This window comes from Bidens hawaiensis, unplaced genomic scaffold (genome assembly GCF_021521415.1).
Source record: "Bidens hawaiensis isolate Kalapana, Puna unplaced genomic scaffold, B.hawaiensis_p1.1 tig00011861_1, whole genome shotgun sequence".
Classification (NCBI taxonomy): domain Eukaryota; kingdom Viridiplantae; phylum Streptophyta; class Magnoliopsida; order Asterales; family Asteraceae; genus Bidens; species Bidens hawaiensis.
In genome coordinates this window covers 305,231-449,409 of record NW_027491946.1, presented here as the reverse complement: position 1 = coordinate 449,409, position 144,179 = coordinate 305,231, and the positions used below count along the sequence as shown (strand labels likewise).

Below are 144,179 nucleotides of genomic sequence, written 5' to 3'. Positions count from 1 at the left end.
GGGAATAATTATTGATCTGATTCTTTTTTAGGGTCATAAAATATTGTATGGTGATCACCAAGACCAAATTTCCGATTCAGTGGTTCGACCCATACTCAGTTTTTTCTCCGGTTCAGTTAACATACCCCTTTGGCAGTAGCGGCAAAATTTTGAACGGGCCGAGGGGTGGCGTCTGGGCATAATTATTGATCCGATTCTATCGTAGGGTCATAAAATATTGTATGGTGGTCACCAAGACCGTATTTCTAATCCGATTCAATGGTTCGACCCATACTTTAGTTTTTTCTCCGGTTCAGTGAACATACCCCTTTGGCAATATCGGCAAAATTTCGACCGTGGCGCGGGGTTGTGTCTGGGAATAATTATTGATCTGATTCTTTCTTAGGGTCATAAAATATTGTATGGTAATCACCAAGACCAAATTTCCGATTCAGTTGTTCGACCCATACTCAGTGTTTTCTCCGGTTCAGTTAACATACCCATTTGGCAATAGCGACAAAATTTCGAACGGGCCACGGGGTGGCGTCTGGGCATAATTGTTGATCTGATTATATCGTAGGGTCATAAAATATTGTATGGAGGTCACAAAGACCGAAATTCTGATCCGATTCAGTGGTTCAACCCATACTCAGTGTTTTCTCCGGCTTAGTGAACATACCCCTTTGGAAATAGCGGCAAAATTTCGAACGGGTCGGGGGGTGGCGTCTTGGCATAATTATTGATCCGATTATTTCGTAGGGTCATAAAATATTGTATTGAGGTCACAAAGACCAAAATTCTGATCCGATTCAGTGGTTCAACCCATACTAGTGTTTTCTCCGGCTTGGTGAACATACCCCTTTGGAAATAGCGGCAAAATTTCGAACGAGTCGGGGGGTGGCGTCTGGGCATAATTATTGATCCGATTCTTTCGTAGGGTCATAAAATATTGTATGGTGGTCACTAAGATTGAATCGGATCAATAAGCAGTTTAAGTGTGGGGATAAGGTTTTACTGTATAACTCACGATTGAGGTTATTCCCGGGAAAGTTGAAATCCCGATGGTCGTGACCGTTCACGGTCACTGAGGTTTTCCCGTATGGCACGATTGAGATACAAGATCGAAGCGGGAAGTTCAAGGTGAACGGCCATAGATTGAAGCATTACATAGGAGAGCCGATAACTGATCAGACAGTCGAGGTGTTCTACCTTGACTCATTCACCGAGGAATAGTCGTGATGGATGCATCACTCGGGAGACAACCCGAGTTGTAGAGTTTGTATTATGATTCCCTTTATTATCTGTTTTTATTTGTTTTATTTTTATTTATATTTATAAAAACATAAAAATACAAAAAAAAATAAATATTTAATAAAAATCATAAAAATTAAAAAATTCAAAAACACAAAAATATGTTTATTTCTTATGTTTCTGTTTTCTGTTTTGTACGCCGCTACATGCGAGCGAGTTTGAGTTGTTACAGGTATTATTATGCGCATGGTAGCTTTGATGGCGTTTTGGAACTGGTTCACCCGTGGTTGCGGCCGCGAATGAAATGCTATACGGTCTTTCGTTCGAGTCATACACGGCTGATGAAGAATCTGCATCTAAACCAGGGGAGTAACCCGTTCTCTATTTTAATTTCTGATTCTTTCAAGTTTTAATTTTATGCTTTACGTTTTATTTTTATTTTATTTCTTTTCCTTGTTCTCATCAAGGACGATTTCGTTCTAAGTGTGGGGATGGGAATTTATTTTACTTAGTTGTAGAAAAAAAATTAGAAAAAAAAATTTTAAAATAAAAAGTTTTCACTTGTTTTTCGTTTTCGTACGTTGTTTAAGTTAAAAAAAATAAATAATAATAATAATAATAATAATAATAATAATAAATGTCCCTTGTTTTTAGCTTCTGTTGCATTAAAGTGGGAGACATCATATTTATCGGAAATCGGTTTTTCAAACTACTAATAATATGAGATAAATAAAAGAAAACGCACTTAACTTGGGATGTGTCGGTAGGCTCAGCCTTGAAAATGAAAGGGCAAATTTGATAAAACGGTTAAACGGAAATCTTTTGTGGGTAAAGCGTTTTGTCCGTGGAAAATAAGCAATGAAAGGTCGGGCCATACTCAAGCCTCAAATTTTGGTATGACAAAGTGGTAGTATCATGAGTTTTAAAAATTTGAATCCGTTATCATATGATGCTTGGGTAGGTTTAACGTTAGAGTATGCCGTGTAGCCTGTGATATAAATCTTAAAATGCTAGTTTAGTGTTTTACACCTCATTGGTGTATGGTTTTATAACCTTAAATCCTGTATTGATGGGATGCTTCGGGTCCGGAGATCATGGGTATGTATGCAATCTATTTATCTGGGTATTCACAATTCCTAAGTGGGGTTGTGGATATTTAAAAATAAAGCCAAAGAGCAAACCCCTATAAGTCTATAAACATGATCACAAAAAAGTACAAAAATACAAATACACTACAGACTTGATCATCCACGCTGTTAGCCATGTGGGGTCCCCTTGCTCGCGTCTCATTACCATTAAGAAACGGACCACAAGGGACACGCTACATGTAAGCCCTACAGATGAAATTTTGCATACTCACCTATGGTGATGGATTTGGGGTATTGCTTGATAACGGGGGTATGTCATGTTGTGGGGAGCACTAGCCATAAATTAATTGAACCTTAATCATATCTAATGGCTGCTTGGTAGACTTTGATGCTTAAGCTTAGGTGGATAAACAATACCCTTGATCGTCTTAACTATTCATAAATATGGAGAAACAAAGTTTTAATTCTGCTAACTTTGAGGTTTAAGTCAAGTTGCGGTGGTCTGGTCCGGTAAAAGCAGAAAATAAGCGGGTCTTAATTGTGTAAACCACTAAGTAATATTATTGTCGGATCTTATTTGTCCCGGTAAAGATTAAGGCATGGGTTTAAGTGGACAACAATATCGATGATCGCGGTTTTTGTGTTTTTCTGAGCTTTAAAATATAACCTATATGTTTGATTTAACTTTGATTTTCCGATTCTGATCCAACTGCAGTCAAATCTTTTTCAGGGACGAAAAAGTCTTAAGTGTGGGGATGTTTGATGTGTAGTGAAACACACTTACTTTTCTTATGAATTTATCATGGTTTTTATGCTTATTTGTTTAATTTATGAAAGTATTGGGGGCTAAGTGTAATAATTTACAAAGTTTAAATGTTAATTATAGGTTTATGAAAGATTGTGAAAAAAGAGTCAATTTAGAAGATTCTAGAGTACTTGTTGGTCAAGTTTTGAAGATATAACTCAAGGCCCAACCCAAGCCCACAAGTTAGAAGCCTTTTATAATATTATATGAAGATAATTAATGGAGAATTCAGCCATTATCTAAGCCCTAATCCCGAAATTCAAAGAACCCTAACCTATTCCCAAGTTCCGATCGGAACAGCCAAAAGAAGAAAGAAAAAAAAAGAAAGAAAGGCGGCTGTTGGTGATTGTGGCGGCTGGAGAGGAAGAGGAACATCAAGGGGGATCTTGTGCAGCTTCTAGGAGTCTTATACATCATAAATCTCAGCCATAAACCCTAAGTAATCATCTTTAAACTTTGGTTATTGTTCAAGAACCCTAACTTTGTTGAATTAGTCTTTTGCTTTGGATTGTTTTGCAAGTGATTGATAGTTTGACTTGTGATTGATTGTGTTTGAATCTTGAATGAATTTGATTATGTTTATGATGATGTTTATGATGTTTTTCTTAAGTATACATGGCTGTCCAAAAGTTATGTTAAGCTAAACTTGCTTGTTCTACCTAGGATAGATGATTGTTGAGTAGTTTATACTTGTATAATGGATTGTTAATGTTCAAGACTTGAATTATTGATGTAAAGTTTAACTAAACCATAAATTAGATTGTGTGTGATGGCTGTGTTTTATGTGTTATTACTTATAATCCTCTTGCATTAGTTAATTGAATTAGTTTTGATTAATTGATTGCTTGTTACACTCTTGACTTGGTGTTTCGGGTTTATTTGCGGGGTGTACAACTGTAGGGATAAGTGGGTAATATAAATCATCTAAAATCAGTTAAAATACACCTTCTTTGAGACCGAGAGGTGATAAGAAGTAATATTGTCTCGTTGCTTTTACTTGTTAGAAATAAGACCGCGCGAGAGCGGATTTTTGTCTTGTCAAGTTTGAGTGTTTATTTGCAATTAGTTGGTTTAATTTGGGTTAAGTTAAATTGTTCCTCTATCCTTGGTGACATAGTATTTGTCTCCATTAGGATAGTGTGTCGATGAGACCGAGAGGAGAGTCGTCATTTGAACACGTTAATAATTGTTTTTCCGGTTTATTCTTTAAAATCAACTAAAATAAGTTAGAGTTTGTTAGAGAGACTGAGAGGTGATTTGACTTTCTTAAACAAGTTATAGTTGTGTCATCTTTTATAACCGGTGTCATGAATATTTTCAATCCGTTGTCTTGTTATTTCTGTCGACATGATTCATTCCTAGGTAGACGTCTTTATTCATTGAATTTAAACCAAAGTTTTCAAAGTTTTGTCAAAAGTTTTCATTTAGTTAAGTTAAGTAGTTAAAATAAATTCTAAAATAAATTAACTAAATATTTTGGTGAGTCTTGGTTAGAGTTTAGTAATTATAAACGTTTTCACGTGTTTTCGAGTTCGATATCCGGACTTTTTTCATCTGTGCTATACGCGATCGGTACACTTGCCGTTTGTGTGAACTATGATAGATTGTTTGGTTTTTAAAGCTTAGTTGCGACTTGTGTTTTATTTATATATATATTTTCGCACATCAGTCACCAAGATCGAATTTCTGATCCGATTCAGTGGTTAGACCCATACTCAGTTTTTTCTCCGGCTCAGTGAACATACCCACTTTTGGCAATAGTGTCAAAATTTCGAATGGGCCACGGGGTGGCGTCTGGGCATAATTATTGATCCTTTTCGTAGGGTCATAAAATATTGTATGGTGGTCACCAAGATCGAATTTCTGATCCGATTCAGTGGTTCAACCCATACTCAGTGTTTTTCTCCGGGTCTGTGAACATACCCATTTGGCAATAGCGGCAAAATTTCGATCGGGCAGCGGGGTGGCGTCTGGGCATAATTATTGATCCGATTCTTTCGTAGGGTCATAAAACATTGTATGGAGGTCACCAAGATCGAATTTCTGATCCGATTCAGTGGTTCAACCCATACTCAGTTTTTTCTCCGTCTCAGTTAACATACCCCTTAGGCAATAGCAGCAGAATTTCGAACTGGTCGGGGGTGGCGTCTTGGCATAATTATTGATCTGATTCTTTTATAGAGTCATAAAATATTGTATGGAGGTCACCGAGAACGAATTTTTTATCCGATTCAGTGGTTCGACCCATGCTCACTTTTTTCACCAGTTGAGTGAACATACCCCTTTGGCAATAGCGGCAAAAAATTTCGAACGGGCGGCGGGGTGGCGTCTGGGCATAATTATTGATCTGATTCTTTCGTAGGGTTATAAAATAGTGTATGGTGGTCACCAAGACCGTATTTCTGATCCGATTCAATGGTTCGACCCATACTCAGTGTTTTCTCCGGTTCAGTGAACATACCCCTTTGGCAATAGCGCCAAAATTTCGATCGTGGCTCGGGGTTGCGTCTGGGAATAATTATTGATCTGATTATTTCGTAGGGTCATAAAATATTGTATGGTGATCAACAAGACCAAATTTCCGATTCAGTGGTTCGACCCATACTAAGTTTTTTCTCCGGCTCATTTAACATACCCCTTTGACAATAGCGGCAAAATTTCGATCGGGCCGCGAGGTGGCGTCTGGGCATAATAATTGATCTGATTCTTTCGTAGGGTAATAAAATATTGTATGGAGGTCACAAAGACCAAATTTCTGATCTGATTCAGTGGTTCAACCCGTACTCAGTGTTTTCTCCGGCTTAGTGAACATACCCCTTTGGCAATAGCGGCAAAATTTCGAACGTGTCGGGGGGTGGCGTCTTGGCATAAATATTGATCTGATTCTTTCGTAGGGTTATAAAATATTGTATGGAGGTCACCAAGATCGACTTTCTTATCCGATTCACTGGTTTGACCCATACTCACTTTTTTATCCAGTTTAGTGAACATACCCCTTTGGCAATAGCGTCAAAATTTCGAACGAGCCGCGGGGTGGCATCTGGGCATAATTATTGATCCGATTTTTTCGTAGGGTCATAAAATATTGTATGGAGGTCACCAAGATCTACTTTCTTATCCGATTCACTGGTTCGACCCATACTCACTTTTTTATCCAGTTGAGTAAACATACCCCTTTGGCAATAGCGTCAAAATTTCGAACGAGCCGCGGGGTGGCATCTGGGCGTAATTATTGATCCGATTCTTTCATAGGGTCATAACATATTGTATGGAGGTCACCAAGATCGACTTTCTTATCCGATTCACTGGTTCGACCCATACTCACTTTTTTCTCCAGTTTAGTGAACATACCCCTTTGGCAATAGCGTCAAAATTTCGAACGAGCCGCAGGGTGGCATCTGGGCATAATTATTGATCTGATTCTTTCGTAGGGTCATAAAATATTGTATGGAGGTCACCAAGACCGAATTTCTGATCCGATTCAGTGGTTCAACCCATACTCAGTTTTTTCTCCGGTTCAGTTAACCTACCCCTTAGGCAATAGCGGCAAAATTTTGAACGGGTCGGGGGTGGCGTCTTGGCATAATTATAGGCCTGCCAACCTAGGACAGTTGTCATTCCTTCTAGAAAACCTATCCGATAATACATATTCAAATTACATATTCAAAAATAAACTAAGTGTAAAACAAGTCTTCCAGGTAGGCTTTTCATTAAACTTCAGTCTCCGAGTACGCAGTGTACTCGGCCTTCCTTCAGACTTGGTAAACATAGAAGTGTACTCGGGATCAGTTTCCGGGTAAACTTTACTTAAAGAATATTTTACCAAGTAAAATATTCACCGAGTAGACTTCAATCTTCTTGAATTTATCAGACTTTGCCCGACAACTCCTTACGAGCAACCCTGTTCTTCTATGATCCTGTTCGGCTCTTTGCTATAAAATAGCTTATTAGCAAAGTGTACTCGGGAGTACAGTTCCTTGCTCGAGCTGAACCTTGCCCGATGTTACTTAATTATATTTCATTAGATTATCAAGCATACTCGGACCATAATTATTAAAGAATACCTTGCCCGATCTTCCAATTTCTTGGTTTCTTGGACTTGGTTGACCAAACCTTACTTGGATGAGTAAAATACTTGGTCTTGAAGAACAAACCTGCTTGACAAAGTAAACCTTGCTCGGATATACCAAATCAGTGATCCTTACTCGGAAATGCATTGATTAGCATACCTTGCCCGGATATCCACTTAAGAAGACTATAATAAGTAAACCTTGCCCGTGAGGCAAGATCTCGTACTCGGCTAAGTAAAAGCTTGCTCGGAACCCAAGGTGTGCTCGGATTCAATATTTAGCAGTTTCTGAGGAGGTTGAGAAGATTCCAATCTTCCACATTCTTCGTTTAGGTCAAATCTCCTTATGTGGGTCAAACTCTTGACCCAACAATCTCCCCCTAGATTGGAACACCTCAGCTGACCCAAAACACTCTATGGTTACATACACTTAGCAAAATACACATCAAATTAAAAGTCAAATTTCATAATCAAATTGCATAAACAAAATTACATAATCAAAAGTGTCCGAAGACATTACAAAGAAAAGCCTAAGTTAAAAATTTTCAATTTAGCCAAAGATGCTTATTTAGGCATGGAAAGTCCAACATTTCTTGATCTCTCAAGAATCTTAGCAATTCTGATTGCTTGTCACTTGTAGGCCTTTGCCTTTCCTTACAATCAGAGAGATACAATGCCGCAATCACAGTTAATTGCCATAGATTGAATTTTCTGAAGTCATTTTTAGAGAAGATCTTCACAATCTCTCCATTTTCCATCATAACATTCAGATGTTCAGTCCTGGAATCATAGAATATTCAACTTGGCATAACATTGTGGTTGACTGAAGGGTTTTTGGATTTTACAGCAACATTGACAGTGGGTTTATCCATCTTCAAGTGCATCTGCTTTGGTTTTTCCTGAGTAGATACAGACATCTTCCTTTTCTTTGTATTGTTCTGTTTTGAAAGCGCGGATGTTGTCTGTTTGCAGAGTTCCTCTACTTTGAATTTCCCATTCATTGTCATCCTTGATAGATCAACCATCTTCTTGGATATTCCTTTGTCCTTACCGACCAGAGACTGAGCGGCCCCCTTTTTCAATTTCAATTGTTGTCCTTTCAATTTCTTGAAATTGCTCAGAATCTCTTTTCTTTTCATTACTTTTACATGATCAAAAGAAATTCCATTCTTAACCAGAAATCTTGGTTTACCACCATATCTGCTTAAGAATTTTTGAATTTCCATTTCTTGTTCCAAATCATCTTTCAATTTCAAACCTTTTAGTTTCTTGTCTTGAACAATCTTTTCTTCACTCAGTGTCATCTAAAAATTTTATCAATAACAGTATCTAGTTTCTCTTTCACTTCTGTCTCTAGTTCTTCTTGTTTAATCAACTTGAGTAGAGATACTAGTACACCATTTGGAATTTCTTTATCATTTAAGCAGTTGTCAATTACTTCTTGTGGGACTTCTCTCTGTTTATTCATCACTTCATCTCTTAGCCTTTTCTCATCTTCAAACATTTTCAACAAATTTTCTTGTTCTTCAAAGTCTTTGTCAGACAACATTTGACTCAGAAATTCTCTGTCATGAATTTCTGTCATTCTTTGCACATAGACTCTTTTGGCTTCTGATTCAGATTCATTCATTTCTGAGTCCATTGTATTCTCCTTCTGAGAGTTTAAAGTCTTAATTTCATCATCCTCTTGAGCAATTTCTTTCCCTTTCAATTTCTTTCTTTCCTCAAGATCCTTCTTTTCATCTTCTGGAACATTGTCAGCTTCATCATCTGAGCTGTTCTTTTCATAAATTGAGAGAAGCTTCAGCGAATTCTCCCCCTGATTCAGTACTTTCTCTCCCTGTTTTGGTGATTTCTCCCCCTGTTTTGGGGCAGATGAGATCTTCTCAACCTCAGAGATTAGGGTTTGAACTCGTTGCAATGCTTTCTTCAGTTCTTCAGAAAGATGATGTTTGTAGGAATTGTAATTACTTGGAGTTGGATCCATTGCTGATTATCTGTTATATCAATGAATGCACATTATCAGTTAGATCTAAAACAATAAAAATATTTAACAGAAAACAGAATATTTCAATTTAAACCGTTGTCTTGAATGAGTTACACTTGAAATGTGAAGTTTGAATTTTGAATAGCATATGCAGGTCTTCTTTTAATGAGAGTTAAGACAAATGTAAGGTACATATCTGTAGCTTCATCAGAAAAGAGTTATGAATAAAGGTCTGCATATTTTGCTTTTCTTCAGCATGTCAGATAAAGTGAGAGATTTTTAAAGTATTTTGTCTTTTATCTCATAAATTTCTTATCTATTTCAAGAATGGTTTGCTTTGTGATACCAGATTTGCAGTGGAAAGAGAGAGAGGGAAATAGTGTTTAAAAATTTGCCTTACTCCCTCTTTTATATCTTTTGAAAGTGGGTTTTAAATGTTTTTTTGTCCTCTTGTGAATTATTAACTGTCAACCAGTAACATTATCCACTTGATATATTAAAAACATTTAATTTCATTTAAGTCCATAATACCTTACTTGAAAGATTTATATATCCAAAGTTTACTTGGTATACTTCCACTTACAAACCTTACTCGGTCAAACTTTGCTCGGTTTAATTTTCATTTTGGAATATACAAAGTTTGCCCGAATACGCCATTTACAACCCTTGCTCGAATAAGTAAATTAATTTAAAGTTAAGACATAATGAAGAAAGCTTACCCGAAATACTTGATTTCTTGAGAAATTAATCACAAGGCATATAATCAAGTATAATCATCAAATAAACATCCTTTCTAAGAATCAATTAAGATCCCCATATAGATTTCTCAATTTCAAATTAAAACTTATCTAGCATAAACCCTAATAAGAATCATAATCAATTAACACATTCATTCAAGTATGCTTGAAAATATAGTGTGCTCGAGCAATCTTTCTGATGTAAAGTGTGCCCGAACAACAATCTTATGCAAAGTATACCCGAATAACCTTCATATAGTACAAAGTGTGCCTGGAAAGGAATTCTGGCAGACAGTGTACTCGGAAAGTTAAGTTTTGAAATTACCAAGTATATTGAAGGAACACAAGTGTACCCGAAATATAAAGTGTGCTCGGAAAACAAAGTTTACCCGAAAACACTAGTAATTTCAAAGAAATCATAAACACACATATCATAGAGCATGCTCGGAATGAAATTAAACACATAAACATTTAAGTATGCTATAGTCTAAAATTTCATAGAGCTTGCCTGAAAATCCTATGTTAGCACTAAGCTTGCTAGGATAAACACATTCAAACATCAGGTATTCCCTTGCTCGAGGGATCTCATCATATCAAATCATATCCGAAATATGACAAACTTAAACAGTAACATCTAGGCGTGCCCGGAAAGATTAACAAGCCTTTCCTAACACCATATTCACACAAAGCTTACTTGGTGTACTCACTTAAGTTCACAAAGTTTGCTTGGAAACACAATTAGCATAAAACATGCATAGCTTGCCCGAAACTAGCATATAACATGCATAGCTTGCCCGAAACTAGCATACAACATGCATAGCTTGCCCGAAACAAGAATTTCTTATTAAAAGACAGCTATAACAACACATAATCATCTTAAGACTTCAAGCTTGCTCGGGAAATGAGTACAACAGTGTACTCTACCCGGAAAGTGTAAACACTTCAAAGCATGCCCGAGAGTCATAAAGTTAGTCAAAAATGACTAAGCTTACTCGGAAAGGTTGAAAATCATCAAACCTTACCCGAAACAACATATTCACACATAAACAAGTCAAAAATGACTAAGCTTACTCGGAAAGGTTGAAAACTATCAAGCCTTACCCGAAACAACATATTCACACATACACAAGTCAAAAATGACTAAGCTTACTCGGAAAGGTTGAAAACCATCAATCCTTACCCGAAACAACATATTCACACATAAACAAGTCAAAAATGACTAAGCTTACTCGGAAAGGTTGAAAACTATCAAGCCTTACCCGAAACAACATATTCACACATACACAAGTCAAAAATGACTAAGCTTACTCGGAAAGGTTGAAAACTATCAAGCCTTACCCGAAACAACATATTCACACATAATCAACTGTTTTGTACTCGAAAAGGTTGTAAATCATTAAACCTTACCCGAAAATACATATTCAAACAGTTTGTGCCCGGGAAGGTTATAAAGCATCAAACCTTACCCGAACTTACATATTCAACCTGTTTTTGGCAAAATGCAACTATTTTTGACTTAAACCACTTGTCAAAGATATTTCTAAGTTATGTATCATTTCAGATCATAGTTTAAGAGCAAATGGTGCATTTAGAGATCAAATTTCAGTTATATTTCTTTTCAAAACATTTTCTTCCACTTTCTGAAAAGATCTCAAGTGTGGGATCATATTGACTAAGTAGCTATCTCAATACTTCACTCTCAGCATTATTATGACAACTTAGATAGGTTAACAGCAGGTATGAACTTAGCATGAATTTCATCTCTTTGGTGATATGATTTAGGTTCATTTAAAGCATAATTCATTAATGGTCAACACTGTGTAATGATGCCTCATATCTCTTCTCAAAGCTTATTTGGTTTTCCCCAGATCACCCCAAATTGACTCCAACCTCCTGTATTTGGTCAAAAATATTTTTGTATGACAGAACTTATTGTATTTTTGTATTTTTTACATTCAAACATATCTAGAGGTTGAACATTGGACTTACAGTTAGAAACATGCCTTTTATTCAAGATGAGACAGTTTTTTTGCCAACATCTTTGCAGTTCTAGTTGTAACCCTCTTGTTTGATAAAATATTTAAAACACTTATCAACTTTTTGGTTGATTTATTCATTCTTCCCCTTGTTTTTGATATTTTCTTAAATTTTCTTAAAGTATGTTCCTTGTCATATTTAAAGATGTTTCATTTTTGGTTGACCAAATAACAACAGGCTCGTGTATGACTGGGTAATCACTTTTCTGCCTATCATTTGGAGAGATTTATCTTGAGACATACAAAACAACTATGCATCTCCACATAAAGATTAGCATATTCATTATGTTTATATCACCTTAGATTTTACATCATCATGGGAAAGCAACCATACTTGTTAATGACTATACTAAGGTCTTTTTAGCCTATTAATTCCATATGATCAGCTAAGTAGTCAATGTACTATCATTTCCCATCAAAATTCAGTTAATTATTCAATCACCCCAATATTTCTTTATTGTCAGGTTAATGGCTATCCTGTTTGACCAGAAGTGGTTAATAGGACCAAACATACATATGAGTATATGTCCTTTCAAAGTCAGAGCTATTGACATAGTTTTAAGTGAAGGAATAAGAAACAAGTCATAATTGCCCCAAATGCATTCAGTTTTCAGGTCAATGGCCATCCTTTGAATCTATAGAGATTTAAGGACCAAACATACACAAGTGCATGTCCTTCCAACTGGGCAAATGACATAATTTTCAGCAAAAACAACTACTTGAGACTTTTCTTTAAAAATCCTTCTTTTAAGCTTCTTAAAAGCTTGAACTGAATAATCTTATCATATCTCAGCACCATTAATCAACTTGCTCATGGTTTGACCAAAATATAGTATTTATGCAAAATTCATTATAAAATTCATTGAATCACTTAATTTTGACATAAAACTCATTTTGACATAAACAGTTGCATCACATAATCAAATCTTAATCATTCTTAACATCATCAAGAAAAACAGACTGTTCTATCATTCAATGTCTATCCTATCTTAACAACATCAGAAGATCAGATTAAAGAACATATTCAAGTAACCATAAACATGTGATACTCATGACATCAGACAAGTATTTAATTTCACCCAAACAGATTAAACTACTTATCATAACATCAGATCAGTTAACATGATAGTCAAGAATTATCATCAATTTCAAACAAATTGCACAGATATTTACTTAAGCACCTACAGTTAACTTCAAAACAGTGAAATATTCAAAACATAATCAATCAACATTCAGTTGAAGCACATTCAATATGTGTAATCTCTAATAAAATAATCAGTTATCACAGAGAGACACACATAGAAACAGTTAAGTCACATAACATTTAACATACTCAGTAACATATTCAGCATGTGTGACTCCTCTACAATATTCAGTTAGCACATAGAGACACACAACAAAGCACACATCCTTAATCAGATTTCATCAGAGTTGATCATCCCCAGGGCTTTCAAAAGAAAGTTGAACCTGGTTCTATCAAGTGGTTTGGTGAATAGGTCAGCCAAATTATCACTTGTATCAACTCTTTGCATTTCAATCAAACATTTTTCACTGCAATCTCTGATGAAGTGATGTCTGATTTCAATGTGCTTAGTCTTAGAATGTTGCACAGGATTCTTAACAGTAAAATATGCAGCAGTATTCAGAATTGGGGTGTTTAGAAAAATCAAACCATAGTCCAGCATCTGATTTTGAATCCAGAGAACTTGTGCACAGCATGCAGATGCAGCAACATATTCAGCTTCTGCAGTGGAGATTGATACTGTGGTCTGTTTCTTGCATTGCCATGACACTAGCCTTTCACCCAAAAACTGGCATCCCCCTGATGTTGACTTTCTGCTCATGTTACACCCATCATAATCACTATCTGTATATGCAAGCATATCAAAGGCTTGATTCTTAGGATACCAAATTCCTAAGTCTGGTCTTCCCTTCAAATATCTGAATATTCTTTTAACAACATTCATGTGGGAGACTTTTGGATTTGACTGGAACCTTGCACATACACACACAGCAAACACGATATCTGGTCTTGTTGCAGTCAGATACATCAGAGATCCAATCTTGGCTCTGTATTCATGTTCATCTACTGACTCCCCCTTTTCATCAGTTATCATCTTTTCTTTGGTGTCCATTGGAGTTGAAGCAGTCTTGTAATCATGATAGTTGAACTTGTTCAAAATGTCCTGCACATATTTAGTTTGGTGAATGAAGATCCCTTCAGCCTTTTGTAGAACTTGCAGTCCCAGAAAGAAGTTCATTTCACCCATGGAACTCATGCTATACTTGAATTTCATCACCCCTTCAAACTCCAAACACATAACTTCATTTGTAGATCCAAAGATGATATCATCAACATAGACTTGTAAAAGTAACAAATCTGACCCCTTTCTTTTGTAGAAGAGTGTCTTGTCAACGGCTCCCCTTGTGAAACCATTTTCAAGTAGATGAGTTGATAGCTCATCATACCATGCTCTGGGAGCCTGATGCAGTCCATAAAGGGCTTTGTTTAACTTATACACCCTGTTTGGATACATGGGATCCTCAAAACCTGGTGGCTGAGCTACATACACCTCTTCATCAATCTTTCCATTTAAGAATGCAGATTTAACATCAAGCTGGAATACTCTAATATTCTTTGAGGCAGCATATGCAAGGAAAATTCTTATGGCTTCCAGTCTTGCAACTGGTGCAAATACTTCCTCAAAGTCTATCCCTTCTTCTTGAAGACATCCCAGTGCTACAAGTCTAGCTTTGTTCTTAATCACCAAACCCCTTTCATCCCTTTTGTTTCTGAAAACCCACTTGGTTCCAATTGCATATCTGTCATAAGGCTTGTCTACAAGATCCCAAACATGTAGATCTCTAAACTGTGCCAATTCCTCTTGCATTGCCTCTACCCAACTATTGTCTTTTAAAGCTTGAGCAATGTTCTTTGGTTCTATTTGAGATAGAAAGCAAGAGTACAGACAGATGTTTGCAATCTCAGAATGACTCCTTGTGACTCTTTCATGCAAGTCACCAATGATATTTTCAGCAGGATGATTCTTTTCAACAGTAGGAGTTTGTATTATCATATTTGTAGACAAATTTGTGTCAAGATTTGTTTCATTGAGTTAAGGTTCTTCAATGATCAAATCAGCTTCTGCATCATGAAACTCTGGTGCTTCATCATTGTTTTGTCCTGAAGTAGATGCACCATTGTTTCCCAGATTCAAGCTTTGAAATAAGTCTTGAAATCTTGCTGTGGAAGCATTCTCATCTTCATTTGATTGGTTGCTTGTGTCACTCCCATTCTGAACATGACCATTTTGTACATTTGTACTGTCCTGATTGTTCACCTCCTGATCTGGTTCAGTGGCATTGCTTGAGGAGCTCTTCACAAAAGTGTATTCCTTTTCTTTTCTAGCAACCTTTTTCCATAATTCTTCCAAGTCCAGTTCTTTCTTCTTATTCTCTTCAAGTACACTGGTCTTGTAGAATGAATCATCAAAGTCTTCAGAATAAATCTTGAATGACTTTATCAACTTCTCATGATCAAATAGCCATACTGCACCATTGACTGTATTGAATTGATTCTCATTAAAAATGATGTCAGATGACTCTATCACACTCATGTGATCTTTCACATATACTCTGTGTGCCTTTTAGTGAGTAGAATAACCAACAAAGAAACAATCTAGTGATTTAGTTTGAAACTTGTTCAAATAATCTCTAGTGTTCAAAAGAAAACATTTGCAACCAAAGGGCTTGAAAAACTTGATGTAAGGCTTTCTATTATTGAAAATTTCATATGGAGTCTTGTTATGCCTTTTGTTTACAAGCACCCTGTTCTGAACATAACAGGCTGTATTGATTGCTTCAGCCCAAAAAGTGACAGGCAAATTTGCATCAGCCAACATGGTTCTGGCAGCTTCTATCAAAGTTCTGTTTCTTCTTTCTGCCACTCCATTTTATTCAGGAGTTCTAGGAGCTGAAAATTGTTGAAATATTCCTTTCTGTGTGCAGAATTCTTCCATAACTCCATTCTTGAACTCTGTACCATTGTCACTTCTCATCATTTTGACTTTCTTATTCAGTTTGTTCTCAATCATGGTAACACAACCTTTAATCAACTCTGCATACTCATCCTTGGTACTTAGGAAATAAACCCAAGTATATCTTGAATAATCATCAATGATCACCAGACAGTATCTCTTCTTTCCAATACTTGGCACACTCACAGGACCAAAAAGATCCATGTGAAGTAACTCAAGTGGTTGATCAATTGAATTGATGAGCTTTGTCTTATGAGTGGACTTGTGTTGTTTTCCCTTTTGACATGAGTCACAATGATCATCCAACTTGAATTCTCTTGTAGGTAAACCTATCACATGCTCACCTTTGACCAGTCTGTTCATGTTCTTCAAGTTTACATGACACAGTTTCCTATACCACAATTTAGATTCATTTTCAGTGGCTTTGGAAACAAAACATGCACCACCTCTTGAAAAAGCTTCTTTCATATTCAACTCATACAAGTTGCCATTTCTTGGTGCCATCATCATAATCATCTCAGGTAGAATTACAAACTCAGGTTTTAAGATGAAACAATGAGAATCATCAAAGCTAACTTTGTAACCCTTATCACACATCTGTGATATGCTCAGCAGATTGTATTGAAGTCCCTCAACATGAAACACATTATCAAATGATACCTTTCCATTTGTCAAGATTCCTTTTCCCACAATCTTTCCACCATTTTCATCACTCCCAAAGGCAACAGGACCTTCATATTTCTCTTCATAATTCACAAGTGACCTCTTGTCACAAGTCATGTGCCTAGAACAACCACTATCCATATACCATATATCATTCAAAGGAGTGGCCTGTTCCTGCAAAAGAGAAATTTGATTAGTTAAGTGATGAAGTGCAAGCTTCATCAACTTGCAACTTATCAGTGTCATTTTCAGTGGTAGCTTGGGAAGTGAGTGTTGTAGGTTTAGGATCTGCATGAGTGATCTCCAGATTATCAGAATTGTCAGTTTCATATCCACATTCTCTTGCTGTTTTAACAGGTGAAACTGAACTTTGAGGCTCAACTGAGTCAGTGACATTCTCTTTTAAGACATAGTCCTTTGTTTCTGAGTAGTCTCTTACATCAGTCACATCTTCAATTTTAGTTTCTGCTTTAGGTTTCCAAGTGAAACCTTGTGGTTCATATCCATGTTTCATCAAGAACTTTTCATCACCAGTAAGTTCATTTGGTTTTATTCTCTGATAAATTTCTTTCCTTCTTGTCTTCTCACTGTTTGATGATTCTTAAGACTCATCAGACTTAACTGATTGAATGTCTTGATTAATCTTCAATGACTGACTTTTCTTCTTTGTCACCTTCTTGTGCTTCTGTGGTGACTTACTTCTTCTTGCGGACCCAGTCATTTGTTTCTTTCCTTTGATTTCAGCATTCTTTTTGTTACTTGTCTCCTTTCCACACACATTTCCTTTTCCCAAATACATATCATACTTCTGTTTGTACAAAACAAAGTCTTGACCATACATTGTTCCATTTGGGACATGAAATGGTTTGAGGTTGAATTTTTCATTACATGAATCTGTGTGGTGACCATATTCATCACACTTTTTGCACCAAACCTTGCCCTTGAAGGCTTCATGTTCTTTTGGTTTCTTGAATCTTTCACTTGGCTTAGGTGTATTGACTCCTAAAGTCTTATGATTCTTTAGACCATCAAAATCAATTGAAAAAGGAACAAATTCCTCAATCTTGATGTCTTGTCTTTCAACTTTGCTTTTGACAAAGACAATTTTCTTCATAATCATAGGTTCTTCATCACTGCTTTCTCTAACCCTTTACTGTCTTTTCTTATATTCTTCCATAGTTTCCAATTCTCCAACATCCAACACCTCATGACTAGAAAAGATTGGATAAACTGGGATAAAATTTCCTGTTTCAACTTTTTCAGTCACCATTTTCCTTTTGTTGTTCTGCTTTATTCTAGCCAATACAGCTTTTCTTGGTGGTCTGACAGCATTGTAGTTTATCTTCCTCCTTTCACAGATATCAAAAGAAACATGTTCTCTTTTCATTTTATCATTTTGCTTCTTTAATCTTGGTGGGACTGGTGGATACTTTGGAAGTTTATCAACAGATTCAGGTTTCTTGTATTTTCTTCCTCTTTCAGCAGCTTTGATTTTCTTTTCAGTAATTTGATCACTCAAATCATCTTGATCCAACTCATCTGAATCAAAGTCATCCTCAGAGACTTGAACTCCAATTGATTTTTTCTCTTTCACTTCTTTCTTAATCACAAACTCTCCATCTTCATTTACTTCTACCTTTTTGTACAAATCAACAAATTCTTCCCTGTCTTGAAAGATATCTTTGAATTGTTGTAAGTATGCATCTTTTTTCTCTTTGTCAACTTTAGGCATAAAATTGTTGTTGAATGGAGGTGGAACTGTTTTGTATTTGTCTTGTTCTTTCACTTGATTCAGTATTCCACATATGTTGCCAGTTGATACTAAATTCTTCAGAAATTCAGTTTCAACCTTTAGTCTTGTGTTTTGCACCTTTTCTTCAACTAACATCTTCTTCAATCCATCAATCTCAGTGATGTATCTGGTTTGAGTTCTGTAAATGATCATGCAATCATCTTCAAGGCTTTTAGTCTTTTCATCACTGATCATCTCACTTGCCTCATACTCATTTATGATACTTTGTTTTCTGAAACACTCACCTTCCAGCTTGCCCACTTTTGTTTTCAATTCACTGACAAGTTCATTTAAATCAACTGTAGGAGCAGAGTGTACCTGAGAAGATGATCCCTTTTCTTTCTCAATTATGGCCATGAATGCCACATTTGCTTTCCTGATATCATCTGCAATGTCCTCTTCATGACTGCTCCAATCAAAACTTCCTTCATGTTGTGTAGTCACTGCCACATTTCCTTGATTTCTGATCTGATTTTGATTTGCTGGAACAGTGTTGTTTGGAACATTTTGAACAGCTTGAAGGTTTTGATTGTTATTCATTTGAAAACCTTGATTCTGTTGCATACTTTGTTGTTGATTATTCATTTGAGGCTGAAAGTTATTGAAGTTTGGGTTGTAATTGTTGTTGTTGAAGTTGTTCATTTGATTGCTGTTGTTGTTGAATCTTGGTTGATTTTGTTGGTAATGCTGCTGACCTCTTGGTTGATTCTGTTGATATTGATGCTGACCTCCTGGTTGTTGATTCTGAAATTGATTTATCTGAAAATTTCTTGGTTGATTGCATTCTCTTGCAAAATGACCAGGTTGCTGACAGTTGTAGCATATTGCTTTCGACTTGTCAAACCCAATCCTGTCATTAGGACCAGAAACCAGAGATCTACCAGTTCTGTTATACAGCCTTCTACTTCTCAAACCCAACATGGCATCTTGCCACTTCAAATCCATGTCTTCCAAGTCATCTGCATCAATTTGTTCTAAATCATCTTGTACCACACTTGTGTGAATCATGTTCTTTGAAACAAATGCATTATATGACTCAGTAAACATAGAAAACAAGGCTTGTGTTTCATTGCTTTGACTATGTCCTGTTCCAGTATTAGGAACATTTCCACTAGACATAGAGGCAGAGTCAGAATCATCAATCAGTTGCACATTGAACCTCTGCTGATTTCCTTGAATGCTTGTGCTACCCCCAATGAAAAATTTTGGAGTGACAACATTTTGTTCAGCTGGTTCTTCTATGATGGGAATTTGCGGTTGATTCTTGGTGGACAGATTTCTCATGGGAGCAATCAATGCACTTGAAACATTGAAGCTTGGTCTATCTTTCTTAATCATCTCATTCTCAATCATTTCAAGTTCTAATAAATCCGAAATTTTACCTAACATATACATATGATCATGACCATGCAGTTTTGGCATATGATCTTTCAATTAATCTAAAGCTACCAAAGACCAAACGCATAGAAACACGTGCATGTACTGATGTACACAAGCATCAAAGGTACAACAAATATTCTTGACAGCAACGGTAGGTATAATATGATATGTATACAGAATTGGCCAAGCAAAAATATATTCCTTGATCATAGAAATTAAGAATATATATATACGACACTTCTTTTAAAACATTTAGAACATTTGGACACCTGTATTGAAGTTGCATGTGGCGTCGTGTCTATGTCTTCAATCCTACATTTTTTATCGTACAGTACGTAACTTTTTGTTCACAAGTCGGTAAATATAAGAGGACCAGAATTGACAAGCTCATTAGAGTTGGTTAATTTAAGTTAGATTACAACGTACAAGAAGCCTGGTTTAGTCTTGTCTTGGTAATTTAGTTACTTGACTCTCAAGTTAGGTGGTAGTTGAGTTAGATAACAAGTAACTAGGTTATAGATTTTGTTATTTATATATGTTACGAAAGAGTGAAATGTTAGACAAGAGAAACGAGAAACGTATATTGAGCTAACAGAATTGTGACATGAGACAATGAATGGTTACTTATTTATTACTAGTTTGAGGTCCGTGTACTATACGAGTAGTTCTTAAAAATACAATATTTAATAAATAACCAGTATATAAGAAATAATAAACCCGTTAAACACTATTAACACAATTGTTGTACAATTTAAAACAATTTTAAAGTAATAGATAATTATAAATATCAAATGCTTGAAAAATAAATATCAAATGCTTGAAAAAAATAGGAATTAAATATTAAATTAACAAATTTTGAAGCATAAATTCTAAGAATGGTAACTATTATTTTATTATTATAAATTTGTTAAAAAGGTGGGGTTTAATGTATGAGTGACAAGTGAAAAAACTTGTAGTCTTTTATTAAAGAGTATAGATTTATAAATTAACTTAAAGGATTTATAACCAAATTAATCAAATCAACTTCTCTATAATAATCTTAAATATATATAAACGAAACATTTCTAAATTTTCTCAAGTCACCAGATTGTTTTATTTGTAAATGAAGATTTCTTATGCATTTGACACGAATTCACGGGTATGAGTCTCACCAAACCCAGATAGCCGTTAAACGGATTATAACATCTCATTATATTAAAAATTAATCCCATTTTGATATGTAAATCATATAAAATAGGGATAATACTAAAAATTAATATCCAGATTTTTTAAGATAATATTTATAATTAAGAAACATTTTTATAGTAAAAAAAACAGGTCATGAGTCTCATCAAACTCATATAGCTTTTAAACCGGGTTATAATATCTCATTTATTTGTGAAACCTTTTCATCATCAAATCCTAAGTATATTATTAACTTCCTTACAATAAATAAAATTAAAATCTTAAAAAATATATAAATATTAAAAACGAATAATGTAAAACAACAGCGTAATACAGGAGATAAAAACTAGTAAAATAATATAAATACATAAATTAATAAACATCTTATAATAAAAAACCCGTTCATTTTAAATATCTAATTACCAAAACTTTTGTGTAGACACACAACTCAAATATTAGTATGCATGTTTCCCATCAGCGTATTTTTTTCTATTTTACGCGCTTGTAACTTTTCCTCGGCCAGAACCCACACTCAAACCTACTTTAACATGCCATGACCTTCTTGTGATATTAGATAATGACATTACATTATTCTTGGATTTATAGTATGAAAATAACTTTTAAGCCACAATCGCATTACGTGTTTACATGCTGAATCTTGCTTCTTGTTTTGGAAAAGAAATATAAAAAAAATATTTAATAAATATATTTTTATTAAAACAGTAAATATTCCGATTCTTAACGCGTTTTGACTTTCCCCCAAAACAAAAGTATCTTATTAAAACCGGGTTTAATCTTATTTGTTTGTAAAAAGTTCACATTGTTATATAGGTAAATATAAAATAAATTACTAGAGTTCTATATGTAGCTAAAGTTTATTCCATAGCTTTTTCCATTTGTGATATAATGTATTAATTAATTCATGATTTTTTGATATAAAAATGAATCGGATTCTTTGAGTTGATGTTTACTAATTTCAACAACCAATAAAGTTAACTTTTTAGTTTAAATTATAATACGTTTTTTTTATCTTTATTATTACTTGGTTATATGGATGTTAATGTATATAGTTTACTTATAAACAATAAATTTGCATAAAACACATAAAATTAATAAATTATGATGTAGATGAAGTTGAGTTATAAGATCACATATTATATTTAGGTATGAGACCGAAAAGTCGAAAAGTTGACAATTATTAAGCGTAATAGACGTGTATTCACTCATTGAAGATATGCATTTTTATATATTTTTTCTGGGAAAATGGTGATTACTATGATGTTGGACTATTGGTATATGGTTACACTAGAAGAATGTGAACGACGGCCGTCGTCGGTAGAAGTTTGTCACTAGAATTTGGTCGCAATAGCTACAAATGTCGTCGGTATAGTTCTTGTTGCTAAACCTTGGTCTATATAAACGACATCTGATCGATAAAAGGTTCGTTAAAATTTTATAATAAATTAAAAATGAATATTTGATTAAATTAAATACTTTAGCGATGACATGTTGTCGCTACAATTTTAGAAAAATAAAGATTTATTAAAATAATTTTTAGCTTTAACAACAACATGTCATTGCTAATACATATTTTTTTAATACTTAATTTCTTTAAGAAAAATAAGACTTGATGAGTGATGAAAGGAAGGGGGACATCATGGTTTGAGATTTGGTTGATTTGCATAACTATTTTTATTTGTTTATTTATTTTCGTATTCTGATTAGTTTTTTGCTAATCAGTTTTCGTTTTAATAATAATAATAATATAATAAATTGAAAATAAAAGGAAAAAAAAAACCTTTAAGTGATAGAATGTAAATGTTTTGATGGTTGGATTTCGATAAGCAAAGATGCCATAACTAAACTTATTTTTAAGTATAAAAAATTATTACTATAATGGTAGTTGACGAAGTTAGTGGCAACAGCATATGTTGTCTCTTGTTTAAAAAGAATTAACCTAACAAGGAACATTTAAAGTTTGTTATCTTTTTAATTAATTCTCTAAGTCCACCCTAAACCTAAATGAGCACCGTCAAATTTTATTTTATGAAACTTCGAATATAAATTAACAGCACAAAGTATTAAAATAAACAAATATAATAAGAAAACAAGAAAAGGCGAAAGGCGAAACTCGATGCTTTGATACCAACTAAAATTCTTCTCTTCATGCTCTTTACTTTAACCGTAGATAATGAATATGACGCTAGTCAATATGATTCTATCAATTTAATTAGTGATAATTATATTAAACAACGAAATAAAACAAAAAAAATATATATTTGAAAAAACTATGAGACTTGGAGATGGTGCTTGTGTAAATATGCAGTTTTGGCGTACTTCATATGAACTTTCGATCTAGGCGCTAAAAAAAGTCATGGTCAGCTATTCAGTACTATGTACCAAAGGGTCTTGACCAAATGCTACAAAGGTGTTGCATAAGGCTTTGCTTTTCTAAATGGCTAGGTTTCAAGTCGTGTAGTTGTCTAAAAAAATTGTAATTTAGTAACAAAGTTGAGAGTGTGTGAGTTACTATGATACAAATTATAAGCTTATACACTACTAAATGCACCCTTAATGGGAATGCTTTTAGTCATTTTAATGTTATGCCACTAATATGGAGGAGAGAGATAGAGTAAGGGAGGAGAGACATTTGTTCACACGAAGACCCTCCTACGGATTATGTGAGAGGAGATGAGAGAGAATGTGTGATTTGCCTTACGGCGGCAGGTGACACCCAATGTTGTTCTTGTCACCCTACTATCTCGCTCAATTTAGCCAATCCCTTGTACTAACTTAGAGGGTGGTGTACCCGCTTAAATTACATCTTGTGAACATCTTACACTCATGTAACTTATATATATATATATATATATATATGATGAATATCATTACATGAATCTGTGTGGTGACCATATTCATCACACTTTTTGCACCAAACCTTGCCCTTGAAGGCTTCATGTTCTTTTGGTTTCTTGAATCTTTCACTTGGCTTAGGTGTATTGACTCCTAAAGTCTTATGATTCTTTAGACCATCAAAATCAATTGAAAAAGGAACAAATTCCTCAATCTTGATGTCTTGTCTTTCAACTTTGCTTTTGACAAAGACAATTTTCTTCATAATCATAGGTTCTTCATCACTGCTTTCTCTAACCCTTTACTGTCTTTTCTTATATTCTTCCATAGTTTCCAATTCTCCAACATCCAACACCTCATGACTAGAAAAGATTGGATAAACTGGGATAAAATTTCCTGTTTCAACTTTTTCAGTCACCATTTTCCTTTTGTTGTTCTGCTTTATTCTAGCCAATACAGCTTTTCTTGGTGGTCTGACAGCATTGTAGTTTATCTTCCTCCTTTCACAGATATCAAAAGAAACATGTTCTCTTTTCATTTTATCATTTTGCTTCTTTAATCTTGGTGGGACTGGTGGATACTTTGGAAGTTTATCAACAGATTCAGGTTTCTTGTATTTTCTTCCTCTTTCAGCAGCTTTGATTTTCTTTTCAGTAATTTGATCACTCAAATCATCTTGATCCAACTCATCTGAATCAAAGTCATCCTCAGAGACTTGAACTCCAATTGATTTTTTCTCTTTCACTTCTTTCTTAATCACAAACTCTCCATCTTCATTTACTTCTACCTTTTTGTACAAATCAACAAATTCTTTCCTGTCTTGAAAGATATCTTTGAATTGTTGTAAGTATGCATCTTTTTTCTCTTTGTCAACTTTAGGAATAAAATTGTTGTTGAATGAAGGTGGAACTGTTTTGTATTTGTCTTGTTCTTTCACTTGATTCAGTATTCCACATATGTTGCCAGTTGATACTAAATTCTTCAGAAATTCAGTTTCAACCTTTAGTCTTGTGTTTTGCACCTTTTCTTCAACTAACATCTTCTTCAATCCATCAATCTCAGTGATGTATCTGGTTTGAGTTCTGTAAATGATCATGCAATCATCTTCAAGGCTTTTAGTCTTTTCATCACTGATCATCTCACTTGCCTCATACTCATTTATGATACTTTGTTTTCTGAAACACTCACCTTCCAGCTTGCCCACTTTTGTTTTCAATTCACTGACAAGTTCATTTAAATCAACTGTAGGAGCAGAGTGTACCTGAGAAGATGATCCCTTTTCTTTCTCAATTATGGCCATGAATGCCACATTTGCTTTCCTGATATCATCTGCAATGTCCTCTTCATGACTGCTCCAATCAAAACTTCCTTCATGTTGTGTAGTCACCGCCACATTTCCTTGATTTCTGATCTGATTTTGATTTGCTGGAACAGTGTTGTTTGGAACATTTTGAACAGCTTGAAGGTTTTGATTGTTATTCATTTGAAAACCTTGATTCTGTTGCATACTTTGTTGTTGATTATTCATTTGAGGCTGAAAGTTATTGAAGTTTGGGTTGTAATTGTTGTTGTTGAAGTTGTTCATTTGATTGCTGTTGTTGTTGAATCTTGGTTGATTTTGTTGGTAATGCTGCTGACCTCTTGGTTGATTCTGTTGATATTGATGCTGACCTCCTGGTTGTTGATTCTGAAATTGATTTATCTGAAAATTTCTTGGTTGATTGCATTCTCTTGCAAAATGACCAGGTTGCTGACAGTTGTAGCATATTGCTTTCGACTTGTCAAACCCAATCCTGTCATTAGGACCAGAAACCAGAGATCTACCAGTTCTGTTATACAGCCTTCTACTTCTCAAACCCAACATGGCATCTTGCCACTTCAAATCCATGTCTTCCAAGTCATCTGCATCAATTTGTTCTAAATCATCTTGTACCACACTTGTGTGAATCATGTTCTTTGAAACAAATGCATTATATGACTCAGTAAACATAGAAAACAAGGCTTGTGTTTCATTGCTTTGACTATGTCCTGTTCCAGTATTAGGAACATTTCCACTAGACATAGAGGCAGAGTCAGAATCATCAATCAGTTGCACATTGAACCTCTGCTGATTTCCTTGAATGCTTGTGCTACCCCCAATGAAAAATTTTGGAGTGACAACATTTTGTTCAGCTGGTTCTTCTATGATGGGAATTTGCGGTTGATTCTTGGTGGACAGATTTCTCATGGGAGCAATCAATGCACTTGAAACATTGAAGCTTGGTCTATCTTTCTTAATCATCTCATTCTCAATCATTTCAAGTTCTAATAAATCCGAAATTTTACCTAACATATACATATGATCATGACCATGCAGTTTTGGCATATGATCTTTCAATTAATCTAAAGCTACCAAAGACCAAACGCATAGAAACACGTGCATGTACTGATGTACACAAGCATCAAAGGTACAACAAATATTCTTGACAGCAACGGTAGGTATAATATGATATGTATACAGAATTGGCCAAGCAAAAATATATTCCTTGATCATAGAAATTAAGAATATATATATACGACACTTCTTTTAAAACATTTAGAACATTTGGACACCTGTATTGAAGTTGCATGTGGCGTCGTGTCTATGTCTTCAATCCTACATTTTTTATCGTACAGTACGTAACTTTTTGTTCACAAGTCGGTAAATATAAGAGGACCAGAATTGACAAGCTCATTAGAGTTGGTTAATTTAAGTTAGATTACAACGTACAAGAAGCCTGGTTTAGTCTTGTCTTGGTAATTTAGTTACTTGACTCTCAAGTTAGGTGGTAGTTGAGTTAGATAACAAGTAACTAGGTTATAGATTTTGTTATTTATATATGTTACGAAAGAGTGAAATGTTAGACAAGAGAAACGAGAAACGTATATTGAGCTAACAGAATTGTGACATGAGACAATGAATGGTTACTTATTTATTACTAGTTTGAGGTCCGTGTACTATACGGGTAGTTCTTAAAAATACAATATTTAATAAATAACCAGTATATAAGAAATAATAAACCCGTTAAACACTATTAACACAATTGTTGTACAATTTAAAACAATTTTAAAGTAATAGATAATTATAAATATCAAATGCTTGAAAAATAAATATCAAATGCTTGAAAAAAATAGGAATTAAATATTAAATTAACAAATTTTGAAGCATAAATTCTAAGAATGGTAACTATTATTTTATTATTATAAATTTGTTAAAAAGGTGGGGTTTAATGTATGAGTGACAAGTGAAAAAACTTGTAGTCTTTTATTAAAGAGTATAGATTTATAAATTAACTTAAAGGATTTATAACCAAATTAATCAAATCAACTTCTCTATAATAATCTTAAATATATATAAACGAAACATTTCTAAATTTTCTCAAGTCACCAGATTGTTTTATTTGTAAATGAAGATTTCTTATGCATTTGACACGAATTCACGGGTATGAGTCTCACCAAACCCAGATAGCCGTTAAACGGATTATAACATCTCATTATATTAAAAATTAATCCCATTTTGATATGTAAATCATATAAAATAGGGATAATACTAAAAATTAATATCCAGATTTTTTAAGATAATATTTATAATTAAGAAACATTTTTATAGTAAAAAAAACAGGTCATGAGTCTCATCAAACTCATATAGCTTTTAAACCGGGTTATAATATCTCATTTATTTGTGAAACCTTTTCATCATCAAATCCTAAGTATATTATTAACTTCCTTACAATAAATAAAATTAAAATCTTAAAAAATATATAAATATTAAAAACGAATAATGTAAAACAACAGCGTAATACAGGAGATAAAAACTAGTAAAATAATATAAATACATAAATTAATAAACATCTTATAATAAAAAACCCGTTCATTTTAAATATCTAATTACCAAAACTTTTGTGTAGACACACAACTCAAATATTAGTATGCATGTTTCCCATCAGCGTATTTTTTTCTATTTTACGCGCTTGTAACTTTTCCTCGGCCAGAACCCACACTCAAACCTACTTTAACATGCCATGACCTTCTTGTGATATTAGATAATGACATTACATTATTCTTGGATTTATAGTATGAAAATAACTTTTAAGCCACAATCGCATTACGTGTTTACATGCTGAATCTTGCTTCTTGTTTTGGAAAAGAAATATAAAAAAAATATTTAATAAATATATTTTTATTAAAACAGTAAATATTCCGATTCTTAACGCGTTTTGACTTTCCCCCAAAACAAAAGTATCTTATTAAAACCGGGTTTAATCTTATTTGTTTGTAAAAAGTTCACATTGTTATATAGGTAAATATAAAATAAATTACTAGAGTTCTATATGTAGCTAAAGTTTATTCCATAGCTTTTTCCATTTGTGATATAATGTATTAATTAATTCATGATTTTTTGATATAAAAATGAATCGGATTCTTTGAGTTGATGTTTACTAATTTCAACAACCAATAAAGTTAACTTTTTAGTTTAAATTATAATACGTTTTTTTTATCTTTATTATTACTTGGTTATATGGATGTTAATGTATATAGTTTACTTATAAACAATAAATTTGCATAAAACACATAAAATTAATAAATTATGATGTAGATGAAGTTGAGTTATAAGATCACATATTATATTTAGGTATGAGACCGAAAAGTCGAAAAGTTGACAATTATTAAGCGTAATAGACGTGTATTCACTCATTGAAGATATGCATTTTTATATATTTTTTCTGGGAAAATGGTGATTACTATGATGTTGGACTATTGGTATATGGTTACACTAGAAGAATGTGAACGACGGCCGTCGTCGGTAGAAGTTTGTCACTAGAATTTGGTCGCAATAGCTACAAATGTCGTCGGTATAGTTCTTGTTGCTAAACCTTGGTCTATATAAACGACATCTGATCGATAAAAGGTTCGTTAAAATTTTATAATAAATTAAAAATGAATATTTGATTAAATTAAATACTTTAGCGATGACATGTTGTCGCTACAATTTTAGAAAAATAAAGATTTATTAAAATAATTTTGTAGCTTTAACAACAACATGTCATTGCTAATACATATTTTTTTAATACTTAATTTCTTTAAGAAAAATAAGACTTGATGAGTGATGAAAGGAAGGGGGACATCATGGTTTGAGATTTGGTTGATTTGCATAACTATTTTTATTTGTTTATTTATTTTCGTATTCTGATTAGTTTTTCGCTAATCAGTTTTCGTTTTAATAATAATAATAATATAATAAATTGAAAATAAAAGGAAAAAAAAAACCTTTAAGTGATAGAATGTAAATGTTTTGATGGTTGGATTTCGATAAGCAAAGATGCCATAACTAAACTTATTTTTAAGTATAAAAAATTATTACTATAATGGTAGTTGACGAAGTTAGTGGCAACAGCATATGTTGTCTCTTGTTTAAAAAGAATTAACCTAACAAGGAACATTTAAAGTTTGTTATCTTTTTAATTAATTCTCTAAGTCCACCCTAAACCTAAATGAGCACCGTCAAATTTTATTTTATGAAACTTCGAATATAAATTAACAGCACAAAGTATTAAAATAAACAAATATAATAAGAAAACAAGAAAAGGCGAAAGGCGAAACTCGATGCTTTGATACCAACTAAAATTCTTCTCTTCATGCTCTTTACTTTAACCGTAGATAATGAATATGACGCTAGTCAATATGATTCTATCAATTTAATTAGTGATAATTATATTAAACAACGAAATAAAACAAAAAAATATATATTTGAAAAAACTATGAGACTTGGAGATGGTGCTTGTGTAAATATGCAGTTTTGGCGTACTTCATATGAACTTTCGATCTAGGCGCTAAAAAAAGTCATGGTCAGCTATTCAGTACTATGTACCAAAGGGTCTTGACCAAATGCTACAAAGGTGTTGCATAAGGCTTTGCTTTTCTAAATGGCTAGGTTTCAAGTCGTGTAGTTGTCTAAAAAAATTGTAATTTAGTAACAAAGTTGAGAGTGTGTGAGTTACTATGATACAAATTATAAGCTTATACACTACTAAATGCACCCTTAATGGGAATGCTTTTAGTCATTTTAATGTTATGCCACTAATATGGAGGAGAGAGATAGAGTAAGGGAGGAGAGACATTTGTTCACACGAAGACCCTCCTACGGATTATGTGAGAGGAGATGAGAGAGAATGTGTGATTTGCCTTACGGCGGCAGGTGACACCCAATGTTGTTCTTGTCACCCTACTATCTCGCTCAATTTAGCCAATCCCTTGTACTAACTTAGAGGGTGGTGTACCCGCTTAAATTACATCTTGTGAACATCTTACACTCATGTAACTTATATATATATATATATGATGAATATCATTACAGAACTGTTAAATAATTTAAGAACTAGAAGGAAACCATGAAAACTAATGTTTTTTTGTAAAAAAATTTGTATGTTAATGTTATTTAAGTGTAGCTTTATCATTTTTATATTTATATTTACAATTACAATTTTGAAAAATAGTTTTTATACATGTTTATGTTTTGTTTTACATTTATGTAAATTTGTTAGTACATAAATTTTACACATATGTAAACTTGTGATTAATATATGTAATCAAAATTTTTTATATAAATTATGATAAAACTACTCTTCAATAATGTTAATATATAAAAAAAATTAAAAAAATGTTTGATTGTTTAGAATTCCTAAAAGTTTTTAACTTTTCTAGAGTTCTTAAATGAAACCAATATATATATATATATATATATATATATATATCCCAAAAAAGGGTACTAGCGTTGCATGCAAGGCCGGTTATGAGGCAGGGCCGGATGGTCGACCAACACCTTGATAGGCCCAAATTTCTTTTTCTTTTTACATTATATATATTTGAAAAAAAATATATGTAATCTTCATGTTTAAACCTAATTACCCAACTACTTTAAGGCCCAAATATTTTCGATTTCGGCCCAAATTTTTTTCACGATTCTTAGGGATGGCCCATGTGGCTAAAATCGAACAAGCCGGGTGCCACCTAATATTCATCTTCGGTCTGCTTAATCAGCTGATGAACCTAGGGCACTTGCCACAAAAGCCGATTCTGAATACCCTCACAAGGTCTCACTCGGGTATTAGAAACCAAAATTAGAAACCAAATACACCACCAGATGAAACAAAACAACAGTGAATGGAATAGCTGAAGGAGGCGATAAAAGCCGAAAACACTACCCGGGCCGAGGATACCCCTAGTATCTAATACTAGTGCTAAAATATAAAAACCAATAAAAGTAATGAGTCACTTAGTAAAGTACAAAATAGAGTAGTTCCAAAAAAGGTGCACGAGGAATGAATGTACCGAGCAGTGAAATCAATGAGAATTTGAATTTTAAAAGGGTACAAGATGCCCATGAATTCTGTTCCTGTCTTGTAAACTAACAAAAACAAACAAAAATCCTAATCACTATTTTTTTTTAGATTTCATTCAACATAATTATTATGTCTTTGTTTTACTTGGTGTTCTTGAATCTTGATTATTGAAAGATTAATAATTGCTTGGGCGTGCGTGTGTGCTGTTTGGTTTTTTCAATTTGCCATTTGATTTTGAAAATTTTGAAAAAAAGAGTTGGCCCAAAATAATGATTTAGGCCTAAATAGTTTTGTTAACTAATAACTAGTTGATTATTATTATTATTATTATTATTATTATATTTACATATTTATTAAATTTGAATGAATTTGAATTTTAAAAGGGTACAAGATGCCCATGAATTCTGTTCCTGTCTTCTAGACTAACATAAACAAACAAAAATCCTAATCAACTATTTCTAGATTTCATTCAACATAATTATTATGTCTTTGTTTTACTTGTTATTCTTGAATCTTGATTATTGAAAGATTAATATATTTGTTCGGGCGTGCGTGTGCGCTGTTTGTTTTTTTTATTTGACATTTGAGTTTGAAAATTTGAAAAAAAATAATTGGCCCAAAATAATGATTTGGGCCTAAATAGTTTTGTTAACCAATAACTAGTTGATTATTATTACTATTATTATTATTATTGAATGCTAAAATATTTGACTTCCATATTTATTAAATTCTCATAAATTACTAAAAATATAAAGTAATAACTATTTGAATCTTCCAAATGTAAGCATGTTTTTTGTAATTATTTTTTTTATTTTTTATTTTTAGTAAAATGGGATTTAATGATGTTTTAAATTTTGCAGGTTAAATGGATATGCCCAACTGCTCCTACTCGGCCCGTGACCGTGCTTGGGGGATTCCCTTGTACTGCATGTAAGATTAAAACGAAAAAATATATTCTTTAATTCAAATAAAAATATGATAAAATAATATTTTTGGGTTGTTAACAGGGTTTGATGAAGGTGAGCTTTCAGAAGACGGTCCGAATGATGTTGAAGGTTTAGATGCTTCGGTCGCACACATAGCAAACTTGTTATCAACGGAGCCCTCTGATGGTATTTTGTTACTTCTTTTATTCATTTTTTTAACGGCGTGTTTTATTTTTAATTTATATATTTTTTATTTTTATGCATTTAAAGTTATAAAAGTTTCAATTTTTCTTTTTTTCTTTTTTGGTTTTTTTAAACAGTAAAACTCGGTATTGGAGGATTCAGTATGGGCGCTGCGTGTGCACTTTACTCTGCTGCTTGTTTTGCTCAAGGAAAATATGGAAACGAAACCCGTACCCGATTAACTTGAGAGCCGTAGTTGGATTAAGTGGATGGCTTCCCGGTGCACGGTAAATTCCAAAAACAAGATATTTTATTAAAAATTCAATTTTTAAGTAGTTCCGTATAATTATGGAGAGAGGTCATCTCAGATGATGAGCTCAGCGGGTTTTCGTTATGTTACATTCAAAAGCTACGAAGGGTAAGAAATCAAAATTATAAGTTAATAATTAAACGGAAAATTGGTTTTTAAATAATCCCAACTATGACCAATCGGCGAATAACAGTCTCAACTTCACACTTGGTTGGTGGTGGTCCCAGCTGAAAGTGTATTTGTTTTTAACGGGCCGTGACTAACGGATGGTTAACTCCGTTAGTCCGATGCTTACGTGGCACGTAAGCATCGGACTAATGTATTAAACATTTAAACCGTCTGTTAGTCGTGGACCGTTGGAAACAGATACACCTTTAGCTGGGACCGCCACCAGCCAAGTGTGAAGTTGGGACTATTATTTGTCGATTGGTCATAGTTGGGATTATTTAAAACCGATTTTCTTTCAGTCGTTCTGGTCATGGGTCTAAAAGGTTAATTTGGTTTGGGTCGGGGCGGGTTTGGGTTGAGAGGGGTCAAGTCATAACAAATTTCGGGTTAGAACAGTGTCAAGTGGTATGGGTTGCGGGTCAAGACGAGTTCAATGTAACATTACGTGCGCACCGACACCTGATTGTGTGCGTACAACCGTTGTGTGACGTGCTTACTAACACCGGTTAAGATTACAATGCCGCAATACGAACATACTATCTTCGGTTTACACGCGTACTATTGTGAAGTCTCGCACATACACACCGGTAACACCGGTTACGCATCCGATGTCATGTTTGCGTGCAAACTCCGCCGCATTGCGCTGGCACGCAGCTAGTAATATATAAAGGTAGTGTTTGCACAAACTACCGAATGCAAGATTAATATATAGTAAACGTAAGTACATAAGTGCTAAGCAATAAGTATAACCCAATTAAAATTTTTTAAATTTATAAATTTGAAGAAGGCGGGTACTATATTATTTAGAAAAAAATATTAAGAAAATACTTCTCACGTGTAAATATATTAATATATGTTGGGTTCTATGAAGTTTTATTTTTCTAAAAAAACTATAAAAATTAATAACATCTAAGATAATAAAATTAATATGTATGTTGGTATTATTGATTGTGAATTTGTGATTATTTAGTTATTTTGATCATCTATAAACATATAACTATAACAAAATATAAATACCGGTTATGTATAACAATTAACCATTAAAAATCTCAATTGTTCGACTATTTTTGTTAACTTTTTGTTGTTTTAGTTAATGTTTGTGATTACTCTTGACTGACTTGATTTTCTTAAAATGACGTTTACGTTGAAAATTTACATGTGATATGCTCATGTTTGCGTTAAACACATGGCACGAAATTTTTAGACGTGTTCTTGTACACGTGTTGATTTGCATTAAACACATGGCATGAAATGTTAACACATGTTATGGTATACGTGTTGATGTGGTAATCGTGTTCTTGTAGACGTGTTAATTTGCATTAAACACATGGCACGGAATGTTTACACGTGTTGATGTGGTCATCGTGTTCTTGTAGACGTGTTAAATGTTAGTATAATATTTACCTAAATATGTTATTATTAGTATAATACATGTCTAGGTACGTATATCTTTAGTATGATGTTTGCTTATGGTACAAAATTTAATCTCCTTAACCTATGGCGATGACTTGTTGTCGGGGACAACTTTTCAAAATGATGAGTCTTTTCCCTCTTCCATCGAAGCTAGCGATGACTTGTTCTCGGGACAACTTTTCAAAATGATGAGTCTTTTCTCTCTTCCATCAAAGCTTGTAATGACGACAAGTTGTCATGACGGAGTCCATATTCGAAACGACACTATTTTACCTTTCCATTTATTCATAATATAAGAAAATGTATAGAAATGTATATTTGTTTACAACCAATAGCGATGACTTGTTCTCGGGACAACTTTTCAAAATGATGAGTCTTTTCCCTCTTCCATCAAAGCTTGTAAGTTGTCGTGACAGAGTTCATATTCGAAACGATGCCATTTTACCTTTTCAGTTATTCATAATATAAGAAAATGTATAAAAATGTATATTTGTTTACAACCTATAGCGAGACTTGTTGTCGGGATACCTTTTTAAAAAGGTGTCCTTTTTTTCTCTCTCACTCACTCGTTCAAGCTTGTTGCAACGATATATCGTCAGGACACTACAATTAGATAAAATTTTAAAATCATCATCCTATGCTAACGACATGTCGTTGTGTCTGTATCCCCCTCCTTTCAAGCTTGTAGCAACGACATTTGTCAAAAACATAGTATGGCTGCCATCCTACGCAAACAGCATGTCGTTACTCGTTAGCAACCTCGTACTATAGGTGTTAGCGTCTCGATAGCCCTAGTCATGTCATAGATGCAATTTCTTGTAGTGAAAGGTTTAACCTTAAGTATGGAGTTCATTTGGCATCAATATAAAAATTGAAACTTAATCAAATTTATTCAACACTAAACACACAAAACAAAACACTACATAAAAACCCCTAATTAAACCGAACTTAAAAGCTTAAAACTTGCATAGTTACTACTTACTAATTAACCATAAAATATGATAACAAAACCAAAGGCCAAACACACATGCATTACATCTGAACAAATGTTTGCATTTGTTTCTGGGAAATGATATCCAACTTAACCCGCGAGCATGATCGAACTGTCTCTCTGGCTATCGGGATCACCGGAAAGGTTATCACAGTTGCATATCTCAATCATGAACCCATCTGGATCATGAAAGAATAACTGATCCACATAGATTCCGCCTTCTTCGACTCTTTGTCTCTTGTAAACTATATTCATCTCCGTTAGCTTCTTTTCCACTGCTCCCATGCTCTCACACTTTAATTACGTAAAACTCGAACATCAGATATAAACAAACAAACATATCCAGTAAAATCCCACTCATACTACCCAAAACAATAATACTCCCTCCGTCGCGGTCAAGGTGTCTTAGTTTGAAAAAGACAGAGTTTAAAGTAGATTAAATAATTGTTTTGTTTCTTACCAAATGACAATAATATCCTCGGAAATTGAGTCCATGAATATTGTTTATTATTATTAGTTGTGTGTTTAAGGGTAAACTTAGAAATTGACTAATAAATTTTGAAAATTGACATTTGTAATATGACAAATAAAAAAGAAAATGTTGACACTTTTAATGAGACGGATGGAGTAACAGGATATAAGAATTTATTACCTGAAAAGAAATATGATTATCTTTAGGGTTTATTTCGCTTTTCTTGGTCATGTTATTAGGGTTTTCTGATTGTAAAAGATGAATTCCAATTCCGTAATTGAATAACCTGTGAATAAATCAATCAATAAGAATATGAGAACTAATCTCGAAGATCAGTTATGATAAGTGGCCATCTATACACACAGTCTAACATCTAATCTCACACTGTTTCTGAATAAAGGTCGAACGACTGTTTTGAAATTTTTCAAAGTCCGACCATTAGTTGTCAGAACGACAGTTTGAATATTGGACAAACTGCTGTTCTAACCAACAATTTTAATAGTTAGACCCCAAATGGTCCATACGGTCGTCTGTATATCGTTCAAACGGCTTTTCTGACTAATATTTTTTTTGACATTTGAAGGTGGTGTAGATATACATCATAACCCTTATGATAATCTTGATATGTAATTTCATTTTGTAGAAAATAAATAGACATTTATATACCAAAATGATACATATATCATTTAATATTTATGACACTAAATAGCATGTTACGTACACTTAAAAAAATGTTACTTTAACCATATTATGCTAACATGAGAATGAAATAATTACCATGCACCTTCAAAATCAAAAGAACCAGGCCTTCTTATCGGGACAAACCCTAGCACGTTGGTATAGAAATCAATCGATTCTTCGACCGATCGACATACAAGCGATATATGATTTAACGACTTCAAGTGCAAAGGGTTTCCAGCAATTTCCTTCATTTTTCGACGATAGTCGATAAGACACTCGTAAACCAACCGAATTACACGACGAGGATGATTAAACGATTGTTATTAATCAAAGTTGATGTGAATATTATGCAAGAGATTGTGAAAGAATTCCTGTACTTGTATATGTTATGTTAATAATAATAATAATATTGGGAGTGATGGATATACATGTTTTGAGAGTAGAGGTGAGTTTATTTATAGAGTGAAGATTTAATAAGGTTGTTATATGTTCTGAAGTTTTCTTGTCCACGTGGCATATAGTCTTACAAGTTGACACGTGGTTCCACGTTGCTATGCCATCTATGTGGGCCAGAGAGGCAAACCTCATAGTCATCAGCTTGGTTTGGTTAATGTTAATAATAATATAATATAATATATACAACTGTAAATATTAGGTATGGGACATGTTGGATTAAGATAAGTTAAACCTAGCTCTCTAATTTTATATTAGATGTTGCAACAATGATGTTATATCTAGTATGGTCGAGAAGATGGTTGAAGAAAGTAATTTTTTTAGCGGCGACGCGCCGCATTGTAAGTATTAGCGGTGATCTTTATGGTCTTTAGTGACGACATGTGTGTTTTGTAGTGTAAGTGTAAAATAGTTTTTATTTACTTTGTAAATAAATATTTATATGGAAATTTGAGTGGTGTAAGCATTATTTTTTAGGTTTGTGTTATATATGTTATGTGGGAGCTTTGTGATAAATTAATCTTTCTTACAATGGAGTTAAGATAAATTATATCTCTAGATGTGAAGTTAAGTTTGAAACTGTTACATGTGAATATGAAAAGATAAATAAAGAGTTAAGTTTAGTAAGAGTTCTTGGTAATTGTTTTTTAGATACATAAATTAGTGGGAATCCTAAGAATGTAAACCATCCTTATGAAGTGCAACACACCTGATTGAGACACGGATGGCCGGCTGCTATAGCGCGCCATGATGGGCTATGTGGTGTGACTTTGGAGCACGACTGGCCTAGCATGGGGTCGCAACACAATGGTGTGAATGTGTCCGGATCATATGGTATAGCTTATTAACGTGACTCGGGTCGTTCAACTACGGTTTAGCACAATCCAAATGGCGCACCTTGCGGCACTCATTTTCTATGAAAATTAAAATATTAACTTTTTTTTAAATAATACGTGTTACATTGTAAAAGCTCGAAAAGTCCTAAAAGAATAATAATTTAACTAATAAGTAATAAGTTTTTTGTTAAGTATATTGATATTGATTACTTTTGTGTCTTTCCATCAAAAGCTATAAATAAACATAATAGAAATACTATAAGTGTAACACTTGTCTTGTAACACTTCACAATCATGTATAAATAGAATTTAAATGAATATATATTCATTGTCTATAATCGTCATTTATCAATAACTGTCATGTAACACATCACAATGATGAATAAATAGAATAGAGATACATATCTATAAGTGTCGGTTATCAATATTGTCATGTATGACATCCTCGATGTGAATATTATAACACCCTCACGGGTTAAACCATATATATTCATATTATTATTCTCAGTTATAACTATTTAACAATTAAAAAATTAAAAATAAAGCAGTATAGTTTATGTGCAATGTATTATGAAAGTCGGTTTAATTAGTTATATTTAATTTAGTTTTTGTACTCGCTCTATAAGTAATTAAGTATGTTTGCATGTGTAACCATTAGCTTTGATGGAACTCAACTTAGTATTTAATTTAAGCTAAAAAAATGTTAATTTTTTATGTGATTTGGACTTATTATGAATTAGAGATCACAATATGAGTATATGACAAAAAAGGAGCATCACATCAAAAGAAAATAAATCATTTTGTACAAAGGGTCGATTAATTTGGTTGCACGTGATTGATTGATCATGCCCAACTAACACCAGGTAATCCTAGATCGGCTCTTCGCATACTCAAGTGACCTGTTTATTTAATCAAATTATAACCAGAAACATTATTGATTTCTTATAGAGTTTTACCATTACCATGTATAATAATTAATAATATATTGAAAGCTGAGTAGGTCATATGTGAATTAAAATATACTTTATAAAATAATCACAAAGTTTTAGTTACTTAAGCACATAATGTAGTAAATAGCATAGGCTTGTATATTAAATTATTAATGGTATTAAAACACGTATATAGTGATGTTTCTTCATACGCGATTGAGAATTTTTACACTCGTTACATTTAAATGAACTTTTATGTGCAATGCCAGTTATAACAGAGCTCTAGAATAATAGCAACTCTAGAATGATAACAATTGGCATCCGCTTGTATATATATTTTCTAGAAAATAACAATCTAGCCATTTTTAGAAACTTATTGTACCACATAAACTGAAATTGGAAAGAGTTCTTTTAGATATTGATATGTTATAATCACTTGTGGACTTAAACGTTTTGTTCTTTTAGAACGAATATATCAACTCGCATAACCCGCTAGCTTTAGTTCTAATTTAAATATTTGTCTACATTGGGACTTAAACGGTCACCATCTAAAAAGGAATACCACTATTTACACACCTTAATACCATTAGCTTAAATGTCATGATAGTGTGATACAAATTACACGCCTTAAGGAGCAACAACAAACCTTTATTTTACATTTTTTCAACTAGTTTAACAACCACACAACAACGACGATTTACAATAAAACTATCACACCTATTAATAAAAGAAATTAGCATGAAGGAGGTGAACAAACGTACCCATCCATCCTTAAGCACATCCAATTCTTCCTTAAACAAAATCCTATTTACTTTTATACAAACAATGTTTTCATATTCGGGTTCATAGTATAACCAGTCGTCTTACTAGATTACTGATTAAACAATTCAAATTAATTTCAAAACTTAAATGACATTATAAATAATTCAAAATTAAAAAGGTTAATTGCATAACGACTATAAAATAGTATATGAAACTAGTTTATCTTTTTATGTGAATTTATAATATTAATAAGATAGGAAGCTTTAAACAAATAAAACATAAAGTTTCAAAAAATAAACAAATTAACAAATAAAAATTAATTTGGCCTTTTTTGTACGACATGTTGTGCCTAAGCTTCCGAACATTAGTTAAAGACATCATGATCTAATATAAACAGTTATATTAATTGAGTGGTAAGTAAATCAATAAATAAAGAATGGAATAAGCCAAATTATACTAATCAGCCACCATATCGTAATAAAATATTTAATAAAAGATTAAAGACTGCTAAAAGTTATATCTAAAATAAACAATACCCGTAATCTGTCCTTGAGCTAAAAGGTTTAGTGATGACATTTTATTATTTTTGTCACATGAAAATATTACATTATATATGATTAAAGATCCAGCTTAGAGCCTTAAACACGCTGGCCACGACATGTGACCATATATTATTTCTATTGTATTAAATATATACATAAATATTTCTCGCGTTTTCTTTCTCACATGTCACATGCATATTATTGAATCATGTCATGTAATATAATCTTATATATTATAAATATATAATATCTTGTGATCCTACACATCTACCATGCATGCCAAATATGAAATAGCTCATCGGTCTAGCAGCTGTTTAATGGGTTGTAAGATCCTGCGTAGTCAAAAATAGACATACTTGGGCATTTTACGTCATGTAGCGCATAGTTAGCTTTTGGGCATTTAGTACAAAATGGGTGTAGTGGGAAAAAAACTCCAAAACGCCTCTCTCTCATCCCCTCTCTCTACCTCTCTCACAAAACCCTCAAAAATTGTGCCATATACGCGTTTTGTAGGAAACGTTTGGCCCAAAACGCCAAGCCAAAAAGCCGGGGAGGGGTGGGGGGGCGGGTGCCCCCGGCATTTCAAGCCCTAAACCCCGCAACGAAGGCCAAGTACGGATGGTCTAAGCCTGTAACTGCTTTCTCTCATTATTAATGAACCAATCATTTTTTCTTTCATCTTTCTTACATAACCTGTAATAATCTTTATGTTTTCTTTCATCCTATGTCTTACTCGTGTGTCATGTGTGTTCACGGGGTCGATGGCCATCATAACTACTTGATTTAATTATGGATCACTGTCACACCCGGCCCTGAGCGGCGGAAACAGCCGGGCGCGCGCGAGTGGGAATTGATACTTAAGCACGGGCCATTGCAAACATTCAAAGTAAGATTTTCATTGCGCATGAAAAGTTTAATACAAATACATTACATTGATTAAAAATTATAAAAACATCCAAGTATAAAAATTATTGAAGATTTCCACGCCATATCCCCATGCGCGGCGGGAACAACCACGCGCATCGAAGGGATAGAACTAAAATCTTCCAAAAAGCTAGTTTAGATGTTCAGCGTGAGGTGCTCTAAGTGTGACTCCATGCGCTACCTAGTTATCTCCTGAAAGACACGTAAAAACATTTGAATCAGTATAAACTGAGTGAGTTCACAAGTTTTAGCAACTTGATAAATCGTATTGCATCATAATCTTGATACAAATCATTCTGAAACATAATTCTGATAGCATCATTAAAACACATGCTTGGTAAAACATAATTATATCAACATATTCTGATAAAATCGTTCCGCGGGTTACGCGCGAACATTTCTGGGAACTGTGCTCGTCTATGCAAAGTGGCGCTGCCACTACGAGCTAAAATAAGTAATACCGTCCCGCGGGTTACGCGCGAACGTTTCAGGAACATGTGCTCGTCCATGCAAAGTGGCGCTGCCACTACGAGCTAAAATAATAATTCCGTCCCGCGGGTTACGCGCGGACGTTGTGCCGGAAAACAAGGCGCTCGTCCATGCAAAGAGGCGCGACCCCTACGAGCGGGTTCAAACCCATAGTACTGCCCCATGACCATACTAGGCACTCGTCCATGCAAAGAGGTGCGACCCCTACGAGTGGGTGGATCAAACCAGCAGTCCCTACCCTTAGAGTTCCAATGGTAAAGTGATCACTTACTCGAGTTCTAGCGCACATACATCGAAAACCTTAGATAACCGTTTGCATTACTCATCATGAAACATAACTTAAACACATAATCGCTTGCATAGCTTGTAAGTATACCGTGATAAAACATTATTTAGGTACGTGTCCCTCGCCCCGAAAACAGTTTAAAAATAGTGAAAACAGTGAAAATAGGGGCTGTGAGACTCACCTGTGGTTCTTGTTAAGGGATTAATCGAGATTCGGGTTTTCTTGGTGTTGGCCTCGGAATCGAAGGTCTAGAATACGATTAAATAACAAGTATATATATTAAGATCAAGAAATAGGAGAATATAAGGGTTGGATAGTAGGTCTCAAGGTTATATTCTCGGCTTACCTAGTAACAGGATCGGAGCTGGAAACAACGGATGCTTGGGAGAGGATTAGTGCAAGTTTGTAGTTCTTTGAAGTGTGTTTTGGGTGATAATTTAGGTTACATATTTATAGGCAAACTCAAGGGAACACAATCCCTTGCTTTAGGGGATTGAAATCTTTTCATATCTAGGTGTAATGATGATAAAGTATGGAAATTATTATTGTTTATTGTTTACTTAAAAGTGGAGGAGTGGACAAAAGATCTTGATTTGATTTGGACAGGACATGCAGGTCTGGGGTTGGTGAGAATAGGGTGGCTGACAGTTGACTTTTCATGTTACAGTGTGCTTTTTCAGGTACTTTTATCAGTGTACAGTAAAAAAAGTGGAAAAATCTCTGAAACACGCTACTGTTTCCTTTTGGGCGGGAGTAATCTCCTTATGTCTGGAGAATAGACTAAGTGTTCTGTGCGCATCACTTTGTGCGCATAGCTTTCTGCGTGAAGGACATTTCTTTGCTGCGGGTAGGTGCGTAACCTTCTCGCAGTTGGGGATATTGAGTTTCATTTGTAGATTCTCCAGGTGGTCTTGGTATTTCAACATAGTGATCAGTCATGTTGAAGTCAATTCCATCTTGGAGCTTCAGACAAACTAGCTCTCAATGTTCCCGCCATGCGGGGAGGTTAGTTCCCTTCCGCACGCGCATAAACGATTTAGGATGCACCCGCCTTAGCATCATGCGGGATGGTCAACTCATAGACAACATAACGTTAAGTTACATGAAAACATAAAGCCAAAACATTCACGCATGGCGCATATACCATATGCTCACGCTGGTTCTTAACATGGTGCGCTCGCGCAGGGCGCACATAACAAATGCACGTGCTGACTAACATGGCGCGCTCGCGCAGGGCGCACATAACAAATGCACGCGCTGACTGACATGGCGCGCATCATATTTACAATCACCTAATTATTAGGTTGATTACTTAGTTTAAGGGATTGGGAATTTACCGGGTGTCACATTCTCCCTTCGTTAAACGAATTTCGTCCCGAAATTTAGGAGACGTTGCTGGCAGAAGCCATGTTCTGAAAGAGGTGTGGGTATTTCTTGCGCATTTGGTCTTCTCTTTCCCAAGTGAATTCAGGCCCACGCCTCGAGTTCCATTGAACCTTTACTAACTTGATTTTGCTCCTGCGTAACTTTTGTTCTTTCCAATCGGTTACTGCTATAGGTTCTTCTATGAAGTGCAGCTGTTTGTCGATGTGAATCTCTTCCATCGGCAAAATCAACGTTTCGTCAGATAAGCACTTTTTGAGGTTGGACACATGAAACGTATCATGAACTCCACTGAGTTCGGCGGGTAAACGGAGTTTATAAGCAACCGGACCGATCCTTTCCAGGATCTCGAATGGTCCAATGAAGCGCGGATTCAACTTTCCTCGCTTGCCGAAACGGGGGACTCCTTTCCATGGAGAGACTTTCAAAAGTACTTTATCCCCTACTTGAAATTCCAATGGTTTCCTTCGCACATCTGCGTAGCTCTTCTGTCTGTCGCGCGCTGTCTTAAGGCGATCCCTTATCTGAAAAATCTTGTCTGTTGTTTCTTGGATCAACTCTGGACCAGTCATTTGCTTGTCACCCACTTCAGCCCAGCACAGTGGGGATCTACACTTGCGCCCATACAAAGCTTCGAACGGCGCAGCCTTAATGCTTGTGTGATAGCTGTTGTTGTAAGAAAATTCAACCAATGGGAGATGAGTATCCCAGCTACCTTCGAAATCGATTGCGCACGCGCGTAGCATATCTTCCAATGTCTGGATTGTTCGCTCGCTTTGCCCATCCGTTTGAGGATGATATGCCGTACTCATGTCAAGACGAGTACCTAAAGCCCCTTGTAACGATCTCCAAAACCTTGATGTGAACCGACTATCTCTATCAGAAATGATGGACACTGGGACTCCATGTTTTGAAACTACTTCTCGAATATACAGTCGGGCTAACTTTTCCATCTTATCGGTTTCCTTGATAGGCAGGAAGTGCGCTGACTTAGTTAGCCGATCCACAATAACCCATATTGTGTCATAACCCCCAGGTGTCCTTGGCAGTTTGGTGATGAAGTCCATAGAGATTTGTTCCCACTTCCACATGGGAATTTCTGGCTGCTGAAGCAACCCTGATGGTTTCTGGTATTCAGCCTTTACCTTCGAACACGTCAGGCACTTACTGACATACGTCGCGATGGCGCCTTTAAGATTGGGCCACCAATACAGCGTTTTAACATCTTGGTACATCTTGTCTGCGCCAGGATGTACGGAATACCGCGTCTTGTGAGCTTCGTTCAATACCTGCTCGCGCAATCCTCCCTTGAGAGGGACCCATATGCGGTTAGCGAAATATAGATTGCCGTTCTCTTTAAGTTCCAAATTCTTAACCATACCCCCAAGGCATTCGTTTTTAACAAACTCTGGTTTCAAGGCTTCTTGCTGAGCGTCTCGGATGCGGGTAGAGAGATCTGCGCGAATGGTCAACCTTAGAGCCTTGACTCGTAGCGTTTTTATTCGCTCCTTCCTACTTAGCGCGTCTGCTACCACATTCGCCTTTCCAGGGTGATACTTAATCTCACAATCATAATCGTTCAACAACTCCACCCATCTTCGTTGCCTCATGTTTAAATCCTTTTGATCAAATATATGCTGAAGGCTCTTGTGATCCGTAAAGATTATACACTTTGTACCATAGAGGTAATGGCGCCAAATCTTTAGCGCGAAGACAACCGCTCCAAGTTCTAAATCATGCGTGGTGTAGTTCTTTTCATTGGTCTTGAGTTGGCGTGAGGCATACGCTATGACTTTGTCTCGCTGCATAAGGACACATCCAAGTCCCTGATGTGAAGCGTCGCAGTAAACAACAATGTCATCCATCCCCTCGGGCAAAGACAAAATTGGCGCACTACATAACTTCTGTTTCAACATTTGAAATGCTGTTTCCTGATTTTCGCCCCAAACAAACTTCTTGTCTTTCTGAGTTAGCGCGGTCAGAGGTAGAGCTATTTTGGAGAAGTTCTCAATGAAGCGTCGATAGTAGCCAGCTAGTCCTAGGAATTGCCTCACCTCAGTCGGGGTTTTTGGCGCTTCCCAGTTTTCGATGGCCTTGACTTTGGAAGGATCAACGTGAATTCCTTTCTCGTTTACAACGTGACCGAGAAAGTGAACTTCTCTAAGCCAAAACTCGCACTTGGAAAACTTCGCATACAACTTTTCTTTCCTCAACAATTCCAAAATCAATCTCAGGTGTTGCTCATGCTCGGCCTTGGTCCGTGAGTAAATCAGAATATCATCTATAAACACAATCACAAACTTGTCCAAGTATGGTTTGCACACACGGTTCATCAGATCCATGAACACAGCCGGCGCATTAGTTAGCCCGAAAGGCATTACTAAGAACTCATAATGGCCGTATCTAGTTCGGAAGGCTGTTTTCGGCACATCTTCCTCATGGACCCTAAGTTGGTGGTATCCTGACCGTAGATCTATCTTCGAATAATAACTGGATCCCTGCAACTGGTCAAATAAGTCGTCAATCCTCGGTAAGGGGTACCGATTCTTGACTGTCAGCTTGTTCAGCTCCCTGTAGTCAATACACATTCTGAACGAACCATCCTTCTTCTTAACAAACAGTACTGGAGCTCCCCAAGGTGAAAAGCTTGGGCGTATGAAACCCTTATCCAATAGTTCCTGTAACTGATTGGATAGCTCTTGCATCTCAGATGGAGCTAATCGATAAGGCGCTCGAGCTACTGGCGCAGCTCCTGGGACTAAATCAATACGAAACTCGACTTGTCGCGGCGGCGGTAACCCGGGCAGATCTTCAGGAAAAACTTCTGGAAATTCGCGCACTACTGGTAAGTCTTCAATTCTTCGCTCATCTCCTTTCTTTTCTACGACATGCGCCAGGAAGGCGTAGCACCCTTTCCTTAGGCACTTTCGCGCCTTTAGGCACGAAATCAGTTTCGTCGCAACTCCCCTTCTTTCCCCTTGAATTACCAAGGTTTCTCCGTTCAACAGTGGGATCCGAACCTGCTTCTCATGGCAAATAACTTCCGCGCGGTTCTCGACTAACCAATCCATACCTACCACAATGTCAAAACTTCCCAAGTCTATTAGCAACAAGTTAATATTGAACCCGTGACCTCCCATGACTATAACACATTGTTCAGTTCTTTCGTTCGCGCATAACTGCCTACCATTGGCTAGTTCTATAGTATATGGCGTGTCTAGTCTACTGGTTGCTAGGCCTAGGGAGTCTTTAAACTCGGCGGATATAAAACTTAGGTCAGCGCCAGTATCAAATAAGACAGATGCAAACTGTCCGTTAAGCAAAAACGTACCGGTTACCACATTCGGCTCTTCTTTAGCTTCGCCTGCGCCGATCACAAAAGCTCTCCCGCGAGCTTGGTTCCCCTTTTGCGGGCAATCCCGACTAAAATGCCCTGGCTTCCCGCATGCGTAGCAGTTGTCGCTTGCTCCAGCGTCTCTGACACGGCAATTCAACGTCTTGTGCCCTGGTCTGCCACATTTGGCACATTCGATTCTTGCGCATTCACCCTCGTGGTGGTACTTGCATTTGTTGCACCATGGGCGAGGCCCGCTGTATCCTTTTCGTGGTGGCTCCGCGGCCTGAATCGCGTAAACCCTTGCGCTTTCCTGCTTCTTGAACGGTGGCTGCTTGGAGTCAGACCCTCGGTGGTGAGAGTTCCATTTCCTCTTGGGATCAGAGGTTCGCTGCTCGATTCCGCGCGTAGTCAACATACCCGCACGGATCGTATCCCTTGTAAGGGTAATGGCCCGCGCTACCGCCTCATCAAAGGTTGGAGGCGCTGCGGCGTTGAGCGGAACCCTAACAACAGGAGGCAACCCAAAAATATACCTCTCGATCTTCTTTTCCTCCGTGTTTGCCATGTCTGGCACCAACTGGCAAAGTTCGTTGAACCGGTTGTTGTAGGCGTCGATGTCCGTTCCTACCATGGTGTGGTTCCAGAATTCCTGTTGTAGACTCTGGATTTCTGCGCGAGAGCAGAACTTCCTCATCATCATCTCCTTCAGTTCCTCCCAGGTCTTGTGGAGAGCAACTTCTCGCCCCAATGTTTTCGTTTGAAGCTTCCACCAAGACGAAGCTGCCTCTTGGAACATACAGGTCGCGTAAAGGACCTTCTGGTTCTCACTACATCCGCTAATGGAGAGAACTGTCTCCATCTTGTCAATCCAGTTGTAGAGCCCAACGGCCCCTTCGGTTCCCTTGAATGGCCAAGGCTTACAGGCCATGAATGTCTTATAGGAGCATCCTTTGTCCAAGGCTCCTGATTCGGGTTCTGGGGTCTCATTCTGACGACCCTGACTTGATTCGGCCTTGCTGGCCTCATGTGTCGCAATCGCTTGCGCGATTATTTCCGCGAGTTCCTCGGGTGTCATGGTAATTCCCTTGGCTTTAGTTGGAGGCATTCTCGCTTTAAAAGAGTGAAAATATCAGACTTAGCGCATGTACTCAGAGCACATAGTGTTATCATTATTTACTAGACAGTGTGACCCGTGTTCCTAAGTGTGTGTATAGTTTCTTTTGAAAATATTTTCTTTGAAAAATATTTCATGCGATTCCCCAACGGTTATAGTCTAGGTTAAAACTTCTTTTCCTAGTTCGCTATAACCAGTGCTCTGATACCAATCTGTCACACCCGGCCCTGAGCGGCGGAAACAGCCGGGCGCGCGCGAGTGGGAATTGATACTTAAGCACGGGCCATTGCAAACATTCAAAGTAAGATTTTCATTGCGCATGAAAAGTTTAATACAAATACATTACATTGATTAAAAATTATAAAAACATCCAAGTATAAAAATTATTGAAGATTTCCACGCCATATCCCCATGCGCGGCGGGAACAACCACGCGCATCGAAGGGATAGAACTAAAATCTTCCAAAAAGCTAGTTTAGATGTTCAGCGTGAGGTGCTCTAAGTGTGACTCCATGCGCTACCTAGTTATCTCCTGAAAGACACGTAAAAACATTTGAATCAGTATAAACTGAGTGAGTTCACAAGTTTTAGCAACTTGATAAATCGTATTGCATCATAATCTTGATACAAATCATTCTGAAACATAATTCTGATAGCATCATTAAAACACATGCTTGGTAAAACATAATTATATCAACATATTCTGATAAAATCGTTCCGCGGGTTACGCGCGAACATTTCTGGGAACTGTGCTCGTCTATGCAAAGTGGCGCTGCCACTACGAGCTAAAATAAGTAATACCGTCCCGCGGGTTACGCGCGAACGTTTCAGGAACATGTGCTCGTCCATGCAAAGTGGCGCTGCCACTACGAGCTAAAATAATAATTCCGTCCCGCGGGTTACGCGCGGACGTTGTGCCGGAAAACAAGGCGCTCGTCCATGCAAAGAGGCGCGACCCCTACGAGCGGGTTCAAACCCATAGTACTGCCCCATGACCATACTAGGCACTCGTCCATGCAAAGAGGTGCGACCCCTACGAGTGGGTGGATCAAACCAGCAGTCCCTACCCTTAGAGTTCCAATGGTAAAGTGATCACTTACTCGAGTTCTAGCGCACATACATCGAAAACCTTAGATAACCGTTTGCATTACTCATCATGAAACATAACTTAAACACATAATCGCTTGCATAGCTTGTAAGTATACCGTGATAAAACATTATTTAGGTACGTGTCCCTCGCCCCGAAAACAGTTTAAAAATAGTGAAAACAGTGAAAATAGGGGCTGTGAGACTCACCTGTGGTTCTTGTTAAGGGATTAATCGAGATTCGGGTTTTCTTGGTGTTGGCCTCGGAATCGAAGGTCTAGAATACGATTAAATAACAAGTATATATATTAAGATCAAGAAATAGGAGAATATAAGGGTTGGATAGTAGGTCTCAAGGTTATATTCTCGGCTTACCTAGTAACAGGATCGGAGCTGGAAACAACGGATGCTTGGGAGAGGATTAGTGCAAGTTTGTAGTTCTTTGAAGTGTGTTTTGGGTGATAATTTAGGTTACATATTTATAGGCAAACTCAAGGGAACACAATCCCTTGCTTTAGGGGATTGAAATCTTTTCATATCTAGGTGTAATGATGATAAAGTATGGAAATTATTATTGTTTATTGTTTACTTAAAAGTGGAGGAGTGGACAAAAGATCTTGATTTGATTTGGACAGGACATGTAGGTCTGGGGTTGGTGAGAATAGGGTGGCTGACAGTTGACTTTTCATGTTACAGTGTGCTTTTTCAGGTACTTTTATCAGTGTACAGTAAAAAAAGTGGAAAAATCTCTGAAACACGCTACTGTTTCCTTTTGGGCGGGAGTAATCTCCTTATGTCTGGAGAATAGACTAAGTGTTCTGTGCGCATCACTTTGTGCGCATAGCTTTCTGCGTGAATGACATTTCTTTGCTGCGGGTAGGTGCGTAACCTTCTCGCAGTTGGGGATATTGAGTTTCATTTGTAGATTCTCCAGGTGGTCTTGGTATTTCAACATAGTGATCAGTCATGTTGAAGTCAATTCCATCTTGGAGCTTCAGACAAACTAGCTCTCAATGTTCCCGCCATGCGGGGAGGTTAGTTCCCTTCCGCACGCGCATAAACGATTTAGGATGCACCCGCCTTAGCATCATGCGGGATGGTCAACTCATAGACAACATAACGTTAAGTTACATGAAAACATAAAGCCAAAACATTCACGCATGGCGCATATACCATATGCTCACGCTGGTTCTTAACATGGTGCGCTCGCGCAGGGCGCACATAACAAATGCACGTGCTGACTAACATGGCGCGCTCGCGCAGGGCGCACATAACAAATGCACGCGCTGACTGACATGGCGCGCATCATATTTACAATCACCTAATTATTAGGTTGATTACTTAGTTTAAGGGATTGGGAATTTACCGGGTGTCACAATCACGAACTAGATGATGATCTATTTTGGTGGATCAACTCATTACAATTGACTTGGACTTGAATCCATAACCTGTTAATTTGGCATTACTCATTATGAACCTTTTTATAGAACAATATTACAAACAGTTGGCATAGCTTGTTTTCTTAATAAAGGCCTTTTGATCTATTGGATAAATGCATTGCTCTAGGCTCTATCTTCGAGTTGTGTTTGCAAAACTTACACAGTCTGATATCGTATTTTATGTAATAATGTTTTCAGGGCATTCATATCAATAAATACATATAAAGCTTGATCGATCGAAAAAATAATACTGAAAAAGATAATAATAAAAGTAATAATACACTTATGGTAAGAATAACCAAACCGAACCGAAAGTGTCTAAAAACATTTTTGCTAGATTATGAGTTTGTATAGATATTTCCTTTTAATGATATACATTGTTAGGGCATCTCCAATAATATGGAGATGTTTAAAACACAAACCATTTATCTCTATCTTACTTACCCACTAACCCAACTCACCCTCATTCTCTCTCCACTCTCCTCTCTTATTCTTCAAAGACCCGTATTGAAAATCCAATACATCTCCCTCAATCTATCCTCCACTTGGCACATCTCTCTTCCACCTAGATTCTCTCTCTCCTCCAAATAGGACATTATAATTAAATAATACTATTTTTTATACCTTTATCATTATATTTTCTCTCTCTTTCACTCACAATCACTTTTAAAAAATATTAAAATATTATACGGTATGAATAATGAAACCCCAAATTTAACTTTCCTATATAACATTTTCTCTCTCCTCTACTCACAACCACTCAAAACCATACCATATAATTTACAAAATCCTCTCACACAACTATAAGGAATAAGCTGAGAATGATCTAACTAATAACAAAGCTCAAAACCCCATAAAATGAAATAAACTGTAGAAATCTTTCACTTTGTCTAAAGATGTAAATAATCATTTTGTTTTTCAAATGATTAAACACTATTTTTATAAATATTTATATTTTTAAATGTAAAACCAAACACTATATTAATTAGATGTGGTGACAATATATCCATTAGTCACATGAACCGATCTTCATGTATCAACATATCCATTTATTTATTATTATAGGTTGAATATAAAATAATTTGTGTTCTTGTATGACACATCGAATAAACTAAGAATAATTATGGAAAACCTTTATACAATGAATTAATGAAGTGGTTGAATGTGATAGAATGAGAATATTGATGGGGACACAAGCAAATATAACCGTCAATCACTATATGAAACTAAGGAAGCTATCTTGTACCAATCAAATAAATGATTTTATTCTTTTACAAAGCTAGACGTTACACATAGCTTCATCATGATAATTTAATTGTGCATATTCATTTCATAATGATTTTCTACGTGTGTACACGTAGATATGAGATATCATATAACATCTTATATACTTTTCTTGTGTCTTACACCTACGTTATAATAATTACACTAGTTATAGTTGGAGTAGAGGTGTAAAAACAATGGTTCCAGAGCCGAAACTGACATTAAATCTAGCTTGATGAGAATCGTTTAGGAACCGACCCAAAATGTAGTGTTGATATCAGGTTTAACCCTATGGTCCGAAACAGGTTTGATCGATAGTGCAATATTTGGTTCTAACAAAACCGATTTTGACCCAAACCGAACCGACGCGGATGAAAAAAATCAAAATGGTGAGGCGAATTTAGTGCTAGCCTAGGGCTAGGGGCGGCCTCAGTTCACTCAAATCTTAATGGGCTTTTCTATCCTGTAATTAAAGCAAACAGGCTCCATTCCATTTAATTACAGGCCCACATATCCCGCATTTTTTTCAGGCCCAATTGACGTCACTAAATCCCAAATGCATGATATTGATCGATCATGTCCCATACTAACATACAAGTGGGTGCAAGAATCGGTTTCGGATTGATTAACAAAAGTCAAAACTGGGTTGACGAAATCCGGTTTGAATTGAAACCAGTTTTTTGACAGGTTCGGTTTAACTGATTTCAAAAGAGAGAATACCTCATTTTTTTTATACCAAAGTATCAAAAAGTTTGTCAAACTGATAGGGGTGGTGTTTAATCTATACCAAACTACTTAAATATGTTCTAACCAATCATTTGGGGTTCCATCACACACTTCACCTAACTGATTTCGAATAGTGGAAACCGATGGACTGCGGATGCTTTTGGAGATATCATCGATGCCCCAATGGGGTATCCGAAGGGTGCCCCTAGAGGTGCAAACGATTCGAGTCGCTCGTGAGCTACTCGAGATTAGATTGATAAATCTACTTAAATGGGCCGGTCCTTTTCAAGCTCGAGGGGACAGTCTTTTTCGAGCCTGAGGCTCAAATAAAGTTCGTCTAGTTACCAAGCCCAAGATCAAACCTTGTACAGAAAGCTCGTTTAGACTCGTCTAGCCTTTTATATTGTTAAGTTTTAGCTTTTTTTGACCTTCTAGGCATTGGCGAAGCTTAGTGAGGGCACGGGTGGCCTGGGTTCTCCCCTGTTTTATAATGCAGCAGTGTAAATTTACTCGTTTTCGTCCGAAAATTTGTATACATAGCGTAAATTTACCTGTTTCGATCGAAAATTTGAGCCTGACCCTCTTTATTAATGAGTTTCTTAATACATTTTGAGTCCCCCGCTCTGACGAACTCGCTCAAGCTTCGCCACTGCTTCTAGGTATTAATTTTACACTGCATGATCGACTTGAAGCCGAGCTTTGGTCCGTTTAATGTTTTTTCTCAAAATATATAATTTAAATTAAAAACTTTATGTAAACTAATTAATACAAAATTATAAGTCGAGCTCGAACCTAAGCCCAAACAACTCACGAACTCACGAGCTGAGTTCACGCCTTAGAATCAAAGCTCGAAACAAGCTGCTCTCAAGCTCGTAAAGCAAGTCGCGCTACAACTGCAATGGACTAAAGCAGATCATGGTGTTTGAAATTTTCTCCAGTTGCTATAATCGTCACTGAAAACACTTGAAATCCTGCAACAATCCGATCTGTATGTACGTATGTACCAGATGTTATCAATATTAATAAAGAAACCGTTACTCACACTCACATTCATCACACTCATCTTATTATTCGCCGTCATCTCTCTATCTCCTTCGTCTTCACAGATCCATCTCAATTACGCCACGTAAGCCCTAATCTCATCCTTTAATAAATCACTATAACTAACTAACTAATTCTGGATCTAATTGAACTTTGAATTGCAGTACGGAGTCTGATATATGGAGCGCTAAACGGATTCTGGATTGGCGGCCTTGCAAATGGTGGATTCAAGGTCATTTAACCGGTTAGTTTGATTTACTAATTATCACTAATGCTCCATTTATGTTAGTAGATTATTTCATATGCTGTTATATCCTGAACATCTGCCATTAATTTTAGGTTTACCTTTCACATATAATTTATAAATGTTCATCAATAAGAGCTACTATTTGTTATGCTGTAGGACAATTAGGTTTCCGTTTTGCCTGATTGATGCAAGCACTAGTGTTTTCATGTAGGGGTGTAAAGGAGCCGAGCATCGGCTCGTAAGTAGTTTTTCAAGCTCTAGCTTAGCTTGTTTCATTTGTAAGGAGCTTGAGCTTGGCTCGTTTCGAACTTTGTTTTTAAAGCTTGAGCTCGGCTCGTAAATAGTTTTTCAAACTCAGGCTCAGGCTCAGGCTCAGGCTCAGGCTCAGGCTCAGGCTCGGCTCGTTTATTATTTATTATATATATTTTTATATATTTATAATTATCTGTATGTGTGTGTGTGTATTATTTAGTTATTTTTATCATAATTTTATGTATAACACTTAGTATTAAATGTGTACGAAAAAAACAATTATACATATAATTGGCTCACGAGCCTGCTCGATAAGTGAAGTTCGGGCTCAAAGGTTATTTTTAGGCCGGGCTCGTTTACTAATTAAGCTTATGTTTCGGCTCGATTTGTGCTTTTTTTGCGAGCCGATCTCATGTATGCGGTAAAATGTTGATACATGATTTAGGCTTTTTAATTGAGTCAAATGTTTGAATCGCGTTGAATGCAGACAATTGCAATTGGTTTTATGTGTTGAAATGCTGCAGCTCTACCTGCTGAAACTAATGGTTACATTCGAGTGGATTGTTATGGTGGCCTTAATCAAATGAGGAGGGATGTAAGTACTCCAATTATTTACGATCATTACCATTTTGTTGTTTAATTAGAAACTAGGTCATTACTTTTGAAGAATGTTTGAGCAATATGATATGATGTTTGCAGTTATGTGATGGTGTTGGCGTTGCACGATTACTAAATGCAACTCTTGTTTTGCCAAAGTTTGAAGTGGCTGCATATTGGAACGAATCAAGGTGCTTTAATGTTGTTAATACTTAATATTTTACATTAGGCATATAATTATGCTTTATGAAATTTTATTAATTAATGTAATCCTTCTGTTCATCTACAGTGGATTTGCAGATGTATTTGATGTGGACTACTTCATTCAACAATTGAAAGGATTTATAAATGTTGTAAAAGAATTACCTGCAGAAATTGCATCAAAAGAACCCGTTAGAGTAGATTGCAGTAAACGCAAAGGCCAATTTGATTACGTTGAAAGTGTTCTTCCTTCTTTATTGCAGCATCGTTGCATCTCTATTACACCTGCAATGAGCCAAAGACGCGATAGGTAATTAAACATCTTATAGTTTCCTTAAAAGTTTTATAATATTATTAGGTCTTTAAACTTAAGAAATCTTATAGGTTTCCACTTTATGCAAAGGCTGCACTTTGTCAAGCATGTTACAGTGCCTTACGTTTAACACCCGTTTTGGAGAAAAAAAGCAACGAGCTTCTAGAAGCCATACCGAAACCGTTTTTATCTCTTCACCTTCGTTTTGAGCCCGATATGGTAGCCTACAGTCAATGTGAATACACCGGGCTTTCACATGCTTCTATGGAGGCTATAGATGCTGCACGTGGGGACCGAAAACCATGGACCGGTGAAACAGCCCGTGTTTGGAGAAACCGAGGAAAATGTCCACTCACTCCAAACGAAACCGCTTTCATTCTTCAATCACTTTTAATCCCGAAAAACACAAATATCTATTTAGCAGCGGGAGACGGGATTATGGAGTTGGAAGGGTTAACCTCGATTTACACAAACGTTGTTACAAAATCGTCTCTTTTAAGTGGTGAAGATTTTGTAAACATGCATGGGAACACGAAAGCTGCATTGGATTATTACGTGTCGATCAATGGTGACGCGTATGTAGCGACTTATTTCGGTAATATGGATAAGATGGTGGCTGCAATGAGGGCTTATAAAGGGTTGTATAAAACTTTGTTTTTAAATAGGAAGGATTTTGCAGAGTTTACTAGTCAGGGGCTGAAAGGTAAAGAGTTGATGAAAGCACTTAAAAAGGCCCATGAAGAGGATTTTGTGATGGGTAGAGGTTCTGCATTGCCAGATTGCTTTTGTGACTTCAAATTGTGATATTGTTTTTTGTATCTGTTTCTTTTGTGCATTTGAAATTGTTATTTTAAGGTGGAAACAATTTTGGTTTATTAATTGGTTTGTATTTATTTTGTAAAATTGGTTTTTTAAGATTCATGATGGTTAGTGTGATATTAATTTGAATTCACGGGTAGATAATCTTAGTTGATCATAGTTGAGCTCCGCCCGTGAGTTGTTTTTTCATGTTCGAGCTGGGGTTGGACTCGTTAATTATTTATTAAGTTTTATATGCAATTATAACTAATTGAGCTTTAATTGAGGTTTGAGCTTGATAAGGCTCAACTTATTTCGAGTTTTTATCGATTTAATCTCAAGTAGTTCAAAGACAGCTTGACTCATTTGTCCTGCACTTGACACGGTAACACATTTACAACCTCTATCCATGGTACTATGCTTAAAGCATTTCATCAAACTATGCTTGTAATCAAATCGAACGAACACGAACAAGGGCATGTTCATGATCGTTCGTTTACCTTTGAACGAACACCAACACTTAATCGAACACATATTTGTGTGTTTGTGTTTGTTTATTTAAAAAATGAACATGTTCGTTTATGTTCATTTGTTTAAATTTTAAACGAACTGCCCACGAACATAAACACACAAAAATGAACTAAACTAAACAAACATAAATGAACACAAATATACATAAACAAACATAAATGAACAGTTATAAAACCATTAACTAGATGACTCTTCAAGATAATATATAATCATTTTCTATTAATACGTAAACGAACATAAAATACAGACATAAATGAACATAAATAAACGAACATATACGAACGTTCATGAACATAAATGAACGAAAGTAAACAATTTTTTGTTCATGTTAATTCGTTTATTAAATAAACGAACTTCCAACCAAACAGTTCACTATGCTTACAGCATTTCATCAAACACTTGGTGTACAGTTTTCAAAACACTCACTTCAACCATGGCAACCAGATCATTCATCACCACCAGACTTCATCTCATCAAACACTATTCATCATCATCACCATCACCACACTTAATCAACGACATATCACGCATCCTCAGCGACTACCGTAGCCCCAAACACGACATCGTTTCAGCCCTAACACCATACACATCCACCATAACACCAAACTTACTCGAACAAGTACTCAAACGCTGCAACAACTTAGCCTTCTCAGCTCACCGGTTCTTCATTTGGACTCAAACCATACCTAACTTCACACCTACTAAACCCACATTCCATATATTAATCAACATATTAGGCAAAACAAAACAATTCACATTAATCTGGGACTTGTTAGGTGAAATTAAACAGTTTCCGCGCTTGTATTCATTCGAAATCACCCCCGATACGTTCCGGTTGATATTTAATGCTTACAGTAGAGCTAATTTGCCTCAGGATGCCATTAGGGCTTTTAATAATATGGTTGAGTATGACTTAAACCCTAGTGTTGATGAGTTGGATTATTTACTGTATGTTTTATGTAAGAGACAGCATGTGCGGGACGCGCAGGCGTTTTTCGATAAGGTTAAGAGCGAGTTTGAGTTTAGACCGACGGTGAAGACGTATAGTATTTTGGTGAGGGGGTGGGGGTTTGTTGGGGAAATGGAGTGTGCGCGGAAGGTGTTCGATGAAATGGTTCTGAGAGGGTGCGGTGTAGATGTGGACGTGCAGGCGTATAATGGTTTGTTGGAGGCGTTGTGTAAAGGCGGGAATGTGGGTGAGGCGCGTGAGGTGTTTCGTGGGATGAGGGCGAAAGGGCTTGAGCCCGATGCGTGCACTTATTCGATTTTCATTCATGCTGCGTGTAGTGCGAATGATGTGCATTCGGCGTTTAGGGTGCTTGATAGGATGAAGAGGTATAATCTTATTCCGAATGTGTTTACTTACAACTCGATTATTAACCGACTTTGTAAAAACGATAAAATTGACGAAGCGTACCAGCTGTTGGACGAAATGCTCGAACGAAAAGTGAAACCGGACGTGTGGAGCTACAATGCTATATTAGCTTACCATTGTAACCGGTTGGAAGTTAACATGGCTACTAAAGTGGTAACAATAATGGATAAAGATTCGTGTGACCCTGATCGGCATACGTATAACATGCTGCTAAAGATGTTGATTCGTGTCGGTCGGTTCGATAGGGTCACGGAGATATGGGATAAGATGGAGTCGAGTGGTTTTCATCCGTCGGCTTCAACATACGCAGTCATGGTTCATGGGTTTTGTAGGAAGAAAGGGAAGCTAGAGGATGCGTGTCGGTATTTTGAAATGATGGTCGATGATGGCATACCGCCGTACGCTGAAACTTGTGAACTTTTGAGGAATAAGATTATAGGATTAGGGTTTGCAGAGCAGGTAGAGATTCTTGCTGAGAAGATGGAAAGAAGCACCAGTGGTACTATACAAGAGCTTTCTTGTATTATGAGAGGTAATAGGAAGAACATAAAGTTGACTAAAGAAGAAGATAGCTCAGAAGAGAGTGATTATTAATAATACAAATACTCATTTGTTTGATTGTATTTTTTGTAATGTAAGATTCGAATTATCGGCTTTTTGGTTTATCTTGTAAAAACATTTTTTTTTTATTGTTCGAGCTGAAGTTGGCTCGGCTCGACTTACTCGTTAAGTAGCTCTACTATGAAGCGAATAAAATGCATCAAGAACACGCAAATCGTGTATCTATACTTGATAAATGATAATGTACATTGTAAAAACACTTAATTTCATTCTTCTGTAGCTACCAAAACTTCATGATGTTTAGAATTACAATTATTAATCAGCATTTGCAAAATTAATGAAGCTTCAGAAACCGCCGGCCCTTGTGGTACATATTGACCAAAAACCGACAAATATTTTACAGCAGCAACGAGCTCAGATTCATTCATATTGCAGGATATCATATTATTCCATTCTTTTGCCTTCCCTTCTAAGCAAATACCATACAACAAAGCAGCAAAAACAGTAGGACAGTCTCTAATTCCCACTTTCTCACTCAACTGCAAAGAAATACCGAGCATACCGTGAAGACAAAGGCATACAACGATACTACCGTATGCAGAAAGTCTCGTACAATGACCGTCTTTCATCATCCTGCTGTTAATATCCAAAAACATCGAGTTTTTAGCATCGTTATGTTTCTCAGAAGACTTTGTAAAACCATACACTAGATGATGAAATGCGACATTGTTCGGGCTGCATTTGTTCTTTAACATTTGTTCAAAAAAGAAAGCCGCTTTTGCAAGTTTTCCAGTTTTGCAATAACTTCCTATTAATATACTGTATGTAACAACATTAGGCAACACTCCATGTAATTTCATCTCTTTTAATACTCTCTCAGCACCAATATTATCTCCCTTTTGACAATATCCATTAATTAACGAAGTGTAAGTGACCACGTTCGGCTTACAGTTCTGTTTCACCATACGGTTAAAAATTATCAAAGCGCCGTCGATATCATGCTGTTTCACGTACCCGTCTATGATCGTAGAGTAACTAAACTCATCTGGCGAAATACGTGATTTAATCATGTTTTTGACACAAGAAACCGCTTCCTTTAAGTTACCATTTTTGCAGTAACCCTTAATCATTGCATTATACACCACAACATCAAGATTCATACCTACTTGAATTGCAAGTTCGAAGAGCCTCTTAGCCTCGTTAATTTCTTGATTTCTAATAAACCCATCGATTAACGTCGCATAAACGAATTTATCAGGTGGAATCTTTTGATCAAGCATGTTAGAAAGCAAGTTCTTTGCAGCAGGAAGTTTGCCTTTTTTGCAGAGTCCGTTAATCAGAACATTATACACCCCTGCGTCCGGGAATACTTTTCTTTCCGTCATCTTTTCCAATATTATTATCGCGGTATCAATCTCGCCTAAAACAACAATCCCATGAATAAGAGAACTATAAGTTAAAAGATCAGGTTTTTCACCATTATCAAACATCTTCACAAACAAATCTAGGGCTTTATTGGTATCATTTTGTCTGCAATACGCGTTTAACAGAGGTGTATACGTTAACTTATTAGGTCTTAATCCTCTTCTTGCAGCCTGTTCCACAAGCTGCTCAGCTTCTTCAACTTTCCCATGCTTACAAGAATCATATATTAGAATATTATACGTAACAATATCCGGTGCACAACCGATCTCAATCATGTTTTTCAGCATTTCAACTCCTTTCGTCTTGTAACCATGCCGACACTGAGCATCAATCATAGTGTTGTAAACATGTACATTTATCACTAAAGCTCTCGACTTCATCTCGTTCATAAGTCTATCTACAAGCCCGAAATTCCCTTCCTTACAAAAACCATTTATTATCGCTCCGTACGTCTCAACCGCAGGCAAAAAGCCCTTTAATTTAAGCTCTTTAAACAACGAAAATGCTTTCTTGACATCACCCTTTATGCAATAACCATCAATGAGCGTATTGTAGAAAACAATGTTCGGTATACAACCTTGTCCCCATCGGTCCACAATCAACTTTCTACCTTGTTCAACCTTCCCTATCTTACAAAACGCACGCACCAGTATACACGTACTATAATTATCCGCCTCGTTTCTTTGAAGCATTTCATCATACACCTGGCGTGCAGTTTCCAAACGATCATTCCTCACAAGCCCGGTTAACAAAGAATTACACGCAAACACATTCGGAACACTATCATAAGTTCTAACCGCAAACGTATAAAATTCACAAGCTTTATCGATCAACCCACATTCCGAATACGCTTTAACTAAAACACCCAAAGCATCAATGGTAGGCACTTTACTCTCACATTTCATACGAATAAACACTGAATCAATCTCTTGAAAATAATTCGACTTAGCCAAGAGTTTTAAAAGGCTAGAATAAGCAAACCCATCAAGGGTATCGTTATCCGGTCGACGGGTAATCCAATCAAAGAACTTTAAGCCCGAATCAACGTGGCGAATTTTATCGAACACTTGGTGTGCAACATCTGATGGGACGATATTAAGCTCCGAAAACCGGGTTTCGAGTGTATTTTCCCAGTTGGTGTGTTGGGTGTTGAGGATTTGAGAGATTTCGTTGATGATTTTCTTGATATGAGATGGGATTTTGGATGGTGATTGTGAGTTTTGAGTGTTATTGAGTGTGATGCGAGAGAGAAGAGTCTTAGACATAATAGTTACTAATCTTTTTTGAATATTATTGTTTTTATAGTATACTTTCTATTTAAATTTTTTAAATCATTTCATTTTTAAACACGCGCACTAGGTGTCATTTGTGGTGCTGCAAAAATCCCGATTAAGTATCGATTAATCGTTAGTTTTCATTTCGTTAATTAATTTTGGGCTAGTCGGCTAATTACTCGGTCAACGGTGAAATCCGGCTAAAATCAGCAGTTCCCGGTGAGATTCTGACCAAAATCAGCGGTTTCCGACGAGATTTCAACCAAAATAAGTGGTTTCTTGCAAGATTCAAGCAAAAACTAGTGGGTTCCAGCGAAATTCCAGCAAATTTCCAACCAAAATATGTGTGTGCATATATAAAACTGAAAAATATACATTAAAGTCCAATCTGATTAATCTCGATTAATCGCTAGTTCCCATCCCATCGCCCGACTACCGACTAGCGATTTTTACAACACTTTGTGGCTCTCATATTCGTACTCAGCATTTTATTTACGCCCAATTACACATCTAGACGCACGGGTCTTAATACTCCAGACCAGTGTTGTAAATGTCGGATTCCAAGGTCAACTAGTCAGTCCTCGTACCCCTACCTTATAGACTTTCTTCAAGTTGCCCTGGATTAGTCGAAGGTGGACAAAGTCTGGCGAGACGGGCTAGATGGTGAAAATTCAGACTAGTCGGGCTAGGAATTTCTAATAGTCGGTTAAAAGTTGGGCTAGGATTCTCTAAAATTTTAAAAGTCATTCGAAAGTCGTCGAGTCAGTTGGAGTACCTTTTTGATGGAATTATGCTTATTTTGACAAATATATAATATCAAAAAATTAATTTTTTTTATATTTATCATGTCTGAACACTCTCCGAGAACTCTTATATTTTCTTTATGTTTATAAAAAAAATACCTTTTTGATGGAATTAATTTTCTTTATATTTTCTTTAAAAGTTGGGCTAGGATTCTTTATATTTTATTAACATTTTGGAAACTGGGCTGCTTGTAAATATGTAGGTGATTGTTTATGTAGGATTGCATGGTACCAATATTTGTTAAGAATTAATCGGATTAAAGATATAACATCATCTGCGAGATCAAGGTCACAATTTTAATCATGTAGGTTTGAAGGAGCTAGGAATTGTTGATAATTCACTTTGTTAACCTCTAACTTAGTATTGTACAACTAATTAGTTCATCTATATCTTGCAAACAATAATTAAATGTAGGATCTGGCACTACCATACTTATCTCTACTTACTTTTAAACACTTATTTATTTATTTTTGTTAGTACAACGCAACGTGTGTACGCTTATTTTATTATCACTGTATTTATTATTATTTCCTTTTTGTGACACGTTGTAAGTGACATTGTTTTTGCAGGTATTTTTTTATTCATGTTATTTATGTACGTGTTATTACTTTTACACACACATATTATCTTTCTTTGTCTAATCGAGAAAATGAGAAAATGTCCACGACCAATAAACACACAAACACGCATGCGCGCCACAAAGCGCATGTACAAACCTTGTATTCATTATTTTACATAACATAACACCGCACCGCAAGATACTCATTATTTTACACAACTGTAACTCCACGATTGTCTTGTCACATACACAAGAACATATATGCAGTACATGTCACATACGTCATGTCAAATATTATTTGGAGCGTATACATGCGTATTTAGAAAGATAATGATTGAACCTATTTGGGTGTCGAGCGAGCTGCGTTGCCTTCACAGGCTTCCCAATCGTAGGGAGGGCAGGTGCTTTGTGCGATCCACCAGCCCTCCGGAATCCATTCATTAAATTCGAACTCAACGGGGTAAAAATAGGGCCTCGTTATTGATATGCTTTCAAGCTTCCACCCATCGAATCCGCTTATGTAAACGTTGACATCACATATATCATCCAAAAATTCAGGTGTTCTAATGTCAATCCAACCACCCTCACATTGGCCGAAATTCTTGTTCGACACATCATCAATGTTCACTGGGCCAACCTAATCATCAATATTTTTAGTAATTACATACCACTTGATTTAAAATTTAAAATTTAAAATTTGGGATTTCATTATAAAGAAACGGAACCTCATAGTCGCAATCATCACCCAAGAGTACACTGATTTGACCTTGACCGGATTTAGAGGAATCACAGTTGCTGTAGATGTCTACAAAGTACTGATATTCTTCTCCATTCTACAAAATCAAAAGAAGTTAGTCACGATTTCTGCTTTTAATTAATTTACGTACGTAAAGTAAATTAAACACTTTACGCGCACCTGATGACGAGTTGAGTTGATCTTAAAGCTAAGGTTACGTTTATGTTTATGGGTGATTGATCTTGATTTTGATGGTATGGAGATTAAGGCAAATACAAATAGCACAACTAAACACATAGATTTCATCATATTTCTCATGAACTAATTACTAGTGACTATGAGTCAACTACCTAGTACGTACCTAGGACCATTATACAGACTACTTATCTTGTCACTCTATTGGGTTGGCACATGCATGCATGGGCCCAGAACTTATAATAATAATTAATAAAATTGGTTTTTATTAGTCCCAACTATTGTCTTTTGGTCATTGTCAGTCTCAACTAACGAATTAGTCACTAATGGTCCAACTTTTATTGTATTTGTTCCTAACGGTCTGTGGCTAACAGAATCCTAACGCCGTTAGTTTCAAGTCGCCGGGAAAGCCAATTTATTTTTTGCCGGAAAACACCACCTGAACACGCCATCACCACCAGTTGACTCATCGCCAACCAACCACCATCACTTAAGCACCATCAACTGATTCCGACGATGATTCTAGGGTTCCGGCGACCTCAATAATTAGGGCTTTTACTAGAAAAGGTTCCTAAAGGTACGATACAAAGTTACCATGATATTTGAGGCAAAATTGTTTGAGTTTTGGGGAAAAAATGTGTGTTTTCCTGCCGAAAACGTTTTTCCGGCGATCTGAAACCAACGACGTTAGATATATGTTAGTCGCGGACCGTTAGGAACAATATGTTAAAAGTTGGGACCGTCAGCAGCTAATTCGTTAGTTGGGATCGGCAGTGATCAAAAGACGATAGTTGAGGCCAATAAAACCAATTTTCCTAATAATTAAAGAAAGTTTAGACCTTGTTTTTTTGGCACAGGTGTCTAAATATTGTTAACTTTAAATTATAGGTTAACTAGGGGTTTGCCCCTCGCGCGCTGCGGCTAGGATGCGTATATATGGATCTCGTCGTTAACTATTGTAACGATAGCAAATATATTTATATGTTTTCACAATCAACAAAGTACGCTCGATGATAACTAAATTATATAAAATCAGCAGAAAAAATATTATTTCTTACGAAATTCATCACCTCTCCGACAAACCTAGGTTCATCATCACCGAGTTATTATGGTTAAGGAGGCTCAGATATGTTCAAAAATATCATCATAGCCAACATACCAAAACTTAAAAAACTTATAATCATCAGCATACACACATGGCAGCCGCCACCATAGACGGCCAAAGTCGCCGGCTACGGCCGGACTGTCATCATCATGGGGTCATAGAAAAGGGTTTAAGCATCTCTCTAGAACCCAATATATTCTCATATCCACCGTCGCTACTAATCATCCACGGCAGCCGTGGAGTTACCGGAGAAGGAGTGCAGAGAAAGCAATAGGCGTCGCACAATCCGCCGCTACCACAGACAGCCGGAGCCGCCGGCAACGGTGGGGCAACTCCCGTCTCTTTGTTTCCCTCTCTAAAACCCACCCTTCGTACCTCTTTCTCTCTCTAGATAAACAACAATAGATCCGTAGTCGTCAACAATATAGTCGACAACCATGGACTCGCCTCCACCACCGGCAAGGAAACGGCAACAGTTGCCGGAAAAGGTGGACCAGAGAGTTTGATGTTTAGAGAGAGATGAAAAAAACTTGTACCACGTGAAATTCGTTATGGAGGTAAAGGTTGAAACATGTTCTAGTATTATATTTGCTAATCATGTATCATGCCGTTGATTAAATTTTACACTATTAAAATGGTAATTAGCCAGTATATTCCAAGTATATATATATTCTTGATTCTTCTTAAATAATTATTGTCACTAGGATGAAACTGTCTTGTTCTTTGATTATTTCATAAACCAATAGCACTGATCGATAGTTCCTAAGACTGATTAACAGAACTAAACACATAATCCAGTTGATATGTTTAACTCTTTTACACATAATCCAGCCACCACTAAGGACATGATATAGTAATATCGAAAAGGTCCGGAATGAGGTTAGAAGAGATTCAGAGAAGACGAGTAACTCATCCCTACAATAGGCCATTTTTAATCATTTAAGCTCACATAGTTATGGTTAAGCACTTAAGTCGACAGCCGATAGAAGAATTTTTCTGAGTTCATTTAGCTTTGTTTTATATATTGTTTAAAATTGTTGTGTATTTGTTTTGTCGCCACGATAACTGTGTTTTTGTTTATTGTTATCACAAATATTGTCAATCTTTAGGAAAAAAAATTATATATAAGGCCATTTTTTTAGTACTCGTTTGAAACTATCAAAATCTCGAAGACGGCTCCGCTCGTTTACCCAACATAAACACAGCTAATCACCATTTTGAGTAGTTCGAACTTTACTCGATCTGATGCTAATATGTCATTGAGCTTAGTATGAAACATAATTATGATGCTAATATGTCGATATGCTACATTGTAATTAATAATGTAAACATCAATTGGAAGCTTGCTTGACTAGTAGTTATTGAAGCAAATGCTGCCAAGGCCCAAGAGGCACGTATCATCACCATTAGATTTTTTATTTTCACCCTTTTGTTGAAAGGCAAAATAATATTTTGATGAAAAAGACTTCTGTGTAATCCGTTATGGAGGTATTTAAATACCAATAAAAAATCATCATCCGTTCTTGAAGGAATGGTAAATTAATAATTAAGTAAAATATAACATGCTTAGAATGAAGGGCACAAATGTGCAAGATCATGGACATGGTAACCAAAATACTAGCATATCAAAAAGATATTATAAGAATCTTACATCAATGTTAAACACAATAAGTTCACCCGCCCAAATAGGGTCACCGCTTATCGTAAGACCGAGGAGTTGTTTGGCAACCGTTGTGCTGGTAAGTGTTGAATCCGTAAGAGGTCTTGATAGTTAGAAGACTCTGAGCCAGTAAATACTACACCGATTTGGTGATAATTGATGGTGGGGGAGTCTACCACATAACTAATGCATATACATCCTCTGAATATCTCTTAATAGATAGATAAAGCCTTGTTGGTTGGATTCTATTATGTCGGAGTGTATTTTAAATAACTACTTATCTTTTTAAACAGTTTCATATAAATTAGATTATTTATAAACTTGTGGTTTGCATAGGTATCAAATTTCAATAGAGAGACATGTAAGCGAATAAGAAGTTGTTCCAAAGTCACACTATGTTTTTTGAATGGCAAATCATTCTTCCAAAACTTCGGATATTAAAAGACATGATCTCTTATCATTTGGGAGTGACTCCATCTAAACAACTTGTCCCTTGATACCTCTTGGACATCCTTTAATGAAAATCACTCTTATAAAAGTAATTTTTTTATGTTATTTGGTTTTTATTCAATCACTTGGACTCTTAAAAACTATCTATACAAGTCATTAAAGTATATAAATATTCTTGTTATTTGTAATATATTTTTAGGTCATTCTTGTAACTTTCTAGTACAGAGTGATCAATCAGTTGAACATATCTTATTTTTAGCCAAACCCATTTTATCCAATGAATTGATGAAATGCTTCAAATACTAATAAATATTATTTGTCCACCTTTTTCCAACATTATTACTTATAGGTTTGTATATAATCTTTCTTTTGGCTTTGACTTTGTCAAACCAAGAAAACATTTTGTATGTCCACAGCCTATAAACAAAACCTTGCATTCATTATTCATGTTACACAACAAAACACCACACAACGTTCATTATTTTACACAACAAAACACCACAATCGTCTTTTCACACACACACGACCATACGTAGTCCAAGTTACACATATTAGAGCACCAAAGTATTTAGAACGATATGCGATTGAACCTTATTTCGTCGCTGAATGAGCTTGGGGTCGGAGCATTGAGTATTTAGAGCAAGCATTCACCCCGTACCACTCGTCAGCAGGAATCCATTCATTCACATCAAAGCGAATATAATATATAAAGGGCCCTCGCATGCTGAAATATTGAGGCTTCCACCCGTCCGATCCGCTTCTATATATTTTGTAATAACATATATCCAACAAACAAGGAGCGTCGTCTATGATAAACGCATCAGACTTACACGCGTCGAATATCCCCGACGAAGTATCTATCCTTAGTACGCCAGCCTAATCATCAATATCAAGTTATACATTACTCTAGTCACATGTTTGAAATTTGAGTTTCATTAATGTATAGAAACGGAACCTGATTGCCGCAATGATCCCCGAAGACTATACTGATTTCGTCTCGAGTGGTGAAGAAACACTAATCGACCCCTGGCGGATTACGGATAATCTGGGGGTTGAATAGATATTTTCCACGAGGGTTAGTTCCGGCAAAGATGGTTGTTCTTCTGATGACCTGCAAAACAGACACCGTGAGCTCGTCACTGAGAAGGGGGGTACCTCCTTGTGACCACCCTCCGGCGTGAGAATCAGACTAAATTGCTCTTGAATATAAGTGTATATTAAAAGAAATGACTAGAGCAGATATTAGATAATATATGAAGATATAAGATGGTAATACCGTTCCAAGATGTTGGAGTATTTATAGCCGAAGGTAGGTTTCCAAGCAGGTACAGCCGGCTGAATAGTATTCCTGTTCTACCAACTGTGGGCTACGCACGTGCCATGCTGGTGGTTGGTGGGTAGGCAGCGGCTGATAGTGACCAGGCCGGCTGTGTACTATTCCTGTTCCACCAACTGCAGGCTATGCACGTCCTCCGACAGGTTGGTGAGTAGGCAGCGGCTGATAGTGACATACAGTACAAGAGCGTGCTGCTCGTCATACTGTTGTCAGTGAGCTGTCGTATCTTTGGTCAGATCTTTTGTCCATACCTCGTCAGGTACAGTACAAAAGATCCTCCAGTATCGTACGGACTGGCTCATTTGTGCGGGAGTGTTCCCGGCTTTGTGCGGGAGTGTTCCCGGCTTGCTCACTCCTTCTTCAGGTGACATTACTGAATTATTTAAGAGTTAAGTGCCTTGTGCGTGTAGCCTTGCTGCGCAGGTAGCCTTCCCTGATGGCTTGTATCCGCAGCTGCGGGAACAGGCGGGGTACTTCACCATTGGGAGGCTTTTCCCGCGGGAACAGCTTGCGTACTGCGCGTAAGGACGTCACGTCTCTGAGCATGGGGTCCTGCGGATCCAGTTGGTTTCTGCGCAGACGTCCCTCTTCAAGGTGAGTCTTGCGAGTTTAGCCTTTGCGCAGACGTCCCTGTTGAAGGTGAGTCTTGCGGGTTCAACTGCGCAGACGTCCCTCTTTGAGGTGAGTCTTGCGGGTCCAACTGGGCTCTGCTGTGACCTACCTCTTCAAGTCCCCCCAGTCCAATGTTCTTCTCATGAATTGTTAATAAGTGAGGTGAACTTTTGGACTTAAGCAAAGGGTTTTGAAAAGGGTTTAGTTTTAAGGTTTTCCATGGGGATTCTTCCCGCGGAAGTCCTAATGTCACGTGCATAAATTCCCGACTTTTCTACTTGATCTTTGGGTATGATGCGGGTAGGTCTGTAACCTCCTCGCAAGTCAGGAGCGTTGAGTTCCACTTGTATAGATTCTCCCTGAGGTTTTGGTAGTTTTGAACATAGTGATCAATTATGTTAAAACAACCAATTCCATCTTGGAGCTTCAAACAATCTAGTTCTCGACGTTCCCGCTATGCGGGGATGTTATTCCCTTTTCCGCAAGCATGGCCCAGAAGATCCTTCTTGGTTTCAATTCCCTGCGGAGTGCTAGGTACGTGAAGGGTTTCGCCTTGACACTGTACCCGCACTCGTCTTATAGTTACTTTACTTCCAAGGTATTCCTGGCTTCAATTCCCTGCGGGTGCTAAGTATGTGAAGGGTTTTGCCTTGACACTGTACCCGCACCCGTCTTATAGTTACTTGGTTGCCGAGGTATTCTTGGCTTCAATTCCCTGCAGGTGCTAAGTATGTGAAGGGTTTTGCCTTAACACTGTACTCGCACCTGTCTTATAGTTACTTGGTTGCCAAGGTAAGGGGTATAGTCCCGCTTACTTTTGAATCTTTTTGAATCTTTTTGAAATTCGAAAAGTTGGTGAAAGGATAAGAACAGTCCAAACTGTTGAAACGTCGTCCGACGGTTTCTTCTGGCAGTGTCAGGACGTGCAGGAAGTTATGGCGACGTGACAGTATATGGTCATTCCAGACGCTTTTTCAGGCGCGTGGGCGCGAGTTTTCGGGCGCGTGGCCGCGAAGTTTACGGCACGCGTCCTGTCAACAGCTGTTGCCAGCTTGCTTTTTCCACGTGTCATAGTTTCATTGCACCAGTGTTTTCCTCTCTCTTCCGCATTAAATTCATCGCATTCATTGCGATGAGTATATAAGGGGAGGAGAGGTTGCATCTCAACTCACAGTTTCACCTCTCTTCTTCTTCTAAACGATTTCCGGCGAATACTCTTAACTTTTCTGTCGAGCATTCTCCTGAAAGCGTTCTTCTTTACATCCAAAACATGTCTTCTGTTCATGATCTTGAGGCTACCGCCGAGGAGTCTGACGTGTATGCCGAGAATCCGTCGTCCACGTCGGACAAGGATGACAAGAGTACTGCTGGCGAGTGCCAGTGTGCTCTTCCAGTCGACCTTTATCAGTACGTTGTCAGGAAGTTCATGCTCGAGTCTTTCGAGCCTGAGTTTCCTGCACCTCATCAGACGGTGTACGATGCCCCCAAGGGCAAGATAGGGGTGTACGCTGCATTCTTCGTCTATGGGAATCTCAGGTTCCCATTGACGAAGTTTGTATACCGTGTTCTGGAGAGACACGGTGTGCATCTGACTGAGGTACACCCAATGGCGATCGCCAAGATACGCCATTTCGAGTGGGTGTGTCTCATTCTGGGTGTGGAGCCCCATGTTGACCGCCTGATGACCTTCTATTCCTGGAGGTGCATCAAGGGGTGGTATACCTTGGTCAATCGGATCAAGGGTTTGAAGATCTGCGCTACCGAGCGCAGTCTTCGATCTTGGAAGCGGGAGTTCTTCTACATCTCCGCTCGCGTCGTCCCCATAGAGATGACGTTCAAGAACGGGAGAGCTCTTCCGAACCTTCACGCCTCCAACTACCAGGAGGCGGAATGGTTCTCCAAGGTTTCCCGGATCCAGTCTCCGGTTTACCGCTTTGCGGAGTCCGGGATGGTGATAAAAGCTAGAACTAATTTATTCAGTTTTTTCAAAACCTCCTAAAAGATGGTTAACGTTACTCAGGTCCCCAGGCCAGGGAGTAACCAAGAAACCCCGGTAACCACAACCCCAGCTACTGGGAGGAACACCGGCGAGCACACAAATTTTACGAACACTACCCCGGTTACTCAAGCGGGGGCAAGTGCAGTAAATTTTACGAACACTACCCCGGTTACCCGAGCCGGGGCAAGTGCAGTAAACAATCCTCCCCTGGGATTCATTGATACCCAGGTGGAAAGATAACAGACGAGGCCCCCCCGCCAAACACTTGAACAAGTTAAAGCGAGGGCGGAAAAAAGTCAAAGGGAATTCCAAGCTGAGTTGGATGAACACTTACGTTCACTCCAACAGGCGGGGTACGAACCATCATATGACGGGATGGTGCATCGGGTCTTCAACTTGTATTTGTATTTTTGTTTTGTAGGTTGTGCATCGGGTCTTCACGGACACATCATATGACGATGCCATGAGCGCAGCCCTCAACGCTTCTCATGAGGATGGGGAAAAGGCTGGCTTCCTGCTTGGTCTAGGGTTCGTTGAGAAGGGCATCCCGCCTTCCAACTTCCCTTTATATGATGTGGATACTGAAGCTGCTTATGACCAAGCAGTGAACCAGTATGCTGCCTTCCCGCATCCAGTGGTGGAGAAGGTGAACGAAGTTGCTGCTGCTGATGATGGGTTAACCATTCTCAAGACCTTCCTTAAACCGCCACAGCCAAGTGATGGTGCGGGTACAAGTGGGTTTGGAGGGAGTGGTCCTGAAGCTTGAACCTTTAGATCCCTTCCCACTGTTAGGATAGGTTTGTTTTTTGTATAGATTTACACTCTTGTAGGCGGGTAGATACCTGGTCATTCTTGTAATACTTGAATTTTTATGGAATGTAAATCTTTTGTGCGGGTAGGACCGTCACTCTTGCTTTGTAAACGTTATACGACTTGCTCATGCATATTATAGTTTAATTTGGCACTTGTTTTGCCGCATAAACAATATATGATTCGCTTGTGCATACTTTAGTTTAACTTAGCAATTTCTTAAGTACTTTGAATAAGTTAACCTATCAACGTGGCAGATAATAGGTTAAAGTTTTGCTTCTTCTTTCGTGATTATGCGGGTAAGACCGTCACTTGCACTTAGTAGGATGGCTAAACTTTACCTATATCTGACCTGCGTGGAGGTTTTCCTCATTTTTTCCTTGAAGATATTTTCTGTGTTCTGAATAAGTTAACCGTTCGACGCGCGGTTGTCAATAGGTTAAAGTTCAGTTTCCTCTATCATGATTTGTGCGACTAGGCCCGGCCCTTTCATTTAGTGGGATGGCCGAACTTCACCTATGATTGACCTACGTGAAGGTTTGCCGTTTTTTGTGTTTATGCGGGTTTTGCCGCCTTCCACATGCAACGACTTCCCCACTTATGTATGCGGTGAAGACCGGCATATCAGTGTGGAAAGTTCATAAGTATAAATGTAAGATCATCAGCGTCAATGTGATAAGGAGAATCATTTCCATTAGAAGTGGCTCTGGGCCTTTTCTTTTACAAGTTTGGAATTGATCTACATGCAGACTGTGTAATTGAGCTCCATTCCATGTTCTTGGGAGTGTCATCGAGCCATTCGAGCCGATATGCACTTGGTTCGGAATCTCGTTGTTTACGCAGTATGTAGTCTCCGACATTGAAGCTGCAGTTTTATTCGTGTTTTCCCCAACTGGGGTTCTACACGCATTAGCCCGCTCAGCATTCATTACGCCACGAGGTGCGTGAGCGTCCCATCTCTGACAAATGCTTCGACAATGTCCTTCAAGTCTACGCATTCCTCGGTGTTGTGGCCTCTTGTCCTGTGGAAGTCACAGAATTTGCTCTGATCAGCGTTGTGACGCTCTCGGATTATTGGAGCCTTTGGCCATGGGAGCCTCTTGGTGTCAAATATTTCGGTGACGCTTTTGGTGAGTGGCGTCCATCTGGAGTTCTGGTTCGACGACCGCATGTTATCCTTTCCGCCTAACCGAGGATGTGAGCCGGATGAGGTGTCAAAGTTTACCCTTGACTGCCAAATGCCTAGCTTCCTCTTTTTGTTTAGTCGGGCGGTAAGGACATTGTTTTCTCTTGTTTTCTGGGTGTAGAGGTTTGTGCTCTGGGGAAGATCTCTACCCAATTGCTTTTCCGTTTCCGCGAAGCGTTTAGCTGCTGTCATGATGGTATCCCATGTGGATGGCATGCCATCTTTACCCGTTAAGGTGCGGATGAGCTCTGGGTCTTTCGCGCCCTGGATGAAAGCAGCGCGAACAAGATCTTCGCTAATACTACCCAGACTTAGCTTCTTTGAGTTAAAGCGAGTGATGAAGTCTAGCAAAGATTCATCTTCTTCTTGAATGCAATTGAGGATTGTCCATTGCTCTTCGGTATACTTTCTTTGTTGGCTGAAGTGTTGGCTAAACTTCTGTTGGAAGTCTGCCCAATCGTAGATGTGGTGGACCGGTAGACGGTCGAACCACGATCTGGCTGCTCCAACCAGCGTCATCTTGAACATATAACACCACGTGGGTTCCGTCCAGTTGCTGACGGTTGCCCCCGCTATGAATCTGTTCAAATGATCGTCTGGGTCAGATATACCATCATAAGTGCCAATGTTGGACATCTATTTGGCACTTCTTGGGGCGATTGCTTCCGCAATGTCCCTTGCAAACTTGGAGGTTCCCGCATTTGCAGCGGTTGGTCTGAAGGTTTTAGAGAAGTCACGTGGGTTTCCACCCGCGTTTTTTGGTTTGAAGGTTTCTCCAAAATTCCTTCTCGGTTGGAAGTCCGTTTCCTTACGCTTCCCTTTCGCCCTATGGCGAGGGTTTGCGTCGGTGTCAGATTCCTCCGAATCATCGTCCAAGTACTCGCACTCATTGCTCATGTTGAGCTGTAGTCGAGTGCTCTCGAATTCGTCAGCCTGTTGGAGTGAACGTAAGCGTTCATCCAACTCAGCTTGGAATTCCCTTTGACGTTTTTCCGCCCACGCTTTAACTTGTTCAAGTGTTTGGCGGGGGGGCCTCGTCTGTTGTCTTTCCACCTGGGTATCAATGAATCCCAGGGGAGGATTGTTTACTGCACTTGCCCCGGCTCGGGTAACCGGGGTAGTGTTCGTAAAATTTACTGCACTTGCCCCGGCTTGAGTAACAGGGGTAGTGTTCGTAAAATTTGTGTGCTCGCCGGTGTTCCTCCCAGTAGCTGGGGTTGTGGTTACCGGGGTTTCTTGGTTACTCCCTGGCCTGGGGACCTGAGTAACGTTAACCATCTTTTCGGAGGTTTTGAAAAAACTGAATAAATTAGTTCTAGCTTTTATGCACGGATGACGCCAATGAAGAAACACTAATCGACCCCTGGCGGATTACGGATAATCTGGGGGTTGAATAGATGTTTCCCACGAGGGTTAGTTCCGGCAAAGATGGTTGTTCTTCTGATGACCTGCAAAACAGACACCGTGAGCACGTCACTGAGAATCAGACTAAATTGCTCTTGAATATAAGTGTATATTAAGAGAAATGACTAGAGCAGATATCAGATAATATATGAAGATATAAGATGATAATACCGTTCCAAGGTGTTGGAGTATTTATAGCCGAAGGTAGGTTTCCAAGCAGGTACAGCCGGCTGAATAGTATTCCTGTTCTACCAACTGTGGGCTACGCACGTGCCATGCTGGTGGTCGGTGGGTAGGCAGCGGCTGATAGTGACCAGGCCGGCTGTGTACTATTCCTGTTCCACCAACTGCAGGCTATGCACGTCCTCCGACAGGTTGGTGAGTAGGCAGCGGCTGATAGTGACATACAGTACAAGAGCGTGCTGCTCGTCATACTGTTGTCAGTGAGCTGTCGTATCTTTGGTCAGATCTTTTGTCCATACCTCGTCAGGTACAGTACAAAAGATCCTCCAGTATCGTACGGACTGGCTCATTTGTGCGGGAGTGTTCCCGGCTTTGTGCGGGAGTGTTCCCGGCTTGCTCACTCCTTCTTCAGGTGACATTACTGAATTATTTAAGAGTTAAGTGCCTTGTGCGTGTAGCCTTGCTGCGCAGGTAGCCTTCCCTGATGGCTTGTATCCGCAGCTGCGGGAACAGGTGGGGTACTTCACCATTGGGAGGCTTTTCCCGCGGGAACAGCTTGCGTACTGCGCGTAAGGACGTCACGTCTCTGAGCATGGTGGGTCCTGCGGATCCAGTTGGTTTCTGCGCAGACGTCCCTCTTCAAGGTGAGTCTTGCGAGTTTAGCCTTTGCGCAGACGTCCCTGTTGAAGGTGAGTCTTGCGGGTTCAACTGCGCAGACGTCCCTCTTTGAGGTGAGTCTTGCGGGTCCAACTGGGCTCTGCTGGGACATACCTCTTCAAGTGGTCACACTGGAATTACAACTGGTCGTTACCTGTAAATAGTAGGAGCATGTTTTTGCACTCTACAGATTTCAAAAGAAGTCGATAATCTAAATTAGCCGTTAAAGAAAATAATAAACAAATATATACTGTACCTAGTGATGAATGGAGTTGATTTTAAAGCTAGGGTTGTACGGAGGTTTAAGGGTGATTGATCTTGATTCTAATGGTATGGAGATTAATGCAAACACAAGTAACACAAGTAACACAATTACCAAACACATAGATTTCATCATATTTCACATGTACTAGTAAGTAGTATGAGTCAACTACCTAGGACTATTATTGGCTACTTATATTGTCACTTTAGAGGGTAGGTGTCAAAACATATTATTAAACAAATTGTCTACATCTTGTTACTAAGGCTGAGGGGTGTGGGGGGCTCTAACGGGGGCGCGAGTGGGGGCTCCAGCCAATAATATTGTGACGTGTGGCAGAGAGAGAAACTGGATAATGTGGGTGTTGGAGCCCCCGCTGGAGCCCCTGGCCCTGGTGTGGAGGGGCTCCAGCAGGGGCTCCAGCGGATTTTTTTTTTTATTTTTTTATAAATATATTCAAAAAACGTATTATTAAAAAAACTCATAAATTATTAAAAAAACACACATTAAAAAAAAACACATTAATATCTAAAAATAAAATAAAAATTAAAGTACTAAAAAAAACATTATTCTTATTCATCGGCTTGGTCTTCTTCGATCAACCTCTTTCGGATACGTTCCTTTTGCTTTTCCATCAGCATTTGATCGACCGGATTTAGGTTACTGAAGTCTCTTGTAAGGAAGTCCAAATCTCTCATTCGACTTTTTTCCTTTTTGTCATTAGAGACCACCTCCATGGTTTTGTTGAATTTATTGAGGGATTCAACAAGATCGACGATGTTTACGGCTCCCCCCTCAGCCGGTTTTTTCCCCTTGGCGTCCCGTCCCAATGGCCGCCTCCTCGGCGGTGAAGACGTTTCCTCCCCCGCAATGTTTAGGTCGAATCCAACGCGGCAATCCGACCCGGCGGAAGTGCTATACGCTCCAGACGAACTAGTTTTAGTCCGTTTCGGCCCTACTTCCGCATCATGGTCCGGCGCCACAAGCTCAACCCACTTGGAACACCTTTTCAACCTCTCCCGCAACTTTAAATCGTCCCACGTCTTCACCGTCCCATACCTCCGCAAACACTCCTGCCTCCACTCTTCGACAGTGAAATTGTAAACCGCCAAATCATCACTGCCACTTGGTCTCATACGACCGGCGTTCCTGTTGAAAAGATTAGTAAACAAGCCGACAAATTTTCTGATTTCGGACCACCGACCCGAAATCATATCGGCGTTTCGCTCTGTACTCCCAACGAGCGTATAGAACGTCTCCCTAACCTTTGTCCAAAAAACATTGCTTTTTTGGTAGTCGGCTGCAAAATAAATAATTAAATTAGGTTTCCAGTTAACTTTTTTATTTAACTTTTTATTAAAAATCATTTTTAAAAACGTTAAAACAATTACCGCAACGCCGATCCTCAGAAATGACTATCCAAGCCCGACACAAGGCTTCCTTCTCATCCGATGACCACGGAGTGGTTTTCCGTTTCGTCCTCGGAGTCGAAGCCGGTCCCGGCCCGTCCGTTGCAAGTTGTTTTTTCCGGTGGACGCGTCTTCTTGCTCCCGAAGCATCACCGTGTGATTCTTGTGTCTCTGGAACAACAAAGTTAGGAGACGGTTGTATGTTGGATGGTTGAAAGCCGGATGTTTCTTGCGACCCCGAAAAAAACATCGATTGGTCTGGTGACGACCATAAATCGTCGTAACTATAACCTGAATCTAGGTTTGGGTACCAATTTCCAGACATTTTTGGGTATTATATAGGAGTTTGGGATATTATATATGAGTTTGGAGATTGAAGTTGTGTTTTGATATGGTTGAAATGGGTTGATTTTGGGGTATTATATAGGAGTTTTTAAAGGTTTTTTTAAAAAAAAAACGGAGCTCAACGGCTCTTTTGGGCGGGCCCACCAGCTTTTCCTCTCTCTTCTCCCGCGACCACACTCACGCCTGCCTGGGGGCTCGCGCTCGCGCCCCGTTCGCGCCCAGGTCCGCGCCCCGGTGGTGTGGGGTTAGCGCCTGGGGGCGCGAGCGGAGGGGCTCACGCTCCCAGGTTAGCGCCCCACACCCCTCAGCCTAATTAAACTTATCAGTTAATAAAGTTAATAATAATATATACGTTACAGATGAATCATGGTACGCAAATGATTGAAGCAAATGCTGCCAAGGCCCAAGAGGCACGTATCAACACAACTATATAGTTTTATTACTTTTGCTTTTTACGGCAAAATAATATATGTGTATAGTATAATGTATATTTTGATGAAAAAAACTTCTAGCACGTCTAATCCGTTATGGACGTATTTAATTATATATCTATAAAGGTTAAAGCATATTTTATTATTATATCGTATTTGCTAATCATACCGTGCTAGCTGTTGATTAACTTTTTACACTATTAAGTAAGAGGAACGTTAACGTACAAATGAAATTAACGTGTTAATTGTTAATACCAAGTAGAGTAATTATATATATAAGTGGAGTAATTACATAATTACTCTATGATGTAATTAATTTCATTTATATTGATTCAAACTCATTAAGTAATTGGTGATCAGTCGGTATATTCGAAGTATATTCTAAATTCTTCCTAGTTATTGTCACTTAACTCTTTCATAATCAGTGGTAGGGATCCTGATCCATAATTCCTAAGACTGATTATTTGAAACTTACATATAATCGAGTTGACCCATTTGACTCGTTTGCTCTGCATTAGGCAGTATCACACACTACAAGTTTAGCAAAATAAATGTTTTATATGATCTTTAGTTACAACAGATGTAAATAAATGTTTTATAAAGTCCACATTGGTCAACTATGCATAAGAATCTTGTCTTTTAATGATTTATTGGGATTTCTCGTGCGTGTGTGTGTGAGAGAGAAAGAATTTCTACAATCTTATTCCTGTCATAGTAATGCAAATAAGCTTTAGCTCAACTGGTACCGGATGGGAAATGAATATTTGAGTAGAAGACTGCAATGTCTGATCTCAAGTCAAATTCGATCCCCAAGTGGATTTACCGCAATAGGCCTTTGGGCTGCGGGTTTTCCCCGGAACAGGAGATGATGGGCTTGGGCACGCTATCTGCAATCGCGCCATCACGGGCGTATAAAATCGTCTTTTGTTATTGCATTACCCTGAGTCGTCGGACTTTATGCATTGGTTGGACGATCCAAGAAGAATTCGTAGAGTAATGAATATCCATCCTCTTAATATATTGTTTATTATTTATAATCAATAGATTATATCTTATTTGTTTTTTTTTTTTGAAGATTGATTTTGAAAAGGCCTTTGACAATGTGAAATGGAATTTCCTCATGTCCATCATGGAGCAAATGGGTTTCCCAGACAAATGGTGTAAATGGATTCTCAGAATTCTTTCTTCGGCTAGGTCCTCAGTTCTCGTGAACGGGTCTCCGACGTTCGAATTCCAATGTTTCAAAGGGTTGAGACAAGGCGATCCGATCTCCCCGTTCCTGTTTATTATTGTTATGGAGGCATTTTCTTGCATGTTTAGAAGAGCGGCCGAGGCTGGAATTTTCAAAGGAATTCAAACTCCAAATGGGGGTCCGATTTTATCCCATCTTTTATACGCCGACGATGCCATGATAATGGGAGAGTGGTCTTTAGCAAACTTAAAAATGTGGCCAGGTTATTGAGGTGCTTCCACTTGTGTTCTGGTCTCAAAATCAACTTCCATAAATCCTCTTTATATGGTTGTAATACAAATGGTGTGGGGGGGGGGGGGGGGGGGGATCTGAGTTGCATGGCAGAAGCTCTTGGGTGCAAGGTTGGAACTCTTCCTTCTATGCATCTTGGGATCTTGGTAGGAGCAGACATGAACAACTTTCATAATTGGAATGGGATCATTGACTTATTTGAAAGAAGGCTAGCCTTATGGAAGGCTCATACATTATCCATAGGCGGTAGAGTGGTGCTCATAAAATCGGTTCTAGAGAGTCTCCCAGTGTACCATTTCTCTCTGTTCCGCGCTCCTTGCAAAGTGGTGGATAAATTGGAACGTATAATGAAAAGATTTCTTTGGAGTGGGTCTAGTAATGTTAATAAAATACATTGGGTGGCATGGGAGAGAGTCACTCTTCCAAAAAATAAAGGGGGTCTCGGTATCTCGAGGCTTAGAGACGTTAACAATGCCTTGTTAACTAAATGGTGTTGGCGTTACAAGACGGAAAAGGGGGGATTATGGCACAAGGTTATTGAGGCGATCCATTGGAAAAGAGCGGGTTGGGAGCTTGTTCCGGTTAATAAAAAGTACAAAGGAGTGTGGAAGAATATAGCGAAGGTGGTGAACAAGCTTAAAGTGGCTGGCAGCAAAATAGAGGACCTCATCATTGAAAAGCTTGGTGACGGTAAGTCTTTGAGTTTTTGGTCCGATAACTGGCTGGGAAGTGGTCCTCTAAAATCTATTTTGCCTAATCTGTACAAGCTCGAGAAGAATAAAAGTTGCACGGTTAGTGAACGATTCTGAAAGGTGGGACACAATTTTGGATGGGCTTGGGACTGGGTTAGAAACCCAACAGGTGGAAAGGTTAGAGTGGGAGAAGGTTTATAAACTCATGGTTGCTGCTGATCGTGTTGATGGGCCGGACTCTTGGGGGTGGCTCGGGGATAAGTCTGGAGTCTTTTCGGTAAATTCGGTTAAAAAACTTGCAGAGAAGGACAGAGATTCAAGTAATAATTATATTATGAAATGGAGTAAGTGGGTCCCGGATAAATGCAATATCCATGCTTGGAGGGTGGAGTTGAATCGAGTTCCGACTTGGGAGGCTTTAGACAGAAGGAAAATTCAAGGTGTGAGAATATTATGTCCCTTTTGTGATATTGGGTTGGACACTATAGACCATTTAACAACTGGGTGCTCGGTTGCGTCGACTGTGTGGGATCACGTCACACGTTGGTGCAAAGTTCCGCCCTTTTTTGGGTTCTCGGTTAGAGATGTTCTGGAGTTGTCTAAGTTAGTGGGGTTACTGGAAAAGGATAAGGAGGCGTTCCACGGGATCGTGATAGTAGCTTGTTGGAGTATTTGGAAAGCGCGAAATGAAAGAATTTTTGAAAAGAAAAACATCAAGATCGATTCGATAATTGGGGAGATCAAATCTCTAGGTTTCCTATGGTATAACAGTAGATCAAAAAAAGATAAAATTGATTGGGTAAATTGGTGTAAATTTTCTCTTATGTAGTTGTGCTTTTAGTGGGTTCGTGGCTGTCCTCCGGCTTGTGAAGGGAGCTAGCCCGGTGCCTTGTCGGTTGTTTTATAAAATTCATCTTTTCGAAAAAAAAAAAAATCTTATTTGTTGAATAGTAGTGAAGTGATGGTATTTAAAAGGCACATCCCCTCCTCCGTGATAATGAGTTAATGACAACTTAAGTAACTCTTCACAAGTGTCAAAATACAACCATTAAATTTTTACCAAACTTTAATAACTTAATGTGACTTATTTTACAACTTTATAATTGACTACATAATTGGCTTTATTATATTTTTTACGGCCAATTGTTTCATCAAAATTTTGTTTACTATCGAGACTTGAACCCTCATCATTTGATAAAAAATTCATTTTAACAAAAAAAAAAACTTGATATCATATTGACTATAAGCCTATAAGCCAAATAGCTTGACTAATAACTTGCATACCACCAAGTTATTGATTAAAACATACATCAATACCGTGCCAACCTTCATTATTTAACACACCAAAACCGTCTTGTCACATACACATGACCATATAGTCCACATGACATACACCTCGTGTCAAATATTATTCAGACAGACGTATCTAAAAAAACATGACTCGCACCAAACCCGAACCCTATTTCGTCGCTGAACGAGCCGCATACCCATAACAATAATCTGGTCCGTACCATACATCAGCCGGTATCCAAACATTAAAATAAAACGAAACCGCCCGTATACCAGACCCGTACACGTCTACTCTCTCCGGCTTCCACCCATCATAACCACTTCTATACAAATACAAATAACATACATCATACGTACACGGCCCGTATAACGTAAACGTATCCGACGAACAGCTCTCGAACGTCCGTGATGACGGATCATCTATCCTCGGTGCGTAAACCTAATCATAAACTTCAATTAGACATGTAAACGAACCGAACGAACACGAACACTTAAGTGGACATATATTTGTGTTCATGTTCGTTCGTTAAAAAATGAACACGTTCGTGTTCGTTGATTGAAAATCTAAACGAACAATTCACAAATGAACATAAATTGACAAAGATAAACGAACACATATGAACAAACGTAAACAAACACAAACAAACATACACGAACACACTTAAATGAACACAAACGAACAACTAGGGTTGTAAGCGAACCCGGACGTCCGGCGGGAAGTTCGTTTAATAAACTAACCGGACATGAAGAAAAAAAATTTGTTCGGTAAGCTTAACGGACGAACACGAACAGAGGCCACATTCATTCAATAGTGTTCGTGAAGTTTCGGTAACGTCTGTCCGATTGTGTCTGGTAACTAATATAATGTTTTGGTATTATGTTAAGTTTTAAGTATTTATGGATATCATGTGATGTAATTCCGAATTTGTGGGTGAAATTGTGTGGATTTATGATTAAACTTTTTGAATTATATGTACTCGCTTATGTTGTTTATTTTTTCGTGCGTTACAACCGTTTATGTTTGTTTGTCCATTAGTGTACGTGTGTGCGTTTGTCCATTAAAGTGTCCGTTAATGTTCGCTTGTCCATTATGTGTCTGTTAGACAACATTTACATTACTAACGAACGGGCACGAACAAACTCAATTCCTTAATGAACGGACACGGACTTAAATTTTCGTTCGGTAGAGTGTTCGTGTTCGTGAACCACCCGATTGTCCGACAAAAGCTTAACGGACAAACACGGACAAAGTCTCGTTAGGTTCGGTTCAGTTCAAATATAAAACATTAAATAGATGATTTATCCAAAAATGAACATTCACGAACATAAACAGACGTAAATGAATATATGTGTTCATATTCGTATTCGTAACATAAACGAGCTTACAACCAAACGATTCACTTACAGGCCTAATTTAAATTCATCAATTATCAGTCTAAATAAACTGCACACCAAGTGTGTGATGAAATGCTTCAGAGAAATGAGTCAAAACCTGATTGCCGTACGCATCACCGAAGGCGAGACTGATTTGATCGTAGGTGTATCGAGTTGAAGAACAGCTGGTTGTGATCTCAACAGTATACGAACAGGTTCGTGCATTCTATATATTCACAAAAATGAAATTAATAATAATAATAATAATAATAATAATAATAATAATAATAAAGTAGTACCTGGTGATTAGTGGTGTTGATCTTGAAGTTAGGGTTCGGTTGAGGTTTTAAAGTGATTGATCTGGATTCTGCTAAGGAGATTAGAGCAAATACAAGTAGTAAATAGAGTGATTTCATCATGTTTTGGTTGAACTAGTGAGACTTTGTGTGTTTGTGAGTCATATCACTTTATTAAACTTTCAACGATATCCTTTATTTCCAGCATAGTGATAGGAAGCTTGAGTATGCTTACTTGTGATATTTTTGGTGGATTATGGGTTTGTGATAATAAGATATTTAAGCTAGATCTTACGAGGTTTCAGTTCGGATCCCGAGCTCACAAGGGCTTTCTTCCCACTGCGTGTTACGCAAAAGATTTTCTGCTATCGTGGCTAGGGTTGTAAGCGAACTGGACGTCTGGTAACGTCCGTTTAATAATGTTGTGTATGTTGAAATTCCTTGAAGAACGAAGAATCTAAAGCTTGTTTCTTGTAAAACACTAGAAATTTGTGGATTTTGAACTGCAAACCATTATTTTATTATGATTATATGTGTTTGGTTACTAACTTACTATGTTATTTTGGATATCATGTGGTGTAATATTCATTAGAGTTTATGTTACGTATTTTAATATGTTTATGTTTGTTTGTCCATTAACGTTAATTAGCGTTCATTGGTGTTTGTTTGTCTATTAGTGTATGTTAGTGTTCGGTTGTCCATTAGTGTCTGTTTGCGTATATGATATACTAATGAACGGGCACGGACAAACTCAACTCCTTAATGAACAGACACGAATTTTCGTTCAGTAAAATGATTGTGAACCGTCCGTTTGTCCGATAAAAGCTTAACGGACAACACGGACAAGGTCTTGTCTGGTTCGGTTCAATCTGCTTACATCCCTACTAGTGGCGGGACAACAACTATCAAGTGGTGGCCGGTGATATGGTTCCTGGGAGAACACCCAAGCCAAACTATGTAATCAATGTGAGCTCGGTTAAAACAACATTGTTAGACAAGAATGAGACAACGATGCTTTTCAAATTAGAAAGTTGTACAGTCTAAATAAAAAGAAAGTATCCGTACTTAAAAAAAATTAAGTTTCAACTACCTGGGCATTAGCAAAAGTAAAATTGCACTAATTTTGACGCTATTTTACTAATCACGTGAAAATAACGTTAAAAGTGGCGGAAGGTTAATCAGGCATCATGTGGTGGCGTTGATAGCCGAAAGACAAGGGCACATGCACCAATCAGCCGGTGTCCCGATGATTGAGTGTTATGTGTCTTATGTTCAAGGCTTGATTCAAAACTACTATCGAGCCGGGGGTCTCACCGGAAGCAGCCTCTCTATCCCTATGGGATAGAGGTAAGGCTGTCTACATCTTACCCTCCTTAGACTCTACCATAGCATTGCTATTGGTGGGATATACTGAGTACGATGATGATGATGAACTACCTGGGCATTGTTATTGTTTGGAGAGTTGGTATAATTAGTGGTTCAAAATTTTAGGTGTGTTTATTAATTTGTTACACAACAAAAAAATGTTACATCATGGTATACAAGTGTGTGGACCAAAGCTAACCAAGAGGCACTTTTCAGTACCAAAAGATACCCAATTTTAAGGTGTATAATAAACGGTTGTTTTCCGGTTGACTAGTTTAACATGTTTAATTAAATTGGTCATATTCGGGTTGACATGTGTAACCCGTTTAGTTAAACTGGTTAGACCTGTCAACCCGTTTAAAATTATAATAAAAAACTTATTTCATAACGTTAACTTGCCAACCATATTAACCAATTTATTACAACCACCAATCTGTTTGACCTCTTTAAATTCGAGTTACACAGGTCGTGTTCGGGTTACACAATTTTAATTGTGTCCATGTTAGAGCTGATGTCTTTAACAAGCATAAATATATGAGTTGTGTTTGGGCTATCTTCTATTTATTCAACAAGCCAACTCAACACGCTTGACACCATACACAGAAGTTTAAAACATGTAGATGTGTTAAGCCCGTGTTATCATTTATCAGTAACATACAAAGGTGGTTTAATATCAACTGTTTTATCTTCTACTCAGAATTAAGGTTATGTGCATCAACTTGGGAGTAACAAAGAACATGTGTCTTTGTCAACAAAGTTCGGAATCATGCGATTAAACTTTAACGTGACGCTCGATGTTTAAATAATTCTTGAGTAATTGTTTCGATACAGGTACTGTCCCACGCTCATCCCTACCTAAGACTGATTATTTGAAACACACATTTAACCGAGTTGACCCGTTTGACTCGTTTACTCTGCACTACACACAAGATCACACACTAAGTCAAAGTTTAGCAAAATAAATGTTATGTTATATGATCTTTAGTTACAAGTTACAACAGATGTATAAAGATATACAAAAGAAATACAATTTATATATATGCATAAGTTAGTATTCTTTTCCATTAAATTTCAGTCAAAATTTACTTTAACAAGCACCTTGATACCATATTGACTATAACTATAATTAAGCCCTTTGGTGGAGGTCAGTTTCATATAAGTAATTATCTCATGTTCAATCACTTGGACTCTTTAAAAATATCTATAAAAATCATTAGAAAGTATATAAATATTATTGTTTTTTTGTAATATATTTTTTTAAGTCATTCCCATAACATTCTAACACTCTAGCATCGAGTGATATTACTGATTGAACATATCTTATTTTAAGCCAAACCAATTTAATCCAATGTAAACACATGCTACATTGAACAATATTTGATTAATGAGGCATATGCACACTTTTGCAAGATTTCACTTTTAACTAGGGGTGTCACTTCTTGACACGACCCGAAACTCGACACGAAAAAATATAGGTTTTGGGTCGGTTGACACGACCCGTTTTCTTGAACAGGTCAACTCGAACCTGACACGTTTAAAAAATAGGTCAACCCGAACCCGACCCGTTAGAAAGTGGGTTGACCTGTTAACCCGTTTAAAATTTTTAGAGAAGTTAATATTTTTCTTTTAGAGAGAAGATGTTTTAAATTTTAAAGTTAAATACTTAGTCTATTGATTTTTCATATATCAATCAACTTTTAAAAGTAAAATATTTTGTTTTTACCCTACTTATATCTACTTTTTACTTCTAATAATTTCATTGTATTAGTTCTAACTTGTATATTCTCTGGTTATCTCATTCGTTTGCTCTCTTGAGCTAAATATGTGAATTTAAGTTTGTTAATTGAGAATGAGAGATAAATACACAAAAACAATTAGATTTATCACAAATTATTAACAAGTTTTATATGAACAAGATTTATTAATTGTTTAGTTTATTACTAAGTCAATAGATATTACTCATATTCGTATATGAATGTAAAATGGGTTGACCCGAAATACAACCCAAACATGACAAATTTAAATGGGCCGACACGACCCAACACGAATAAAAATATGGGTTGAGATCAATGAGCGAGCTACCATGCCAACCTTCATTATTTAACACACCAAAACACCACAACCGTCTTGTCACATACACGTGACCATATAGTCCACATGACATACACCTCGTGTCAAATATTATTCAGACATACGTATCTAAAAAGACACGACTCGAACCCAAACCCGAACCCTATTTCGTCGCTGAACGAGCCACATACCCATACCATTCATCAGATGGTATCCAAACGTTAAAATTAAACGAAACCGCCTGTATACTATACCCGTACACGTCTACTCTCTCAGGCTTCCACCCATCATGACCACTTCTATACAAATACAAATAACATACATCATACATACACGGCCCGGATACCTTAAACGTATCCGATGAACATCTCTCGAACGTCCGTGATGACGAATCATCTATCGTTGGTGCGTAAACCTAATCATAAACTTCAATTAGCCATGTAAACGAACCGAATGAACACAAACACTTAATCAGCTAAATATTTGTGTTCATGTTCGTTCGTTAAAAAATGAATATGTTCGTGCTCGTTGATTTAAAATCTACACGAACAGTTCACAAATGAACACATGTAAACAAACACAAACAAACAATTAGGGTTGTAAGGGAACCGGACGTCGGTGGAAGTTCGTTAATGTTTGTTCGTTTAATAAACTAAACTGACATGAACAAAAAAATTTCATTCAGTAAGCTGACGAACATGAACAAAAGCCGCGTCATTCAATAGTGTTCATGAACGTTCAGTAACGTCCATCCGACCAGTAACGTCCGTCCGGTAACTAATATAATGTTTTGGTATTATGTTAAGTGTTAAGTATTTTTGGATATCATGTCAAAACCTGATTGCCGTACACATCACCGAAGGTGAGACTGATTTGATCGTTGGTGTATCGAGTTGAAGAACAGCTGGTTGTGATCTTAACAGTATACGTACAGGTTCGTGCATTCTATATATTATTATTAACAAAAATGAAATTAATAATGATAATAATAATAATAATAATAATAATAATAATAATAATAATAAAGTACCTGGTGATTAGTGGTGTTGATGTTGAAGTTAGGGTTAGTTTGAGGTTTTAGAGTGATTGATGATCTGGACTGGGATGTGGAGAATAGGGCAAATACAAGTAGTAAATAGAGTGATTTCATCATGTTTTGGTTTGAGACTGGTGTGTTTGTGAGTCATATCACTTTATTTAAGTTTCAAGTATATCTTTCTTTACAGAATTTGAGTTATGTCTTGCGAGGTTTCAGTTCGAATCACGAGCTAACCAGGGTTTTCAACTTTTCATCCTATCGTATGTTACGTCAGAGAATTATGTTCTTGTGACAGCTGGCGGTACTGTTCTTCCAAGCCAAACTCTGAAGATAGTGTGGATTACCCGGCTAAGACAACATAGTCTGATCAGAGTGAAGTAACGAGGCTTTTCGAATTAGGAAGTACGATGACCTAAATGGAAAAAAAAAGAATGTCAGGGTTTTAAGAAAAAATAAATTAAGTTGCAACTACCTAGGCATTGTTATTTGGAGACAATATAGTCTGACAAAATAAGACAACGAAGCTTTTTAAATTAAGAAGTACAGTAACCTAAGTAACCTAAATGTAACAAAAAAAAAAAAGGTTCACGTTTAAAATAAAATAAAATTAAGTTTCAACTACCTAGGCATTGTTATTGTTCTGGAGAGTTGGTATAATTAGTGGTTCAAAATTTTAGAAGTGTTTTATTACAAAACAAAAAATAATAAGTTATGCCTACAGACTGCAGTACACAAAAGTTTCTTACCAAGTGTTTCATGTCAATGGGAAGTAAATGGAAATGGCTAGATCTTGTTAACTTATTAATTATTAAGATAAATGTTACATCGTGCTATACAAATGTGTGGACCAAAGATAACCCAAGAGGCACATTTCAGCACCAAAAGATACACCTTCTAAATAGTTTAATAAATTGATATTTGTGTTTGAGTTGACATGTTTAATTTATTTAATTAAATATGTTGGCTTGTTAACTGATTTAAAATTAGAATAAAAAAATAAAGATATGTATATTATAAGGTTAACTTGCCAACCATATTAACCAATCTATTACAAGCGTCAATGTGTTTGACTCGTTAGATTAGTGTTACATGATTTGTGTTTGGGCTATCTGCTATCAATCCAACCAGCCAACTTAACACAATTGACACCCTACACGGAAATTTAAAATTTGTAGATGTGTTAAGCCCAAGGTTATGAAAGTCTCTAGTCGCTAGTCGGACGGTGGAATGGGGACTATGGATTAATCGCATCGGACTTTAATGTATAGTTTTCAGTTTTATATAAACAAATACATTTTTATATGTAAATTTCAGTGTTCGGAATCATGCGTTTAAACTTTATCTTCTAGTCAGAACTGAGGTTATGTGCATCAATCTGGAAGTAACAAAGAACATGTGCTTTTGTCAACAGTGTTCGGAATCATGCGTTTAAACTTTAACGTGACGCTCGATGTTTAAATAAGTTCTATAGGTATTACAGTTCACAAAGAATCCTTCTTATGAATCAAAGAACACCAGTTAAAGCTGATTAAGATTACAACTCTAACAATAACTCTTTTTGCAGCATTTACCACAAAGAACATATGATATAACATTGAATTTTTAAACCATATAGCCAATATTTGCATAATAATGTATAGATACATAGAAACTTTTAGATTTACATCGTGCCCATATACATTGCGATGTTTATTTAACTTAAGATTGCGCGTGCACCAGTTGTCTTAGAGTCTCTACACACTCGGATAAAAGCTTGTCAAGCGAATTGGCAATGAAGACGAGTTTTTTATTATCTCTCTGCATAAATGACAAGCTAAACAATTCCCCGGTTTTCTTCCTGTGTTTCTTGATTATCTTCAGGAATCCTGTTTTATAAATCAAATAGCTAGTACAGTTTATAAACATAAAACAAATAATTATGATTATTAATATATTATGCATTTTATGAGCTATATATAATATACCATCAAAGTTGAGTTCATGGTAGTGAAGGAGCAAAACTAATTTATTATGGAATTGCAATAGATCAACTATCACTCGTGTCGCATCTTCGCCACTATCTAAATCAGCCACCTCTGATTTCAACTCCTGTATGTTTACTTACAAAGTTAAAACAATCAAAATGACACATTGATCATATTACTTTTGATATTGTTTTTTTAACCTGGAATATGTTCTTGTATTCTTCTTCCTTTTTTGAGAAAAAGTCATTCATCTTTACAAGCTCATTCTTGAGTAATCGTTTGAAACCCTCGTCACGGCTCTCGGGATCCATTAAATTCAGTTGCTTTTTCAAGTTTTTGTATGACATACATTCATGTTCCCATTCTGGCATGATGATGGATATCTTGATGCGAAATCGCTTTCCAAATTTCATCTTTAAATTCTTTTATTTTCTAAGGTATTTCTCTAAAGTAGATGTGTTATCATTATCATTTATGGACCTAGACCCGAGCTCCGTCAAAGCATATTCTAATATTATTCGCGAATCATACCGTGCTCTTGGTACTTTTGTTACGCTAATAAAATGGTACTTAGTCAATATATTCGACGTATATGCTTGGTTAGTCATAGTTATTGTCACCGGGAAGATTAAACATTATATTATGCATAAACCAATGGCGGTTATCGATAATTCCTAAGACTGGTTAATAGAAATAAACATATAATCCAGTTGACCTGTTTGCAACTGGATTAATATGTCATCGAGGCTAATCTATCACCAAGTTGAGTAGTTCAAACTTTACTCGATTTGGGCTAATACGTCACCGAGGATTAGTGTGACACAAAATTATGAATAGAAATGTGGTTTTGAAAGATAACACAGCACATGTGGGAACAGTTGAAGAATATAATGTATGTTGAGTTAGCATCTCATTTGTCTAGATCTATAAAACTTTATACAATAAAGAAATAGAAAGCTCAATGTTGAGATAATCACATATGGTGTATGTGCCCCAATTTAGCAACTAAATTGACAGTCTCTTAAAAGTGTTTTAGAGTATTTTCTCAGTTTATTTATCTTTTATATGCATTATATAGAATTGTTTTTTATTAGCATAGGTATAGTTTTTCGTGTCTTAAATACACGAAAATTTTAGCCTAAGCTTGTTCTGTGATCGAGGATTAAACCTAAGTTAGTCGCGATTATAACAAACCACTAATATTTCCATTGTAGCATATGTGGCTTTTAGTCGTTCTCGCGCCTTTCTACTAGTCACTACCTTTTAGTAGCTTGTTAGCAGTGTTGATGATGACGAGTCGACGACTTTATATACATATATAAATGTATGTATACACTATACACACAGACACACACTTTATGGTGTCTTTTTCATTTTCTCACAACATCAAAACATTATGCATAGGTTGGGTATTACAATGCTAGCATCTTTAGTTTATTCCTATATTGCTCCATCTATATATCGTAAAATGATGTTACATATTCTGAAAGCTATAACTATTATTGCAATTTATTGATGTGCCTAACTTCAATAATCTAATAGACAAAATGTATAATTATATTCTCTAATGTGTAGTCTTTAATTGTTCTTGTCATTTTAATTTATGCAATATTATTGACAGAATATACACCTCTTCTCATAATCAACTTTTTGTTAAAATCAATCACCATTCTCATATCCATTTTCCATATTACTTTGATTTATTTAAGTATTTTTCATAACTGTATGACTTAAGGTTGCATACTTTCTTATTACTAAAAATTGAAACATAAAAGAAGGTAATAATATATATATATATATATATATATATATATATCTTAACAAAAATCTTATTGCAACAATATATAGTATTTTACAAAATACATGAAAGTATGAAACCATATGGAGAGTAATGCATGGAGTAATACAATATGGTACACACTATGTGTCATAATTTAATTCTGTTGGTTGGTCCATTAATTTATATTAAGGAGTTCCTCAATCATTTGCAATGCAATTGCATCCTCTTCATCACTACCTCGCCCGGGTGGTTCCGACATCATCTCGGGCACAAGAGTTTCGGTATTCTTCTTTCCTAGCTCAACGGTCATGACCCAATTAGACTCCGAGTGAACACCCGCTCGTTTCTGCCACACGCCGATGTGAGAACTCTCGTTATCTAGCCGAAGGCATGTGAGAGACGGCGAAGGGGACTTGCAACATTTTTTTAATTTAGCACTTAATAGAGCTGAGAGACCGGTAGCGGTAGATGATGGAAGTGGAGAGCTTGTGGTGGCATTGGTGGTCCCGGTCCCATCCCCGTGTTCAGGTGTTTGATCTTTGACTACTGGGAAATTCGTCTTGGCATTTCGACCGCTCATTAGAACGGCCGCCTTATCATAAGCTCTAGCTGCTTCTTCCGCGGTTTCAAATGTCCCTAGCCACACTCTTCTTTTCCTACATATGAAAAAAAATTTAGATGATTAAAGAATAAGGTATTACATTTTGGATGGTCACTGCCGTTGAAAAATGTAAAATAAAAATTTAGTGCGTGTGAATTAAAGGTGGGGGTGGGGGTGGGGGGTGGGGAGGGGGGGTTACAATAATGGGTGGCGAATCTCGGAAACCCAGGAGCCCCAGCGGCGTTGACGGACGCCTCTGAACTTCTTGGTTTGAACCATTTGTACTAGTGAGAAAGAGGAGACTAGAGTGACTTAAGCATAAATGTGAGGAGAGTGTGGTGTGAAATATAAAGGGGTGATTTATGTACGGAAATGGTGTATGGGAGTACAAAATATTGTTTTTGGGTGTAATAAGTTTCAGTATTAACTAGAAAGTAGGGTGGGTTAACTGTTGATGTTGAGAGTTGAGACAAGAAAACACATAGGAAAGTAGTTGTTCCCAGATAAACACTAAACACTGTTATTATATAGTCTAGACTAGTATCAAATTGTTAACAAATTAATTTGAGTAAAATATTGTTTCACATTACAAATTTAATGATAAAAAATAACTTTGTACACAAATGACAAATAATTAAGAGTACTTATGAGTAATGTAAGTATTTTCAACTAATTATACAACGATCAAAATGGAGTTTATATATATATGAAATATCGATACTTAAAATTGTGTTTGAATTAAACTATGAAATCTACGAAAGTTGGAAAAGAAATAAGTACAGAGAACCTTAAAGCGATATTATATAATTGTGAGTATTCTAAAATATTGTTTACCTAATTGAAAGAACAAGAGACCCTAAAAAGTGGTTCGTGCCATAACACTCCCGCCCTAACATTTTGATGGCACCCGTCATAAAGAAAAAAACGTATATTACAAGAATCGTATAAACTATGATAGAGTCTGAGATTGTAAGAACCCGTCATAAAGAAAAAAACGTATATTACAAGAATCGTATAAACTATGATAGAGTCTGAGATTGTAAGACGTAAAAAAAAGACCTGTATAACTAAATAGTAATATTTTCATGATAGTGTCTTACATTGTGTATAATAAAATAAAGATATAACAAGTATAGTTTATTAAAGAGAGATGGGGATAAAACAAGGCCAGCTTTGATGAGTAGATTTCTTAGAATGGTGTGTTTGTCGGTGATGATTTAGCTCTTCACTTTCTTACTCGTTAATCATGTGGTCCTCTCTTCTCTTTCTCTCCTCGCTCCATTTATTAACTGAAGAAACACTAACCGGACCCCGGGCAGATTACTGGTAACCTGGGGGTTGGAGAGATGTTTCCCACGAGGGGTTAGACCCTTGGAAGATGGTTCTTCTGATAACCTGCAAAACAGACACCGTGAGCTCGTCACTGAGAAGGGGGGGGTTCCTCCTTGTGACCACCCTCCGGCGTGAGAATCAGACTAGATTGCTCTTTAAATATAAAAGTATATTAAGAGATTGCTAGAGCAGATATCAGGTATAATATGATGATAATGTAGTAAGATATGATAAGATGAGATGGTCATACCATTTGTGGTATTTATAGCCGAAGGTAGGTTTCCAAAGAGGTATGGCCGGCTGCAACAGTGTTCCTGTTCCACCAACAGTAGCCTACGCACGTGCCCTGCTGGTAGTTGGTGGGTAGGTAGCGGCTGATAGTGACCAGGCCTGCTGTATACTATTCCTGTTCCACCAAGTGACGGCTATGCACGTGGTATGGCAGTAGTTGGTGAGTAGGCAGCGGCTAATAGTGACATACAGTGCAGGAGCATGCTGCTCGCCATACTGTTGTCAATAAGCTGTCGTATCTTTAGTCAGATCTTTTTCCCATACCTCGTCAGGTACAGTACAGAAGATCTTCCTGTATCGTACGGACTGGCTTATTTGGGCGGGAGTATTCCCCCTCCCGCCCTTGTGCGGGATAGTTCCCGGCTTCGCTCATTCCTTCAGGTGACACTGAGTGATTGAGAGCTAAGTGCCTTGTGCGTGTAGCCCTGCTGCGCGGGTGGCCTTCCCTGATGGCTTGTATCCGAGGCTGCGGGGACAGGCGGAGTCCTTCACCATCGGGAGGCATATCCTGCGGGACCAGCTCGCGTACTGCGCGTAAGGACGTCACGTCTCTGAGCATGGTTGGTCCTGCGGATCCAGTTGGTTTCTGCGCAGACGTCCCTCTTCAAGGTGAGTCTTGCGGGTCCAACTAGGCTCTGCTGGGACCTACCTCTTCAAGTCCCCCCAGTCCAATGTTCTTCTCATGAGTGTTTAATAAAGTGAGGTGAACTTTTGGACTTTAAGCAGAGGGTTTTGAAAAGGGTTTTTTAAGGTTTTCCATGGGGATTCTTCCCGCGGAAGTCCTTGTCACTTGCAGAAATTCCCGAGTTTCCTGCTTGGTCTTTGGGTATGATGCGGGTAGGCTGTAACCTCCTCGCAAGTCAGGAGCGTTGAGTCCCACTTGTGTGGATTCTCCATGAGGTTTTGGTAGTTTTGAACATAGTGATCAATTATGTTAAAACCACCAATTCCATCCTGGAGCTTCAAACAACGTAGTTCTCGACGTTCCCGCTATGCGGGGATGTTATTTCCGTTTCCGCAAGTATTGCCCAGAAGATCCTTCTTGGTTTCAATTCCCAGCGGAGCGCTAGGTATGTGAAGGGTTTTGCCTTTACACTGTACCTGCGCTCGTCTTACGGTTACTTTACTTCCAAGGTATTCCTGGCGTCAATTCCCTGCGGGTGCTAGGTATGTGAAGGGTTTTGCCTTTACACTGTACCCGCACCCGTCTTATAGTTACTTGGTTGCCGAGGTACTTGGCTTCAATTCCCTGCGGGTGCTAGGTATGTGAAGGGTTTTGCCTTAACACTGTACCCGCATCCGTCTTACGGTTATTTGTTCGCCAAGGTTTTCTTGGCTTCAATTCCCTGCGGGTGCTAGGTATGTGAAGGGTTTTGCCTTAACACTGTACCCGCATCCGTCTTACGGTTACTTGTTTGCCAAGGTAAGGGGTATTTTCCCGCTTACTTTTTAATATTTTTAAATTTTGAATTTTTGAAATTCGAAAGGTTGGTGGAAAGATAGGAACAGTCCAAACCTCTGAAACGTCGTGCGACAGTTTCTTCTGACTGTGTCAGGACGTGCAGGAAGTTATGGTGACGTGACATTATATGGTCATTTCAGACGCTTTTTACGGCGCGTGGGCGCGATTTTTCGGGCGCATGGCCGCGAAATTACTGGCACACGTCCTGTCAACAGCTGTTGCCAGCCTGCTTTTTGCCACGTGTCATAGTTTCATTGCACCTTCGATTTCTCTCTCCTCCGCATTAAATTCACCGTATTAATTGCGATTAGTATATAAAGGGGGAGAGGCCTCTTTGTAATCCACACTTTCACCTTTCTTCTTCTTCTTAGTGATTTCCGGCAAATACTCCCATTTTCAGGCAAGCATTTTCCCGAAATCACTTTCTTCTTTCTGCAAAATGTCTTCCCATGATGCTGAAGCTGTAGCCGACGATAAGAGTACTGCTGGCGAGTGCCAGTGTGCTCTACCTGTCGATCAGTACCGGTATATCGTCAGGAAATTCATGCTTGAGTCTCTTGAGCCTGAGTTTCCTGAATCCCACCAGACTGTGTACGATGCCCCCAGTGGCAAGATCGGGGTATATGCTGCATTCTTTGTCTATGGGAACCTTAGGTTTCCTTTGACAAAGTTTATGTACCGTGTCCTGGAGAGGCACGGTGTGCACCTGACCGAGGTGCATCCGATGGCGATTGCCAAGATCCGGCACTTCGAGTGGGTGTGCCGGATTCTGGGTATTGAGCCCTACGTGGACCGCCTGATGACCTTCTATACTTGGAGGTGCGTCCAGGGGTGGTACACCCTGACAACCCGTATTAAGGGTTTGAAGATCTGCGTGACCGAGCGCAGTCTCCGATCGTGGAAGCGGGAGTTCTTCTACATCTCTGCCCGCGCCATCCCCATTGCCATGAAGTTCAAGAAGGGTCAAGCGCTTCCGAGCCTTCACGCTTCCAGCTACCAGGAGGCGGAATGGTTCGCGAAGATATCCCGGGTCCAATCTCCGGTTTACCGGTTTGCGGAGTCCGGGATGGTGCTGCTGGGGATGAGCCGGGTATGGAAGGTGGCGTCTCGGTTTCCTATCCTTCTCGAATACGGTTTGAACTCTATTCCTTATGGTATGTCTTGTCTTTCTTGCTGATATTAGTTTATTTTCTAACTGTTTCTTTTCTTTCAGAGTGGAATAATTTGGAGTCGCTCCTGTTCCCGCGGGAAGCTGACGGTCCCGTGCGGGTGGGCACTCGTGCTCTGGACGACAATGAGTTGCCCATCCTGGAGCAAACGGCGGATCGGTTTGTGGAGGTCTATCCGCCGGGCCAAGAGATCCTGAGCCACCGGCGGCCAGGTAAGGCGATATTCTATCCTCAACCCCTCAATGCTGTACCCGCTGCTGGAAATCCTTACATCCTGTCTTCTTCTGAGGAATCCGCAGATGGTCCTCCCCTTGTGCGGAAGAAGAAGGCTGCCGGAGGGAAGGGAAAGGAGAAGGTGGCCTCCACGGCTGATCCGGTGCTTCTATCTGACACCGAGTCAGATAGTGAAGAGGTGGCGGGGAACCCCGGTGGTGAGAAGACCACTGCTCCGGAGGCTACGACGGTTACCTCCGGAGAACCAATGACGACGACGGTGACCGGCGTCAAGAGACCGGCCCCATCGGGCTTGTCCCCGCCCCTCCGTACGTTCAGGCTCAAGAAAACCCGTAAGTACAAACATTCTTTTTGTAGATTTATCACTTCATAAATTTATTAACACTTATCTTCTTGTGCAGGCGTGGATGTTGACGCATTCCAGGGTGAAGTACCGAGTAGTACTTCGCCGATGACGGTAGGCTTGGTCAGCCTACCTGAGGCGTCGACCCAGGCGCCTGCGCCTGGTCCCGCTGGTTCAGTTGCTCATTCTGAGCCGACTGTTCCAGCCGAGTTTACGCCACCGCCAGCCGTGAGTGCGATTTTTACGGCGTCCTTCACCGAGCCGGCGGTTACGATTGCTGCGGATTCTGCGGCAGCGACTGCGGCGGCTGCCACCATGCCCCCGCCACCGGCACCGATGGCCGGCCCATCAGGTACGCATGGGAGTACTCGCCAGTCCTTGCCACCTTCCCATCTGCCTGACCTTTTGGATGGGTTTCCTTTGGGTTCAGGTGATGGGTTCGGCGGTTATCGGCCTGTTATAGACCCTACAGGTGCGTAGGGTTCCTTTGGCCCTTTTTAACTTATTTTTATCATCTTTTCCTAACTGCTTTTTTGTTTTTTGCAGTGTCGGATTCCAATGAAGTGTATGTTCCGCGATGGAACATACGCCGAGGAACAACCCTTCGCACCCCTGTGGAGTGCGTGGAATGGGCTCGCCACGCTGCTCCCCATGGTGCGTTGGGGGAAGCCATGGCTAGCTACCAGGAGGGTAGGCTAACCAATGAGCTTCGGGTTCTCCAAGCCCGGATGCAGCCGCGCGTCGAGCTGCTTTGTCGTGAAAACGACAAGTTGAAAGCAGCTCGCGCCAAGGATGCATCTCAGGCGCGTGCTCTTCGGGAGGAGAACCAACGATTGACCGCAGCTGCTGCGGAGAAGGAGAAGGCTTTCAAGGCCCTCGAGGTTGAAGTTCAAGCGCGACTCGAGGCCCGCTCCAAGGCTGCCCAAGCTGTTAACGAACAGCTTCGGCTGGCTAAGGAGACTGCGAGGAACGCGACTGAGAGGGCTACCAAGGCTGAAGCCGTTGCTGAGCCTTTACGCATGGAGAACGAGGAGCTCAAGGCCCAATTAGAGGCTCTCCAACGTGCTCATGATGCCTTGGCCATGGAAGATGCCAAGAAGCTCCAAGAGATCCTGGACCAGAGGGGCGTGCTTGACCACACAGAGCGGAAGCTTAAGGGCGTTGAAGAGGCTGCTGCAAAGGAAATGCAACTTGCCAACCTCAATAAAAGCGAAGCCGAACGCGCCTGCACCCAAGCCCTGGTTGCCAAGGAATGGCTTCTTCGAGAAGCGTTGCCTCAGGTATTTTAGCTTTACGTCTTCACGCTTTCCTTTGTACATAGAAAAGATGTTTTGACACTTGTATTTTCTTTGTAGGTTGTGCATCGGGTCTTCTCAGAGACATCCTATGACGATGCTATGAGTGCAGCTCTTAATGCTTCTCACGAGGATGGGGAACGGGCTGGCTTCCTGCTTGGTCTAGGGTTCGTTGAGAAAGGCTTCCCGCCTTCCAACTTCCCTTTGTACAATGTTGACACTGAAGCCATATATGACCAAGCAGTAAACCAATATGCTGCCTTCCCGCATCCAGTGGTGGAGAAGGTGAACCAAGTAGCTGCTGCTGATGATGGGTTAACTATCCTTAAAGCTTTCCTCGAACCGGCCCGTTCTGATGGAGCGGGTCCAAGTGGAGGCGGCCCTGAGGCTTGATCCCGAAGATCCCTTCCCATTGCTAGGATAGTCTTGTACGGATGTATTTATTTTTCTTTTCGTAGGCGGGTAGTTACCCGGCCATTCTTGTAATAATTCATTTGTGAAATATAAATCTTTTTGCGTATAAGATTGTTATTTCCTTCTTTGGGTTCCTTGCTTTATAAACTTATGACTTGCATACTTAGTTTAAATTAGCAATTTTCCAAGTGTTTAGAATAAGTTAACCTGTTGAACGTGGTTGATAATGGGTTAAAGTTTTGCTTCCTCTTTCGTGATTGTGCGGGTAGAACCGTCACTTGCACTTAGTAGGATGGCTAAACTTTAACCTTCATCTGACCTGCGTGTAGGTTTTCCTCATCTTTTGAGGATAAGTTAACCTTTGAACGTGGTTGATAATAGGTGTGAAGTTTTGCTTCCTCTTTCGTGATTGTGCGGGTAGAACCGTCACTTGCACTTAGTAAGATGGCAAAACTTTACCCTTATCTGACCTGCGTGTAGGTTTTCCTCATCTTTTGAGGATAAGTTAACCTTTGAACGTGGTTGATAATAGGTGTGAAGTTTTGCTTCCTCTTTCGTGATTGTGCGGGTAGAACCGTCACTTGCACTTAGATGGCAAAACTTTACCCTTATCTGACCTGCGTGTAGGTTTTCCTCATCTTTTGAGGATAAGTTAACCTTTGAACGTGGTTGATAATAGGTGTGAAGTTTTGCTTCCTCTTTCGTGATTGTGCGGGTAGAACCGTCACTTGCACTTAGTAGGATGGCAAAACTTTACCCTTATCTGACCTGCGTGTAGGTTTTCCTCATCCTTATGAGGATAAGTTGACCTTTGAACGTGGTTGATAATAGGTGTGAAGTTTTGCTTCCTCTTTCGTGATTGTGCGGGTAGAACCGTCACTTGCACTTAGTATGATGGCAAAACTTTACCCTTATCTGACCTGCGTGTAGGTTTTCCTCATCCTTATGAGGATAAGTTGACCTTTGAACGTGGTTGATAATAGGTGTGAAGTTTTGCTTCCTCTTTCGTGATTGTGCGGGTAGAACCGTCACTTGCACTTAGTAGGATGGCAAAACTTTACCCTTATCTGACCTGCGTGTAGGTTTTCCTCATCCTTTTTAAGAATTGTTTTGAACCGTTCGACGCGCGGTTGTCAATAGGTTAGTGTTCAGTTTCCTTTAATGATTCATGCGGATAGACCGGCACTTTCATTTAATGGGATAATTGAACTCTTCCCCTTCAACTGACCTGCGTGAAGGTTTGCCACGTTATTGGGTTCGTGTGGGTAGGACCGCCTTCCCACGCAACGACTTCACGTAATGTGTGCCGTCACCAGTGTTGCATAGTTTAACCGTTCGACGCGCGGTTGTTGATAGGTTTTTGTTCAGTTTCCTTTAATGATTCATGCGGATAGACCGGCACTTTCATTTAATGGGTGCTGAACTTTTTCCCCTTCAACTGACCTGCCTGAAGGTTTGTCACGTTATTGGGTTCGTGCGGGTAGGACCGCCTTCCCACGCAATGACTTCACGTAATTATGCGGTGAAAACCGGCATATTAGTGTTCAGAAAAGTATAAATGTAAAATCATCAGCTTCGATGTTCTTAAAGAGAATCATTTCCATTAGAAGTGGCTCTTGGCCTTTTCTTTACAAATTGGAATTGATTTACATGCAAACTGTGTAAATGAGCTCCCTTCCATGTTGTTGGGATGGGAGTGCCATCGAGCCGATACGCACCTGGTTCGGGATCTCGTTCTTTACGCAGCATGTAGTCTCGATATTGAAGCTGGAATTTTGATTCGTGTTTTCCCCAGCTGGGGTTCTACACGCACCCGCTTGCTCAGCCTTTATTGCGCCACGAGGTGCGCGAGCGTCCCATCTCTGACGAATGCTTCAACCATGTCTTTTACGTCTGTGCATTCTTCAGTGTTGTGGCCTTTTGTCTTGTGAAAGTCACAGTATTTGCTCCGATCAGCATCGTGACGATGTCGGATTATTGGAGGCTTTGGCCACGGGAGCTCTTCAGTAGCGAATATCTCAGTGACGCTCTTGGTGAGTGGCGTCCATCTGGAGTTCCGGTGCGGAAGTACATTATCCCTTCCGCCCAATCGATGTTGCAAGCCGGATGAGGTGTCAAAGTTTACCCTTGACTGCCAAATGCCTAGCTTCCGCTTTTTATTTAATCGGGCGGTGAGGACGTTGTCTTCTCTCATTTTCTGAGTGTAGAGGTTTGTGCTCTGGGGGAGATCTCTACCCAGTTGCTTCTCCGTTTCCGCATAGCGTTTTGCTGCTGTCATGATGACATCCCATGTGGATGGCATGCCATCTTTACCCGTTAGGGTGCAGATGAGCTCTGGGTCATGCGCGCCCTGGATGAAGGCAGCGTGAACAAGATCTTCGCTGATATTGCCCAAACTTAGCTTCTTTGAGTTGAAGCGAGTGATGAAGTTTGGCAGAGATTCATCTTCTTCTCGTATGCATTTGAGGATTGTCCATTGCTCCTCGGTATACTTCCGTTGCTGGCTGAAGTGTTGGCTAAACTTCTGCTGGAAGTCTGCCCAGTCGTAGATGTGATTGACCGGTAGACGATCAAACCAAGCTCTAGCAGCCCCAACAAGCGTCATTTGGAACATGTAGCACCAGGTGGGTTCCGTCCAATTGCTGACGGTTGCCCCCGCTATGAACCTGTTCAAATGATCGTCTGGATCAGATATACCGTCATATGTGCCTATGTTAGGCATTTGTTTGGCACTCTTTGGGGCGATTGCTTCCGCAATGTCTCTTGCAAACTTGGACGTTCCTGCATTTGCAATGTTTGGTCTGAACGTTTTGGAGAAGTCTCGTGGACTTCCACCTGTGCTTTTTGGTTTGAAGGCTTGTCCAAAATGCCTTTTCGGTTGGGATTCCATTTCCTTACGCTTCCCTTTTGCCCTATGGCGAGGGTTCGCGTCGGAGTCGGATTCCTCCGAGTCATCCAAGTAATCTTCGAATTCGTCAGCCTGTTGGACGGAACGCAAGCGTTCGTCCAACTCAGCCTGGAATTCCTTTTGTCGTGCCTCCGCCCATGCCTTGACTTCATCGAGAGTTTGGCGGGGGAGTCTTCGTTTCTCAACCTGGGTATCAGTGGATCCTAGTAGGCGATCATTTACTGCACTTGCCCCAGCCTGAGTAACTGGGGTAGTGTTCGTAAAATTTACTTCACTTGCCCCGGCTTGGGTAACCGGGGTAGTGTTTGTAAAAACTGTGTTACCGGTGTTCATCCCAGTAGCTGGGGTTGTGGTTACCGGAATTTCTCTAACCATCTTTTGTAGAAAGTTTGAAAAAACTGGAGATAAAGTTCTAGCTTTATGCACGGATGGCGCCAATGAAGAAACACTAACCGGACCCCGGGCAGATTACTGGTAACCTGGGGGTTGGAGAGATGTTTCCCACGAGGGGTTAGACCCTTGGAAGATGGTTCTTCTGATAACCTGCAAAACAGACACCGTGAGCTCGTCACTGAGAAGGGGAGGGGTTCCTCCTTGTGACCACCCTCCGGCGTGAGAATCAGACTAGATTGCTCTTTAAATATAAAAGTATATTAAGAGATTGCTAGAGCAGATATCAGGTATAATATGATGATAATGTAGTAAGATATGATAAGATGAGATGGTCATACCATTTGTGGTATTTATAGCCGAAGGTAGGTTTCCAAAGAGGTATGGCCGGCTGCAACAGTGTTCCTGTTCCACCAACAGTAGCCTACGCACGTGCCCTGCTGGTAGTTGGTGGGTAGGTAGCGGCTGATAGTGACCAGGCCTGCTGTATACTATTCCTGTTCCACCAACTGACGGCTATGCACGTGGTATGGCAGTAGTTGGTGAGTAGGCAGCGGCTAATAGTGACATACAGTGCAGGAGCATGCTGGTCGCCATACTGTTGTCAATAAGCTGTCGTATCTTTAGTCAGATCTTTTTCCCATACCTCGTCAGGTACAGTACAGAAGATCTTCCTGTATCGTACGGACTGGCTTATTTGGACGGGAGTATTCCCCCTCCCGCCCTTGTGCGGGATAGTTCCCGGCTTCGCTCATTCCTTCAGGTGACACTGAGTGATTGAGAGCTAAGTGCCTTGTGCGTGTAGCCCTGCTGCGCGGGTGGCCTTCCCTGATGGCTTGTATCCGAGGCTGCGGGGACAGGCGGAGTCCTTCACCATCGGGAGGCATATCCTGCGGGACCAGCTCGCGTACTGCGCGTAAGGACGTCACGTCTCTGAGCATGGTTGGTCCTGCGGATCCAGTTGGTTTCTGCGCAGACGTCCCTCTTCAAGGTGAGTCTTGCGGGTCCAACTAGGCTCTGCTGGGACCTACCTCTTCATTAACCAAAAGCTAATGTCTTCTACTTTCATAGTTATCACTCCTCTAGCTTGCCCTTTTAAGTAACAAAACCAAGCTTACCTTGACCACGATGTTTTTGTGGTTTTTGCCCGTCGTTAGTGAGCGAATGATTGTATTTCTTGAGTCTTACCGGTGATGAGTTAGTCCTCTTATAAGTTTATAATAGTACGAAGCCAGTAACTCGTAATGTAAAATGGATGGATAGGTGGGTTGCTTAGACGCCACACGGGTTTCAAAACACGGGTTTCAAAAGATAACTCCGTAACATTAAGTTCCTATTAATTTTTGTGCGACTAACAAAAGTAATATATTATTAATAAAAATCTAGCAAGAGACTTGACCTAACAAAACATATAAGTCACAAGAGTTACAATGTAACAAAGAAAGAAACTACCCTCCCAAACAAGGCAAGTTAAATCGTCTCAATCCTCCAAAGTTATTTTTTAAACTTTGGCCGAGGGTCAAGTTATTCTACAAAGGGGAACAAAAATGAGAACGATGAAAAAGATTTGTAGCCACACAAAAAAACTTTTCCAATTCAGCTCGTCACAATGGGATACATCTTCTTTGGAAAAGGCAGAAAATGTACTATACAAAGACTTGTTCCCTATCCAACAATCTAACCAAAACATGATAGGAGAACCACTTCGAAGGGCACCTTTTATCGATTTATTTAGGTCAATTCCTAGATTTTGAAGGTGAACTGATATTTTTTTGTAAATTTGTTTCCAATGCCCGGTTTGGTATACCTTAGCTAAACTAAAACATCAAGATCTCAAGTTATGGTGAATACTCCAAATTACCGTCCTCCATAACCGATTCTTTTCTCTATAATTTACCATCACCAGTTCGCTAACATGCTAACATAACAAGATTTGCATCCCAAATTGCGTGGTTCCGTCTAAACCAGTCTACGTCACAACTGCAACTAGCGATACAATCTTATTACTTTGAGGTGATGAGATTATGATTACATATATAGTAATATAGTATAAAGGCTAAACAATTAGGATTTCACTAATACTAAAATTTAGGACAAAAAAAAACACTCTAAAAAGTTTGCTGGGAAATTTGGCAAGTTACTAAATTCCCTACTTTTAGCTGAAAATAAGAATAGGGTTAGGGTCAGCTGTCACACACTTAACATGTGTTACACAATTTTAAGTATGTGCAGGTCAGGTTTAGAATTTAAAATATGAATATGGACGTGTTTTGGTTGAAAAATTGAACCCACCAACTCATACACATCGACTTGCCAACCTGACATAATTCACATCCTTATTTAAAATATTAATAGGTAAATTTGTAAAAACTTTAATTTGTACATTTTAACCTCATGAACGATATTCTAAACTCGGTGTTTATATAAATGCAGGATCACATGGTTTTTGTTGCATGTGTTTAATGTCTCAATAAATCAAATGTAAAGTTGAATTTTGTGTTTTTTGTACAACTTTATAAATTTCTTGCTTTGCTACCGTTCTTTGTCCGTTATTAATTGTTTTGGGTGCTTTAAAAAAAGAAATTCGACGATATAAAACCGAAAACCTAAAAATGAATTGAAGATAGCTACAAAATTAGAGAAGATGTTAAAAGTTATATATCAAGTTTAAAATGAATCAGGTAAGTTTGTCAAAGTATTTATATCATTTTAGTTAATAAAATAAATATAAATATAAATATAAATATATAAATATAAATATGTAACCGAACCAAACATTCATATCTCAGCGAACATCTAACATTGTTGTTGATGCTAAGTACATGTCTGCCTCATTTGTAAATTAGAGAATACTTTGTTTGCATTAAAATTAAAATTAAAATTATTGAAGGTGAAACAAAAAAACTTTTATGGCTTTATATTATTAACTTATTTTATGAAAAATGATCATAATGATATATATATGATAACATGGATGTAAGTGTTTGGTTTGGATGAAAAATTAACTTATTTTACTTTTATGTTTTTGTTTTGTAGTCATATAATCAAGAGTGCTAAATGAGTCGTGTTTGTAGATTGACGGGTCTAACTCGTCAATGTTTTATTTATAGTCCTATAATCAGAAGTGCCAAATGAGTCGTGCTTGTAGATTGGCAGGTCCAACTCGACAAGTACATGAAAATCGTATTAGACATGCGAACTCGAAAACAACATTTTATGGGTTGACACAAGCATGACTAATTTACACAGATATTTCTTTTTTTTAATCATGTATTAATACCTTAAGTTAACAAGTTTATAATAAAAAAGTATACAAATGTATGAAAAACAACTACATTGTAATTATGAAATCTTTCTTGTACTTTTAATTTTTGGCATAGCACAAGCTTTATATATTGTAACATAAAACCTATGAAATATAAATAAACCGATTAAATAGGTTAACCCATGAACCTACCCACTTAGCATAAAATGACCCGTTTAGTTAAACGTGATAAATACAAAATTGGGGGCCACTTAAGAAAGTACAAAAATTAACTGTTGTAATCTTATTACAAACCTATGTTACTTTATAGTTAGGCAAAAGAGTGGACAATAAAATGGCAAATAATGGGCCAAGGACCCAGTTACTAATGAAGTTTGTAAATAAATACAAAATGGTATATTTAACTTTGATGTAAAAAGTTTATTGCATAATTAATCATTTTGAAAATAATAGTAAAAAGTTTATTGCATAATTAATTATTTTGAAATAATTATAATAAATTAATAATAATAATAATAATAGTAAAAAAGTTTATTGCATAATTAATCATTTTGAAAATTGTATATTTAACTTTGATGTTACAAGATATACTAATCTTGTCATGGGCCACATGCCCACATCAATCTCTTGTAAGAGTTTTGTTTGGTTCAATATGCATATGACAATTACTTTGATCAAATGTAGATTCAAATCTAAACTATACAAGTCTAATGAAACATCCTTTACTATATAAGTTGTTTTGGGTAAAAAGAATAAAGTTTATTTGTAGCTTTAATTGAGTATACTAGGATTATAAAGTCTAGCATAGGTCTATTTAAGTTATACAACATATACGAAATATATTACTCAAAACTTACTAACTTATGCGCGCCTGAATGGACTAGCATCACTCATCAATATCATCACTATGTCACGGCACTACCTAATTGTCGTCGCTACAACTTAATCATAGAAGTAACTAGTAAGTATCAACTTTAACAAAAAGTTTAAGATAAATGTGAGAATGAGATAAAACTAACTAAACAACATGCTGCGTTTTAAACGAATTAAATAATCTTCTAGGTGTTTTTAATCACTTTTGGTTGTATAATCCAACCAAACATTCCCATCTTAGTCAACATCTAACAATGTTGTTGGTGATAAATACATATCTGCTTCATTGGCAACGTTTTTAATTTGAAAAAAAAAAAAAAAAAACAATACGTCTATATAAAATAAACTTTTTTACCAAATTTGTGTACTTTACAGAAAAATAGTATAAAAATATACTGTCAAATGGATGTTAAATTATCAATGTTTGGTTTCACTTAGGGTCTTACTAGCATCATTAAATTATTGAAAAAAATGTATGTTATTATAGGATCTAATAGGTTGCCGTACATTAGTAATTTCGAAGAGTGGATCAAAATCAGTGACGGATCCAGGAAATTTTCTTACAGGGGTCGGAAAACTTTTTAGTCGGTATTCAGTTAACCATCGCTACATAATTATTTTCCGATCCGGTTCAGCCGGCCGTGTCAAGTAATCGGTATTTAATGTTTTGGTCCGGTTGGGCCCCTCCGATCGGCTAGAATCGGGTCGGCTCGAGTAATATAGAGAATAGATAATCAAACAAAAAAAAATACGTGAAAATTCATTAGAAATGCATAAATAAAATGTCATATGTTTAAAATTGTTTTTTATGGGTTTTCATTTTTTAAAGCTTAACAAAAACATCATATAGTACGCATGCATTTTTTAATAAAACAAATTCAACTCCGTTGAAATTCTCATCACCCATTTGTTTAAGCAAATCAGACTTCACGTAAAAGTATTTTCGACGTTTGCGGTTGCGACGAGTAATACGAAAGCTAGCCTCAATAAACGATAAACCAAATACAAATGAAGTTGTTGAGCAAGCCAAAATATGTTGAAAGTCGAAACATTTTCTTTGAAGATTAAAGCTCTTATAATCCGTTGAATTCACCTAACAAATTACTTACGCCATTGTAACATATTTTAATAAGTTAAATGTATTTTGGGTTGAGAGTTTTGGGCTTGGACTTAAAACTTAGGAATAGATTGATTGGACATTTGGGCTTAAATTTGCATTAAATTTGTTTCAATTAAAGTCAAATTTAGTTATTTATATACATTTATATAATTATAAATGTAAGTATGTAAATTTATTTTTTATATGGTCGGTCTCGAATTTCATGAGGTCGTTCTCGAATTTTCACATGGTCTTTTTGTCGTTCTCGAAAGTCCACATGAGTCGGTATCAAATTTTATAGGGGTCAGTCAAGATTTTAACGTATATATACCACTAAATTTTTTTTTCTCACAGGGGTCGGCTGACCCCTCTACTCAAAGAGTAGGTACGCCCATGATCAAAATTTAGCTAAAGATATGGTTTTTGTTGTTTTGGAGCTAACGGGGACACTCCCGGCACGCCCAGATAAATTATGACACTTGCTAGTGTCGTCCAAGCTTATCAAATTTTGATGTCATTGAGATATATACATACAAAAGATATGGTCTAAGCAATTAGTTAATTATTAATCTTATAAATATTTACATACAAAAGGGGTTAAACAAAATAAATGGCAACAGCTTGCCATATTGAAAACTATATACTTTGGTTTGATATTAAAATATATATTACTCCTGTCATGGTCCACAAGAATCTTTTATCATAGAAGTTTTGTTCGGTTTAAATTTACATGAGAGTACTACCTTGGAAACTTTAACTACCAAGTATCAAATAAAATTGAAGTTCTTTTTGGCTGAAAACTCATTTGTAAAGTTTTTTGGTACACATTTTAATATTTTAATACATGTCGCTCATACATTACTATTCACAACTAGTTATTGATATGGTCTGAGAGGGTGAGTGTAGATAAACCGTACATATTCCGGCCCAAAAGATATAGAGATTGCTTACTAAAGGTCCTAGCTAGTTTCAAAACCCTATATGGCTATATGGACATGAAAAATATATCAGAAGATAGAGTTATTCACATGAATCTAAACAACAAAATACATAATTAAAAATATAGTATCAATAACTTACCAATAGTATAAAATGATGCAAAAAATTTATGGTATATACAAAACATTAAAGAGACATGGAGACAAGAAGAAAGAAATATACAAAGGCCATCGTTTTGGTTACATAAATTTTGAAATGAAGTATTTTTTATGTTTTGTTATCACATTATTTGACTTCCTTCAAATTGAGTTTAAAAATTAGCTTTTGAAAATTGAGAAAGGTAGTAAATATATACAAGATTTGTAACTTAAATGATAGGTTCATAGGAAATTTGTTTAATCATTAAGAAATATTAGATAATAATGATGGTCTCCCAGTCGAACGCTTAGGGAGGTCCGCAAAAGTCCACAAATCACTATGAATAATATCCAAAGAAAAGAAAAATGCATGAAACATAATCATAAAATGGTAATATAATGATTACTCAAAGTCCCAAACCACAAGACTGACGAACATTAACAATACTACGTTTTTCACAGGTAATAATATTTTGTTGTTTGAGAACACGTATTAAAAAGGATCCCAAGTGTACCAACCGGTGATGCCAAAGGTCTTGAGATAAAGCAGCAAAAGCGGACGAGTTGTATCTTGAATGTTTAAAGCCGGAGAAGGGTAGTGGTCTATAGTGTTGTTACATCGAAATATCGAAATGATATAGGAATCAACATCCACTAAAATCCTTCCCAACAAACCTAAAAGTTCAATGGAAATTTTATTATATAGTGATCAGTATTTTTTTTTTTTAATTTTACTAAACTTTTTACTACACTAGAATTAAAGTTAATCCCAAAAAGAAATTAAGTTCAAGATCCATAAATATATATAATGGTACACGTTGCTGTGAACATTTTGAAATTCCTATAAACAGTAAGTTGTGAGCATTTTAAGTATTAACTATTTTTACGGATCACTATTTTCTGTGGCCTATCCCTCTTATTACCTCTTGCATTACACATATTCTCTATGTTTCCACATCTCATCTAATTACAGGGTAACCAAATGTTTGAATTGCTTCATATCATCATTCATATATTCATATAAACACAACTATATCACTCAGCCAAAAAGTGTGATTTCAGAGTCACAATTTGTGTATATATATATATATATATTGTGTATCGTATTATATGGTATGAATTCGATAACCGACTATTAATTCTTTTTTGTATTTGGTGTAGGCTTGAAAATGTCTAAGGTACTGCTCCATGGAACCCTTCATGTTACCGTCTATGAGGCGGATAAGCTTCATGGTGAAGGCGGAGGACCTAATGTATTCGGGAAGGTATATATAACGTATATTTTTCTACGAGAGATAATTACACAAATGGTTCATATAATCTTGTGCACGCCAGTATATCACATCATTGAAATATAAGTTTCAAAAGTTGTAAATACGTGTTATTTGGTTTTAATTTTGTAACAAATTTAAGGTCTATATAACATATTTTTTTTGTTAAAAGTATATAAATAAAAGCTCTGTCCTTTAATATCCACATGGATCATTTATGTAATTAACTATATCTAAACAGACATCTGTCTCAACGACAGCTCCACAACACATACCGGTCAAAATGAAACGAGAAAGACGACCCCTTTGGAAAAACGTGAGGGGCGCGTCGGGGAATGGGTTGCCTTCTTATCTTTTTATTTACACACATTCACCTAAAAGAGTTCAACACATTATACATAAATGATCTCTTTATAAAATACTCAAAGGGTAAAATAAGTTATAAGTTACCAGAAAACTAAATGAAAGTAATACTAGAACTTGTTACAAGATAAAAACATCTATTTTTTTTAAATATTTTGATTCCAAAGAAGTGACTTTGACAAACTATACAAGACTATTTGTGTAACTAATTTCAATTTTTTTTTATAATAAGTATGAACAACAATACATTGTTGGTTTTCCTTCAATAGTTGTCTAATTTCATAACATAATTGTTTAATCTATTGTGGCATGTAGCTTATGGCAAACATACAAGAAACCGTTGGATTCGGCGAAGGAACTCCGAAGATGTACGCAACAATCGATATAGAAAAATGTCGAGTTGGACGAACAAGAATGATTGAAAACGAACCCCAAAACCCTAGATGGTTCGAATCATTCCACATTTACTGCGCCCACTCAGCATCCGACGTAATCTTCACCGTTAAAGATAATAACCCTATAGGCGCTACATTAATCGGGCGCGCTTACATGCCTGTTACCGACCTCACCGACGGCGACGAGGTCGATAAATGGCTCGAAATCATGGACGAAAACAAAAACCCTATCCCAGCTGGCGCCAGAATCCACGTCAAACTACAGTTTTTTGACGTCACCCAAGACCGTAACTGGGCCCACGGAATCAAAACCACAAAGTACCCTGGAGTACCATACACATTCTTTCCACAAAGAACAGGATGCCGTGTGTCATTGTACCAAGATGCACACGTACCCGAAAATTTTATCCCGAAAATACCCCTCGCGGGCGGAAAATATTACGAGACACATAGGTGTTGGGAAGATGTTTTTGATGCAATCACTAATGCTAAACATTTTATCTATATAACTGGATGGTCTGTGTATACTGAGATAGCTTTGATAAGGGACACTAAGAGACCGAAAGAAGGCGGTGAAGTCTTGCTCGGTGAGCTCCTTAAACGAAAAGCCGATGAGGGTGTTCGTGTCGCAATGCTCGTGTGGGACGATCGAACATCGGTTGATGCATTGAAGAAAGATGGATTAATGGCTACACATGATGAAGAGACACAAAACTTTTTTGAGAACACTGATGTGCATTGTGTTTTATGTCCAAGGAACCCTGATGATGGTGGGAGTATTATACAAGATCTTCAAGTGTCCACTATGTTTACACACCACCAGAAGATTATAGTGGTGGATCATGAGCTTCCGAATGGTGGTTCGAAGCGGCAGGTGGTTAGTTTTGTTGGTGGGATTGATTTATGTGATGGTAGATATGATTATGCCAATCATACTCTTTTCAGGACTTTGCATTCTCATCACCATGATGATTTCCATCAACCGAACTATGCGGGTGCGGCTATAACAAAAGGCGGTCCACGTGAGCCGTGGCACGATATACACTCGCGGCTTGAGGGACCGATCGCGTGGGATGTTTTGTTTAATTTTGATCAAAGGTGGAGGAAACAAGGTGGGAAGGATGTTTTGGTTAACTTAAGACAACTTCATGATGTGTTAATCCCTCCGTCCCCGGCTATGTTTCCCGATGACCAAGAATCGTGGAACGTTCAGCTTTTCAGGTCGATTGATGGTGGTGCCGCTTTCGGGTTCCCAGACTCGCCAGAGGAAGCGGCTAAGTCGGGGCTTGTGAGTGGAAAGGATAATATAATCGATCGGAGTATTCAAGACGCGTATATTCAAGCAATACGTAGAGCGAAAAACTTTATTTATATCGAAAACCAGTATTTTCTTGGAAGCTCGTTCGCTTGGAAATCTAGTGATATTAACATTAATGAAATCGGCGCGTTGCACCTTATTCCAAAAGAGCTTTCTTTAAAGATTGTTAGCAAGATCGAGGCCGGTCAAAAGTTTATTGTTTATATTGTCGTCCCAATGTGGCCTGAGGGGATCCCAGAAAGTGGATCCGTTCAGGCCATACTGGACTGGCAACGGAGAACTATGGAGATGATGTATAAAGATATTGTTAAGGCACTCCAAGATAAGGGGCGTGACGATGATCCTAGAGAGTATCTCACTTTCTTTTGCCTTGGAAACCGTGAAGTGAAAGACGGCGAAGAGCATGAACCCACTGAATCACCCGAACCGGATTCGGGTTATCATCATGCCCAACAAAACCGTCGCTTCATGATCTATGTGCATTCTAAAATGATGATCGGTAAGTAGCTAGTAACTTTAAAGGCGCTGCTAGACGTATCCCACCTATTACATAATAATAATAATAATAATAATAATAATAATAATAATAATAATAATATCCATTACACGTGGGGCATGCTTATACAGGGGGATACGTTTAGCCACCCCTTAAAATTTGCGCAAACATTATAACATGTTATTTTAACGTTATATGCGTGTATGGTGCAGTTGATGACGAATACATAATAGTTGGATCGGCTAACATCAACCAACGATCTATGGACGGTGCTCGAGATTCTGAAATAGCAATGGGGGCCTACCAACCATGCCACCTAGCTGGGAGGCAACCGGCTAGGGGTGATATCCACGGGTTTCGTATGGCTCTATGGTATGAACACCTTGGCATGATTGATGACACATTTGAACACCCCGAAAATGCTGAATGCGCAAGAAAGGTTAACCAAATGGCTGACAAATATTGGGAGTTATATGCTAGTGAAGATCTCGAACGTGATCTACCCGGGCACTTGCTTCGTTACCCCGTTGCTATTACTAGTGATGGTGGAGTTACCGAACTGCCAGGAATCGAGTGTTTCCCGGATACAAGTGCAAAGATACTTGGGGCTAAATCTGATTACCTTCCTCCTATTCTTACTACCTAAGATGAGTTTTGTTGCCTATCATTTTGACATCCAATAACTCATTAACTTATTTTTTTGTACTCGAATAATAAGCTATGTTTGAATTATTGTCACATAAATGTTTGGATTATAAATATGCAACTGGGCTTATAATAACCTTTCCCTTTTCTCATTATTGTATTGTCTGCTATTTCATGGCCCGGCCCGGCCCTTAAGACTGTCCAACAATGAAATGACATTTATTTTGATAAAATTAATTGATTTATGGTAGGGTGAGAACTAGAGGTAGGCAAATAAACCGATTAACCGAACTGATCCAAAAATTAAACCGAAACCGAACCGGTTTGAAACCAATAATGTAAAAACCGGTTTGGAACTGACTGAAACCGCCGGTTTGGAACCGATTTGTAATTTTCTCCCCCAAAATCGGTTAACTGAGCCAAAACCGGGCTAAAACCGGTCAAAACCCTAATCGAAACCGATCATAAGGTTTTGACTTTTGTTGATCAAACCGAACCGGTTCAACCCAAACCGGGTTGTGCACCTCTAGTGAGAATAATTACAATACGTAACACTAAATTAATTCAATAAAATAAACTAAATTGTTTAGTTTTTTATATTAATGGTCATGTTTTTTTTAAAAAATTTCATATAAAAATACGGATCTTTTGTACTTGGAAAATCATCAAACTTATTTCAACATATATATAACTTTTTAATATTTTAATTGTTCACCTAAGCAATACAAGTTACATATAAATTAAACATGTGTGTATGTTATATACATAAATAATAAACCGTTCACCGAGGCGGTAGTGTTTCACATTTCACAATGTGTCAAGTTGCATTAAAAACTGTTTTATGCAAGGTAACCACCTACAAGAAAGCGTATCTTGACAACCAAAGCGTGTTCATAGTTTCATACACTTCACGTTTGATACTTTTGATTTTCTAATGCCTAGATCTATTGAGCTACTTAGTCATGTTCAACGGGTCATGATTAGTAATGTTACGACCTTATGTTTCATATATGTTATTTTTAAACGATTTAATTTTGTCATAAAAAAAAGACTAGCAATGCAACTTGTTACTTGTTTGCCTTTTATATAAATGTTAACACCGCTACTTTTTTTATAAATAAAACAAAATTGTTGACCCACAAATATGAAATATCATAAACAAAAAGTGAAGTACTCTACAATGGACTAACCTCACCTTCTCACCCCCACCCTCACCACTCTTTGGTCTTCATCCCATTGGCTTATATTTGCCAATATCATAAATTTTAAATCTAACTTAAAAATATACTTACAAACTTATATTAGTCGCTTTTAATAAAGATAATTGCAATAAATCTTATAATGTATACACTTAATTACTAAAATCTTAAATCTTGTACTCAATATAGTTGGAACTCTTGTATTATAAGGTGAATATCATAAACCAAAACGTTCCTAGGACTTTATTGCATGTATAATATTATGTTGATAACCATTTTTAAATATAGAGAGTATAACAATATAAATAAAATAGAAATCATATCTTATAATAATAATAATAATAATAATACTTAGTAAATACTAATTTATATATGGCTTAGTGGTAGGAAGGTTTGGGTTCTTTAGTGGAGACTCAAGTTGATCTCCATTTGTGTCACCTTGGGTGGATATTAACAATATATGAAAGATTTGAGTTAAGTCTTTCGAGGTTGTCAGTTCTGATCCCGATCCCACCCAGGTTTTCATGCCACCATGTGTTATGTAGAGAACTCTGCTCTTGTGACGACACAACGATTGTCAAGTGGAAGTTATCGGTATGATTTCCCGGGGGAACGCCCAAGACAAACTCTGAAGCCAGTATAGGTCCGGTTAAAACATCGTACTTTTACCAGAGTGGGGCAACAGACTCTCAAAATTCAAAGAGTGTGATAATTTAAACACAAAAAAGCCGTCGTTTTAAAAAAAATACATGTAAACAAAAAAAAGCCCAAAAACTTCATGACTTTCCTCTTTTTGATATTTCTAGGAAATATGATAATGTCATAATACTCTTTTGTAACACTACTAAATATTAAATCAACAACTACATTCATCCCCTCCATATATTCTCATAACTATTAATTCACAACCACTCAACAATAATCTTGAAGATCAAGACATGTCACCTAGTTGGAGTTCCCAGCTGATTTTAGCAACCGTCATGGTGGTGTCCAGTACTGTGATCATCCTCTCGTTACTTCGTGGCACGTCCACGAGTAACCAAGCTTCAACTTCTACAAATGCACCACTACCACCACCACCACCGCGTTCTTGTTTAGCAGTTGTGAAAAAAGATGGAAAGAAGAAAAAGAAAGTGAGATTTGCAGAGAAAGTAGAATTGAAACTGTGGATTTCGGTGAAGCAATATAAATGATAAAATTTAGTTGTATGAATAGTATTTGTGTTAATGGTATTTATTATTTATTAATTATTTTATTAGATTTTGCTATGAACAATATTGGTTGGTGACTTGGTTTCTATATTTTGAATGTTTATATTTTAATTTGAAAAATTGGTTGGAGTGAAAAATCCTTGATGTAAGAAATCTATAATGTTTGGATTTTGTTATAGGTAATTATTAAACATTTAAGTGTTTTGAGATTGGATTGATCGGTTAACTGGCCGGACATAAGTGAATCGAGTGGTTTTAAACGAATTAGATGAACCAATAAAAAACACAACCAAAGATGCAAAAATCGTCGGTTATTGCCTCGTTTTGCCGTTGACCATTTTTTAAGACCGGGGCTGACTTGTTGAATCGAATTGGTATTCAAAACATGCAGATAAGTCTTCACCGCTAGATATGTGGTTAGTCTTTAATTATTAGACACTCAACCTCGTCATAGTCTTGAATAATAGGGGATAATTGTCGGTTTGATGAAACGTGTTGATACAAGGTTGACGTTTTTGACACGTTACACTTGTATGTTTTAATGCTCATACCAATTTGAGAATAATATAGATATGCAAGTAGCGAATAAAATATCTGACAACAAAACATGTGAAAAATTGTCGACCATTATCTCCTTTTCCTGCTGACCAGCTTTAACACCAGACCAATCTAGTGAATCGATTTGGCACTCAAGAGATTTAGATAAATAAGACACTACTAGAGGCATGGTTAGTCTTTAATTAAGACATTCAACCTTGTCATAGTCTTGAGTCTAAAGAGATACTCAGTGGCGAATCTTGGACGAAATCGCATAGGAGGCGGACTCAATACGTATACAAATTATATATCCTGAATGAGAGGGTGATTTTGTGTGTGTGTGGGGGGGGGGGGGGGTTGTTACTTAATACGTATAAAATTTTAACACGAAAATGCCTTAACTTACATTATGGAATAAGAAAACAACAGGGAGGAACCCTCGGGCCAAAAAAAAGCCCCCCCCCCCCCACACACACACACACAAAACCACCCTCTCATTCAGGATATATAATTTGTATACGTATTGAGTCCGCCTCCTATGCGATTTCGTCCAAGATTCGCCACTGAGTATCTCTTTAGACTCAAGACTATGACAAGGTTGAATGTCTTAATTAAAGACTAACCATGCCTCTAGTAGTGTCTTATTTATCTAAATCTCTTGAGTGCCAAATCGATTCACTAGATTGGTCTGGTGTTAAAGCTGGTCAGCAGGAAAAGGAGATAATGGTCGACAATTTTTCACATGTTTTGCTAAATGTGAAAAATGTAATATACATACTGGTTTTGTAGCAATGCTGGAAACCTTAAATATCTGCACTTCGCCGACAAAGTTGATGGGTAGCCCGGATTACCCCTAATCCCTTTGTAGATCCGCCCCTGTAATGAATAGTAAAGTACAATGTACGCATGTGCATACAAGTTTTAGAAGCATCATATTACAAGGTGTAGTAAATAAATATTATAAATAGTAAATGTTTGTTTGGTATGAAGTAATGGAATAAACAAAAATGGAATGTGTGATGTAACAGAATGAACAAAAGAATGAAATGAATCGTTGTCATTTCATTATCTTTTTTTTTGTTACTATGTATGAATGAAATTTTTCATCAATTTATTATTATTTTTATTTAAATAGTAAACTAATTATTATTATTATTATTATTATTATTATTATTATTATTATTATATAAGGTGATCCACTGCAGCGCAGTGGTGAAACCTATCTCGGTGAAGGCTTGGCCCGGGGTTTATCCCAGGTTCGAGTCGAAGGGGGGGGGGGGGCGCGGTTTTACCCATTCCACGGGTTTTCCGCGCATCTGGGGTTGAGCGGCAGTAGCGTATCCCGATTACAGGAATTTGATTAGTACCGGGTTTGGAGGGTCTCTGTTGGTCGTCCAAAAAAAAAAATTATTTATTATATCGTTATTATGTTATTTCCTCATTACAAATCTGTTTGGAGAAGACCACAGTCGTTTCACTCGTTTGTCATTGCCATTTCAATGTAATCTCTTTTTTACAATTTTAATGGCTTAATACGTACCCAACCCAAACCTGTCACAAATCCGAAAACGACCTACATATTCCCGGGTTGACCCAAACACGTCCCAAACCCAACCAATTTTACTCATTGCATAAAACACACTTTGAAAAGGATCATTAAAAAATAATAGGTTAAATGAGTCAACCCATAAAACTTTCGAGTTGACTTGAACCCTACCCGTTTATATAAATGCGTCAGCGGGTTCGACCTGAAACTGACCCAAACACGTCTATACCAAATTCAAACCCGGCTAATTGAAGGCCATGTTAGTGTGGAAGAGAGAACTTTTTATGGCAATTTCCATGCGATATCTGAGCCATTAGAACCAAGCTGCTTTTGACTACACTGTGCATGCATAAAGCATCATCATTTACCATTATATCTTTCAAACAGACAAACTGCTGTTAACTTCTTGATTATGAGTTGGCTGCCATGTCTTTTGCTTTATGGTAATAATAATAATAATAATACTAAACTTTGAGAGCTTAATAGGAACACTGTAAACCATCACCAAAAACGGTAAAAGCACGATTGTGCACGTCAAGTGTTTGATAAAATGACGCTTCGAGTTTTAAATTTTTAATCTTGTGAGACTGTTCATTAAATAAAACTTTATTCTTAACGTCAAAACCAATCCATCTAAGAATCTGTCTTTTCCGCTTAATAATTCTTTGCTTTGGTAACTTTTTGTATATAACTTCTGCCGTTGCAAGTTTTCATATGCTTTCATTTGTTAGCCTTTTGTCTGCATTTCAAAATGTATAGTAATGTGAGGCTACATAGCCGAGTCCAACGGGTCATGCGTGCATAGTAATGCTAAGATCAGAGGCAAAGCTTGGAGTAAGACACCCAGGGGGCTCAAAATGTATACAAAATTTAAAAAATAAAGAGGGCCGGGCTCAAATTTTCGGCCGAAATTTCTAAATTTACACTACGTATAAAAATTTTCGGCCTTAAACGGCTAAATTTAACAATACGTATAAAAAGTTTCATCCGAAAACGGCTAACTTTTACACTACGAATAAAAATTTTCGGCCGACTAAGTTTCACAATACGTATAAAAAGTTTCATCCGAAAACGGCTAAATTTTACACTACGTATAAAAAATTTCATCTGAAACGGCTAAAGTTTACACCAGATATAAATATTTTCAGCCGAAAACAACTAAATTTTACATTACGTATGAAAATATTTCGGCTGAAAACGGCTAAATTTACACTACGTATAAAAAATTTCGGACGAAAACGAGTAAATTACGTAAAAAAAACAGGGGGGTGAAGCCACCCCTGGCACTAAGCAACCTTCGCCATTGGCTATGACTCCAAGATCTATCGATGTGATGTTTAGAAGATTGAGTTTTGCTATTCAAAAAAGGCTTGTGGCGTAGTTTGTTGCATGTTTACCTTCTTTCTTGATGTAAACACAATTTTTTTACAAATATATAAGTAAAGAAAATTATATGTACCGCACATGCCAATGAATGTTTGAAACATTAAGCACTATGCTAAGTTAAAATGAAATGTACATATAATGCTGATTGTAGACTTAGGGGCACAAACGAGCCAAGCCCGAACTTGACTAGGCTCGAGTTCAGCTCGTTAACTTCTATAGAGCTCGAGCTCGGTTCATGAATAGTTTCAAAAGCTCAAGCTAGGCGCTTTTACTATTTTTAACTAATTTTTATATATTTATAATTATTTTTGTATATATTTTAATAGGGGAAGGTTCATGTACATTTTGATCTTAACATGAGTACGTAGGAAATAATGTCAATTTATTTAAAAATGCGAACGCAAGAAACAATACCAATCTACATATACAATGACTTATAATAACAAAGAAAAGAACCTAAAAACTACAACAAAAGAATCAAAATCAAGAACAAAATAATAACAACATATACCAGCAAATACTTATAATAGCAAAAGAAAACATCTAATAATAACAACTAAATATAAATAAGCAAATACTTATAACGTCTCATAATCGAAAATGAGCAAATACGAACAAAAAATAGCAGCAAACACCTATAAAAGTAAACCTAATCATAACAACAAATTGATTCTCATCGTTTTCATGTTAAGAATAAAATGTATTTGATCCTGTTTCTATTTTAATATAATTTTGTAAATAACGCATTCAATTCACATAAATATTTGAGCATTTATCACTATGCTAAGTTAAATTATAATGGGGTGAACTTCTTACACGAACCTAACACACAATCCGTGGGCTTGGTATAAACGGGCCGGGTTGGGTCAATTTCGGGTCGAACCCGCAATTCTGTTTTGTTAAACGGGTCGGGCTTGAGTCAACCCACGGGTTGACCCGTTAAACCCAATTTTTTTAATTGTATTTTTTACAAATGTGTTTTATGTAATAAATTAAATTGGTTGGGTATCTTATGTCAAAATTTATAAGTAATAAGGAACTTGACATAATACTTTATAATTAAAATGTAACTATTTAATGTTTTTTTTTTGTTGCAAAAATATGAATATTAAGTATTAATATGAGAAAGAGAAAAAAATTCGGGTCAAATGGGTCGTGTTCAATCAAACCCGTCAATATGCGAATCGTGTTCAGGTTCACGTGTCTTACATGATTTTCAGGTTCGGGCCAAATTTTTGGGTTCATATCAAGTTGGACCGGCCAACCTTCAAACACGATCCGTTAACACCCCTGAAAGTATACATAAAATTCTGATTGCAGCATTACCAATAGCAGTTTGACCAACCAAGGATAAAGACAGTTAACTATTAATGTCACATTTTTTTTCTTGGCAGGCTCATATCACAAGGGTAATGTTGCCATGTTGGTAAAAAAAGAAACCATGGCTCATGATTCTAGATAATAAGTCATATCAAAGCAAGTGCAACTGTAACATTTTGCCAAAAACATGAAGATAAACAGTTAAGTTTTAAGTGGGAAAGGAGTTTGATTTAATAACAGGAAGCCTGTCCCTTATTCTCCAAACATTTATTTGACTTTGCTGTCACATATGATACATCTTTTATTATGGTATTCCCTACATAAATAGTAACCTAATCCCCTAAAGATATTCTTCTTCATATTATTAATCTTCACTATTTTTGTAATAGTACTACTACATGCAGGACAACTATTATTAATATCTCACAGGCTCCTGATCATATCATATTCTTCTATTTATATCAAATATTCAAATTTCTTCAAGTAGTTTGTTATAAACTATTGATGGCACCTGCAAGTACCTACCTACTTGGAATCAAGTTGTTAACTTTCATAGCTATTTTTCTCTTATTTCTTCTCACTGTATCACATGCAATATCAGGTAATAGGAGGGTGCATGCGTCAGTTTTGGCCAAAAATCATAGCCATAACCATAGCCGAGATGTCGGTTAATGGATGGCCATAACCATAACCGACCTGTTATACAGTTTTGGTTAATCGGTTTTCAAGGTTATAGCAGGTCAGTTATTGGTCGGTTAGACCGTGAATTTGGGCCTAAAAAATTGCTCATAGCAATATAACTAGGCATGAAAGTTTGGACTTGAAATTTTTTTTTACCATAGAATAAATTGTTCTACACATTTGTATATATTAGTGTATCACATAACATTAATAATACACATATAATTTATAATTTTAGAAAAAAAAATGCATATAACCTGGGTACGTCTCGGTTATATCAGTTTGGTTTCATCGGTTAATTTGATTATGGGTGAATTAATTCGGTTTTCTGCACACCCCTATCAGGTAATGAATGCTAAAAAACCGAAAAGAAGCAAGCTTTAAACACCTAAACTTATATTATACACTTGAAATCCAAAAGGGTGTTTAAATTATGAATCTTGTTGTTGATTTTAGGTGTTGATGATGAAGGTGTGACAAGTGTTGGAAAAAACAAGAAAATCTTGGGGTCAAGGCCACCAAGGTGTGTGAACAAGTGTGTGAATTGCAGGCCTTGTGAGGCTACTTTGGTAATTCCTCCACATTATAAGACGGTTCGTTACCGCGATGATCAGTCTCACTGGGATGATAACTATTATCTTCTTTCATGGAAATGCAAATGTGGTGATAAACTCTTTCAACCTTGATTAATAATAATTATGATGTTATGTGAAGTGTTGTTATGTTATATTATTTGTCTTTATTTTTTATTAAGTTATATTTGCATATTCTTGCATAATAAGTATAAAATGCACTATGTAATTTATGCATAGTATTAACTTGAGCCTATTTTTATGATCATAAGAACATAGGTTAAATGGTGTATTCAAGTCAAATTCTTTATTCATATATTAAAGTAAAAGTATGTATTTTGAATTAGCACATAATAGAAAAATGAATAGAAGACATGTATTCAAGAAATACTTTAGCATATTGTACATGAATGTTTCTAAATCCCTAATAATATTTGTTGGATTCAGAGGATTTGTTAACATCCGAAGCGGTTTAAGTTGTCACAATGATAAGATTAGCACAAATGCTGCAGCAGATATAGTGTAAAACATCAATTGTATAGACCCAAAGCCCTGCAGCACAAAAAAAAAAAGAAAAGAAAGAAAGAGTTATAACAAACGTTTAATAGAATTTTTTTATTAAATGAGTGATTACGAGTTTATCGACTTACTTTCGTGGCGATGAACGACTTTGCTGAAGAAGGTACGAGGCCTGTGAACCCGATACTATATAAACGCTTCCATCCGCTTTAAACAGCCCGAAATTCCTCTCGGATGTTGGGCCGGGCTTAAGGTTTTCGTTAAACATTGCGAACACATAGGCCTTGACCACTCGTTTCGGTCTATAAGGTGTGCCCTTCTTTTTAAGAAGCCGTTTTCTTAAGTTAAAATTATAGGTTCGTGCATTGTCAACCGTTGCAGCCGCTTCATTCTGGTCTCCATGTGAGGCCCAGCCCGTTTCGGACACTATAACTTCCATTTTCTCGAAGCCCGCTTTCTCTAAGGCCGCATAGGACGCGTCTATTTGGGCCTCGAACATGTTGTCATAATGTAGATTTGTTTTTTGATCATAGATACCCGGATTCTTTTTAAAAAGTGCATAGTTAAGATCAATGTGATCAGGGTCACTAATATATGCAAGAAAAGGGTATGTGTTTATATAAAAAGGCGATTTAATTTGCGAAAAAAACTCGAGCAATGGTTTCATGTAAGGCATAACCGATTCCTTAAACGCGCCAGCGGACGGTGGGTAAGAAGTTGCAAACACCGCAGCCGAATGTGGGCTCGAAACTTGAACTTTATCGGCTAAATGAAGCCGGTCAAGTGCACTATATACATTTTTCACCGCGGGAAGCAACACCTCCCAAAGCTCTTGATCACCACCCCCTAGTATCTCGTTCCCAACCGCGATACCAACAATGCGTGTCCCGGGTAGAAAAGGCTCTACATTTTCTTTAACCCAATTCATAGCCCGGTCTTCGTTCACGCTTATATCTCTCAAGAATTCGTTCCCTAGCCCAACCATTATTTCGATACCTGACCCTTTAAAAGCCCTGAGAACTTCATGGTCCGCGTCAAAGATTCGTGTGTTCATTATCTTAGCCGCCTTCATTAGGGTCACTACACTTTCGGGGCGTGGTATGTTGTCCGCTATACGCCCGTAGTTCACTCCATACGTGCCCGTAAACGCACTTGATATCACAACTACAATGAAAAGATAAGTTAAAAACAATGTGACGCGTACATATTAATACTATCTAACACATCTCTCATGTCACGTGTCTCCTTCATATCCATTTTCACCGTTTTTTGATATACTTTCAAGGAAGTACTAATTATATTAATAAATACATTTGTTTTAAATTATTAATGTATTTGTTAATTGTTTTTGTTTTTTTTTAATTGTTATTATACATAGTACATTTTTTCACGTATAAGATGTAAATAAATATTAAAGAACTCTGCAGTACACAGTTTCTAAGAGGGTAATAATAATATGAAGAAAAACGAAAGATGTTTGCATACCGTTGACAAAGATGGTCAAAAACCAGAAGAAGAACCTGTTAGTCGAACTCATGTTTAGGATGTTAGAGGTTAATAGATGTATTAAGAATGAGATAAAGGAATAGTGTGTTATAGGTTTAATAAAATCAAAGGTTTTGTAATAAGGAATTGTGAATGGTGGCTTGTGAATTGGGGTGCTTCAACTTCAGGAATGCTATTATTGTTGCTAATGCAAGATTCCAAGGATGAATGAATGAATGAATGATGGGCAACTTGTAGCTAGTTATAGGTTTTGGATAACCTCACTTTCAAGATCATCTAATAAAGCATCCTAACTTTTATAATCATCTAAAGATTAAGAATCGTGCCCGTCTTTTTTACCCGTCTTTTTAAAATAAAGACGGGTATGAACATCTTCTTATAAAGCGTCACAAAAGTGACCGAATATGCATTTTGCGCGTATCAACGGGTCCGAGACAATGTCTCTTTCTGGCCTAAAACATGATATATTTGGAATCATGGAACATGTCTTTAATGTGGGCATGTTAGAAATAGTGGGACCAAATGATATATTAAGAAAAAGAGGGATTTGACTTGTACCTGAAAATTTCAATCTATATTATACATAAGTAACAGAAAAAACGGTTAACTTATGACTTATCATGACATAATTAAAAAGGAAAAAAGTTAAAAAAAAAATAAAGACTATTATTTCACACGGCTGAGATCCGATACAAATAAAATCAACGTACTGAACACACAAATAACTAAAATAATTACAGTTTGAACTAGAGTACTTATGTTGTAAAAAAATAAAATAGTGTAATAATAATAATAATAATATAGTTCAAAAGTTATAGTGCAATTTTAAAAACTCTAGTGTTATCATAACTACTCTATTTATATTTACGTTTCTTAAAATAAAAGTTATTTTGTATTTGATCCAAACTCCATTTCATATGTGATCATGTTTCTATAAAGTTTATACAATATTAGTTAGATTTGATTTTCAGCATTTTGTTTTATATTTTTAAAAAACAAACTTAAACAACCAAACATGTTAAGCAAACCTAGTATTGGGCCCGTTCATTTAAGGTCAATAAATAGATTATTTGGTATAAAAATTGCCAAACCAACATGTTATTGATTTTTAGGAGATCTTGTGGTTTAAACCAGAAAAACTAAACCATGCATGTTGTCAACTTCAAATAAAAGAAACATTTGTGTTGGTGGTTAGAAATTAGGACAAAACATGTCTCCAAATTGATTTAAGGACATCAAGCCTATGGTTTGAACATAGCTCACATTTTGTAAGAGTGCATTGTTGATAATTACAAAATAAATTCAATCAATTAACTAAAATCTTATCGTATATATATATAATATAATTCTTAACTAATTTTTTTTCTTTTTGTATATACTATAAAAAATCGTGCTCGGATTCGTTGCTCACATCTACATTGTGAGATTGTTTCTCATTGCATCAATATATATCAACTTTTTAGCTTGTTTGATCTTCTTCTTTTACTCATTGCTCTTGTTTATAGTCTTCATTTGCATTCAAATTTGACCGGACCTACATCATCTCATCATTTTTATATGCAGAAAGATGAAGGTGTTGATTTACATGCAAATAATGATTCATTATGTATCTAGATATGTAAAGCGTTATTTGTTTCTTTTATCATAAATTAAAATCTTAGTAAAGTCAACAAAGTGACCATTTTTTTTAATCTTATACATTACGGATTTAAAGCCGGGTTAAAGACCAAGAAAACATACATCATGATTACATTGACGCCAAAGTAGAGACAAATGTTTCAAGAATTGAATCTAACATTATCATGTCACGTAATTTCTTGAATCAAGATCAAAAGATAAACTGGTTGAAATTAAAATTGATTCAGCTAGAAATGACGGTTAAATCAAATACGCAACAAAACATAAAACATAAAACTTACTAATAACTAAATTAACTGTCTTCATGAATAACAATCACCAATTATTTCTATGATTTCTTCCTACATTTCTTTTTAGCCGTCGAAGACTTATTATTTTCAATTGCTTACTTTGTCCAAATTCGAATTCGAACCTACAGGCTACAGCTACTTTGCTTGGGCTTTTGTTTTGTTGGGCCCAATCTTATTTAAGTAATAAGATTACTTAAATAGAACTTTTGCATTTAAAGTTACAACTTACAAGTTACAACACCAACATCAAATTACCCAAAATATTATTATTTTTTAATATTATTATATAATTCACTTTTAAGCAGTTGTGATTTTAATATTTTATGCATCCAGAGTTATTATAACCCCTTTTTTATCTTAATATAATAAATTATTATTATTATTATTTGTTTGTTTACAAATTTAATCTAATAATCTTTGGCTTTATTTGCTAACCACTAAGTTGAAGTTGATAACTATTTTAGTAAATGATATATAATAATAATAGTAATAATAATTATTGTTATTATAACAATAATAATAGTAATAATAATTTTGAATGGCCAATGAAAATTTTATTAAACAACTACAATCAGGACTAACAAGTAGCTAGCATCACACCAAATTGCCCATACAACCAATACAAGATTCACTTCTTATCATCAACTTTGATATTTGTATTAATTGCTTATTAATTATTTATGATTAGCTAATAAGTAATAAATATTTGTGTGTTTACCAGATCATGATTCGTAATATTGAGTTTATACGTACACCTTTGTATTATAAGAAATATAAAATATATAACATGAAAAAGAAATCACAAATTTTAATAAAATAAATAACATATTAATGGGTTAAAATGAAAATATGGAAAAGGTTTATGTTTAAAATAAAAAATTATATTTAAATAAAGTTGATGAAACCTAAGTATCAAATCATCATTAATTATTTTTAGTCAATGAGCTGGTGATAGAGTGGTATTGAAGATTGTAAATTTAAATTAAACTTGACATACACTATCATTTGATCATTTTCGTCTGCATGGATCGATCAGTACTTTCGACACTTTCATCTAGTTTATATTTTCCCTTGGTTTTTATACTAGGATTTCATTTTCGTAATGTCGAATAAATTAAATTATTATTCTTCATCTTTTTAATGTCTTTATAATTTTGTAAATACTAATTGTTCGTAAAATATCAAACCGATTGACCCGGCCATTATGCTTTTTGTCCTTTTTTTTCTTTCATAAAATGATTCATTAACAACGGATTTTAATCAAATAGAACACTTTGATTAATAGGTTAGTCTCAAATCTTAAAAACACAATATTTCCCAAAATTTTATTTTATCAAATTAAACCACTCCTATTTATTGCATAGTCATCCACGTACGTAACAACATCTTATGTTCAATCAATTCCAAATATATTAACATTTAATCCAACAAACTCCCTTAAATGCTAAAGAAATTAATACCCCTTTAAAATTTGCAACATAAAAAATAAAAAAAACGTACAACAAGCTGCACCGCTAGTGTGACACAATTGTTCACCGTATGGAAAACCAGATAGAACCAAAAGATCCCTACCACCTTACATACATAATCCACTTCCTTCTCGGAGCCGGTTACCTTGTCCCATGGAACTCCTTCATCACCGCGGTCGATTACTTCCAAGCTCTATATCCCGAACACCACGTCAGCAAGGTGTTCTCAGTGGCATACATGGTGGCAGCCATGACAGTTCTTATTATTCTAACGTGTTGGTCCAACATGATGAAGTTGCCAAGGCTTAAAGTGAGGATGAATGTGGGATATTGTTTGTTTGTTTCGGCTTTGATGGTTGCACCGGTGACTGATTGGATTGATCATAGGAATGAGGTTAAGTTAAGAGGTTCTAATGTGGCTTTTGTTGTGGTGGTTTGCATGGTGGCTGTGACTGGTTGTGCTGAAGGGTTAACTGGTGGAAGCTTGGTTGGTGCCACCGGAAAACTGCCCGCACGGTATATGCAAGCGGTTGTTGCAGGCAATGCTTCTGCAGGTATGCATTAATAAGTATTTAATGAAATTATTTTGAGTTTTTTATTTATTTTGATTGATATATAAGAAGTGTGCTTATATATGATAAGTGTATTGTTTGGACAATACAATAAAGTAAATAATATTATGTGTAAACATTAATGGCAAATGAATATTAATCATGTATCTCTATATTTTCATAATTAATTCAAAGAGATATCCATGAATTTATTATTATTATATATATAAGTGATGATCATTGTAATAATTTTTGCATATTACTTTGAAAAATACTTGGATGTTCTCACCAATACATACAATACGGATACTACGAGAAGTTGTCTAGTGGTAAGAGGTTTGTCATTTCTTAATGGAGACGTAAATTCGATTCTCACTTAAGCCAGTTTGAAAGATATTCAGGTTAATGGACGAATCAGAGCTTTAATCTCAATTTCAAACCTGACATGGGGCGAGTGTTTACGGATTTAATCTGGTTCCCGTGCATCAGGGGGTACGATCGAGGAGTCGAGCACCAACACAGCCCCGAAAAAATAGATTTACACGTGAGATTTTTTTTTCGTTAAAAAAATATACAATGATATAATGATTTCCATAATTATTAAATACTAATTCATCTAAAATTAATTTCTGACTTCTTTATTGAAAAACTTTTAATTATCTTTTCTTCTTCCTTTTACAACTAGCTATTTACAAAGATAACTCACTCATTCTTTAACTCTATCACTAACATCTTTTAATAGTCATAATACTTAAATCCTCATCATTTTCAAAGGCATAACTTATCTAATACGGTCTTTTAGTTAATTATAATATATTGGAGTAACAAATAAAACCCACTTACATCCTCTTTATTATGATAGAAATACCAAAATGGTTGTATCCCTGTCATATCAATGTTTGAGAGAAATATGTGGTTCAGGATTCTAGTTCTATAGTTGATAAATGTTTTGTTTTGAAAGTAAAATTAAAGAATGTATATGTTAGTTGTTCTAAATAATAGTTAAAATATATGACAGAGATAGTCCATAATATCTTCTTAGTCTTGATAGGGATTACAATACTATCTCTACTCAAGGTAGAGATCATCTTCGTAACTTATTTCTAATCTTGATAGAAATTTGTTACATTTTATCATCTTTCTCTATTTTATCGAGTTAGAGATCATCTCAAAAACTTCTTTCTAACTTTAGTAATTAATAATCACTATTTTAAACAAGGTAGATATCACTTCTCTAACTTATCTTTAGTTTTAATAAAGATAACCATTCTCCATTCATGAATACAAATAAATGTTTTGAATAAAAATAAAAAAAAATCTCACAAAATACTCGGTCTTTTATTTATTTATTTTTTAATAATGTTTGGAACCACCTCCAATACCCGTGTTAGTCTTTCTGAGACATGATGTCAACCGTTTATATTGATTTTGACGTTTCAGACCTGGTTCACCCAAGAACACTAATTTCACATTTCTATCATGAAAAGTGTGTGAAGATTTTTTTATATAAATGTCCAATGATGTATATTTACCTTTGTTGATTTGAAATTTGACTTCCATGAATTTGCAGGGGTGTTGGTATGCACGTTAAGGATCATAACCAAAGCTTCACTTCATCACTCAAGAAAAGGCCTTAGAACAAGCACACACATTTATTTCTTCACAAGCACACTCATTGAACTCCTTTGTATCCTTTGTTGCAACCTCCTACACAAATTACCAACCATCAAACATTACAAGACCAAAGCCCAACTCGATAACCCACCCGAAACCACCTCCAAACCACGAAACACACTCGCTATCCTAAAGAAACTTTGGTGTCTAGCTATGTCCATGGTCTCAATCTACGTCGTGACACTATCAATATTCCCGGGCTACTTGAGTGAAAACGTCAAATCAGTGCGTTTTGGTGATTGGTATCCCGTGTTCTTGATAACAACTTTTAATGTTGGTGATTTTTCAGGAAAGTGTTTGACCGCAATTTATGTGATTAAAAGGAGTAAATGGGTGGTATGGGGGTGTGTCACAAGGGTGTTGTTCTATCCACTTTTTATGGGTTGTGTATTTGGACCCAAATGGTTCAAGAATGAGGGTCTAGTGGCACTTTTAACGTTGTTGTTGGGCGTTAGCAACGGGTATTTGACAAGTGTGGTTATGATTGTGACTCCTAAATCTGTTCCGGTCGAGGAATCAAACATTGCCGGGATTGTGATGAGTTTGTTTTTGGCTGTTGGGTTGGTGGTTGGTTCGGGTTTGGGTTGGTTGTGGAACATTTGAACATATGCAAGCCCCTTTATACTTTGAGAAAATAATTATATGCATGCTATTTGAGATTGATTTGTTTTCTTTGGGTTTGGTTAATATTGGTTACTTTGATTGGTCTTTTGAGTTTAATGATGAATTAATCAACTACCTATAATAACTTGTTAAAACTGGACCGGCCTGGTTGGATTGGGAACGCTTGCCGGTTTGGTTAGCACGAGTTGAACTGCCACTAGTTCAACCGACCGGCTTCTTACTAGTAGTAGTTAAACCGGTGACCCTTGGATCTGGTTTGAATGAACAAAACATTCAAATATAAGACTTGAACTTAGCAAGTCTCATACACATATGAGATGGGTTATTATCTAGAATTTTGGCTATTTTTTTTTCTTTTCAAGATTTGGAATGCACATTAACCTTTCAAATTAAATGAAGGTTATGTTGTCATGATTTATATTATCTTTCCAAACAACATGATGGTTGGAAATCTTTCGAACCAAAAGTGTTGCGTAAATATGACTAGAAACCCCTTAATAACCCGACCTGAACTACATGAACCAAAATAATTGACCCAATCAAACACCTCTAACCTCCACCACCGAGATGCATGAGAAAATCGCTAGGAAGCATACAAAGCATCTAAGACCATTGATTAATTTTTAATGGATGAGATTGAGGTAAGTTCTTAATTATTCAGAAAACCGTCACATACAAATGCTTATGGTTTTTTACTTAAGACATCAAGTATTTCAAGCCTTAACCATCATCTCATATCATTGCGTATATGAATGTAAAGAAAATGATTTTTTTTAAACGGTGGTGGCAGTTTAATATGGCAATTGATTATATGCGTTTGTGAATGTTTTTTACCCCAAGCTATGTTGATAGTCTTAACACTGTATAAATGATACCATCATTATAGCGATGTTCACCGGATTCGTTTATTAAATAGCTTTTGACTTTTAATAATGCCACTCCATTACAACTTGGCACGTGTTGGAAGAATCATATATTTCAATCTAAGGCAACAAATTTCATTTTGTATCAAACTAGTGTTTTAACCAGTGAGTTGTCGTGAACAGGTCGGTAAAACTCGAGCGATAATAAAACACAAGTGTTGTCGGTCTCGAGTGTTGATGCGTTAATTTTACATGAATTTGGTCGATTACCGGGACTAAAACCAAAAAATATTAAACTTTAGGTGGACAAATGGGAGGCGTCGGTTGGTAAAACTCGTACGTTGGTAAAACCCGAGCGTCGTCGTTCCTAGACATTGAGTTGGCGAGTCTATGCAAATCTGGCCAGTTTTCGTCACGTACGTTATGGTACTGGAATTAAAACAAAAAATTGGCATTCGGACGATCTTCGTTACCATAGGAGAACTAAAACAAAATGCGGGGAAGTCTACAATAATTCAATTGGTTTCCGTCACATTCGTTACGTCTACTAAACTAACAATAAATACTTGACTAGTATGGTGCCGCCAAGTGGCCCAATGGGCGCTTAGCGGCACCAAACTTCTCAAATGTGAAATATAATAATTGTAGCAAATTGTAAGGTTTAGGATAATATCTTCGCGCGTGAAACAACATATTCATTTTTTTAATCGATCAACAAAGCATGGTCACATGGGTATATATATTGGCAAAAAAAAAAAGAAAAAAGAAAAACACCCGCACTCACAATCACAAACAACGCTAGCAACTCGACCTGCCACCAATTCCAGAGGAGACTCACATTTCGAATGCCTTCTGTGGTAAAACCCTAACTTGTGCACGGCATTTTGTCACAAACTATCTATTCGCACCCATACTATAGAGCTCGAATCACTAATCGTGTTTCCTGCACCACGTATCAGTTGCCAAAGCCAAGTAAAATTGTGGATGAGTCTTATCAAGAGTGTTTGAAGAGAAAAAATTACAAGGTTTTAACAACCGATGTTACGTTTAGAAAAAAATTGATTGGCACAAACTACGTACAAGCTAACTAATTACAAACCAACGCTTAGAAGAAATGAAGACTAATACGAGGGTGATTGACGCTTAATAGTAATTTATGGGGCGGCCTAATGGCAACAATGGTCCATGATTTGCATGTAGTCGTAAAGGTACATTGTGGTTATTTATGGGTAAATGGTACTTCAAATTTAGGTAAACTAGGTTATTGACCCGTGTACGACACAGGTGAAAATATATAAAACGTTTAACAACAACACTCGATGAGACAATAACATGATATATAGTTGTTATTATAACGTATAATAAAAAAAAGTTGCTTCAACATAAGTACAACCAAAATAACATTGGTTCTACAATTACTATATAAATAATACTTTTACAAACAACAAAGTAACTTTCATTTTACAATTATTTGATAGATAAAAAAACTTGAAAATTGAAATTTCATAAATAACTAAATAGTTCCTTATAAACCACATTTTTAGTTTTATTTGTAACATTACCCTCCTTATCTAATATAAGCATTTTAACACCGGCTCTACTCTTCACTCGTGATAAAGCCACATATAGCTGACCATGTGTAAACAACGGCTGTCGAAGAAGATGAAAGGGATTTTGAAAATTGAGGAGTTGATATTAGATAGTATGGTTAAAAATTTATTATAGTAATATTATAATATTATTATGTTAATTTTCTAGACTTTAATTTGTAAGAAATTCTTTAATATGAATTACAAATATAGATTGTATATTTTCGTATACGATGAGATATTTTTTTTATGATATGACGTTTTTAAAATTAAGTAGTTTGTTTTTATGAAACATTTATAATTGTCGGTATTGTTTTATGTTTGTTTACCATTTAAAGTAAAAACGGTTCAAAAAGACATCTCAAATTTATAACTCGTTTGTAAATTTGTAGTTTGATAATGTTAGGTTTCAAAAAACAGGAAGTCAGTGGTGAAAAAACACACGTTTTTGTTGGTTTTACAAATCTAAATGTTACATTTTTACAATCAAAATAGTTTTAGTAAAGTAAAGATGTTTAAATATTGATAAGTTAAAACTTTATTTTTTATAATAGTAAAGGATTAATAAACTTATAGTTATATTAATGTTAATAAGTTTGAAAAAAATAAATAAACAAATAGTTGTATCTGGTACATAAACGTTGATGTTGCGTATAAGTATTGTAATAAATATTATTTGACTTACTTTTATTTTCTTTCAACTTATTTGGTAACTAAATACATAGAGTTATAGGAAATACATCATTTCCTTTTAAAATTTTTGTAACATTAAACTATATATTATTAATGGTTTTCATCAAATTTTGTAAAATTATGTATTTTGTTATGTTTGGTTGTTAGATAATTATTATTGGCTTTCACCATAAAGTGTAATGTAGTATTTAATGGTATGAAGCTAAATAAAGTCGATTATTTATGCTAATGACATTATAATTAATGTTAACTTATAATACATACATTAAATTTAAAAAGTTACAATTGTATGTTGAAGAGTGAAAGTATAATAAAAAATAAGTTTTTTCTTTTGCTTAAACCAAACTTAATACAATTAATAGTAACTCTTGATAACATAATAATGGATTTTAAGAGAGTATTTAATTAAAAATGTTACGATAGTCAAAATAAATGTATGTTTATTTTTATATGGACATAATTTATTAGTGCAAATCTTAAATTTAAAAGTACTTAAATCATGTTGATATATTTCAAAAAAAGTTATATTTACTATGTAAATTTTTTTTAAAATTTAAAACGATTTAATATGAATGGTCAAAAATGATTTAATGTGAATGGTCAAATACTTAAATCGGTTGGAAATTTATTTAGTTTATAACTTCGTCATTCGGGTTTTTCAACAAATAAAGAAAGTCAAATCATATAAATTGTAATAATAAGATAATTATGGTATTATTTCGGTCAAACATATTAAGAAATGAGTTTATAAAAATGGAAAAAAATTAAAAACTATATACAATTAGGGTAAACAAAAATAAAGAATTGAAGTTCTGAGTTGTTTTAACATTGATTACAAATTTGAATTTGTAATAGTGTGAACGATAACTTGTAATTTTATAACAAAAATAAAAATAATAGTCTGAATGGTAACTTTCTAAGGTAGTACTTTTTGAAATATCTAGAACAAAAAATAGTAAAAGTAATAACATACTTGTAAAGTATAATTTTAATAATTTAACATAATCTGAATTATAATTTTTGGTAATTATTAAGATATATATAGAAACAATTATGTTTGACAAACAATTATTATGGACATTAAATAGGAATTTTAAATTTAAATCATATACCAAAAATTTAGAGAAATACTACAGAGAAAATCGAGACCTTCATTTAATTATTTATGTAAAATAGTAAACTTATTATTATCTACCAATTATGGACCATTAATTTTAGAGAACTTATTATTATGTAAATTATGGATAATTAATTTCAAATTAATTATTTATGATATACCAAAACTATAAACAATTACGGTAAACAAAAATAAAGAATTGAAGTTATGAGTTGTTTTAACATTTAGAACGAATTTTGAATTTGTAATGGTATGAATGGTAACTTGTAATCTTTTAACAAAAATAAAAATAATAACATACTTGTAAAGTATAATTTTAATATTTTACCTTAAACATAATCTGAATGTTGGTATATATTCCATGTAAATGTTGGTCAAACCATTATTATGAACATTAATTAGAAATTCAAATTTATGGGAACTTATTATTATGTAAATTATTTATAATTAAAGTATATAAATTATGGGATAATTAAAGTATTAAAGTATATAAATTACAATATTGATGTTAATTCGGTTATATATACAAAATGAAGGAACGAATAAACATTAATTAGAAATTCAAATGTTAGTCAAACAATTAAAGGAAACCAGTTAAATAGGAAACATGTTAATATTTCGTGTAAATGTTAGTCAAATAATTAGTATGGACATTAATTAAAAATTCAAATTCAAATTTAAATAATATACCAAAAATGTAGAGAGATACATAAATAAATTCGATATCTTGATTTACTTATTTATGTAAATTAGTAAACCTGTTATTATGTATTATTATTTATAGATTATGGACATTTAATGTTAGACAAATTATTATTATGTAAATTATGGATAATTAATTTAAAATTAAGTTTTTATGATACACCAAAACTATATACAATTACGGTAAACTCATATTAACTTTGAGTTGCGTGAAATGATTGCAAATTAATTTGTATTTCGTTAAGATTTAAATTTTTATATAAAAGGGAATACAATAATTATATTATAAAAGGTAGTAACAAAGTTCTATGTATGTGTAAATGTTATTTTATAATTATCATTGATATGACCAAATAGTAAATGAGAAAAAAATGAAGTTAAATTGGCATTCGGACAGTCTTCGTTACCGTGGGAGAACTAAAACAAAATGCGGGGAAGTCTACAATAATTCAATTGGTTTCCGTCACATTCGTTATGTCTACTAAACTAACAATAAATACTTGACTAGTATGGTGCCGCCAAGTGGCCCAATGGGCGCTTAGCGGCACCAAACTTCTCAAATGTGATATATAATAATTGTAGCAAATTGTAGGGTTTAGGATAATATCTTTTCGCGCGTGAAACAACATATTCATTTTTTTAATCGATCAACAAAGCATGGTCACATGGGTATATATATTGGCAAAAAAAAACACCCACACTCACAATCACAAACAATGCTAGCAACTCGACCTGCCACCAATTCCAGAGGAGACTCACATTTCGAATGCCTTATGTGGTAAAACCCTAGCTCGTGCACGGCATTTTGTCACAAACTATCTATTCGCACCCATACTATAGAGCTCGAATCACTAATCATGTTCCCTGCACCACGTATCAGTTGCCAAAGCCAAGTAAAATTGTGGATGAGTCTTATCGAGAGTGTTTGAAGAGAAAAAATTACAAGGTTTTAACAACCGATGTTACGTTTTGAAAAAATTGACTGGCACAAACTACGTACAAACTAATTAATTACAAACCAACGCTTAGAAGAAATGAAGACTAATACGAGGGTGATTGACGCTTAATAGTAATTTATGGGGCGGCCTAAGGCAACAATGGTCCATGATTTGCATGTAGTCCTAAAGGTACATTGTGGTTATTTATGGGTAAATGGTACTTCAAATTTAGGTAAATGGTACTTCAAAGCAATCACATCAATGCTATTTAAATAGTATATCTTTATATTTTAACAAAATAGCGTTCAAAATTCACATCTCCATCTCATTCTCTATTTGATAGATAAGTTTTACAAATATTATCATATTAGCGGAATTAAACAATGAACACAAGAAGAATAAAACGAAACCCTAACAGTTGGATCTTATTGCATACAAATCAAATATGTATGATTGTCTTAGAGCTTACGATCAAGAACAAGAAAGAAAACTAATTACACAAGGAATTGAATTGAAACAGGGAATAGAATGAGAAAACTCAAACTAGCAGTTGCCTTCAAACCCATAAGAAAATCCACCGTAGCTAACGATCATCTTTCAGATTTGTCACTATACCCCCTTGTAGTTTTCTAAGTTGTCAGTAAACAACTAAAGTTCCTATTCCTTCTTTATACAAGCTTAAGGAATTTACAGAATACCCCCTAAACTTCTTAACACTATATTAACCATACTAACTGAAGTAAACAATACACCCAATATGTTGAACCATGATCACACTACAAGAAATCTGCGATTTACCGGCGACTTCTAAAATGTCGCCGCTAATTGTCAATCCGCGTGATTTCTATCATTATTAGATCAGAGCCGTTCATTTGTAACCAATCCAGTGGTTGGGGTTTTATCCGTCCAGACCAGGGATATTTCCCTCCAACTCAGCCTCACTTTTCATCACAAATTCCATTCCCTCCAACTCAGCCACACAACGTCATCCACCACCACCGTCGTCATCCATCGGAGCCAACCACCACACCTCCTTGCTCGTCAGAGCACCACCACCACCTCGACTCTGCTGCAAGAACCCCCAAAATTATACATAAAATTTTGGTTAATATGAACTGATTTATGCTTAATATGAACCGATTTGTATGTTTGCAGGTAAATCCGTGCTTAATATGAGCTGATTTGTTTGTGTGCAGGTAGAACTATGCTTAATATAAACTTATTTGTGTGTGTGTAGGTAGATTTGTCCTTAATATGAACATATTTGTAGGTGTGTAGGCAGATTTTGTTGAGTTATGCATTATTTTGGCTTAATATGAACTGATTTGCGTGTTAGCTCGTTTAATAAAGTGGTTTGCGTGTACTGGTGTTAGCTCGTTTAATAAACTGATTTGTATGCGTATAGGTAGATTTGTGCTTAATATTGAAAGAATAAAAACTCTCTCTTAATTTTATTAACAAATTTACAACATTATAAATAGGAAAACTAGACTAGTTACAAGGAGATAAATACGGTAAGTTACAACTAATCTTTGACTATACAATTTGAATTAAACGTGGTAAAGAGTGATTCCAGGAGATATTGGTGGATGGTTATTGACTTTGGTGATTTGTTTTATTTTGGCAAATATTACGGTTGTTACCCCCCGGCAAGCGAAACGGCGGTGGATGAACTCTAAGCAAATCTTGAAAATGTTCAAACAAAGGTCTCGGCAAGCTTTTCGTAAAGATATCCGCAAGTTGAAGCTTGGTAGGAATAAACTTGGTGTGTAGCTTCCCGGACATGACTAGTTCCCGAACAAAATGATAATCCAAATCTATGTGTTTAGCACGCTTGTGAGAGACGGGATTTTGAGACATAAACAAAGAACTTCTATTATCGCATAATAGGGTCGGCCGAGACTTGGGTAGAGCATGCAGTTCCTGTAATAAATGAGTAATCCAAACTATTTCAGCTGCAGCATTCGCCATTGCCCGATATTCTGATTCGCAACTTGAGCGTGACACTGTTGGCTGTTTCTTTGCACTCCATGAGACCAAGTTTCCACCGAAGAAAATTGAGTAACCATAAGTTGACCTTCGGGTTTCAATGCACCTAGCCCAATCCGCATCCGAGTAGCCTAAAATGGAAGCCGTGGTTGGTCTAGTAAAAACTAAACCGTGAGAGATTGTTCCTTTGACATAACGAATAATGCGTTTAACCAGTTGAAAGTGATGATCGGTTGGAGAATGGAGGTATTGACAGGCTTGATTAACGGCATATGAAAGGTCTGGACGAGTAATAGTGAGGTATTGGAGAGCTCCCACAAGAGAGCGGTAAAGGGTAGGATCGGAAAAAAGGTTACTGTGTTTAGTGAAGGAATCGGTTGATGCAAGAGGAGTGGGTACGGGTTTGGCTTCTGTGAGGCCGGCTCGAGTGAGAATGTCATTTGCATACTTGGTTTGAGTGAGGAAAAGACCCTTGTCATCGTGGATGACTTCAAGGCCGAGGAAATAACTTAGCAATCCAAGGTCTTTAGTGGCAAATTCATCATGTAGACGAGCCGTAAAGGAGGTGATCAGTGAGGTTTTGTTTCCCGTGAGGATGAGATCATCAACGTAGACAAGAAGATACAGGATGGAGTCTCCTTGACAGTAGATGAAAATCGAGGGATCGGCACGACTGCATGTGAAACCGAAAGAAATGAGAAACGAACACAACCTTTGAAACCAAGCCCTAGGAGCTTGTTTTAAACCATAGAGCGCTTTGTTTAATTTGCACACATGGTTTGGAAATTTGGGATCGATGAAACCGGGAGGTTGCTCCATGTAAACGGTTTCCGAAAGGTGACCATTTAAAAACGCATTATTGACATCTAGTTGACGTAGAGGCCAACTATTGATGACGGCTAAGGAGAGGACAATGCGAATGGTGGAGGCTTCACGACCGGGCTAAACGTATGATTAAAGTCAATACCCGGTATTTGAGTGAAGCCTTGGGCGACAAGACGTGCTTTGTGGCGGTCAAGTGAACCATCAGAACGAAATTTGTTTCGGAAAACCCATTTGGATCTGACAATGTTTGTAGAAGGAGGACGAGGCACAAGAGACCAAGTGTGGTTTCGAGTAAGAGCCGAAAATTCATCCTGCATGGCACACATCCAATGAGAGTGTTTAGAAGCACTTTTGAAGCCTTTGGGAACACTGTTTGTGAGTAGTGCCGCATGAAGGCAGGAGTGTTTTATGGTAGCAAGATATGAGGTGTGTTTCGGATTTGGTTTAAAGGTGCCAACTTTAGACCGAGTAGTCATGGGATGAGACGGAGCAACTGGAGGAGGAGAGGGAGAGGGTGCGGGTAAAATAATAGGTGGAGGGCAGGGGGTGGACTGGGAGGGTGTTGATGGGGTTGGTGATGGTGATGGAGAGTGGTGTTGTTGTACGGGTTGAGGGTGAACGGGTGATTGATGGACCAGTGGTGAATCGCAAATGGAACAGTTTGGTGGATGGGTTGTTGAAGGATGTTGGGCCGATAATGAGGAGAGGGTGGAGGTAGTTGTTGGGCTTTGATGAGGTGATTGTGAATGGACCGAAAGGGTAGGTAATGTGGGGTTGATAGAAGCGGACTGAGGAGAAGGGTTGGATTGAGCCGAAAGATGAGGTGGTGAGATAGGTTTATTGGACTTTTGCTTATCAGTAGGTTGAGGTGTTGAAACAGAATCATTGAATGATGATAAAAATAGAGATGCAATATCTGTTTGCGAGGAATTATCGACACATGGAAGTGAGTTTTCATCGAATAGAGCATGTCGGGTGACATACATACGTGAGGATGCGAGATCGAAGCATTTGTAGCCTTTGTGCTGGGAAGAGTATCCCAAAAAAATACATGGTATGCTTCGAGGTGCGAGTTTATGAGGAGCATAGTCACGTAAATATGGATATACACGACAACCAAATACCCGAAAATTAGAATAATTAGGTGTCGTGGAGTAATAATTCAAATGGCGATTTGTCATTTAAAAGTTTTGTTGGCAAGCATTTATGATGTAAGTGGCGGAACTAAAGGCATCATTCCAATGAGTGACAGGAACACTTGCATGGAAGAGCATAGCAAGACCGGTTTCTACAATGTGTCGATGTTTCCTTTCGACTCGACCGTTTTGAGCAGCGGTGTATGGACACGAGAAACGGTGAAATGTGCCATTCTCATCAAAGATTTTTCGCACATATTGGTTTGTGAATTCCGTGCCACCATCACTTTGAAAAACTTTAATTTTGCGTGAGAGTTGGTTTTGAACGAAACGCATGAAAGTTTGAAGAACTGAATAGAAGTCGGTTTTGTGCTTAAGGGGATATAACCAAGTAAATCTAGAAAAATCATCCACAAACACAACAAAGTATTTAAAGCCATCGGAACTAGTTATTGGTGATGGTCCCCAAAGATCACAATGGATGAGATCTAAAGGGTAAGAGGCACGTTTTTCATTTATAGGAAAAGGCAATTTATGTGATTTAGCAAGTGACAAGAAAAACATAAAGTTGGCTTCGGTAAAATAGGTGTAAAAGATAAATAACCAAGTCTTTTTAATACAAACATAATATCAAAAGCAACATGGCCCAAACGATTATGCCATAATTCGAAAGGGGCTTTATTAGACGAAACAGAAGCAACGTAAGCAAAAGACTTGTCCCGAAGCACGTAAAGACCGTTTTCACACCGACCTTGAGCGAGAGGTTGGCTTGTTTTCCAGTCCTGAATCACAAAAAAAGAATTAGAGAAAAGAACATCAACGGGAAAATCATTTGTCAACTTGCTAATGGATAGAAGGTTACGAGTTAAAGATGGAACAACCAAAACATCATTCAATTTAACATGTTTGGTTAAAGAGACATGGCCCTTATGAGTAACAGGCAAAGACTGACCATTACCGAATGTGACCGACGACTTGCCTTTGCAAGGAGTAAAAGACGTTAAATTACCAGTGTCATCGGTCATGTGTCTATCTGCCCCAGTGTCGGCAGCCCAGTCCGGAGCATCCTCGTTTTGAACATGACATTGAGCGTGAAAGGCACGAGCAATATCTTCATTACCAGAGGCTGATGCAACAAAAGATGAGAGCTTTGGACACTTGTTTGCATAGTGACCATTTGTTCGGCAGAGTTGGCAGTGGGGAGGACGACGAGGGGCGTTGGAAGAGGAGTTGTTTGAGGAGCTTGATTGTTTGCCTCGGTTATAGGAACCGGTGGTCTGTCCTCGGCGGAAACCACGGTTTTGGGAGGAGGAAGTGTTTCGTTCTTGATTGTTCTGGGCAACAAAGGCAACTGAAGGGGTAGAAGGAGGATTGATAGCCAAGAGAAATTGCTCTTGGCTTTCTGCTTTTGTGAGTAAATCGCGGAAGGGGAGCGGATCACGGGTGGTACGAATGGAAGTGGACCAACTTTCAAAAGTGGAACCAAGGCCACAAAGGAACCAGTGGGTTTTGTCTGTGTCCGTAACGGGATGACCAATGGTCGAGAGTTGATCGCAAATGGCTTTGAAGCGGCGACCATAATCAGCCACGGTGGAGGATCCTTTTGTCATGCGACGAAGGTTGTCTCGGAGCAAATGCATCCGTTCAAGAGAAGTATTGCTATAGGCTGCTTCAAGGGCGGTCCAGATTTGTCGAGCCGTGGTTAGACCAAGGATTTCAGCAACAGCTTCTTCGGTGAGAGAGGAGTTAAGGATAAGAATGGCCTGCTGATCGGAGATCGACCAGGCCGTGAAAGCGGGATTAGGTTGCACAACGGAGGCGACGGTAATGGTTTTGGGTGGTGGGGAGAGTGAGCCATCAACATGACTGAGTAGATTTTGATTAGCGAGAAGAGGAAGTAGTTGGTTTTGCCAATATAGGTAGTTGGTGGAGGAGAGCTTGATGGTGAGCATGTGGAGAATAGTGGCCATGGGTAGCTTAGTTTCGGTGGTGTTAGAGGAGGAGGAAGAGGTATTGATGGACATGATGATGAGAAGGAAGAGGATGAACAATGGAAGTGAGTTACAGGGAGAAGGATCTTGAGGGTGATACCATGAAAGAATAAAAACTCTCTCTTAATTTCATTAACAAATTTACAACATTATAAAAAAGAAAACTAGACTAGTTACAAGGAGATAAATACGGTAAGTTACAACTAATCTTTGACTATACAATTTGAATTAAACATGGTAAAGAGTGATTCCAGGAGATATTGGTGGATGGTTATTGACTTTGGTGATTTGTTTTATTTTGGCAAATATTACGGTTGTTAAATATCAATGATCAAACTACCCCAAAGTTTAATAAAATTCTGGTTAGGTGTTAGGGAAACAGTATATTAACAAATAGTAATAATTGGTAGCTATATATAGTTTTGTGTTTTTTTTTTACCTTTTTAGATATTTTATTAAAGCATTAGTTAATTCGTTTGATGATATAGATATATAACTAGCGGGATACCCCCTCGCTTCGCGACGGGAGTTCTGTCTGGATAATTTCGTTCCGCCACGGTATCGCAAAAGAAAGAGAAAGCCTGAATAGTAAATTCATGATACAAATAAGTAATTCTCTTAAAAATAGGAAGTGAATAAACATTAATGCAGAAGTGTTAATAACATTTTTCAGAACCGTCCTTGTACCAAATCTGTGAAAATTGACCCTTATTTGCAGACATTAACTCAAAAATACCATGTATGCTCCTTCGACTCGTATGAACTTTCTTAAATAAGTGGCAATAGCATATATGCTCGCAAGGGTTCCTTTTCATGTTGCTTTGAATTTCGTAAACCATTATGGTGCTATCCCCTTTTCAATCACGATGTGCACTCTTCGGCAGAAGGTAAATGTAGTTCCACAAATATATGTAGTTCCACAAATATCTGTCACAAGTAATTAGCATCATTAAAAATAAAGAAAAATAATCACTCGCTTAATGTCAAAAAATAAAGGCTGCTTCATGTTGGGGTGAACCAGAAATACCTTTTGTTCATATCTTTATGTTTTTGTAATAATAAACAGCCATGATCACATACAAAGCTGCATACACAAAACAAATGATCAAAGGATAAATAGTACATCTTAGAGCATTTAAATGTTAATAATATATAAATTACATTATGAAGTAAAGAGTGGACGGGTCTTACTTTTTGACGACTGTCTAGCTGTTCTATCTTTGGATTAACGAAATCTAAATTTTACCGAGATGTGAGTGGAGATCTTTGTATAAAACAAAGTTAAAATGATGTGGCCCGATGCTTTTTACCAGTTGTAATTCTTATTTTTTAAACAGTCTGTTAGTGTCTTAAAGTTTTCACCAGCTGTGTTATTGACTCGTCTGTTAGCGTGTTAATTATTTTGAACAGTTGCAATTTTTAATTTTTAAACAATCTGCATGTGTCTTAATGTTTTGACCAGCTGTGCAGATTTTATGATGGCTGATGTAATGGGCCTTGGGCATGGCGGGGACGCTGCTGGGATCCACCATCACCTTTTCGTGGCAACCTAGGTCGGCACGAGGAAGATGGTAAGTCATAGCATAATTTATTGGTTATTTATTTATTTTTTAGTTAATATATTTGGTCATTATTATAAATATCATGACTAATAATTTTTAATTATAATTGAAGCGACTTTTAGCAAATACTGAAAAACCAAAAAATATGAAGTGACTTTTAGAGGCGACAATGTCGCCGCTAAAAAGAAAATCAGTTTGACAAAAAGGATTTTAGTGACGACAAATATCGCCACCAATACGAGGATGACGTGGCGATGACATGGCATGGGTGATGACGTGGCACATCTATTGGTGGCGTCATCTATCCCATGTGGCACCATCTTTTTAGCGGCGACAAAGAAAGATTTTAGCGGCGACATTAAGGTATTAGCGACGAAGCATTGCTGGCGACATGTTAGTGGTGACTATAGAGTGTACTAGCGGCGACACTTGTCGCCGCTAAAAGTCAATTTTCTTGTAGTGTGATCACACGTAAAAAGTTTACTTTTAACCCTCTATATATATTTAGTATTAACCGTTAATTTATATAATTATTATAAGTGTATATAAAAAATAAAAATAAATGATAAATATAGAGATGTAGAATGAGATATGGAAGGTTTTTTAAAAGTATACAAATTAATTTAGAGATAAGTTTGTTTTTTTATTTAATTTTATAGATATAGATAGAGAAGGGGAATTTAACTGTATATAAATGATACATGAGTATACTAAAGGGTATAACTATCATTTCAAACAAAATGGATTTTTACGGAAAAGTTAGTTTTAAACTTAGACATGTTGAAACCACAAGACTTATAATTCATATTTTGGAACTTAATCTCAAAAGTATGAACCGAGCAATACTACATGCAACATTTGTGTAGGAAACTCTAATTTATAAACAAAATAAAAAAACATGTATTGAACCGAGTACATGCAACGTTTATGTAGTAAGCTCTTTACTATATATATCACTTCATCTTCACACCACTGTCTTCTATCATCTCGCCACCATATCTAGCATCGTTGGCTATTGAACCACGACAAAATTGCATGCTCCACTTTTCTCTACAATGAGTATGTAAAACACGTACGACTAGCTAGTACATAAACACAAAATCAGTGGACCATTGTTGATTTTTCCTAACATTTATTGTTCCAGCAATTATTATACATACATAACATGTTAAACGTGTCCAACACCAAATCAGATTGAAGTCTCCTAATATCTCGGAGAATATTTAATATAATAATTAGTTTATTATTATAAGATAAGTTAGTCTTATTTTACCTAATCCTATTTGTTTTAGATTCAAATTGTGTATTTGAGTTAGTACAGGATTGGAACCGTGGGCTTATATATACCCTAGGTTCAATGTGTTAGTTAATTTATTAAGTTTTTCATGTTTGTCGTTTTCTTAATAAAAGAGTCGATCGAGTGTTTGATCAAATCTCGTGTTAGTGTTATTGATTCACCCGCTATGTATGGGCTCTATATAAGCCACACATTGTATCATAATTTATTAAGTTTTTCTCGTTTATCGTTTTCTTAATAAAAGAGTTGATCGTGTGTTGATCAAATCTCGTGTTTGTGTTCTTGATTCGCTTGCTCAAAGTTTAACATAACATATAGTCTAGAACTAGTTTTAATCAAAATATGTGTTGGTTTTGTACTGTGTTGTTTTCAATATTGCATTGTGGTCTTGTACTGCTTTTAGTGTGGTCTACCAATGTACTTTGGGCCATTTTAGTAACTTCCAAGGGGAGTTGGTCTACTTAATATTATAATTAAAAAAGTATGTGGGTAAAGATAATAGAGTAAAAGTAAAAGTGAAACCATTCTTTAAATAAATAAAAGATAAATGTAGGATTATACATAAAATACTAATTTGCTCCCTAAAAATATTAACTAATTGCATTAACTAGCTATACACAATAATATTAAAAGGTGTACCTCTTAAATTTTAAGATGTTACTTAATTACAAAATAGTATTCACATATTTCTTTAATATATTCACTGTAAACGTGATACAAATATGAATGAGAAAAGTGACACAAAATCAAAGCTTCTACACTTAGCATTGGTCAAAAGTAATAGTGGCATAATTAATCTACATTTATCATCAAAGTAATAAGACCACAATCAACTTTAATAACTATAACATTAGGTGTGATATAAAATAATCCTTTCGATCCAACAAAGAACGATTTGAATACTTTTGCACGACAAATGATATAGAATATTGACATAGCTGGAATATCTGCGTACATACAAATATCTCATGACATATAAAATAAACAACTTAATTATAACTAATATATTACTATTTGAATTTTTTATTCAATCATATTAAATACACTGATTAAAAGAAACATTACTAAAAGATTCCTTATACATGCTAAATAATATATAAAAAAAAGCACAAATACCCATTTTATAATTTTATTTGCATCTGAAGCTAACCAAGCACAACTAGGTCTTTCGTTATAATAAAACAAAATTCAAATATACACGTATTCATACGTATATAGTGCCTCTATCATAGAACGTGTTTAAAGTTGTATTTCGTAAAATGATAGTATCACTTGAGTGCATTGAGTGATCTTTTAAGCTTGTGAACCTCAGTTGGCACTTTGACGTTAGTTGCCAATCCAAGAACTTCAAGAAGTCGTATGATGTACCATGAAATGTCAATCTGCCACCATTCCAATCCGTGTCGAGCCGAGAACTCAAATGCATGGTGATTGTTATGCCACCCTTCTCCAAATGTAAGCAACGCTACCCACCTAATTCATGATGAGTTTAGTT

General features: G+C 36.8%; 11 protein-coding genes and 4 pseudogenes across 13 annotated transcripts in view; 8 read left to right on the top strand and 7 right to left on the bottom strand.

Moving 5' to 3' along the window:
* The first annotated feature begins 30,828 nt into the window (after nt 1-30,828).
* Nucleotides 30,829-32,730, top strand: LOC143539315 (acyl-protein thioesterase 1-like; annotated as a pseudogene).
* A 2,409-nt stretch (nt 32,731-35,139) lies between these two features.
* On the bottom strand, nt 35,140-36,732 carry LOC143539349 (glyoxylase I 4-like; annotated as a pseudogene). The gene is made up of 3 exons (XR_013136417.1): nt 36,440-36,732; nt 35,843-35,948; nt 35,140-35,484 (listed from the first exon to the last, which is right to left on the bottom strand). The product of XR_013136417.1 is annotated as a glyoxylase I 4-like (transcript).
* A 16,141-nt stretch (nt 36,733-52,873) lies between these two features.
* LOC143539348 (O-fucosyltransferase 13-like) lies at nt 52,874-55,814 on the top strand. 2 transcript variants are annotated; one of them, XM_077032685.1, is made up of 6 exons: nt 52,874-53,037; nt 53,117-53,196; nt 53,976-54,046; nt 54,151-54,239; nt 54,338-54,559; nt 54,634-55,814. In XM_077032685.1, the coding sequence occupies exons 1-6, from the start codon at nt 52,910-52,912 to the stop codon at nt 55,364-55,366; spliced, it is 1,323 nt and encodes a 440-aa protein (XP_076888800.1). In that variant the 5' UTR covers nt 52,874-52,909; the 3' UTR covers nt 55,367-55,814. The 2 variants fall into 2 exon arrangements, with proteins under 2 accessions (XP_076888800.1, XP_076888801.1); XM_077032686.1 differs by lacking the exon at nt 52,874-53,037 and having other exon boundaries at nt 53,055-53,196; nt 53,939-54,046; nt 54,634-55,810.
* Nucleotides 55,815-56,324: 510 nt separating this feature from the next.
* On the top strand, nt 56,325-57,860 carry LOC143539314 (pentatricopeptide repeat-containing protein At1g52640, mitochondrial pseudogene; annotated as a pseudogene).
* Nucleotides 57,861-58,076: 216 nt separating this feature from the next.
* Nucleotides 58,077-60,559, bottom strand: LOC143539347 (uncharacterized). The gene has a single exon (XM_077032684.1). It carries the CDS (start codon nt 60,515-60,517, stop codon nt 58,094-58,096), a length of 2,424 nt encoding a protein of 807 aa, XP_076888799.1. The 5' UTR covers nt 60,518-60,559; the 3' UTR covers nt 58,077-58,093.
* A 16,888-nt stretch (nt 60,560-77,447) lies between these two features.
* Nucleotides 77,448-78,128, top strand: LOC143539313 (secreted RxLR effector protein 78-like). Its single transcript, XM_077032656.1, has 2 exons — nt 77,448-77,585; nt 77,742-78,128. The coding sequence occupies exons 1-2, from the start codon at nt 77,448-77,450 to the stop codon at nt 78,126-78,128; spliced, it is 525 nt and encodes a 174-aa protein (XP_076888771.1).
* A 918-nt stretch (nt 78,129-79,046) lies between these two features.
* Nucleotides 79,047-79,721, top strand: LOC143539312 (uncharacterized). The gene is made up of 2 exons (XM_077032655.1): nt 79,047-79,640; nt 79,683-79,721. The coding sequence occupies exons 1-2, from the start codon at nt 79,047-79,049 to the stop codon at nt 79,719-79,721; spliced, it is 633 nt and encodes a 210-aa protein (XP_076888770.1).
* A 572-nt stretch (nt 79,722-80,293) lies between these two features.
* LOC143539346 (embryo-specific protein ATS3A-like) lies at nt 80,294-81,962 on the bottom strand. Its single transcript, XM_077032682.1, has 3 exons — nt 81,805-81,962; nt 81,624-81,731; nt 80,294-80,570 (listed from the first exon to the last, which is right to left on the bottom strand). The coding sequence occupies exons 1-3, from the start codon at nt 81,922-81,924 to the stop codon at nt 80,301-80,303; spliced, it is 498 nt and encodes a 165-aa protein (XP_076888797.1). The 5' UTR covers nt 81,925-81,962; the 3' UTR covers nt 80,294-80,300.
* Nucleotides 81,963-87,886: 5,924 nt separating this feature from the next.
* Nucleotides 87,887-88,664, bottom strand: LOC143539345 (SPX domain-containing protein 2-like). The gene is made up of 3 exons (XM_077032681.1): nt 88,440-88,664; nt 88,240-88,363; nt 87,887-88,140 (listed from the first exon to the last, which is right to left on the bottom strand). Exons 1-3 carry the CDS (start codon nt 88,650-88,652, stop codon nt 87,974-87,976), a joined length of 504 nt encoding a protein of 167 aa, XP_076888796.1. The 5' UTR covers nt 88,653-88,664; the 3' UTR covers nt 87,887-87,973.
* A 1,530-nt stretch (nt 88,665-90,194) lies between these two features.
* On the bottom strand, nt 90,195-91,105 carry LOC143539344 (ethylene-responsive transcription factor WIN1-like). The gene is made up of 2 exons (XM_077032680.1): nt 90,820-91,105; nt 90,195-90,675 (listed from the first exon to the last, which is right to left on the bottom strand). The coding sequence occupies exons 1-2, from the start codon at nt 90,897-90,899 to the stop codon at nt 90,195-90,197; spliced, it is 561 nt and encodes a 186-aa protein (XP_076888795.1). The 5' UTR covers nt 90,900-91,105.
* A 16,715-nt stretch (nt 91,106-107,820) lies between these two features.
* On the top strand, nt 107,821-111,335 carry LOC143539342 (phospholipase D alpha 1). Its single transcript, XM_077032679.1, has 3 exons — nt 107,821-108,036; nt 108,721-110,617; nt 110,827-111,335. Exons 1-3 carry the CDS (start codon nt 107,941-107,943, stop codon nt 111,258-111,260), a joined length of 2,427 nt encoding a protein of 808 aa, XP_076888794.1. The 5' UTR covers nt 107,821-107,940; the 3' UTR covers nt 111,261-111,335.
* Nucleotides 111,336-118,564: 7,229 nt separating this feature from the next.
* On the top strand, nt 118,565-119,845 carry LOC143539340 (EPIDERMAL PATTERNING FACTOR-like protein 8). Its single transcript, XM_077032677.1, has 2 exons — nt 118,565-119,059; nt 119,596-119,845. The coding sequence occupies exons 1-2, from the start codon at nt 118,963-118,965 to the stop codon at nt 119,823-119,825; spliced, it is 327 nt and encodes a 108-aa protein (XP_076888792.1). The 5' UTR covers nt 118,565-118,962; the 3' UTR covers nt 119,826-119,845.
* Nucleotides 119,846-120,191: 346 nt separating this feature from the next.
* LOC143539310 (glucan endo-1,3-beta-glucosidase 14 pseudogene) lies at nt 120,192-121,968 on the bottom strand (annotated as a pseudogene).
* Nucleotides 121,969-125,151: 3,183 nt separating this feature from the next.
* Nucleotides 125,152-128,594, top strand: LOC143539341 (equilibrative nucleotide transporter 8-like). Its single transcript, XM_077032678.1, has 2 exons — nt 125,152-125,687; nt 127,255-128,594. Exons 1-2 carry the CDS (start codon nt 125,204-125,206, stop codon nt 127,959-127,961), a joined length of 1,191 nt encoding a protein of 396 aa, XP_076888793.1. The 5' UTR covers nt 125,152-125,203; the 3' UTR covers nt 127,962-128,594.
* A 15,312-nt stretch (nt 128,595-143,906) lies between these two features.
* Nucleotides 143,907-144,179, bottom strand: part of LOC143539339 (palmitoyl-monogalactosyldiacylglycerol delta-7 desaturase, chloroplastic-like) — a 1,668-nt gene continuing 1,395 nt past the window's right edge. Inside the window, exon 5 of the mRNA XM_077032676.1 lies at nt 143,907-144,157. Within this exon, the coding sequence (XP_076888791.1) occupies nt 143,953-144,157 (205 nt within the window). The 3' untranslated portion in view covers nt 143,907-143,952. The remainder of the gene's footprint in view (nt 144,158-144,179) is intronic.

Coding starts and splice junctions, on each gene's coding strand:
- LOC143539348 (XM_077032685.1), top strand. CDS start 52,910: ATGTACCAGATGTTATCAATATTAATAAAGAAACCGTTACTCACACTC. Junction 53,038..53,116: donor ATCCATCTCAATTACGCCAC/GTAAGCCCTAAT, acceptor TTTGAATTGCAG/TACGGAGTCTGATATATGGA. Junction 53,197..53,975: donor GATTCAAGGTCATTTAACCG/GTTAGTTTGATT, acceptor GAAATGCTGCAG/CTCTACCTGCTGAAACTAAT.
- LOC143539347 (XM_077032684.1), bottom strand. CDS start 60,517: ATGTCTAAGACTCTTCTCTCTCGCATCACACTCAATAACACTCAAAAC.
- LOC143539313 (XM_077032656.1), top strand. CDS start 77,448: ATGTCTGATCTCAAGTCAAATTCGATCCCCAAGTGGATTTACCGCAAT. Junction 77,586..77,741: donor CATCACGGGCGTATAAAATC/GTCTTTTGTTAT, acceptor TTTTTTTTGAAG/ATTGATTTTGAAAAGGCCTT.
- LOC143539312 (XM_077032655.1), top strand. CDS start 79,047: ATGGTTGCTGCTGATCGTGTTGATGGGCCGGACTCTTGGGGGTGGCTC. Junction 79,641..79,682: donor AAAAAGATAAAATTGATTGG/GTAAATTGGTGT, acceptor TTGTGCTTTTAG/TGGGTTCGTGGCTGTCCTCC.
- LOC143539346 (XM_077032682.1), bottom strand. CDS start 81,924: ATGATGAAATCACTCTATTTACTACTTGTATTTGCTCTAATCTCCTTA. Junction 81,732..81,804: donor TCAACACCACTAATCACCAG/GTACTACTTTAT, acceptor GTGAATATATAG/AATGCACGAACCTGTTCGTA. Junction 80,571..81,623: donor GTGATGCGTACGGCAATCAG/GTTTTGACTCAT, acceptor GTTTATGATTAG/GTTTACGCACCGAGGATAGA.
- LOC143539345 (XM_077032681.1), bottom strand. CDS start 88,652: ATGAAATTTGGAAAGCGATTTCGCATCAAGATATCCATCATCATGCCA. Junction 88,364..88,439: donor AATACAAGAACATATTCCAG/GTTAAAAAAACA, acceptor GTAAACATACAG/GAGTTGAAATCAGAGGTGGC. Junction 88,141..88,239: donor CCATGAACTCAACTTTGATG/GTATATTATATA, acceptor TTTATAAAACAG/GATTCCTGAAGATAATCAAG.
- LOC143539344 (XM_077032680.1), bottom strand. CDS start 90,899: ATGGTTCAAACCAAGAAGTTCAGAGGCGTCCGTCAACGCCGCTGGGGC. Junction 90,676..90,819: donor GAGATTCGCCACCCATTATT/GTAACCCCCCCT, acceptor TTTCATATGTAG/GAAAAGAAGAGTGTGGCTAG.
- LOC143539342 (XM_077032679.1), top strand. CDS start 107,941: ATGTCTAAGGTACTGCTCCATGGAACCCTTCATGTTACCGTCTATGAG. Junction 108,037..108,720: donor GACCTAATGTATTCGGGAAG/GTATATATAACG, acceptor TGTGGCATGTAG/CTTATGGCAAACATACAAGA. Junction 110,618..110,826: donor GCATTCTAAAATGATGATCG/GTAAGTAGCTAG, acceptor TGTATGGTGCAG/TTGATGACGAATACATAATA.
- LOC143539340 (XM_077032677.1), top strand. CDS start 118,963: ATGGCACCTGCAAGTACCTACCTACTTGGAATCAAGTTGTTAACTTTC. Junction 119,060..119,595: donor TGTATCACATGCAATATCAG/GTAATAGGAGGG, acceptor TGTTGATTTTAG/GTGTTGATGATGAAGGTGTG.
- LOC143539341 (XM_077032678.1), top strand. CDS start 125,204: ATGGAAAACCAGATAGAACCAAAAGATCCCTACCACCTTACATACATA. Junction 125,688..127,254: donor TGCAGGCAATGCTTCTGCAG/GTATGCATTAAT, acceptor ATGAATTTGCAG/GGGTGTTGGTATGCACGTTA.